At 40.7% G+C, this 121,896-nt stretch overlaps 1 protein-coding gene across 2 annotated transcripts; it reads left to right on the plus strand.

Annotated features, from left to right (window-relative positions):
• Window positions 1–11,963: 11,963 nt before the first annotated feature.
• ATP6V1C1 (ATPase H+ transporting V1 subunit C1) lies at window positions 11,964–120,621 on the plus strand. Of its 2 annotated transcripts, XM_058444600.1 has the most exons (14): window positions 11,964–12,113; window positions 31,261–31,431; window positions 33,583–33,650; window positions 40,047–40,132; window positions 42,225–42,319; window positions 43,896–43,987; window positions 45,049–45,147; window positions 47,038–47,106; window positions 54,104–54,196; window positions 54,281–54,374; window positions 55,949–56,046; window positions 57,553–57,679; window positions 59,900–60,033; window positions 120,455–120,621. In XM_058444600.1, exons 2-13 carry the CDS (start codon window positions 31,300–31,302, stop codon window positions 59,993–59,995), a joined length of 1,149 nt encoding a protein of 382 aa, XP_058300583.1. In that variant the 5' UTR covers window positions 11,964–12,113; window positions 31,261–31,299; the 3' UTR covers window positions 59,996–60,033; window positions 120,455–120,621. The 2 variants fall into 2 exon arrangements, with proteins under 2 accessions (XP_058300583.1, XP_032616063.1); XM_032760172.2 differs by lacking the exon at window positions 120,455–120,621 and having other exon boundaries at window positions 59,900–64,288.
• Window positions 120,622–121,896: the final 1,275 nt, after the last annotated feature.

The following is a 121,896-nucleotide window of genomic DNA, read 5'->3' on the forward strand; positions in this document are numbered from 1 at the left end:
TTCCATCAGCGATACCCTTTCTTCCAGTTGATCGCATCTGCTACTGAGGCTTCTGCAATCTTCGCGTAGTTCTCGAAACTTGGCTTTCAGCTCCATCAGCTCCTTTAAGCCCTTCTCTCCATTGGTTATTCTAGTTATCCATTCTTCTAATATTTTTTCAAAGTTTTTAACTTCTTTGCTATTATTTTGAATTTCCTCTCGTAGCTCAGAGTAGTTTGATCGTCTGAAGCCTTCTTCTCTCAACTCATCAAAGTCATCCTCCATCCAGCTTTGTTCCGTTGCTGGTGAGGAACTGCGTTCCTTTGGAGGAGGAGAGGTGCTCTGTTTTTTAGAGTTTCCAGTTTTTTTGCTCTGTTTTTTCCCCATCTTTGTGGTTTTATCTACTTTTTGTCTTTGATGATGGTAATGTACAGATGGGTTTTTGGTGTGGATGTCCTTTCTGTTTGTTAGTTTTCCTTCTACCAGACAGGGCCCTCAGCTGCAGGTCTGTTGGAGTTTACTAGAGGTCCACTCCAGACCCTGTTTGGCTGGGTGTCAGCAGCGGTGGCTGCAGAACAGCGGATTTTCGTGAGACCACAAATTCAGCTGTCTGATAGTTCGTCTGAAAGTTTTGTCTCAGAGGAGTACCTGGTTGAATGAGGTGTCAGTCTGTCCCTACTGGGGGGGTGCCTCCCAGTTAGGCTGCTCAGGGGTGAGGGACCCACTTTAGGAGGCAGTCTGTCCGTTCTCAGATCTCCAGCTGCGTGCTGGGAGAACCACTACTCTCTTCAAAGCTGTCAGTCAGACAGGGACATTTAAGTCTGTGGAGGTTCTTGCTGAGTTTTTGTTTGTCTGTGCCCTGCCCCCAGAGGTGGAGCCTACAGAGGCAGGCAGGCCTCCTTGAGCTGTGGTGGGCTCCACGCAGTTCGAGCTTCCTGGCTGCTTTGTTTACCTAAGCAAGCCTGGGCAATGGCAGGCGCCCCTCCCCCAGCCTCGCTGCCGCCTTGCAGCTTGATCTCAGACTGCTGTGCTAGCAATCAGCGAGACTCCGTGGGCATAGGACCCTCCGAGCCAGGTGCGGGACACAATCTCCTAGTGTGCCGTTTTCCAGGCCCGTTGGAAAAGCGCAGTATTAGGATGGGACTGACCCGATATTCCAGGTGCTGTCTGTTTCCCCTTTCTTTGACTAGGAAAGGGAACTCCCTGACCCCTTGCGCTTCCCGAGTGAGGCAATGCCTCGCCCTGCTTCGGCTCGCGCACAGTGCGCTTCACCGTCTGTCCGGCACCCACTGTTAGGCACTCCCTAGTGAGATGAAACCGGTACCTCAAGCAGAAATGCAGAAATCACCCGTCTTCTGTGTCGCTGGGGCTGGGAGCTGGAGACCGGAGCTGTTTCTATTCGGCCAGCTTGGCTCCACCCCTCCTTTTTTTTTCTTTTTTGAGATGGAGTCTCATTCTGTCGCCCAAGCTGGAGTGCAGTGGCTCAATCTCTGCTCACTGCAACCTCGGTCTCCTGGGTTCAAGTGATTCTCCCACCTCAGCCTCTTGAGTAGTTGGGATTACTGGTGCCCACTACCACGCCCAGCTAATTGTTGTATTTTTAGTAGAGATGGGGTTTCACCATGTTGGCTAGGCTAGTCTTGAACTCCTGACTTCAGGTGATCCACCTGCCTTGGCCTCCCAAAGTGTTGGGATTACATGGGTGAGCCACCACGCCCAGCCTGTATTTAATAGTTCTTATCAAAGAACCATAGGTACAAAGGATTGTACAACTCTTCCCTTCTGGGCCTAAATAGTCATTGACTGATGAAAAGGTGAATCATATCTGAATAATGAAACAATATTTTCAGGTTTGAAGGTATTTGTTTTATTTTAGAATACAATCCCTTAAAATTATCAAGTTGCTCTTTGATAACAAATGGAAGACATTTTCTCATATTTATTTTTCCCTAACACCAATTTATTCCGTTGGATTTCTTCACAGTTTATAGTACCCAGCAACCTTATAGCTGTAGAGAGAGACTATTCTTTCCTCCTGGATTGCCAATTTTTGTTTATTGACAGAAAACTGGCCAGGCCCAGTGGCTCACCCTCCTTTTTACACTGTCTTGCTTCTGGTGAAGTTTCCCATAGATATGCCACTGGCATTCTCCAATTAACCTAGCTAACAAAGACTGGGACCAAGTCTGTCTAATTTGTCAAATACGGCCTTATTAAGGTGACTATAAACCAGAATCCTCAAAGCAGGAGGAAGCTGTTTGTGGCACTGACCTCAAATATGCCTGTAAGAGTCTCAGAATCAACTCCTTGAACAAATTCAATAAGCCACCTAGGCTTCATTTAAGAAGAGTCAGGGAGTGGGATCTTTCCTTAAGTTCCTGTACTGACCTTTTCCCTCAGCCCAAGACATTAATGTAGGCACGACAGAATGTATTAATAATTGTACAGACCCCTCTGCCTTGACCCACAAGGAAGAAGTTTAAAGCAATTGTATTATGTATAACACACTTGGCTACTCAGTTGAGGCAAACGCGAATACTTCAAGGGCAAAGCTGGTATCACTGATCACTTCAGCTAAAGTCAGCGACAAATTTTATTCTGCTTTTTCGAATGGGATGACTTCCACTGTAGCAACAAGTGGCCACTGACAGTGGATAAATAATAAGCCTGTTATCACTTTGGGGAGTTCCTCCAGGTAATCAAAGGAAGCTTCATTTTGGAGAAATCTCCATAGTCATCTGAGGGCTATGTGACCTACTAGTGGTGTACACTTGAAGGTTTTTTATGATGACTTATAAAGTATAAATCACTATATTTTGGGGAGAGAGTCAAGATAATGCCTGCCTTCCATACTGTCCTGGGATGCACATGGCAGCTCTGGGAACAAAGTGTTGTTTAAAGGGCCGGGCACGATGGCTTTTGCCTGTAATTCCAGCACTTTGGGAAGCCGAGGTGGGAGGATTGCTTGAGGTCAGGAGTTTGAGACCAGCGTGGGCAGCATATTGAGACTCCATCTCTACCAAAAAAATAAAAATAAAAATCAGCCGGGTGTGGTGGTGCATGCCATAGCTACTCAGATGGTGGCTCAGGGGAGAGGACCCCTTGAGCACAGGAGTTTGAGGCTACAGTGAGCTATGATGGCACCAGTGCACTCCAGCCTGGCTGACGGAGTGAGACCCCATCTCTAAAACAATTTAAAATTAAAATAAAAAAAAAAGAAAGTGTTGTTTACAATTGTTAGGATATCCCAAATGAGACTTATACCATTCGGTGGGCACAGATTGACAGTAACACCAACGTGACCTCAGGGTCAGCTGTTAAATCAAAAGTTCTAAGGTCACTTTAAATAACTGAATCTAGTCCTTATTTATGGAGGAACTGCCTGAGGGCAGTCAGCTCAGACTCTCCTGTTTGTTCATGTCACCAGCAGGGTGACATTGTCAACCCCATGGAATAACTGAGCAATAGCGATAGGAATAAGGCTGAGGAAGACATCTGGAGGTATTGACAGGTGATTTGTGTGGGAGGTGCAAGAGCTGGGGCTATCCCCTGCTGTTTTGGATAGGCTTCTTGGTAAGATTAAGAGGAGTGATGATCAAACTGTGGTCACAGCCATCTGGCAAGACATGGCTGACCCAGCAGTGAGTTAAATTTAAGGTGCTTCTCCTAAGGTGCAAGTTTAGGAGAATCACACTAAGATGTTTTCCATCCTGAAGAAAGCTCCGGTGATGATTTCAAAAGACAATGATCATTAAGGTCTCCCTCCCCAACCCTGGCTGAGGTCTAAGGTGTTGTTTCCCAGATGCTGGGGTTGTTGTTCTCAAACTGTGCTTAAGATGAGTATTCATTATTTCTGTTGGTAATTTTTTTTTTTTCAAGATAGGCTCTCACTTTGTCACCCAGGCTGGAGTGCACTGGCAGGAACACGGCTCACTGCAGCCTCAACCTCCTGGGCTCCAGTGATGCTCCTACCTCAGCCCCCAAGTTGCTGGGACTATAGGTGCCTGCCACCACACAAGGTTTATTTTTTTATTTTATTTTATTTTAATTTAATTTAATTTTATTTTTTTGAGATGCAGTCTCGCTCAGTCACCCAGGCTGGAGTGCAGTGGCGCAATCTCGGCTCACTGCAAGCTCTGCCTCCCGGGTTCACGCCATTCTCCTGCCTCAGCCTCCCGAGTAGCTGGGACTACAGGCGCCCGCCACCATGCCTGGCTAATTTTTTGTATTTTGTTTTAGTAGAGACGGGGTTTCACCGTGTTAGCCAGGATGGTCTCGATCTCCTGACCTCGTGATCCGCCCGCCTTGGCCTCCCAAAGTGCTGGAATTACAGGCGTGAGCCACCGCGCCTGGCCAAAGATTAATTTTTATATTTTTTTGTAGACACATTGTTTCACCATGTGGCCCAGGCTGATCTTGAACTCCTGAGCTCAAGTGATCAGCCTGCCTCAGCCTCCCAAAGTGCTGGGATTACAGGCATGAGCCATCAAGCCTGGCCTCCTGTTGATAATTTTTTAACCACACCCTCCCCTTCAGTAAATCAGTTGCCCTATGTATCATTAACTATTTTGAAAGACATATGTTTGTACATTCAGGAATTAGGTGTAACAACACATGGGGGACTAAAGGGATGCTGCTTATAATCATTAAATACAGTGCATCAGTGTTTTGTGTTTTTTTTTTCTAGAGACAAGGTCTCACTCTGTCACCCAGGCTGGAGTGCAGTGGTACAGTCATAGCTCACTGCCGCCCCCACCTCCTGGGCTCAAGTGATCCTCCTGCCTCAGCCTCTGTAATAGCTGAAACTACAGGTGTGCACCACTATGTCTGGCTAATTTTTTAATTTTTAGTAGAGACGAGGTCTTGCTATGTTTCCCAGACTGGTCTCAAACTCCTGGGCTCAATCTTCCCATTTTGTTCTCCCAAAGTGCTGGGATTACAGGTGTGAACCATGTTGCCCTGTCAGTTTTTTTCTTTTCTTTTTTCTAATCAGATTGGTACATTATAACTACTAAATGCTAACTTCCAGTTCTGTCACTTTTAGACTATTTGTTGTAAATAAGATGAAAATTAGATTTAGCCCAGAGGCGACTACTTCTTAGTATAGCACAGTACTAAGAATTGTTCAAAATCTTTCCCACTGTGTCAGATAAGCAAAGTAAAAAGTAGTAATAAAGGGAACAAAATCCTGAAATGAAGGCAGGAGAGCAGAACTAATTTTTAAAGAAAATATCTTCCTATTTCTATGAACATTTGCTGCTCCTAAGATTTCATACCATTGCTAAGAAGGTAATGACAAAAATGATGACTTCTATTAGTTCAAGGACCAAGACTATGAGGACCAGAGGAAAGGAACTGACAGGTTTAACTACTCAGACAACACAGTACCTCTTCCCTTCCCCATCCTCTGTCATAAAATGTTTGAAATCTGGTCTTTCATTTGGTTGTGAAATCTATTCAGCTGCCCTTACTGAATGCTTACCAGGTACAATGCATATTCAAGACTCTCTGGTACAAGGTGCTCTTGGTGAGGCTGATAAAATATAATGCAAGTGGAATTAGCTAAATGCCAAAAAGTGCCATGAGAATTCAGAGTATAAAAGGAGTATGTCTAAGAGACAATAAAATAAATAAATGAATAAATAAGAAAAAGAAAAAGAAAAAAAAGAGGCCGGGCACGGTGGCTCATGCCTGTAATCCCAGCACTTTGGGAGGCCAAGGTGGGTGAATCATTTGAGGCCAGGAGCTTGAGACCAGTCTGGCCAACATGGTGAAACCCCATCTCTACTAAAAATACACACGAAAAAGAAAGAAGTGAGAAAAGGCTTTACATCACAGAGGAAATGGGTTCATGCTAAAGCATGGCCCAAGGGGCCAGACAGCCTTGGTTTAGGATTCATACCTGCCACTTACTAACTTACTGAGCCCATGGTGCAGGTTGCATAAGTGCATGAACACTAATAGAAATATTCTAGAAGAGGCCGGGCATGGTGGCTCACACCTGAAATCCCAGCACCTTGGGAGGCTGAGGTGGGTGGATCACCTGAGGTGAGGAGTTCGAGACCAGCCTGACCAATATGGTGAAACCCTGTCTCTACTAAAAATGCAAAAATTAGCTGGGTGTGGTGGCATGTGCCTATAATCTCAGCTACTCGGGAGGCTGAGACAGGAGAATTGCTTGAACCTGGGAGGTGGAGGTTGCAGTGAGCCGAGATAGTGCCACTGCTCTCCAGTCTGGGCCACAGAATGAGACTCTGTCCCAAAAAAAAAAAAAAAAATTCTAGAAGAATGTACCCAAGTGATTTTTCCTGAGTGGTGGAATAATGAGTGATGTTTATATCTTCTTTTTGCTTGTCTATACTTTCCAATTATTAAACAGTTAATAAGTATCAATTGTTATAACAAGAATAAAGAAAAACATAGTTTAAAAGTTGGTATTCACTGTTTGAACCAGGCAGACGGAGGTTGCAGTGAGCCAAGATCTCGCCACTGCACTCCAGCCTGGGCGACAGAGTGAGACTCCATTTCCAAAACAAAACAAAACAAGACACAACAAAAAAAGCTGGTCTTCACTAAATACTTGACATTTATTGATGTAACAATTTCTGTTTCTAGTCTTCTCGGCAAGGGACATGATCTGTAGAAACGTGTCACCATGTTGAATCAGAAATTCATTATGAGGTTGACAAGGTTTTGCAATGTTGGCCTGGATGGTCTTAAACTGCTGGCCTCAAGTGATCCGTCTTCCTTGGCCTCCCAAAGTGCTGGGATTACAGGCATGAGCCACCGTGCTCAGCCCTTAGTATTGTTTTTATCAATTTGTTCAAGCTCTCTGTATATTGTAAGCTGGATAGCATATGTTTCTACAAAAAAATATTTTGCATAAAGGCATTTGAGCGTAGACTTTATTAAAGCTCTAGGAAGATGGCAAAGGATTTAAATCACAGCAACTGAAGGAAGCTCAAATTGAGTTCTAAACATTCCTCTTTTTATAAGTCCCTTGTCATTTGTCTTTCTCTTTTCTCTTTCTTTCCTTCTCTTCCCTATGCCTCTCTCCCATCTCTTCATTCCCCAATTTCTGTTGCTTTTCAGTGGAAACTAGCTTATTTCTTTGGTCTTTGCCTCCATTTAACCATACTTTCAGTTTTTCTTCCACCCTAGTGGAAGATATTAGTTTATCAAGGTATTTTCTTAAACAAGGACACTTAGTTTCCTAAGGGAAACGCCAGTAACAACTTTCAAGATATCTTGATTATTATACCAGAGTGAAAAAGAGTTCTGAATCCTGTTGCCCTATTTGCTTCAAATACTTTCTCCACTTTGTTTAACTAATGGGTACTAGGCTTAATACCTGGGTGATGAAATAATCTGTACAACAAACCTCCTTGACACAAGTTTACCTATGTAACAAACCTGCACATGTTCCCCTGAACTTAAAATAAAAGTTAAAAAATATTTTAAAAATTAAAAAAAGAAAACAGTAATCAAAAAACAAAATAATTGGTTGCTGGTATGATTCCATCCTGCACAGCTGTTCTCTGGAGTGTGGTTGTTTACCTCTGCCTGGCTTCTCTCCTACCTAAGTGCTTGCTGCCACCCATGGAAGATTTGATGGACATGGACATCAACCTCCTGAGGCCCCAGAACTATCTTTTTGGTTGTGACTAGAGGCCAACAAAGATTATCACTTTAAGGTGGATAATCACTTTAAGGTAGATATTAAACTAGAGGCCAACAAAGATTATCACTTAAGGTGGATAATGATGAAAATGAGCACAAGTTATCTTTAAGAATGGTCAGTTTAGGGGCTGGTAGAAAGGATAGAATTTATATTGTTGAAGCAGAAGTAATGAACTATGAAGGCAGTCCAATTAAAGTAATACTAGCAACTTTAAAAATGTATGTACAGTCAATGGTTTATCTTGGGGGCTTTGAAATAACATTGCCTGTGGCCTTACACTCAGTGCGTTTCAGGGCCTGGGCATATGAGTACACAGCACTTAATAGGTATGAAGGAAGATGCAAAGCAGGACATGAAGAGGAGGGAGATGTGAGACTTTTCAGTATATCTGGAAAGTGATCTGCCCCTGGAAGTGGGTACATTTCCACAAGAAAAAAATAAAACTTCTTGCTGATGAAAATCATGATGATGATGAAGAAGAGGAAGAAGATTTTGATGAGGGGAAAACTGAAGAAAAAGCTCTAGTGATGAAATTTATACAGGATACTCCATCCAAAAAATGCACAAAAATCAAACCAAAATAAAAAAGACTCAGAACTATCAAGATTAAGACCAAAAGGTCAAGAATCCTTCAAAAACAGGGGGAATAAAACCTCTTAAAACACCAAAAGGACCTAGTTTTGTAGAAAATATTAAAAGCAAAAATGCAAGCAAGTACAGCAAAAGTTGGTTCTCTTCCTAAAGCTAAGTGCATCAATTATGTGAAGAATTACTTCTGGATGACTGACTAGGAGGCTATTCACGATCTCTGGCAGTGGAAGAAGTCTCTTTAAGAAAATAGTTTAGGCCAAGTGTGGTGGCTCACGTCTGTAACCCTAGCACTTTGGGAGGCCAAAGTGGGCAGATCACTTGAGGTCAGGAGTTCAAAACCAGCCTGGCCAACATGGTGAAAACTTGTCTCCCCCAAAATAAATAAATAAATAAAAATACAAAAAATTTGTCAGGCATGGTGGTGGATGCCTATATTCCCAGCTACTTGGGAGGCTGAGACAGGAGAATCGTTTGAACCTGGGAGGCGGAGGTTGCAGTGAGCAGAGATTGCGCCATTGCATTCCAGCCTGGGCAACAGAGTGAGACTCTGTCTCAAAAAAAAAAAATAGTTTAAACAGTTTGTTAAAATTTTCTTTTTTCTTTTTTTTTTAAATCTTTTAACCCAATAGTTCTTTTAGAGAAAAAAATTACCTGTGATTTCATTAATAGTTCTTTTAGAGAAAAAAATTATCTGTCATTTCATTTCTATAACAGTTGATATCTAACTGTCCTTTTTACAATTCAGAGTGAGAAGTTCCCTAGCACGTTAGATAAATATTGTCCAGGTTCCATTGCCAAAAATGTGTTGTCCAAAATGCCCCTTTAGTTTTTAAAGACGAAATTCCATCCTTTGCTTGTTTTTTTTTTGAGACAGAGTCTCGCTCTGTCACTCAGGCTGGAGGGCAGTGGCACTATCTTGGCTCACTGCAGCCTCTGGCTCTCAGGCTCAAGCGATTCTCCTGCCTCAGCCTCCCAAGCAGCTGGGATTACAGGCATGCGCCACCACACCCAGCTAATCTTTGTATTTTTAGTAGAGATGGGGTTTTGCTGTGTTGGTCAGGCAGGTGTCAAACTCCTGGCCTCAAGTGATCTGCCCACCTCAGCCTCCCAAAGTGCTGGGATTACAGGTGTGAGCCACCATGCCTGGCTCTTTGCTTGGTTTTCAGTATATATGTATGTATGGAATATTATGATAGGACATAGTAGTAGCTGTGGTCAGACAAATGGAAATGGTGGGAAGACAAAAATATACCAGTGAAATAAGCTCAATATTTTAATAAAGGAAAAAATAAATTTTTTCCCTGGAAAAAGTTGTAAGAAAAAAATAAATCTTCTCCTATGCACCTCAGGAGTGCTTTAAACTTAGATGTTTGGAGATGAGTAGTCTTTAGATAGGTGGAAATGGAGGAAAAGGTGTGACATGGCCATGGCTACCTAGTATGCTTCTATGCCTAGTACAGTTTTAAAAGGTGAGTTGCTTCTCTGCAAAAACATATTACTTTACTATTAGAAACCACTGGAGAGCAATCATGCCCTGCTTATATTAAACATCTTTGCTAGATTTTTATTTGATTTTTTGAGATGGGGTCTTGCTCTGTTGCCCAGGCTGGAGTGTATGGTGCAATTGTAGCTCACTGTAGCCTTGAACTCCTAGGCTCAAGGGGTCCTCCCACCTCAGCCTCCCGGGTAGCTGGGACTATAGGCATGCACCACCATGCCCAGCTATGTTTGCTAAATTTTTAAGTGAGATACATTAAACCTCATAAAAATTAGAGCTAACATTTATTGAACACTCTGTTATACTGTCTCCCAAGTTTAACATGGTAATTAAAACACTGGAGGCCAGGCACGATGGCTCATCCCTGTAATCCCAGCACTTTGGGAGGCCCAAGTGGGCGGATCACTTGACCTCAGGACTTGGAGACCAGCTTGGCCAACATGAGGAAAACCCATCTCTACTAAAAATACAAAAATTAGTTGGGTGTGACGGTGCACGCCTGTAGTCCCAGCTACTCAGGAGGGTGAGGCACAAGAATCGCTTGAACCCGGGAGGTGGAGGTTGCAGTGAGCTGAGATGGCATCACTGCTCTCCAACCTGGGCGACAGAGCAAGACTCCATCTCAAAAAACTCCCCAAAACTAAAAAAAACCCCAAAACATTGGAAAGTTGTGAGAGGTATAATTCAGTTTAGAAATTAAGAATCCAAGACAAAAAGTGCCTCAGGACCACACACAAGCACGAAGAAACCAAGATAGTTCAAGCATAGACCTTAAAACTGCACTGTCTAAAGCTGTTGTCACTGGTCTCGTGTGGCTATTTAAATTTTAATTAAAGTGAAATAAATTTTAAAATTCAGTTACTAAGTCACACTAGCCATATTTCAAGTGCTCAATGGCTCCATGTAGCTAGTGGGTACTGTACAGACAGCACAGGATAACATTTGCATCATGGCAGAAAGTTTTAGTGGACCTAACCAAAAAAAAATTGCCTTTAGGCTCATTTCGTGATGGCAGATAAAAGCCTCTGGAATTCTGGTAAGTTTCTGAAGCCATGTTACAGAACGCAATTATTGTAATTGCGTGAACTTCATCCAAAACTGGTGAAAGCATCAGGTTGGGGATAGTCTGGTGGTTGTTACTTTCTGTCCAACCTAATACTGAGGCTCTAAGAAATTCTGTGGTGAATTTCTGTAGGAGGACACAGCAGAAAAGGCATAGTATAGGTCAGAAAACCTGGGTCCTATAATACATAGTAATAACGACGACCATTTACTGGTTGTTTCCTATGTACCAGGCACTGTGCTAACCACATGCTTCATTTAATCCTCACAATACCCCTGTAAGGTATTATTACCACCACTTTGCAGGTGAATAGGCTGAAATTCAGAGGTGTAAGGTCACACAACTAGTAAGTAGGAGAGCCTGGATTCAACACCTGGCATCTATTCCCTTGTGCTAAACAACTCCGTGCCCTCACTTTCCTCATCTGTAGATCTGAAAGGATTAAATTAGAAAATCTCAAAATTTCTACTGCTTCTAAAACTCTGTGTTCTAAATTAGGACATTACTATCTATCTCCCCAGGCTAATGAAATAAGCAGGGTTCCTGGGAGGAGCTTGTTACCTATTTTTCTCCAAAGGACATGCTTTCCCCTGTCTATGCCTCTGTCCTAAAACCTTCTTTGGTTTCCCACTATCTAATGTGGTTTCAACTATTTATGAGGCACTTTCGTGGCAAGCAGTGATTCTCTCCAGTAGGCAATCCTAAGAACGAGCGCTGCGCTTGGCGCACAGTAAATGCTCCATGGACCATTTATGAAATTAAGTCTAAGTGGACTTCAGGAAAATGTGAATCTGCTGAAATGAACTACTAGCCAGTATATTAGGTAGAAAACCCGGCTGATGAAGAAAACCCCAAGTGGAGAAGCCCTTGTAGGGGGCTGGAGACAGTTTCTGACCCGCAGAAACCTGAAGTGGCGCTGACGTTTACAAGTGGTGGACAAACCCGACCTGCAACACTGGAAGAAGCGGAAGACCCCACCCACTCTGGAACAACAGAGATCAGCCCCGACTCTGGGGTCCCCTTGGCTCCCCGTAGCCTCCTAGTCCCGCCCCTCTCCCAAGGCCCGGCAGTGGCAGCGGCTGCGGCTGCGCAGTGGGGCGGGCGTAGGCGGAGCGGCGCGCGCCGCGGTCAGCTGACTGCTGGGCTGGCACGTGACTTGTTCTGTGGTCGCTCGGGTAGAGGAAGTCGTGAGGTCGGAGCTTAGGTCGGGAAGGGATGGAGCGCTGAGCCGATAGCGTCCGCTAGGCTGCCTGCCTCCGTACCTGCTACTGCTGCCACTTCCTCGTTTGACACCTTCCTGGGTCAGTGAGCGATGGCTCTCCCCGGATGGGGAGTCCTGGTCAGGCCGAAGCTTGCGCTGCGGTCGCCGCCTGGGAGGGACGGGGGCGGGTGCGGGGGCAGAGGCCGTGGCGTTGGAGCTGGAGCTGGCTGGGTGGCTGTGTCTGCTTTCTCGGCGCCAATTCACCGTCTTGGGCCTAGGTTCCGTCTCCAAGGAAGAGAAGGAGGGAAAAAGAGAAAGAGCTCTCGTTAGTAGTTAATGACAGGCAGAAAGGAGACATACAGCGGTCTGGGACCTTCTTGGGTAGGAATGCACGCCGCCTGATTGAGGGGGTTGAAGTGACAAGAGAGGTCCAGGTGAGGCTATGGAGTGGTGTGTGTGAGGTCACAGCTAGCACAAGTGCCTTCACTGGGTGTGTGTGGGGGGGGCGCGGGTGTCAGGGGGTCGGGGGTGGTGGGATGACAGTTTAAAGGCCTAGGAGCCTCTCATTGCAGGCAAGGAACCCTCACAGAGTACACAAGGTCCCTCTAGGAATGGGAAAGAACAGGAATCCAGAGAACTCAACTATTTTTTAGTAGAATGGGGGAGGGTAGGCAAAAAAACAAAACAAACCCCTAGAAAAGAACTTGGTGAGAGTCACATAAGGCATATGGAATCACTTGAGAAACAGGAGTAAGGGGGAAGGTAGTATTCTTTTCAGAGGAAAATTCTGGTATGTTAGGGAAAAAATCACATGCTTCAATGAGAGCCCAGTACCAAGCACCGCTCTGGGAATGGAACGGTGGGGTGTGAACAGTCTATCCTTAGGAGTTCGCACTAATGTTGGAGAGAAAAGTCACACACAGGACACGTTAAAATACGATGCAGTTTATATATAATTACCAAAAAGAGAATGCGAAGTGCTTTGAAAGTGTGGAGCAACGACACATGTGTAAACTGGCACTATGGGAAAATATTCTGGAGGAAAGAAAACGAGTCTTGGCAAGCCCTTAGGATTTGAACAGGTTGAGAGAAATGGGGATAATTTTACAGGCAGAGAAAGCCACAGGATTTGAAAGCCTGAAGATGGGGGTAGGGAATGCTTCTGGGGAAGTAAGAAGTCAAGCTTTTATAGTGGATTTGCACTGTGGAGAAGTGGGAAAGAAAGTTGGGAGTCAGGTAACGAGGACTTTTGAACGGTAGTCGTTTACTTATTCATGCAAATAATGTGTACTGAATACATGCTATATGCAGGTACAGTGCTGATGGTAGGGTTTAGAAAATTGTCTTTATAGAGCTTACAGGCAAGCAGAGGGGATGGATTTTAAAAATCAAACAAGCGTGAAATGTGCTTTGAAGGAATAGCAGTGGTATGAAAGAGTGTACTAGGGGCATGTGTATTTGAAAGATTTTAAAAAGGCATTGCTAAGAATATGACTTTTTAAAAATTAAAAAAATTTTATTTATTTTCTTCATACCCTCTCCCTCTGAGAGGATATGACTTTTGACCTGAGATCTGAAAAGAGACTGAAAAGGGAATGTGAAGGTGTGAGTGAAAAGAACATTCGAGGCCTGACAGGGTGGCTCATGACTATAATCTCAACGTTTTGGGAGGGTGAGGTGGGAGGATTGCCTGAGGCCAGGAGTTCAGGACCAGCCTGGGCAACATAGTGGACCACCGTCTCTACAAAAAATAAAAAAATAACTAGCTGGGAGTGGTGGTGTGTGCCTGTAGTCCTAGCTGCTCGGGAGGCTGAGGCGAGAGGATCATTTGAGCCCAGTATTTCGAGGCTGCAGTGAGCTGTGATCATGCCACTGCACTCCCTCCTGGGAAACAGAGCTAGACCCTGTCTCTGAAAAACGAAAAAAGAACATTTCAGGCTGAAGCAACAGCATATGTCAAGGCCCTGAAATGTGAACAGGAAAAAAGCTTTTCAGCGTTTTTGAGAGGCTAGCGTGGCTGAAACGGGGAGGGAGAGAGGCAGGTGGAGAAAGCTGGGATCAGGCCAAGCAGAGCTTTCATTCTAAAAACAGAAGGAAGCCAATGAAGATTACAGGCAGTGGATTGAGACAGGTTGTGGCTTTTTTTTGGTGGGGGGAATTATGTGGAGGGTGGCAAAAGTGAATGAGGGGAGACCCGCTCAGGGGAACATTGTTGTAATCCACTGAAGGATTTGAAGACAGGATACCTTCTCTCTCCACTGAGGACTTCAGAATGTTTAACTGTACTCACCTTTAGAGGGTTCAGGACTTGGGGAAGGGAAAGAATGATTCAATTCTATTTGTACCCTTCACAGGGTAGTCGTAACTACCCTCGAGGCAGTCCTGAAGTACATTATCTATAATCTTGGGTAGAGCTGTTCAATTTACAGTTCATCTGGAGGAAATAATGAACAATAAGGTGAACTGAAAGTGCTCAGATTGTCAATCACAGTTCTTTGGCAACAAGTGAGTCTCAAATTATGCTGAAGACTGAGCCTCAGGGTTCTGTCTTGGAAGTCCTGGATCTTTTTTCTCTTTTGGTATACCTTGTAGGGACTAGATAAAATCTAAAGAAACAGTACTCAGGATCTAACTAAATGCTGAGAGCTAGATAGTGTAATTCAGCTTTTAAAACTTGGCACAAAATACTAATTTTTATTTTTTTGGTATATTAGGAGCCTCGTGTACATTAGTTTTTGCAACCTAAAAAGAAACTTCAGGGCTTCAAAAATCTGATTTTGTGATTATTTCCACAACTCATGAGATAATACCATTAGCCAACTGGAATGCCAAAGTAAACTTTTGCCAAAGGTCTCCATGTAGTTTACCCGTCCCTAAGCAGTAAGTCTTCTTTTGAACTTGATTCTGCTTAGGAGTACTACAGTTTTGACTGAGTACCTCCTACTTAAAATTTTGCTCTTGTACATATTTAAATCTATCTACAGGTTACATCTTTTTCACTCTTTGGGTGTGGAATTATATATCATTTATAAATTAATTCATGTTAGGTTTCCATTTTTCATCAATTGTTAAAGACAGACATAGTATAAACATTAGCATAGTGCCCTTGGGATGCTTAGGCAGTGAACCAAGGCAGTCTAAAATTTCCTGTTGACGTGAGTGATTCTTGGAACTAGAAATTTCAAACTATATTCTTGATGCTGAAACAAATTTTTTTTCCAGCAGTACATCTACTTCTAACATTATACCATGTGCAAATTTACTATGCGTTTATTGAGTTAAAAAAATAAGCCAGGTAGGCAGTGGAGGGGAGGTGCTTTGTTTACTATGCATTTATTGAGTTAAAAAAATGAGCCAGGTAGGCAGTGGAGGAGAAGTGCTTTGGTTACATCGGGGGATAAAAGAGTATTAACTGTATATCTAAAATGTGGGGTGTGTGTGTGTGTGTGTGTCTGTGTGAGTATGTTTGTGTATTTGTAAATAAAATGCTAGGTAAGTGATGTTTTATAGAAAGGGATCAATGTATCTTCTAAGGTATTTTAAACAGACTATCAATGAATAGGAAGTTGTAAATTAAGGCGTGTTAACAGGTGGTTTAACTTTACCATGAAAGGTTTTCCTTTTGAATCAGCCTATAGTTTAGTGTTTCTATGTGGGTGCTATTGGCAGTTTGGAGGTCTGTTTCGCCCCTACCCACTAAATGCTGATTAGCGATCTCCACATTGAGACAACCCAAAATGCTCCCATACATTTCCAGACTCTTGGAGGAGAGAGGCACTATTTGGTGCAAAACATGTATGTGGTGTCATTGTTTATTTGTTGGACAAATGTTAAGATGTTGAGGATACAGAGGTTAAAAGTAATATTTTAATAAACTGCATATAATGGAATTCAAGTAATTTAAAATCCAGTTTTTGATGTTTTAATGTAACTCCTTTAGTATAAAATTCCTGAAACTATATCCTAGTATTTCTTTGAGGCACTCGTCTTTTGTAAAACTGCGTGAATAACTCAAATAGAGTCCCCTCAATCCCAATAAAATGTAGTCACTAAATGTCTTTGGGCAACTAATTTCACCAGCTGTTCCCTCATTTGCAAGTGGGGGTGGTGATAACATATCTTTTGAAGGAATTAAGTACAAAATTGCTTTAGTAGATGCAAGTGCTTATCACTGGGCACAACATGTGGTACATATTCAGTGATTGTTGTTACCAGTAAACAGAATCTCAAGCTTACTTAGGGTCATGAATTGGAGAAAACTAATCTTAAAGTCTTTAAGTTGGTGAATTTCAGGCCAAAATACATTGTATTGGAGATATCAGAACCTTCTAGCAGAATGTGGTACCGTGGTCCAGTCACTATTATAAATTGCCAGCCCTGAAGAAAAGGGAAGTCATGTTTTGGGAGCCATGAGTGTAGATTCAGGGAATCCCCTGGCATGGAAGGAATTATTTGCCCACTGGGTCACTGCTGAGTTGCCTGTGCAGAGGAGGAGTCTCTAGAAGCTGAGAAGGTTTTGGTGATTACTTGCAGTAATGGGTGTATGACAGGGCCCTCCTGGGCATGTCTGCCAATTCAGCAGCTTTACCAGCTGTTACCAGAAGTTACTAGAAACTTTACCAGAAGTTACTAGAAATTTTCCAACATTGTATTAACATCCCCAGCCCCCACTCCACAATGTCACAGTGTGTTTCCGGTTTTTATGATAGGCATCTGCGTGAAAGTAAGGCTTTGCTTTTACAGATTGCTTTCTAGGCAAATGTGGAATAAAAAAATTGTAGTTGATAAAATGTGTCTAATAAAGATTAAATTGCCTTTCATATTTAAGTATATTTATGGCAAGAAATTATGGTAGTCTTAATAGGATTTTAGAGCATTTATAGGCATTGTTTCCGTTGAAAACAAAACATGGAATATTTAAGATTTATTTAAGAAAGGCGAGGCCAGGCGTGGTGGCTCATGCCTGTAATCCCAGTACTTTGGGAGGCGGAGGCAAAGGGCGGGCGGATCACTTGAGGTCAGGAGTTCAAGACTAGCCTGGCCAACATGGTGAAACCCCGTCTCTACTGAAAATACAAAAAATAGCTGGGCGTGGTGGCTCGTGCCTGTAATCTCAGCTACTCAGGAGGCTGAGGCAGAAGAATTGCTTAAACCCAAGAGGCAGAAGTTGCAGTGAGCCGAGATCACTCCAGCCTGGGCAACAGAGTGAGACTCCATCTCAAAAAAAAATAAAAAGGCATATTTTCTGACAATTTAAAAATCTCATTTCGTATGAATCATGGACGTATTCCTTGAAAGGTAAAATCCCCCTTTTAGTTACTGAAAATGTTTAAACAAGTTGTATTATGAGCAAGCCCCTCCCACAATCCCAATTAAGATGCTTCTGTTTTGAAGGATAGAATTTTTACATTCAAAGAGGAAGCAGTTATTTTTACTTTTTATATGTATGGTGTTAGTGATTTCTAGGGTAGGATGTGGCAGCTTTTCAACTGAGTGGATTGTGGTAAATGTTTCGCACAGATCAATTCTGTTAAAAGTTGATGTGCACACTTGGAAGGCTATGTGATATTTCACTGATAGCTGAGGTACGCCTTCTTGTGCTTCTTAAAATAAGCTGCTTTAGTAAATGGTATTTTCAAGTACTGAAAAGGAAGTTGTTTTGCATGGAGACCACCTTCTAGGCTTAATTTATTGTGAAATTTAATTTACTGTGAAAGGTGATTGCATTTCAGAGACCACGGTTTGGTTTTCTTGAAAGCATTAAAATCAGTTAAGTGTCGGAGCACTTAGTGGAGTGCGGTACTGTTTTCTGTGGTTGCCCCTCTCTTGGGTCAATCCCATACCTTCCATTCACAGAAGCAGTGCCAGCAGATGTCTTGTTCAGGCTTATAACCTTCTATGTTGTAATAGTTATTGTTTTATTGTGTTTATATGCAAATCAATTGTGGTAGGAAAATAATCCATAGCCTTCAAACTCTCAGAAGTGGGAGATAAAGTAAATAAAATTAACAGTCCCAGAGCTTTGGATCCAGGTTTTTTTTTTTTCCCTTTCCTCACACTTTTTTCCCTTCCATGTTGAAAAATAATTGTTACTTTTTTTTTTTAAGCAGCACACATTGCAGTCAGACAAAATAGAAGTGCCTACAGAATTGACTAGTATTTCCCTTGTGCCTCCCTGTATTCTTCAGTGTTTTTTTCTGTCTTAACATCTACATGAAGTCTTCCACCCTCCCTGCACACACATAGACCTGCCTACTTATAAGACCTGCCACCCTCTCCCACCCCCAATTGTAAGCTCCATGAGGACAGGGTCTACATTTTGTTTTGTTTCTCAGAGTCTACTACAGTTTTGGGAACTTAAGCACCCAAAATTTTGTGAGATGAATAAGAGCTTAAATTGAGAACAGTTAAAGTCAGATGAGATGTGTGACAAAACATGAAGTAGATGTCTGCCTAATGCTGTTAATGACATGAGTGTAAGTAGACATGTGGGAGAAGTGGTGGGATTATAGTAACAGGTTTGGTGCATGGATGGACTTAGTTGGGAAAATCATTTTGTTAAGGGAGGCTTGGGTTGGCTCAAACTGGAAGAGAGAAATTTGTTTTGTGTGAAACGATCAAAGGCAGGATAGGAAAGAGAAGGAGGCCTGAGGTCAAGATGGATAAAGAGAGCTCAGGAAGAATGCGAGGATAAGGCAGAAAAACTCAGACAGGGACGCTAGTAGTGATGACAGTGAAGATTGGCAGATTTGAGTTTTGTTTCTAAGAAAGAAGCAGGACTAGGGGTGTATGTTTTGGTGAGTTGCTCAGCCTTCTGTCCATAGCCTTCAAGAGTATTGCCATTTCTTGTAACATTAAATATACTGTATAATCATAGAAATGCCTGTCTTGTTACAGTGGTTCTGAAATTTGGGTGAATTACCTGAGGGACTTAAAATAGGAAAAAAGAATCCTGGGCCTCACCTAGTATAGGTTCAGGTAATGAGTATAGGAGCAGAAGAGGATCTTGGATATTGTAATCCAATCCTCTCATTTTACAAGTGAAGACATTTATGCAGACAATTATATGCAGAACTGGGATTAGATTCCAAGTCTTCATATCCTCAGTGCAGTGCTCTGGCGATTACATTGTGCTTCCTGAAATTGACATTTGAGTTTTCTTGGACTGTGATTCCCAATGAGGTAAAAGGGCCGTTTACCAACTTTGATCACATCTTCAGACGTAGCTACAATTAACCAGCTTTGCCCTTCTCTTTTGTATGAACTCCAGGGCTCTTTGTTATGATGTCATTTAATGGTCTCTAAACTGTTCAGTGTTTTCAAATATGAGGATATTGCCCTAATAAGGATGTGGTGGGGCGTTTTTTTGTTTGTGTTTACATGTAATCATTTATTATTAAAAAATTAGGAAACATATACAGAAAGGATGAAAACAAACATTCATAATCACTCCCAAGAGGTAATTGTTAACAGTTTTTATTTTATAATTTAATGTTTATACCTATGCATATCCTTATTTTCTTTCTTAAGATTGGCATAGCTAGGCCAAAGGATATGCACATTTTGTGGGTTTTGATAAATATTGCCAAATTGTGTTCCAGAAATTGTCCATCTTTTGTCCGTCCTTCCTTCCTTCCTTCCTTCCTTCCTCTCTCTCTCTCTTTTTTTTTTTTTTCCAAGAGTCTCTCTCACCCAGGCTGGAGCAAGAGGTGTGATCTTGGCTCACTGCAACCTCCGCCTCCTGGGTTCAAGCGATTCTCTTGCCTCAGCCTCCCAAGTAGCTGAGATTACAGATGCGTGCCACCACATCTGGCTAATTTTTGTATTTAGTAGAGATGGGGTTTCACCCTGTTGCCCAGGCTGGTCTTGAATTCCTGACCTCAGGAGATCCACCCGCCTCAGCCTGCCAAAGTGTTGGGATTACGGGCATGAGCCACTGTGCCCAGCCCATCTGTTGTTTCTCATCTGCAGAATTTTCTTGGGCTCCCATATGATGTGTAATTATTTTAGATTATTTTAGAAATAGATGATGCAGTGTATCTAAGATATATTTTAGATATTTTATTAATGATGACAAATTGTTATAGCTGTATTCATGCTTTATTTTATTTAAACAAATTTTTTTTGAGATGGAGTCTTGCTTTGTCACCCAGGCTGGAGTGCAGTGGCACAATCTCGACTCACTGCAACCTCCTCCTCCCGGGTTCAAGTGATTCTCCCACCTCAGCTTCATGAGTAGCTGGGACTATAGGCGTGCGCCACCATGCCCAGCTAATTTTTGTATTTTTAGTAGAGACAGGGTTTTACTATGTTGGCCGTGGCTGGTCTCGAACTCCTGAGCTCAAGTGATCCGCCTGTCTTGGCCTCCCAAAGTGCTGGGATTAAAGGTGTGAGCCACTGCACCTAGCCTATTAATGCTTTTAAATAAATTCATGTTTTACCCATCAAGATAGCATGCCATACATTTGCAAATAAATGGCACATAAGTGAATGTTGGAGACATTTATTCAAGCTGCAGCTGTTTTTTTTTTTAAACAAAAATGAACATTTTCCTTGTTAGTACAAAAGCAATACATGTTGTGTTGTTGTGTTCCATTTTTCACAAACACAGTAGTACTCCAGTCTTTTAGCCTAGATTTGGTAAATTTTTGGCATTTATTGTTGTCAGTCCTGTTTTCTGTTAAATGTTAAATCATGGGGCTGAGAGAGGCTGTGAGGTTGTGGCTGAATTCCTGCATAGAAACAAACTGAACAATTAGAAAAACCGAACACTCGTGAATAATACATACAACAAAACTAGATGAGACTTCAGTTTTTGTCTGCGATGGAGTAACTGGTACCATATTTGCATTTCCACCATAAACAATTACAAATCTGGACAAGATATATTAAAAAACTGCTTCCAGACATTGGACAACAGGCAGTATGGGAGCAGAGTGAAAGGAAATGAGCTGTGTAATTCTTCCTGCTTTTTCCTGTAGACTCTCTCTGCACCGTGTTTTAGGAAGGGAACACCTGTGTAGAGCATCTTGGTCTTGCTGAGTCAAGGAGACTGGACTTGGGGAAGGTTTATCTGGCTGGAATTTGCAGGTGGGATTGACAGAGAGAGGGAGCTAGGCAGAGAAATAAACACCAGAAACTTATAGAGGGGTCTCTGCAGGAGCTCTAACAAAGAATGACCAGAGAGCTTTAAGCTGAAGAATTGCCAGAGCTTATGGTGCTGGGAGGCATTTGAATTCTGACCAGATATGGGAGAGAGACCTTATTGAATACCTGGGATGTTCAATAGAATCCCCAAAAGGTTAGACCTTGGTATCAGAGACTAAGTTAGCCCTAGAGTAAGGCCTTAGATCTATCCTAACAATGTTTGAAAACAAGCCTTGGGTGGATCAAGCTGATTCTCCCCTAACTTACCTGCCCACCAGAACAAAGTACAACACTCTTAAAAGGAAGACAGCAAAGTCCAGTGATAAACAGTACAAAATTTTTACAAATATGCTCAGTGTTTTAACAGAAAACATGAACATAATGAGGAAAGAAATGGAAGATATTTTAAAAATGGAACTTAAAGCAAAAAAATACATAAGAAGTGAAATATTCACTGGTGAGAAGAGTAACAGATTAGATACTCCAAAGAAAAGGTCAGCAAACTAGAAGATACAGCAAGAGACTGTGTTAGTCTTATTTGTTGCCATAAAGGAGTCTGTGAGACTGGATAATTTATAAAGAAAAGAGGTTTTTTTTTGGCTCACAGTTCTGTAGGCTGTGCAAGCATGGCATCCAGATCTCAGCTTCTCATGAGGCTTCAGGAAGCTCTTGAGTCATGGCAGAGGGGAAGGGGAGCAGGAGTGTCACATGGTGAGAGAAGGAGCAAGAGTTAGGGGGAAGGTAACAGTCAGATCTCATGATAACTTCTTACTATGGGGAGGGCATTCTCTTTTTAACAATCAGATTTCAAGGTAACATTACTACAGGGAGGGCACCAAGCCATTTATGAGGGATCTGCCTCATGACCCAGACACCTCCCACCAGGCCCCAGCTCCAGCATTGGGGTTTATTCAACATGAGATCTGGGGAGGATAGACATCCAAACTATATCACTATCCAAGGTAAACCACAGTAAGAAAAACAACTGAGAAAAATGAATGAAAGCTCAGTGACCTGTGGAGCAGTATCAAGTGGTTTAACATACATGTGATCTTGTTTCAAAAGAAGGAAGTGAAGGCAAAAAAAACTGAGGAAAAATAATGACTGAAAACATTTCAAATTTGATGAAAACTGTGAATGGATCCAAGAAACTCAACAAACTCCAAGCAGAGTAAATACTTGCGACCTTGGGATAGGCAGATTTTTCACATGCTACAGAAAGCATATATTGTAAAAAAAAAAAAAAAAAAAAACTGATAAATCGGACATTGGCAGAATTGCAAACTTCTATTCAAAAGCATCATTAAGTCAAGCCACAGACTGAGAGAAAATATGTAAATATATATATTTCACAAGGAAATTGTGTCAAGATCATATAAAAATTTTGTGCAACTCAATAAGTGAATCCAGTTTTTTAAAAACTGGGCAAAAGACTTGAATAGAAAATATACAAATGGAAAATAACATGAAGAGCTCCTGAACTTCATTAGTCCACATAGAAATGCATCATGGAAATGCAACATAACCCTGCAACCCACTGGAATGGCTAAAAATGAAAAGACCAAGAACACTAAGTGTTGGTGGAGCATCTGGAGCCTGAATACCTTGCTAATGGGAGTATAAAATGTTATATATCTGCTTTGGAAAACAGTTTAGCAGTCTCCCCTCCCCTCCCCTTCCTTTTTTTCTTTTTCTTTTTCTTTTCTTTCTTTCTTTCCTCACTCTGCTGCCCAGGCTGGAGTGCAGTGGCATGGCTCATTGCAACCTCCACCTTTTGGATTCAAGCAATTCTTGTGCCTCAGCCTCATATGTAGCTGAGATTACAGGCCTGCACCACCACACCTGGCTAATTTTTGTAATTTTAGTAGAGATGGGGTTTCAGCGTGTTGGCTAGACTGGTTTCAAACTCCTGGCCTCAAGTGATCCACCTGCCTCAGCCTCCCAAAGTGTTGGGATTACAGGTGTGAGCCAACACACCTGGCCAATTTCTTATAAAGTTAAATATACATTGATCATTCAACTTAGAAATTCTACTTTTAGAATTTTTTATCCCAGAGAAAAATACATCTTCACAAAAGGCTTTGTAGAGGAACGTTCATAGAATCTGTATTCTTAGTGGTCCCAAACCAGTAGTAACAATCCAAATGTTCATCAACTAGTGAATGTATGAACAGACGATAGTAGATGTATGTGGTAGAATACTAAGTAATAAAACAGATTGAACTACTAATACATACAACATGGACAGATATCAAAGACTTGCTGAGCAAAAGCCAGGTACAAAAGAGTATCTAATGCCTGCTTCCATTTACAAGGAAATTCTAGATCAGGCAAAACTAATCTATAGTGACAGAAAGCAGACCAACATTTGCCCAGGGCTGGCAGTGAGGTAGGGATTGACTGGACTGAGTGTGAGGGAAGGTTTGGGGATGATAGAAGTGTCCTTAATCTTGGTTTTGACAGTGCTCACACAGGCATATACATTTGTCAAAAACTCATCAAACTCTTATAATGGGTGCATTTAATTCTATATAAATTATATTTTAATAAAGTTGATTTTATAGAAAAAACAGGGGAAGTGAGGGAAGCTAATCAACTATAATCCAGGTGCTTGATGTTATCTCATTTAATCCTCACAGTAGTTTTTGTTGAAGAATATTCAGCAAATATCTTCTGAGATTCTACCATGCTGGTCTCTGTGCCAGGTACTGAGGATAAAGTGGTGAGCAAAAACTATCATGATTTCCACTTACCCTCCTGGGCAGTTTATTTGAAAGACAGATACTAGTAAAAAGTGCTCCCTCACCCCCAGAGAAATACTGCAAAGAAGGTGCTATGAGAGCATATAATACATTCATCCTTAGCATATAATATATGCTGTCATATGATATATGACGAGACACATACTATATAATATACCTTGTATAATATATAAGATGCTTTATGTGCCCCAGTTTCTTTGTAACTACTACCCCTCTAATGGGGTTTCTCTAACTACTAAGTGAGTTAATACACGTGAAGTGTTTTGACTGGTGCTAGTAGATAGGAAGTGCCCAGTAAGTGTTGGCTGCTATGAACATTTGACAGTTCTAATTGTCTAATACTGCAGGAGTATACCTATACTAACTCAGGGAACACTGGAGTAGGACTACATATTGGGGAAGAGATGATAAGTTTGACTAGAAGCGTTGGGTTTTAGCTGCTTTTGAGACATTCAGGTGGAAAATGTCTTGTAGTCAGATATGGATACTGGTTGAGTACAACTCTAGATGCTGCAGAGGGCCCTGGGCTGGAGACATACATTTCAGAAAGTGTCCAGCATCTAAACTAGAATTGCCTGAAGTGTAGAGATCATCATCAAGAAAGGTGCTATACACACACATTCACACACACACACACACACACACAACACACACACACACACACAACACACACACACACACACACAGAAAGAAAGGAAGGACATAGACCTGGATCAGAGCCTTGAGAAACTACCATTTAATCAGGGTGCCTTTTTGATCATCATCTCCTCTGTTTAGCATATGATTTGCTACATTTAGGCCTGACTTCCTTCGTATTCAAGATGAAATAAAGGGAAATAATTATGAGTAAAAACAAGCAGTGAAGAAGGTGGTGTCAGGTTCTTGGCGAGTTGATAACAAATGGCCAACAATTTTGACAATTTGTTTCCTTGTTTCCTTGCAGCTGAGAGAAAAAGGGAAATATGTTTAGCAACATGGATTCCATTTTCTGATGAGTAAAGACATACATATTCATCTGCAAAGATAAATTTTGTTTGAAACTAAACTTAAATTGTTCTTAAATTTCAAGGATAATTTTTTTTTTCTTTTTTTTTTTTGAGATGAAGTCTTGGTCTGTCACCCAGGCTGGGATGCAGTGGCTCCATCTTGGCTCACTGCAACCTCTGCCTCCAGCGTTCAAGTGATTCTCTTGCCTCAGCCTCCCGAGTAGCTGGGATTACAGGCGCATGCCACCGTGCCCGGCTAATTTTTTGGATTTTTAGTAAAGACATGGTTTTGTCATGTTGGGCAGGCAGGTCTTGAACTCTTGATCTCAGGTGATCTGCCTGCCTCATCCTCCCAACATGCTGGGATTACAGGCGTGAGCCACTGTGCCTGGCCTCAAGGAGAAATTTTTTTTACCTGAATTGTGTAAGTGACAAGTTGAGAGTGGACATTGTTTAAAAATGGAAAAAACAGATTTTGCAAAATACTGATGATGTTACTGTCATAGGAAATTGTTACATTCCTCCTTAGGTACTTAAGTAGCTTGTCTTTCCTGTTAGGCTCTTTACATAGAGTTAGTTTTCTTTGATGAGGGGTAGAAGAACTGAGGCCATGGCTTTCCCTGAAGTACAGATAGGTTCTTTATCAAACCCTCTTTTTTATATTTTTGACTTTATTCACCCTTGACATAAAAGACAAAGGCTTACTTAGGAACCTGCAACTCTACCAATTTTTAATTTTTACTGTAAAGTGTTTTCTGGAAGACTAAAAAACACTTTTTAAAAACATGATTTTTTTTTGCCTTTGTTTTGTCTCTAAATCAGACTTTTTGATTGGTTCCATCATTGTTATATTTGAATTTGAATTTTATTTATTAATTCAACAGGCATTTATTAAGTCCCTGCTATTGCCAGGAATTTAGTGTATTCCGGCTCTCAGGGTTTCACAGAGAAGAAGATATGATTCTAGCTCTTCAGGATTTCTCAGTAAGATGGAGAGGAAAATATGTTATAAAAATGAGGGAGAATATGATGAGTGCGTAGTAGGGGCATTTATAAAGTATAAGTAAGCAAAGGATATTTCTCATCTGGGATATGGGGGAGAGTCTTGGGAGGTAGGATGGGGTGGGGCAGCAGCTAATACAGTCACCCCTAGGAAGGGCGGCCGCATGGAAAGGGGAAGGTCTAGGTACATTATTTTATTCATACTTTCCAACAGCTGGGTGAAGAGATGTGTCGTATTCCCACTTTACAGATGAGGAAACTAGTAAGGGGGTAGAGTCAGAGTTTTAACTGTTGCAGGACTCCAAAGTTTGTGTTCCTTCCGTCATGATCTGGCAGGTCCATCGAATCTCTAGTATCTGATCTCTAGTCTCAAAATGTACTTTGAGTCTCAAGTTTTGTGTGTGTGTCCTTTCGTTTGGAGGAATCGTTGTTCCTTCTAGAAGGTAGGATGGTTTTGGATGCTGGGTGGTGCTGCTTTAGAAATTGTGATGATCCTGGATGAAGGGAACAAGGAAAGGAAGCTTGGATCCTTTTATCAGAATTCACTGGACGAACAGGGTGCTCTGAGCCTGGAACCAAACGTAGGGTGAAGGTGTTGAAGCTTACATGTGGATTTCTCTTCAAATAGGAGAGCCCAGCTGTACCAGAGCACAGAATATTCTTTTCTCTTATTGTGACACAATAGAGAAAACATGGCCTTTAGAGTCAAACACAACTAAATTTGAACCCCATCTGCCAGTCGTGCAACCTTGGGTAAACTACTAACCTCTCTGTGTATTACTGCCTATCTCATGGGTTGTAGTGAGAATGGAATAAAATGATGTATGAGAAGTGAAAAGCACAACATCAGACTTAGAAGGCACCTTTTCCTTCCTTTCCTCCTCATCTTCCAACACCTAGGCTCTAGGGAGGTCTCAGTTAAAAGCTAGAATTATGAGCACAGTGGCTCACACTTGTAATCTCAACACTTTGGGAGGCTAAGGCAGGAGGATTGCCTGAGGCTGGGAGTTTGAGACCAACCTGAACAACATATCAAGACTCCATCTCTACAAAAAATAAATTTTTTAAAGCTAAATTAGAGAACTTCTATAATATTTTTAGACTATAGTTTTGATCAGAATTTATGATGACATTATTTCCTTTGATCCTAATAAAAGCTCAGTGAAGTAGATAGGGCAGGTATTATTTATAGATGAGAAATGGGGTCCTCTTTCCTATTCCTTGAAATCCTTTGGAAGCCTGTTAGAAGAAAAGATTTTCTGGAACTCTAAGTAGTATGATAGTGACATCTACTGTAATATCTCATGTTATTACAATCTTTGAGGAAGCTGCAGTTTAGATAATTTAGCACTATCATCAGGAAGAATTTAACAGTTGATTTTATTACCTGCCATTTTTGGGGGAGAGGAGGTATAAAAATGTATCATTTGATATACTAACAGAAAACCACTTGCATAAAATTATTATAATAAAATCTCAATTTTCCAGAAACCACAATCACTTAGAAGATCTGGATTACTAAAAGAGATTTAAAGATGCTACTAGATTTTCTAATAACTGAAAATGTTAAAGTTCAAGATAGTTTGTGCTAAAAAAGCTAGATTTGCTAAGTGCAAGAGTATTAACTGGAAGAAACCAACGATAGGTGGTGATGTGATCCAGGTGTTGCAAAGAACAGAGACAGGATGACAAGAAGGCAGGAGATAGGTCCACAAGATTTCAGCAGGGATTTATTTTTAAAAGCAACTTCTTGAGGTAAGTTCTGGAGTTAGTACAGGTGTAGCCCGAGCTCCTGCGCTTGCAACATTATGCAGTTAGCTTGTTGAACATATTGACCCCCCAAATACTTTTTTAAATTTATTTTTTAAAAAGAAAAATAATTAAAAAAAAAATAGAGACAGGGTCTCGCTATGTTGACCAGGCTGATCTTGAACTCCAGAGCTGAAGTGATCCTCCTGCCTCAGGATCCAAAAATACTTTTAAATAAATCCCAAACTCTAAAAGCATTGTCTGCAATGTATTATACTTGGTCATAAGAAGATACAAACAGACTAGTAAGCATTTCTACTAGGTGTAAAACAAAAAGGTTGTACTTTGAGGATTAATTTGGTATCTAGATTGTTCTCTGAATATCCATTTTAAAGTTCACTAAAATTTTATTTTTAATAAATATGCCATGCAATGTTATATTTTAACTTGTAAATTAAATACGTTCTTGTAAAAATTTTAAAAATATTTAGTTTTGAAGTATTTCAGATATACAGAAAAATGTTAAATATTGCCAATTAACGTCATCCATGCAGATTTAGCAAGTATTAACATCTTGCTCTATTTGCCTGATTTTTTTAAATGAAATCTTACATACAAAACTAAAGCTCCTTTCTCCTATGCATATTTTAGTATTTTCTGTAAGTAGATATAACTCTGAACAATATATACTATTATGTGTTTTTCACTTGTGGAAATAGAAACTCTTACTCTGCTGGCAGGAACTTAAGTTGGTAGGGGCCTTGGAGAACAATTTGGCAATACCCAAAAGAGTTGGCAGTGGTTTGTGTCAGTTGTCTCATGCTGCACAACAAACTACCCCAAACTTAGTGGCTTAAAACAGTGATTTCTTATTTCTCCTAATTCTGTGAGTTGCTGGGGTAGTCCCTCTGCTTGTTTTGCCTGGACTCATTGATGCAGCTGCATTCAGCTGGGAGACTGGCTGGGCTGGAGGGCTCAGAATGGCCTCAGTCACACGTCTGGTGGTTCATGCTGGTTCTTGGTTCTCTACATGTGGCCTTATCACTTGGAGTAGGCTAGACTGGCTTCCTTATGTGGTAGTCTGAGGGCAGTGGTCCAAGATGCAAGGCCTCATGAGGTCTGAGCCCTGAACTCGCATAGTGTGGCTTCCATGCGTTTTGTTGGTCAAACCAAGTCACAAGGCCAGCTCCACCTTTTGATGGAAGGAGTGGCAAAGTCACACTGCATAGGAGCATGGAAAGACATGTCGCCTCCATCTTTGAAGACATATCCTGTAATTCAGCTATTTTACTTTTATCTATCCCAGAGAAAATCTTTCACAGAGAGACATGTACACATTGTTCACAGCAGAATTGTTTATAATAGCAAAAAAGTAAAAACAATTTAAGTCATTCCAGGAAGGAGCAGATAATAAATTTTAGTTTATTCATATAATGGAATACCATATATCAATTAAAATTAATGATCACTGGATGATTCTAAAAATAGGTTGAATGAAAAAATCAGATTGGAAAAGAATATGGTAGTATAATAGCCTTAAAGTTCAATATTTGAAGTTTCTTGGGTAGGCTAATGAAGATTTTGCTTTTGCTTCTGTTTTGAAATCAAAACTTATCTTTGGATGGCCTCATTAGAGCGTGGTGCTCATGAGTAGCTTCTATCCTTGGATGGCCAGTTAAGCTGTGCTGTTCTCTGACCAGACTGGCTGTCACTAAAAAGCTTGTGTTTAGCTTGTTGGCCATTTGGGAAAGTGTAGCACTTTCATTTGAGAAGGTGTAGGTAGAGCTGATAAAGGTTTAACTTCATCAGTAATGTTAGAAAAGTCCACATACAGTACAGTTTCTTTTTTAAAATTTTTTTTCTAGAATATAGTTTCTTAACATTCATTTAATACCACCGTCTACATCTGTACCGGGTTTAACCTCCATTTCTTATCTGTAAATGGGAAGCATGATATTTACCTCATAGAGGTGTTGGGAAAATGAATTGAGATAATAATGCATTTAGAGCAGTACCTTTTATATGGTAGATCCTCTATAAACAGTAGTTAGAAAAATTAACAAGTATATAGGATGGCATCTATGTTAAGTTCACTTTCAATGGTATTGTAGTGAGTAGGTAGCATTGATTACCTACTCATAGGTATTTTAAGTAGGTACTTTAATTAAATTTTAGGACTACTGTAATTATGAAAGTCCATTATGATTAACTATAATACTTTACATTTTAAAGGAAATTTACATTTATAAACTCTTTTCACATTAATTATCTGATTTTGTTCTCAGGACAACTTTGTAAGATAGTTATGCTCAATTTAGAGACATTGAATATTAGTTTCAGGAGCGGTTAAATAAGCAGTGTTAGCAGAAAGCTTATGTTGGTTCTCATGAAGGCAGATTAAAATGGAAATAATGATACCATAATACTTTGATTTTTATCATTTGTGTTTATATGCTTTACCTACCTAGATTCTGAATAGATTTGTCTCTGTACTTTTTTCCCCCTTCCGTGTGTGTGGGAAGGGGAAGGAGGAGGAGGAGGAAAAGAGATTATAGAAGCGGGTTAGGTGAATCTTAATGGGACTCTTTGGAAAGGGAGATCTGCAGCCTGCCTCTCAGATCCAAAAATTTTATATTAACGCCACCCTCTCAGCTCCCTATATTTTAAAATAGGCAAGCAGATTGGCAAGATTTTTTTTTTTTTTTTTGCAGATTTGTAAATGTTTGATGGCAACTAAGTCTATGCGTCAAAGATTTGAGGAGATTTCTCTAGGTTGACTATGGATTAGAATTAACCACCAAATTTACTAGCCATGTAGGATTTGCTAAGCCAATGTGACAAATTTATTTGGTGACTTCTGTTTATAAATGCATTGATTCAATTAAATTCTTTCTCCAAGATAAAATGCTTTGTTTTTTTTTCTTTTTTTAAATTTCCTATTTTGGTTGTATGCTTTAAAAGTTTGAGATAGGTTGGGTGTGGTGGATCACTTGAGGCCAGGAGTTTAAGACCAGCCTGGCCAACATGGCAAAAACCTGTCTTTACTAAAAATAGAAAAATTAGCTGGGCGTGATGGCGCATGGCTGTAATCCCAGCTACTCAGGAGGCTGAGGAACAAAAATTGCTTGAACCCGGGAGGCGGAGGTTGCAGTGAGCTGAGACTGTACCACTGTACTCCAGCCTGGGTGACAGAGTGAGACACTGTCTCAAAAAAAAAAAAAAAAAAAAAGTTTAAGATAAACCTATAAATTTGTAACTCTCCAGCTTTGTTGGTTGAAGGAAACTATTGGTGGCTGGTATTTTGGGTAATCTCACTTCTTGGCTAACTCCCATTAAGGATGTTTTATAATGAAAAAACTTAAGTACTTCACATATTAGGTTTTTATCACTTCACTTTCCTAGTATCATAAATAAATCATTTTTTCACCATTTGTATACATTTACTTCGAGGTAGGTAAATTTCACTTTGCTTGAGATCCTATGCCAATATTAGATTAGTTTTGAAACAAGTTATGTGTTATAACTTCTCCTATGATTCTGAAACACTTTAGAAACAAATGATTTTAAATGTATTTTTTTGTTTGTTTCTTTTACATTTCAGAATCTCTCTTGATTTTTGAGGAAATAGCAAGTAACAAACATGACTGAGTTCTGGCTTATATCTGCTCCTGGGGAGAAAACCTGTCAGCAAACATGGGAGAAATTGCATGCGGCAACTTCAAAGAACAATAATCTTGCTGTCACTTCCAAGTTCAATATTCCTGACTTAAAGGTGAAGCTGCATTGTGCAAAATTGCATATGAGTTCATCATCCAGGGGAGGGCCAGTTCTCTCTTTTAGTGGAAATGAGATACCCAGGTTCCTTCCAAAGAAAACCTCCTCTCCAGCCATTGGCATGATTTAAAATGTGTCTTCTTTGAAATTTTAGAAGTAAACTACCAAATTGAAATAATGTCTCTCTACTTAGGCTTTTTGTGCTCTTCTAAACTGCAATGAAAAATCTTATGCAAATGTTTGATGTGTTACATTCACAAATACGATTTTCAGAAATTAAAACTCTTAGTGATATATATTCTTAAATATCATAGTGAAGTTTTTGTTAGTAAATTTATATTATGCTGATTCTTACATTGTAAATGTGTTACCATGGCACTTACTTAATCATACTTGGCAAATCTAACCCAGTTATTTAATCTGGTTAATCTATGTAAGATTCACTCTATCAAAGATCAGTCATCTAGCAGCCTCAAAGTGAAGCAGGTGTCCAGTAATCAGTTGATGGAACATTTGTAAAGAATGGAAAAGATCACGATACTGACATTTTGCTGGTTAACTGAATGAGGGAGTCGTAGGCAGCATTCATTTAATAAATATTTAAAATGACTGATTCATGATGGGGCATGGTGGCTCACACCTGTAAACCCAGCACTTTGGGAGGCTGAGGCGGGCGGATCACCTGAGGTCAGGAGTTTGAGACCAGCATGGCCAACATGGTGAAACCTAGTCTCTAATAAAAATACAAAAATTAGCCAGGTGTGTTGGTGGGCGCCTGTAATCCCAGCTACTTGGGAGACTGAGGCAAGAGAATCTCTTGAATCTGGGAGGCGGAGGTTGCAGTGAGCCAAGATCATACCACTGCACTCCAGCCTGGGTGACAGAGCGAGACTCCGTCTCAAAAATATAAATAATAAATACAATAAAATGACCGATTTTTAATATTTTTGGAGTTACGGATACCTTGAGACAAGGTGTTTCCTCCAAAATGTGCTCACTTACGCACAGTTTTGCATGCAAATTTAATTACAGACCCTCTAGTGCACATCCGTGGACCTCCTACTTAAGAGCCTGTGTTGTAAACTAAGACTTCAAATGATCCAGTGTCGTTGAATGGTACAAGCACAGACCTGTCTTTGAGGAGTCTTCACGTCTTAAGTGGTGCTTGTGCCCATGAATTAAAGGATTATCTTGTACACATAAATAGCTTGGAAATGTCTGGCAAACATCTTTTAACTATACTTACACATTATGAAATAAAATAGGGAGAATTTAAGATTCGTGAGAACTTTAAGTCAAGATGTATCATCTTTTTTTTTTTTTTAAAAGGATGCCACCAAATGCTCATCATCACTGGCCATCAGAGAAATGCAAATCAAAACCACAGTGAGATACCATCTCACACCAGTTAGAATGGCCATCATTAAAAAATCAGGAAACAACAGGTGCTGGAGAGGATGTGGAGAAATAGGAACACTTTTACACTGTTGGTGGGACTGTAAACTAGTTCAACCATTGTGGAAGTCAGTGTGGCGATTCCTCAGGGATCTCGAACTAGAAATACCATTTGACCCAGCCATCCCATTACTGGGTATATACCCAAAGGACTATAAATCATGCTGCTATAAAGACACATGCACATGTATGTTTATTGCGGCACTATTCACAATAGCAAAGAGTTGGAACCAACCCAAATGTCCAACAACGATAGACTGGATTAAGAAAATGTGGCACATATACACCATGGAATACTATGCAGCCATAAAAAATGATGAGTTCATGTCCTTTGTAGGGACATGGATGAAACTGGAAAACATCATTCTCAGTAAACTATCGCAAGGACAAAAAACCAAACACCGCATGTTCTCACTCATAGGTGGGAATTGAACAATGAGAACTCATGGACACAGGAAGGGGAACATCATATTCCGGGGACTGTTGTGGGGTTGGGGGAGGAGGGAGGGACAGCATTAGGAGATATACCTAATGCTAAATGACGAGTTAATGGGTGCAGGAAATCAACATGGCACATGGATATATGTGTAACAAACCTGCACATTGTGCACATGTACCCTAAAACCTAAAGTATAATTAAAAAAAAAAAAAAAAAAGGATGCCACCTAAATAACAGAATATATTTTCCTTTTAGGTTGGCACGTTGGATGTCTTGGTTGGCTTGTCAGATGAACTGGCTAAACTGGATGCATTTGTAGAAGGGTAATGTACTTACATGCATGGAGTAGAGCAAAATGGGAGACACTATTATCAGGCTTCGTGGACATTGGGTTTATTATCACATGTATACTCTGCTTATTGGAATGGTTTCAGAAAACGACTTTTTTCCCTTTGTATATCAATTTTATGAAGGTACAATTTACGTAAAATGCACCTGTTTGAAATATGAAAATGCTAATTCTCTTTTTACTATCTTTAATGGGATATAGTTTACATGCCATGCATTTCACCTATTTCAGGTGTACAATTCAATGATTCTTAGTGTATTCAGACTTGTGTAACCATTGCCACAATCAGTTTTAAATATTTCATCATCCTCTATTCCTGTTCCCATTAGCAGTCACTTACTGTCCCCACCACCCACAAATTGTTCTGCCACTATAGATTTGCTTGGTCTGGACATTTCTTGTAAATGGAATACAATACATGGTCTTTTGTGACTGTCTTCTTTTGCTTAGCATAATGTTTTGAAGTTTATCCAAGCTGTTGCATGTATCAGTATTTCATTTCTTTTTATTACTAACTAATATTCCACTATATATGTATACACACATCACATTAATCCATTCATCAGTTGATGGGCTTTTATTTTATTTCCACCTTTTGGCTTATAAGAATAATGCTGCTGTGCATATTTGTGTACAAGTTTGTGTTCTTAAATGTTTTCATTTTTCTTGGGTATGTACCTAAGAGTGGAATTTCTGGGTCATATGGTAACTCTATGCTTCGCTTTTTGAGGAACTGACAAACTGTTTCCCAGAGTGGCTGCACCGTGTGATATTCCCGCCAGCAGTGTATGAAGATTCTCATTTCTCTACGTCCTTGCCAGCACTTATTATTATTTTTATTATTTGTCTTTTTGATTATAGCCATCCCAGGGGGTATGAGATAATATCTCTTTTTTTTTTTTTTTTTTTTTTGAGATGAAGTCTCGCTCTGTCACCCAGGCTGGAGTGCAGTGGCACGACTTCGGCTCACTGCAACCTCCACCTCCTGGGTTCAAGCAATTCTCCTCCCTCAGCCTCCTGAGTTGCTGGGATTACAGGCGCCCACCACCACGCCCAGCTAATTTTTTTTGTATTTTTAGTAGAGATGGGATTTCACCATGTTGGTCAGGCTGCTCTCAAACCCCTGACCTCATGATCCACCCACCTTGGCCTCCCAGAGTGCTGGGATTACAGGCGTGAGCCACCGCACCCAGCTGGTAATATCTCATTTTTAAAAATTTGCGTTTCCCTGTTGGCTGATGTGATGTGTTGAGTATCTTTTCATGTGGCTTTTTTGCCATTTGTTTTTCTTCCTTGGAGAAATGTCTATTCAGATCCTTTGCCCATTTTTAATTGGCTAGCCCTTTTATTATTGAATTGTAGGAGTTCTTTATACAGAATATGCAAGATATAAATCCCCTATCAGATATAACTTGCAAATATTTTCTCCTGTTCTGTGAGTTGTCTTCATTTTCTTTTTTTTTCTTGAGACAGAGTCTTGCTCTGTTGTCCAGGCTGGAATGCAGTGGGAAGATCTTGGCTCACTGCAGCCTCCGCCTCCTGGGTTCCAACGATTCTCCTGCCTCAGCCTCCCGAGTAGCTGAGATTACAGGTCCCTGCCACAATGCACAGCAAATTTTTGTATTTTTAATAGAGATGGGGTTTCACCATGTTGGACAGGCTGGTCTCTAACTCTTGACATGATGCATGTGCCTCAGCCTCCCAAAGTGCTGGGATTACAGGCGTGAGCCACCGTGCCTGGCCATGTCTTCATTTTCTTGATTGTATCTGTGAAGCACAAAAGTTTTAAATTTTCATAAAGTCCAATTTATTTTTTTCTTTTGTTGCTTGTGTTTTTGGCATCATATCTAAGACACCATTGTCTAATCCAGGGTTGTACCATTTTTTGTCTATGTTTTCTTCTAAGAGATTTATAGTTTTAGCTTTCGTATTGAGGTCTTTGATTCATTTTGAGTTAAGTTTTATGTATGTTGTGAGGTAAGGGTCCAACTTGATTCTTTCGGATGTGAATATCTGGTTGTCCCAGCACGATTTGTTGAAAAGACTGTTTTTTCCCCTTTGAATTGTCCTGGCACCCTTACTGAAAATCAATTGAACATAAATATGAGGGTTTATTTCTGGACTCTCAGTTCTGTTTCATTGATCTATGTTTCTCTCCTATGCCAGTACCACATTGTCTTGATTATTGTAACTTTGTAGTAAGTTTTAAAATCAGAAAGTGTGAATTCTTTGACTTTTTTTTTTTTCAAGATTGGCCGTTCTGGGTTCTTTGTCTTTTTGTATGAATTTTAGGATCACAGTGTCAAATTTCTGCAAATAAGTCAGCTGGAATTTTGATGAGGATAGTGTTGAATCTGTGTATCAGTTTGGGGAGTAGTATCATCCTAATATTATAGTCTTTATCCATGAACATGGGGTGTTACTCCATTTATTTGAAGATGGTTATGCTTTTGTCTTCAAAATTCAGTTGGAAGAGTTTTTCTAAATTGCAGTTTTTATTACTTTTGAAATTCAGGTACATGTGTATTTGAGCTGAAAATGGTTATAGGCTCTTTGATAACTGCATTTTGATTAGTTGGCAGAATCAGTCTATAGTTCCTTCAACTCTGGGGATACAAAGATTTTGTTTTAGAGTTTAGGTACACAGGTGTAATTTGTAAAGTACAGAATTTGGAGACTCTCAGAAATCTATATTTGATTGAAGCTTTAAGGGAATAATAGCCTTGGATAGAAGGGAATTTTTTCTTGAAATCTGTACAGAAGATTTTCTCATTTCTGCTGTTAAAATGCTTTTCTGAATTGATAGAACCACCTCAAAGTGACACTGTGGCAATAGAGACTGAGGTCAGGGTTACAGAGAGAGAGAGAGATCTTTTAACATAACACCATGTAGTGAGGAAGTAAACAGATGTAAGGATGTATTGATGTTCTTTAATATTGGAGTCAAGAAGGCCACTTAGCAGACAATTTCACTGTACGTTAGTTAAGAGATAGTAAAAGCTCAGTTGGGACCAGACACCTGGCTATTAGAATGGAAAGAGAAGATGAAAGGAAAAGCAATTTTTAGGATTACAATTCCATATATTCATATAGAGCAAATGATTATTATGAATTATTATAAATATAGTGAAAATAACTATGATGCACTCAAAGCACTAACTGATGGAAAGAATAGTCTCTTGGTTCCTTGCTTATACATTTTTAATTAAGAAAAAAATGGGCCGGGCACAGTGGCTCACGCCTGTAATCCCAGCACTTTGGGAGGCCGAGGTGGGCAGATCACGAGGTCAGGAGATCGAGACCATCCTGGCTAACACGGTGAAACCCCATCTCTACTAAGAATACAAAAAATTAGCCAGACGTGGTGGTGGGCGCCTGTAGTCCCAGCTACTCAGGAGGCTGAGGCAGGAGAATGGTGTGAACTCGGGAGGCGGAGCTTGCAGTGAGCTGAGATAGCGCCACTACACTGCAGCCTGGTTGACAGAGCGTGACTCCGTCTCAAAAAAAAAAAAAAAAAAATGTGAGGGAACTTTTTTTTTTAGTTGTCATCCCTGGAGTGAGTCTTCCCTGAGGTCTCATCTACCTCATTACAGTTACAAGTTATGATAACCAAAGAGACACTGAGAAAGGAGGTCCCCGAGAATATAATTATTAACATTTATTTGTACCCTTATTAGTCACCTTGATGGCTTTATAGTTCTTTATCTTTAAATTGTTAATGGGATGTCCTGAATATAATTTAAAATTTGCTCAGATTTTACATTTTATTTATTTATTTTTTTAGAGACAGGGTCTTGGTGTCACCCAGGCTAGAGTGCAGTGGTGCAGTCATAGCTCATTGCATCCTCAAATTCCTGGGCTCAAGCAGTCTTTTTACCTCAGTTTCCCTAGTAGCTAGGACTATAGGCTTGCACCACCACACCCAGCTAATTTTTTTATTTTTATTTTTGTGGACATGGGGTCTTGTTATGTTGCCCAGGCTGGTCTCAAACTCTTGGCCTCAAGTGATCCTCCAACCTCAGCCTCCCAAAGTGCTGAGATTTCAGGCATGAGTCACTGTGCCTAGCCAGCTCAGATTTTTTAGGGAAGGAATCTGAAAAGTATTAAGGACAAATGTAGTTAGTTTGATGAGTAGAATTTAAAGTTACCCATGCAGTGTGTTAGCTGTTCTTTTCTGCATTGTTCAACAAGCACATCTTCTTCAGTCCTCCTGAAAGATACGAGGAATTTAAAAATGATGTCATTGTTAGACTTTGGTAGTATTGACAGATGATAGCTTAATGACTTAAATGCTCCAAATGTTAAAGGCCAAATATTGTAGAATATGGTATATGTGGTAAATCACAGTTTATACTTTCTTAAAAATGTAATCATTAGAGCAGATATTTTCGAGGTGACATTGTGTACATTGATACAGATGCTCTTGTAAATAGGCATAGGGAGATCTTGAAGTTCTGGGTTATGCGATGTTAAGTTTATAAATTTGACACCAGATGATTCTACACTCTGAAGTACTTCTGTGGGTAAACATGGAACATTTTAGAATGTTCATAGCAAATGGTTCTGTCTACAAGATGCTTGCCAAAGTTTATGAGAATGATTTGTCCCTTTTGAAGGAATTTTGGAGACATAGGCAAGTATATGTATAAACCTCAAGTTAAACATGTTGAAGACTTAGGACTTACATCATTATTTCTGAAATTGTTCTGATTTTTAGGTTTGAGACCACTCAGCATAGGATTGTCATTTAAATTTAGCTCTTCTGTCACCTTTCCTGGCTCATATTGGCTCTTGTTTAAACTGTTAACAAGCCAGGCTTGTGGCTCACACCTGTAATCCCTCCTGCTTGAGGAGCCAAGGCAAGAGGATCGCTTGAGCCCAGATGTTCAAAGGTGCAATGCACTATGATTGCACCACTGCACTCCAACATGGGCAATAGAGTGAGACTCTCTCTTAAAAAAAAAATGTGCACACACACAATTTTTTTTTAAGGAAAAAAAAACCGTTACAGGAATTTCTTAATTTGTCTTCCAGTTTCCCCTCCTAGTTGTTGAGCATGTAGTCATCAGAATACTTGCCTTGAGCCCTGTTTCGACTGTGTTACGTGCCTGTCTAGAGTGTGGCTTCAGAGGCTGTGTATCTGCAACCTGGCATCCCACTTTCCTAGCCTAAGCTCCCCTACTTCTCAGCCTGCTGCTCCCATCAGTCTGGACTTCTCACCATTCTCTGGATGCCTACTGCTTTTCCACCTCTTATCATGACTCATAATATGCCCTATGGCAACAATATGCTTTCTTCCCATGTAATCATCCTTGTCAAACCATTTCTATCCTTCATCGCCCTACTCATGAGCCTTTGGGCTTTCTTGATTGCATAGCTGCAAGTGATCCCTTTTTCCTTTCTCTCTCTCTCTCTGCAACCTGGCAATCTCAGCTGGCACTGACCTCAGATTGCTTTATATTTAGTAATTTATACATTTTTGTATCTTTCCAATGAGATTTTAAGCAATGTGTGAAGGTAGTGATTTTGTCTTGTATGATTGTGAATCCCACCCAGGGCCTAGAGGCAGACATGGAATAAGGAAGAGAACGCTGGACAACGTGTTTCTAGTCACAGCTCTGCCATTAACCGGTCTCGTGACTTTGAATAAGCCACTTATTCTTTTATACCTCAGTGTCTTATAAATGAAAGAATTGACAAGGTCATATATAGGTGCCTTGGTTTAGGTTGGTGCAAAAGTAGTGGAGTTTTTGCCATTTTTTTTTTTTTCCTAAAGTAATGGCCAGAACCACAGTTATTTTGCACCAACCTAATAGTTTTGGCATTATGGCTTCCTCTATAGCATAGGTCCTTGTAAATAGTAGATGCTCAATAAACAGTTAATGAATTAATAATGTAGGACTTAGTTTTTCATCATGACTATTGCTTACGTTGTCTTGCCTGTCAGGTCTCTTTCTTCCTAAGGGAAAGCACAGTGTCTTGCATGTCATAGGAACATAGTGAATGCTAGTTCTCAGCCTCCTTCTTTGTTCTCAGTCCTTGAATTGTCTAGTTTCTTGGCATATAAATATATGGCTATTTACAGACTCTTTCTCACTAGCTTCCCATGACTTTCTTTCTAGACTAGGAGACACATTGCATGTAGTCTCCTTAAAACTCTACAGTTACTCTGTTGATTTTTGCACGTAACAAAATCTTGGTCCATTTTATCCTTAAAACATTATAAGGTAAGATCCGTTTATTGTGTATTATATGGATAGGTATAATGGGAACATATAGTCAAATTCATGTCTTTATATAATGTTCGTCGTATGGAATGGAATTTAGATATTTTTCCTGAAAATGGTTGTTGATTTTTTTTCCTCCCCAGAGTGGTTAAGAAAGTAGCTCAGTACATGGCTGATGTATTGGAAGATAGCAAAGACAAAGTTCAAGAGAATCTGTTGGCTAATGGAGGTAAGCTAATGCTCATGATTGATCATTATTAACTCATACAAAGCAAATAACTAAGTTACAGAAACAAAAAGTAATGTAAAAAAGTCTACAGAAAAGGACACTAAATACAATAGAAAGCCATTAAAATACAATTATTATTACTGAATTTGGTGATACGTCCAGGTACATCCTGTTCCCTGAAACATAATCTCATAGAAGACAGTCTTCCATAATATATAATATAGCTTATAATATGATGCCAAGTCTCCTGCAAGAGCAGTATTGTAAAGATTTGCCTTAGTTCTTTCCAGGTTCTATTTGTTCACTCATTTACAAGTAAGTTTCCAAGCTGTATATCTCAGCATTGTTCCAGTTGAATACCTGCTGTCTTATGTAGGTTTTTGTATTTAATAGTATATAACTGTTAAAGCCTTAGAACAGAAATTATTAATTTTATTGCAGAATAGTGCCCCCCCAATATGATTTTGGCATTTCTTTACTTAATACCCGTAAAATAGCCTACTGACTTCTCTGTAGCTAGAAGCCAGTATTTACATAGAGTTTGCTCTATGTGGTAATGACTTTAGAAAGATGATTCTGACCCCATTGTTGTCATTTGTACTTGCATTTCTTGTTTTCTTATGAAATGTCATTTTAGCATTTTGCTTCATTTAAAATTAGCCCATCTTTAATGATATGTTATTATAATAGGAAATAATGAACTGGGCATGGTGGCTCATGCCTGTAATTCCAGCACATTGGGAGGCTGTGGCAGGAGGATCCCTTGAGTGCAGGAGTTCAAGACAAGCCTGGACAATATAGGGAGACCCTGTCTCTAAAAAATCCAAATAAAAAGAAAGAAAAAGAAAAAAGTTACTGGATGTAGTGGCATATGCCCGTAGTCTCAGCTAGTGAGGAGGCTGAGGAGGGAGTATTGCTTGAGCCCAGGAGTTCAAGGCTGCAGTGAGCTACAATTGTACCACTGTACTCTAGTCTGGGTGACAGAGCAAGACCCTATCTCAAAAAAAAAAAAAAGAAAAAAAAAGAAGAAGGAAATAACCCTTTATAACCCTTTCCTTTCATTCTCTACGGGATCACCTACTCTAATAAGGTTACTATATTTTAAATCCAGTGTTCCTGAAATCTCCTTTCTTCTTGCAAATAGTAGCTGCTCAATAAATAATCAGTTAAAAATGTAGTAACTTATTCTTGCTCTTTATTATCAAGTAATTCTGATCTCATTGTTTGCTGTGTCTGTTAATTTGTGTTTTGAGAAACAACAGAAGATATGTTAGATATTAATAAGTTAATTTGTGTTGCCTTCACTGATCTATGTATTTTATGAACTAGGGCAGTCAGTCTAGTAGGTGGAATGGTGGTTGACCAAGAGGGGCAGTGCATCTAGATAGAGTTGCTTTTGGAAATACCATCTGTGTTGTTGACTGACTGGTATTATGTAAGGAGATATTGAGAAGAGAAAGATATTTTTATATGAATTACTTCCGTCAGTTAGTGCTGCCATAATTACCATTTGGTTTCACCGTTCTTGATCCCGTTAGGGGTGAAGTCACTTTGATTACTAAACTTCCAAGGAATAAGTTGTTGAGTATTTTTTTAGCTCTACATGTTTTATTCTTTCCATTTGAAAGTGCAAGGTCCATGTTTTGAATATTGTTAAAATGTGGACTCCGGGAAACAATCATCACATGGTTTTAACAGACAAGTTTATTTTCAGTTTGGGTAAGTTATCAAAGAAAGAACATACTTTTGTGAAATTCTCCTTATTGAGGAGATAATTTGAAGTAGTTTCTTAATCTTTGTGTCTCCTGCATATGATTCGTATTAGGAATATGTACATACTTCATTTTTAAAGTAATCAAATTAGAAGCATCTTAATATGTATTAAAGTTTGAGTAAGGAGAAGAGATTACAAGGTAGAAATTTTGATTAATCCATGTTACTTAATATAGTTCACATTTAATCAGGATTCTTCAGAAATGACATCTTTGCTGATTTCCTCAATGCCAATTTCAGCATTAAAATATATTGCTGTGTATAAAACTGAACAATTCTATTGCTTTTCTTCAGTAATTAATTTATTCCCTTATTTCAGTGGACTTGGTTACGTATATAACAAGGTTCCAGTGGGACATGGCCAAATATCCAATCAAGCAGTCCCTGAAAAATATTTCTGAAATAATTGCCAAGGTAAGATAATACTTGAGACAAGTAGAACACATTGATTTATAGTGGCTGTGCTTATTTTATAATTTCACTATGAAATACTTTTTAGGTTTTGATAAGGCAACTTAATTATATTTCACAGATAGAAGAGATCCTTACTACAACTTTAGACGTTAAAAGATGTTAAAAAGTATAACACTTTCATGTGTAGATTATCTAAGTTGAATACTTAGTTATGTAATTAAATATTACATCAACAGTGTTTAAGAAAGTGTGAAAATTCTCTATTTATACAAATTTTAAGGGTACCTGAGATTGTGTGGAATAGGAAATTGGAGTCTGTTAAGATTTCTTAGTCATTCAGGTAGGTGATAGTAGTCACTGAAGTATGTTTCTGTGCATACAATACTTGTTCAAACATTAAACTCTGTGGGTTCTCTGACCCCTTCCGACTATTTAGTTTTGATCCTCTGCCTGGAAAAATTCCCCTATTCGTGTGCCACATAATTTTATATAGTTTCAGGGAGTACATGGACCTTGAAGCCAATGCATGAACCCACCAAGTTAAGAGCTCCGTTTGTATTGAGAAATCCTTGAACTTGGGAGGAAATGTAAAAGTCTGTTTTTTCCCCCAAGATCTGTTTGTGGAATAAAAGTCTTAACAGTAACTATAATGAGACAAATAGACAAGGACCTGTTAATTGTTTGCCAGCATTTGACCTGGCTGGGGCAAGAAGTGTAGTTTAAATTATTGGACAGACTTTCCTTGGCTCCCAGTAACTTTAGTTATGCAGTGTGCTGTATAGTTAAATGTAAATAAGTAGACTATCAAAGATTTTAACTAAAGTCATCATGTAATTTGATGACTGTAGTTTAAGAAACTATTATTTACATTATTTGATAATATAAAGTGGTGTTCTTACTATGACTGAGCCTTTTTTTCTGTATCCTTAAGGATTTGATCATCTGCTTCCTGATGCTGTTGTAGATAGGGAAGCAGGCTTAGAGAGGTGAAGTGACTTACTCTCGTGCTACACAGCTAATAATGCTAGAGCTATGTTAAAGTCAGTTCTTCGAATGTTGTTTATTTCACATTTTCTCCCCATGTAGTTAGTTTAGTATTCTTTTGAGAAAAACAGCTTTTGTAACATTTATGAATAAATTCAACTATAATTTTAATTTCATAGAAAAATACTCTGTGTAATAGTGATGTTTGCAATAGTCAAAACTCTTCATGTAATTTAGTTTATTTTGGAAAATATCCTTCAGTCTTGTGAATGGAAGCCTTGTAAATAGTAATCTCTAAACCCAGTGGCCTAGATTCCATTTCCATGGTTTAAGAAGTAATATAATAATTAAAATACATGTGGACTAAAACATTATTTTTAGTAGAAAAGATTTATGTGGAAATTATATTTAAAATGAAGTTGGCTGTTTTTTAAATAACCTCCTGAAGTTGTGCTTTTAAAATAATAGAATATTCTTACACTAGAAACTAGTGGGTTTTTTTGTAGAAATTAAAGTTTAGCTACTTTGATAGTATTAGTAGAGGCAGATTTAGGAAAATTTTATCTATTTTTCTTCCTTTTCTTTTTCAAAGGGAGTAACTCAGATTGATAATGACCTGAAATCTCGAGCATCTGCATACAATAACCTGAAAGGAAATCTTCAGAATTTGGAACGAAAGAATGCGTAAGCAGATCAAGTATATTTGAGTATTAAGAACTGGGGAAGCACACTAGCATGCACCAAAGGATATATTGTTGGGATTTAGTTAGTTTCAGTTTATGTTGTTCTGTAATCAAAATGGTATTTCTTTTACTTCATGGAGAAAAGCTCACTAAGGTAAGTTTATAGAATTCAGACTAGTCAAAACAGATGTGAGGCTGATTTATTATACTTGTTTTGTAAATAATACTTGTGAACTGGGTCCTGGCTTATCCCTTTATCCATTTGATATTTCACTGAAAAATAGTCTAAAATTAATTGTTTTAAATGAAATCATAGTTTAACTGCATAGTAATTACCTATCACTTAATTATGGAATAATCCTTTTATGATGTAATAATTATTCTCTTATCTGTTTTCAGAATTTAGGTTTTTCACTTGTTAGGTTTTTTAAAATAGGACTGAATTGTTTTAGTTAATCCCCTTGTACTATGACTACTACAAGTGCAACTTTAAGCATGGAAATATTCAAGTGCCTTCATATCCTAGAGGGAAAGTTGGTTGGATACTATGAGTGATACAAACCGGGCAAGACATATTTATTATAGGAAAGTGATTACTGGAAGACAAATGAAGACTGATTTGAAAGAGTTAATTATTGGGTTAGCTACCAAAATTGCCTGGTATCAAATGATACCCAAGGGAGGGAAGAACACCGAAGGTATTGTGCTTAGATGGCATAGTTTCATAATTATATGATGGAATAGACTTTAATTGATATCTAATGAGTAGATAGCACTTTTCCAGTCAAGATATTATATATGTAGGCAAGAGAAGAGCTGAGTTATAATAATTAAAGCAAACACAAAACACTAGAGGCAAATTTTGATAGAAGATATTTCGTTGGTTGCAAGGGTAGGATATATTCAGCTAAATGGTGACTTCTTACAAAGTAAAAATGTTAACTAAGACTAATCCCTCTCAATGTATATATAGTATATGTGAAAATGATTAGCCTGCTGTTTCTTTACTTGTGTTACAGAAGCACATAATTATCAGCCTAATGATTTTTTTTAATTCCTCAGAGGAAGTTTGCTAACTAGAAGTCTAGCAGAAATTGTGAAGAAGGATGACTTTGTTCTTGATTCAGAGTATCTCGTCACATTACTGGTAGTAGTTCCCAAGTAAGTCTTTCTATTATAAAAGGTTTTACTTGTTAAAATACAAGAAAAATGTTAGTATCTAGTATTGTAGTTTGAAGTTTTCCATAAAATCCAAGCGTAAAAAGAATACAACCTTGCCATTCATTCTGTCAATCAACATTTGCTCATGTGGCACATAAAGTAGAAATTAGATCATAACCTGGCAATGGAGACTTCAATTATAAATTGAGTTTCCAGATCAAATTTAGCAGCTTGGTAGAATTGGCTCATTCAAACATAAGTAATGCTAAATTATTGATTGTTTAAAAAATACAGATTTTAGATTTCTCAAAATAGGAAGGTTTTTGCATTTTTTTCCTGAAAAAATCTTTATGACTGGTTAGGATTAATTAAGCACTGTAAGAAGCAAACAATGGATTAGATCAGAGATTAACAATTTTTTTTTCTATAAAGGGCTAGATAGTAAGTATTGTAGGCTTTGTAAGCAATGTGATCCCTGTCACAACTACTCCACTGTGGCAACTTTGTGGTTATAGCTGAAGTAGCCATAGATGATATGTAAACGAATGAATGTGGCTGTTTCAATAAAACCTTATTAACAAAACAGGCTTCGCTATGGGCATATTTTGCTAGCCCCTGGACTAGATAAGCTTTGAAATCTCCTTAGGATTAGGCCTTCTGTGTTATTTAATATTTGATCATAGTTCATCTTGAATGAAATGAAATGAAACCTTTGGGTACTTGTAGGAAGACCTGGACTTTGTGTGTGTCTGTATAGCACTATTAATGGTTTCACTTTTGACTTACGCTGAAGTCTTGCTATCAGGGAATGTTTGGGGGATCCAAACTCAGGTGGGAGATTTGGGTCTTTTTCAGAGTATCATTGTATGAAGACTTCCTTGCTGTGCTCTGCATTTTTATCTGGTTCAGAGATTGGGAGTACTAGAAAATGATGCCTCCGTGGAATTTACAGTGGCTACAATATTATCTCAATTCTGCATTTTTTCCCCTTTATTGCAGTACGCTAGCTTTTGGATTTTTCTTTGCACAGGGAGAAGGCCTTAAATCTAAGGATTTCACTCCAGAAATTTTATTTTGTGTTCTAGTTACATAACTCCCCTCTGCTACACTGAAACACTGATTATTTATAACAAATTCTATGTATCTGTGCTTTTATACTATGTAGGAAAATAACTTTTGCCCAGATAAAATATTTGACCCACTCAACCTTTATTTAAAACTTGGGTTCAAAACCAGAAATTTTTATAGTTTTCTGTATCTTGTAATTGAAACATAGGACCTAGGACATCTTACATGATGAATTATTCTCTATCCTGGCCTATACACACTATAATTCTTTGTTTTCAATCTCAAACATAGTTGTCTCTCTCCACACCCCTGGAAGCCAGTGGCCTCTAGAGAAGGTTGTTGTACAATGTTTTGTGGCAACATAGTTTACTGTCACTTCATTTACTTACTACCTCATGGTACTCTGTGCTTTCCATAAATAAAGTGTTTTTTCAGTCCTTCATAACGGCCACTGAGCAGGAACGATAGTGATTTTAGCATGACCATTTTTTAAAAATGAGGCACAATACATATGAGCTATGCAGCTTGAAAATAATTTAGAATCTATACTGTGCTTTACTTCCTTTCCAAACATAGTTCTAGGATGTGCCTCTTTTGCAATAGTTACTGGAGGTAGGGCGGTGATCTGTATTTCCTGCATTACTCAGTGTATTTGAAATTCATTCTCAGTAGGAAACGTGAATTTTTTTTTGTTAAATAGAGTTGAAGTATACTTACCATAGCCAGATTTCCTATTTTGTCTCATAATTTTTTGTCTTCCTGGATATGGCAGGAAATAGGACTTGTTTTTCTTTTCCAATGTGTATTGTACCTTTTCTGCAGGTTAAACCACAACGACTGGATTAAGCAGTATGAAACACTAGCTGAAATGGTAGTTCCAAGGTCTAGCAAGTAAGTAGAAGTCTTCGTAAAACCATATGTTTCCTAGAATTCCTTTTAGAGTTTGGATGTTGGCTTAGGAAATATGTTTGCTGTCTTGCCTTTGTGATAAATTAACCTCATGAGTGAGTTCTGTGAACTCTAGTTGTAATAATTTTAGACCTAGAAGGGACTTGGCACAGTCTGTTTGACAACCTCCTGTTTATAGATTTAGAAGTTTGAGGCCAGTGAGGTATTAATAGTTTGCCCAGGGTCACACATCTCATTTGTGGCAGGGCTAGAACTAGAACCTAGGTCTCTGGTGTGGTACTTTTTCTGCTGCACTGTGCTGCCTTTTGAAAATTCTTTATTCATTATTGCATACCTATTATGTGTCTATAATTCCTCATTTTACTTGGCAAAGGAAGTGTACCAGAATGGCTACTGGACTGCCGTGTTGATCTCCAGATGTTCACCATCACTTTGAGCTTAGATTTTACCTAATCTGTATGTTCCTTTTATTTAAAAAACAAACAAACCTGTTTTTATTAAGCACTTTTTTAAATTTATAGATTTAACATGCATCGTCTAATTTGAAATTTACAACAAGTCTGTGAAGAAGTATGGACACTTATCATTCTTATTCTCATGGAAGAAGAAGTTAAAATGCTTAAATAGTTGCCTGAGGCGTATGGCTGTGTAAAGTGTCCAATGGCAGAGTTACGGCTAGAACTCACATCTTTTAGCTCTAGGTCCTGTACCCTTTTAACACTGTTCCATGTCATTTTTCTGTGTTCTGCCATTGCCACACCAGATATTCTTTGAGAAAATATAAATACAGTGTATTTCCACCCCAAAGGATTCTTATAGATATATATATGCTTCAAGGGGAGGCAGCAGGGAGGAAGATATAGGAGGCAGTAAAGAAGTAGAATTAGTAAGGTCAGGCCCATGAAATATTTTCTTTTCCAGTTTCATTGTGTCATGTGGGAAGTAGCTTAGTATGATGGAAAGAGTCCTGGACCCAGGGATCTGAGTTCTATTGCTGGTTCTGTCACCAGTAGAGTCTGTCACTGGTGGGGTCCGTCACTGTAGGGTTGTGACTTCAAGTTGTCCAAGTTCTTGGTGTTTTGAACAAAGAATTGGACAAAATGCCCAGCAAAGCAAAATAAGAATGAAGCAACAAAAGAACAAAAGCAGGGATTTATTAAAAACGAAAGAAAGTACACTCCACAGTGTAGGAGCAGACCTGAGCAGTGGCTCAAGGGCCTGGATACAGAATCTTCTTGGGTCCAAATAACTCCTACAAGTTTCCCATTGGCCACTTCATGCTCACCTCATGTAAATGACATGGTAGCCTGCAGTCGGTATCATTGGTTGCAGAAAGCAGCCAACCAGAGGCTGAAGTGAAGTTACAAAGGTCACATGCCTGTGCAAATATTGGTTGCTTTCTGCAACCAATCAGAGGCTAGGGTGAAGTTACAAAGTTATACTTCTATGCAAATGAAGACTCGGCCTCTCAATCAGTCTGATTTGTTGCCGACAGCCAATTTCCCATCTGCCATGCAGGAAAGGTCAAAAGGAGTAGTCTCTGGTCCTTTTGTTACTTAGGCGTGGAAAATTAGGGTTTTCCTTTCAATTTAGTTCTAGGAAACCGGGGTGAAACAACCTTAGGTTCCCTGCCTCCAGACCCTATTTCCTGCCTCAGTTCTGCTACCAGCTTGCTGTGTGACCTGGGGTAAGTCTTTTAACTTCTCTGGGCCTCATTTTCTTTGTCTCTAAATGAGCATAGCACCTTCCTTGTATATATTATGAAGTTATTTTAAGGCTTAATGGAGTATTCAAAATACAAGATAATGTTACTGTATTTTCACAAATGTTGATCTTTTAGGAACTTAACAACAAACTTGTGCTCATCATGAATTTTTTTTATTTTTCATTTGGAGGAATATCTTTCCTTCATACCAGCTCTTCACATGGTAAACTGAAGACTACAGTTGTGTCTTGATATTGGTGTCTCACTTAGGCTGTTGATACTGACAGATCTTTAGGGCATTAGAGCCATAGAGGTTGACTCTGTGTCCAGGAGGCAGGTAGAGGAGGAGAGTGAGGACGTGGTGCACACAGAATGTCCTCCAGAGATGGACATACACCAACCCAGATGTCCAGGGGGATGGTGTGTAGGCTCATTAAGTAAGCTCAGATTTACTCTGATAGAAGGACTTCAAAAATATTCCATCAGAGATTTAGATCTTTGGACAGTCACTTGAGTAGTTTAAAGGGCAAATTTCAGAAAGGGAACAGTTTAATGCAGTCAAGACTTGTTTGCAAATGACTTGTAAGTGCACACTAATCTTCCGAGAGCTCCCAGCCTTTCCTTGCTCAGTGAAAACATCTTTTCTACCTATTTCTCAGTTCAAAGTACATTTGGAATCACTGACTCAAAAACTTACCTGTTTAAATTTAGTCAGAGAGAACATAGCACTAGCTCAAATAGCACCATCAAGAGTATGTGCACTTCATGTAGGGCAGATAGGCTTTTTTGAGTGAGCCTGGAATATTGTCTGCCATTTAGGAAAGATCTCTATGACCTGATGCTGAATTTTTGGCTTATCATCACAACAGCATTTTTGAGTAATTACTATGAGCTAGTCATTGTTCTATGTGCTTTACACAAGTTAATTAATTATAGGTAGTAACACATTACTTTTTGGTGTGATAACTTGAGTGATTATTGTTGGGAGCAGTGAAGATGAAAGTGGAATTTTGAGGTAGATTGAAAAATATTCACTCTAATATTCAATCTAATATTTTTCAATCTATTCTTCTAACTGTCCTCAAACCTGGAAGAATTTTAAAATTCACAAAATATAACTATTTGTAACATATTCTACAAAGATTGGACAGTTTTGAAATACTACCATTGCTGTGAGGCTAAATGCAGCAATGCGTATAAATGCCATGTCAAGGCTGTGGCCAAAGAAGTGGCGGCTGTGTTGCTGTTCTCCTTTTTTTTTGTTGAAACACTGTTCAGAAAGAGGTGCTTTTCACTTGTCCTTTCAGAATTACCACTTTCCTATTTTTTTTTTTTTTTTTTTTGGTCTGCTTTTGCTTGTTAAAATAGTCTGACTGAGTCAGATCACTGGTTAACTTTTGCCTTTTCTCTGTCATTGGAAGCAACATCACAAACTCATGGGTGCTTCACAGAGGTTTTTCTTTAGGGATCTGGAGTCCCCAGTGAAGCAAAGGAGCCTAGCTAAGAAGTGCAGGAAAAATGATACTGGCCACTGTCCAGAAGTTTCTCTGTGTTTCAGAGTTTCTGAGGGAGATGGTCTGTTCTCCTGTCAGTACCGCTTCAACCACATCCCTGGCTCTAGCCTCGCCTGCAGTTTTCGGACTGCTAAATCTTCATCTGTAGCCAGCCTTCCCCCACCTACAAACTCACATACCTGGTTCCTACTGGACCACGCCATGTGGTGTTTCCTAGGTAACTGACACTATCACCCCAATCTCAGACTCAGACTCTCTAGTTGCCTTGTAGCATATGGCATCTATATCTGCCCAGTGATCCGAACTGCAAGTGTGGTAGTCAGTCATTTTGGAATCTTCCTTCACCCTTGCACCCCCGTCCCCCCACCGGCCCCCTGCCCGCAATAGTCTAATCAGTTGTGTCGTTTCCACCTTCCATAGTATTTGGTTGAACCATTAAAAATTGCTGTTTTGTACGTCAGAAAATGGTCAAATATCTACAATTTCATATGGTTAAATCTACTCTCCCCACTCCCCCAAGACCCACTGCCACTGCTCCAGCTCTGACTCCCTCATCCCTTGCCTGGACCATGGTAATTGACCCTAGCTGGTCTCCTTTTCTCCTCTCATCAGTCCTCCACATTGCTGCTGTTTTCATCTTTGTGACATACAAATGTGTTACTTTCCTGTCTAAAACCCTGCTTGTCCCTCCCCATTTTGACTGCCTGCCCCCATCACACAGACACACACCCTCTCCTTGTACCCTATGTCCCAGCCATATATGTATATATATATTGTTTTTCTTTCTTTTCTTTTTTTTTTTTTTCTTTTTGAGACACAGTCTCTCTCTCACCCAGCCTGGAGTGCAGAGGTGTTATCTTGGCTCACCGCAGCCTCTGCCTCCCGGGTTCAGGTGAGTCTCCTTCCCCAGCTTCCCAAGTAGCTGGGATTACAGGCATGTGCCACCACACTCAGCTAATTTTTGTATTTTTAGTAGAGATGAGGTTTCACTATGTCAGCCAGGCTGGTCTCGAACTCCTGACCTCAAGTGATCTGCCTGCCTTGGCCTCCCAAAGTGCTGGGATTACAGGCATGAGCTACCACGCTGAGCCCCAGTTATACTTATTTCTGGCAGTTCCTCAGATGCACCATGTTATTCCACATCTGTATTCATTTGCATATGGGGTTCTGTCTGGAACGTTCTTCTCTTTTTTGTCTTTCTTTCAAACTTCCATCTGGTATCACCACTTTGGTGAAACTCCTTTGAATCCCCTCAGATAAAGTTACTAATTCCCCAGTGTATCATGTATATTTTCTATTGCAGCACTAACAACTCTGTATTGCAGTTACTTGTGTATGCCTGTTTCTTTTACTAAACCCATACCTGGAGATCAGGAAATGCTGTCTTAGTTTTATACTAATATCTAGCAAGCGCTTGAATTACAGAGTCTCAGTACATGTTAAATGACTACAAGTCCGTTATAGTAAGGACTCGTGGTTTATTTTTTAAACAGTTTTAAGAAATACCTTTCCTTAGGGGAAAGAGAGAAAGCAACTGGCTTTTATTTATTTTTCATAATAAGGTGGCATAGTAGGATTTAGTTATAAGATAAGATGGAAGTTTTATCTTGGCATTTTTCACCATCAGGATTTTGAGTAAGCCATAGGAATTTACTGTGTCCCAGATCTCTGCACAATAGCTAGGAACCTGCTTAATAGGTAACCTGTTCATTGACACAGGGCCATGTCAAACACCAAATGCTTTTGGAAGGGTCTTCAAAACAGCAAAGTGTTGGATAAGTTTAAAAGATTAGTATGATAACGGTAAAACATTATTTTTGGCTCTGAAATAGCCTGTCAAGTTAGATTTGGATTTGTTTTGATCTCAAGCAGTTCACACATCACTGAGTAAATCTTGGCAAAGCAGAAGATCCTTAAATAGTTTTTTAAACCAAGCTCTGTCCACTTGGTAGCTGCCCTTCATTGGGTTTGATGGACACCAGGAGCAAGAATTAAGGGTAATCATTTTGAGAAGATATAGTTTAACAGGAGGTTCTAAATCCAGAGTACTTGGGTTTTCTCTGCATGTCAGCGATTACAGTGATCAGTACTCCCGGAGGTGTCTGCTGGTCATACACTAGGGAGGTGCCCCTGCTGGCTGGCTGACAGTGGGGTAGATTCAGTACTTAAAGCCATTCTGTGATTAACACTGTAATTGCCTCCTGAATTTACTTGGCTAAACAGGTGGTTCTTAGGCTTCAGGAAAAACTACACTTGCTTTAAACATTTTTTTAATATAGTATCTTTAAATTCCCCAGCATTCCTCCATTTTGTAAAATTTCCTTTTTCTGATTTCAGAAGTACCACATTCTAAGTAAAAACTAAACATTAAAAAACAAAGAAAACAACCAACAAAAGGGCCCAAGGACCCTTTTGGTAGTGAGGGGTATGTTTATTGTCTCGATCGTGGTGATGGTTTCATGGGTATATGCGTATGTCCACACTTCAGATTATAGACATTAAATGCATACAGTTTTCTGCATAACGATTATATCTCAGTAAAGCTGTTTAAAAAACACTAAACATTAGAAGACCTCGAGTATGTGAAAGAAAGGAGATTCCCCTCAGTAACATTCCCCTGCCCCAAGGTTATCACTGTGGAACAACTGCCCGTGCAGTCTCGTGGACTTCACATAAGGACTTCTATACAGGAGGCACTACAGGTAAATTCTGAAAGCCAAATTTGGACCATACTATCACAAACGATACCATTCACCTTTCAAACAGTGGACTTTCACCCAAGGTATTACAGATTTAAATGACCATTAAAATTTCCTGGCAGTTGTGTCTGGAAAGGTCTTTCTAGTGATGTCCATGAAGCTGTGACTGAATGGAAGTTCTGACCTCACTGGGACCTTCTGAAGCCTAGAATGGAGCCATGAGATGCATACAGGCACATTTATTCAGAGATTATTTAGACAGTTGTGTTCGTCAGGTTTTTTTTTTTTTTTTTTTTGACAGGGACTCACTCTGTCACCCAGACTGGAGTGCAGTGGTGCAATCTCAGCTCACTGTAGCCTCAACCTCCCCAGGTCCAGTGATCCTCCCACCTCAGCCTCCCGAGTGGCTAGGACTACAGGCATGCACCATCATGCCTAGCTAGTTTTTGTATTTTTTGTACAGACACAGTCTTGCCATGTTGCCCAGGCTGGTCTCAAAGTCCTGAACTCAAACAAACCCCCACCTCAGCCTCCCAAAGTGTTGGGATTACAGGCATAAGCCACTGCACCCAGCCTGTCAGTTTTTGATTGAGAGATATCATGGGAGCAAAGGAAAGATCCAAGGTTTGAGGTACTGGCAATGCAGAGAGGCTAGGCTGGGCCTCAGTGGGGCTGAGTTGGCCTGGAGAAAGGAAGAAAGAATTAGGCTTCCAGAAAAGAAGGGCATGCTTATCAAGGAGACACTGGAAACAAAGCAGCTTGGCGCTGATGTTGATTGAAAAGTGTGGTTCTTAGCGTTTGGATGCTTTACTGGAGTTAATGTCTAATTTTGTTGGTTAGTAAGAAATAAATGGAGAGTGTTAAAGTATCATAAGCAAAATAAATCATAAACATTCAGCGTCTTCAGAGTTTGAGGCAATCCAGATTGAAAAGCATTGAGGTGATTTGGGAAGGGCTATTATACCCTACTTTTCTCTTCCACCTGTTTCTGAATTTTGCCCTTAATATGAAAGACAGCAATACGTATAAATCTTTAAATGGACTTCTTTTTTTTTCCATAGTGTTCTTTCAGAGGACCAAGACAGTTACCTGTGTAACGTCACCTTGTTTAGGAAGGCAGTTGATGACTTCAGACACAAAGCCAGAGAAAACAAGTAAGATTATTGTTTTTTGTTTATTTACTTTGTTAGGTCAGCTGTATACAACGTGAACAATTTTGTTTCTTTCCCCAAATTTAGATTCATTGTTCGTGACTTCCAGTATAATGAAGAGGAGATGAAAGCAGATAAAGAAGAAATGAACAGGCTTTCTACTGACAAGAAAAAACAATTTGTATGTGTTTTTAATATTTAGTATGATCAGTACTAAGCAGAAGAAAAAGTGGTATTGCTTTCCTTTGATTTAAAAGAGAGTAAAAATCTGCTTTGGTTTTAAGACATTTGATTTTAGTTTTTTTTAATTGAATAATTAGAATGAATTTCCTCTGAAGCTTAACTATTCTAGAGATAACTATTCTATTTCTAAGAAAGCTTTCTTCTAAAGCTTACGTCTATCTGAGATAGAATAGAATAGATAGAATAGTTATCTTAAAATACATACTTAAAAAGAAATTACTCCACCTAAATCCATATCAGATATTAATTTTAAATGCAATATTCTGGTTAACAAAAACAATTTGTATGTGTTTTTAATATTTAGTATTATCAGTACTAAGCAGAAGAAAAAGTGGTATTGCTTGTCCTTGTAGGTGAAGGACGATTTTAGTTAAGTAACAAAGTTCTTTTCAGTAAGACTTTTCACTTTCTTGAGGCAGATTTTTTCAGTGCCTCAATCTTTTATTGAAGCAATTTGTATTTAAGCTATTGGAGAATTGGTGTGTTCTAGGTGTAATGGGGAAACGAATGGAATTGTGAAAATCAAAGATGGTGTTAACTTTCTTGCCATCTTCATGTGTGGGATTACTGTGAAGACTAAAAGCTTGTTTGGAAAGGGAAACATAATGAGTGAAAATGTGTTTCTCTTAATAATGTAATAAGAGGAAATTAAGGGAAATATTGAAAATTATTTCCAAGTACTTTATAAGCCATATCATCTCAACTCGGAGAAAACTCATTCTAACCAAGTAATGTCAAAATAACCAGCTTTTTAGGGAAAACCCAAAATCCTTTTAAAAAATAGGTATTTTGACCAAAGATTTTCACTTTGTTTTGCTATCCTTTTGTTTAAATTAATTGGTTGGTACATCCAAATGAGCCTAATAATGTTATCCAAGGAAGTGTTAGCTGAATTGTTAATGTATGTCTTTTAAGTATGGAGAGAGGAGGTATTTGAAATCCGCTTAATCCTACTAAATATTTGAAGTTTAAAAAGAACTTACACTACATAATTTAGAATGTAAAGAGATTTTAGATGTCTAGACCAACTCCCTTTTTTACAGATGGGAAAACTAAGAGCTAGTGCTGTTAAATGACTTGTCTACATAACTGTTTATCTTTGTTACTAAGAAGTTGTTTGTAAGTTGAATTTCATTTTACATGTATTAAATGTTTTAGAGTGTTCTGTAGTAAATTCAGATCTTTATATTTTGATTTTCAAACCTAAGGCATTTCTGTATTTTGTACCAGTTTAACTACTTCTATTAAAATACATACCTTTTTCTGTGTTAGTGAATTGGTTCAATGCATTTTAGTGTCTGTTGAGATCACTCTGTAGTGGCGAACCTTTTAATCTAATTTAAGGTAAAGTATCTGAGATAATGAGAATAATAGTGAAACATGTAGAAAGTGAATTATGCGACTTAATTCTTCTATAGATTCCTAGTAGGTAGTCACTTAAAAAAATATTTGGTCAATCTAATTGCTATTTCTAAGACCAAATTTGTGGCAATTTTTTTTTTCTTTTTATAGGGACCACTTGTACGGTGGCTGAAAGTGAATTTTAGTGAAGCATTTATTGCATGGATTCACGTGAAAGCATTACGGGTTTTTGTTGAGTCTGTTTTAAGGTAAAGAAAGTTAATTGCCAAACTTGGAACTGAAGAGTTCATAGATTCTCTACATTGGACCTCTTTATTATAACACAGTGCGACAATAGGAAATGGATTTGGAGAAACCAAAGGGCCAATCATGAGACAGAGATTGTCAGTATCATCATACAGCTTATAAAATGCATATTAGTCTTGTTTTTTAGCACCAGGTTTAGAAAAAGAGATTTATGCTGCCATACCCTCAGGTTCTTTTTCTTGTGTAGGTACTTAAAAGTAGATTAAATATTAGCCAATATTTGTTTAAAAGGAAGATCCTTCAGATGTTTTATATGTCATTGGATACATAGTATGCTAATGACTTACTGAAATCATTTCATATTAACCTAAAGTATTTTAATATTTTGAGATACTTAAAAAATCATATTCTGGCCCAATGTATGGGTTGCTCATATTAGAAATAGTTTTAAAAAACCCAAAACTTGGCCGGGCACAGTGGCTCACGCCTGTAATCCCATCACTTTGGGAGGCTGAGGCGGGCAGATCACGAGGTCAGATTGAAACTATCCTGGCTAACATGGTGAAATTCCATCTCTACTAAAAATATTAAAAAATTAGTCAAGCGTGGTGGCACGTGCCTGTAGTGTCAGCTACTTGGGAGGCTGAGGCAGAGAATCACTTGAACCCAGGAGGTGGAGGTTGCAGTGAGCCGAGATTGTGCCACTGCACTATTGCACCACTGCACTCCAGCCTGGGCAACAGAGCGAGACTCCGCCTGAAAAAACAAAACACGAAACAAACAAAAAAACACCCCAAAACTTACCTGTAACCATGCTATTTTTAGATTTTTTCAAATTTTCAAAGTGGATGTGGGTAACCTCATGCTATTACCATAAAAGTATCTGCTGACCTTACTTATTATTATTTCCTGAGGATATTCATATATTACCTTAAAAATTGAATGGTAAGCCGGGTGTGGTGGCTCATGCCTGTAGTCCCAGCACTTTGGGAGGCCAAGGCGGGCAGATCACGAGGTCAAGAGATTGAGACCAGGCTGGCCAACATGGTGAAACCCCGTCTCTACTAAAAATAGAAAAATCAGCTGGGCATGGTGGTACGTGCCTGTAATCCCAGCTACTCAGGAGGCTGAGGCAGGAGAATGGCTTGAACCCAGGAGGCGGAGATTGCAGTGAGCCAGGATTGCACCACTGCACTCCAGCCTGGCAACAGTAAGAATCCGTCTCAAAAGAAAAACAAAATGAATGGTAATTGAAGTAATTCCTAGTAATTGGTGTAGAGATTTCTAGTGGACAGTGAGGACTAAAGGTTTGCGTTTCTGTTTATATTAAAGTTTTTTTGTTTATATTAGTTTCAGTTTCTATATATATTAGTTGAACTTGTAAAGGTAAAGGGAGATACTCTCTCCCCGTTAACCATGATTAAAGAGTATGAGAATATTTGCTTTGAAAAGAAAATCTCTTTACATGTTTGCTTGTATTGTGTACTGTATTTCTGCTTTTTTGTAAGGTATGGCTTGCCAGTGAACTTCCAAGCAATGCTACTTCAGCCCAATAAGAAAACTTTGAAGAAACTGAGAGAAGTATTACATGAATTGTATAAACATCTAGACAGCAGTGCAGCAGCTATTATTGATGTAAGTACTTATTAGATAGCTCAGTAGAGTAAGAATTGAAGTGAATTTCAGAAAAAAAATGAAAGAAGATAGAAAAGGGAGAGTAAGTATGATACTTAATCATTTTTTATTACTTTGAGGTTCTCAATTTGTTATGTAAACATAGTAATTTACATTGTTTACCCTGTTTTATACTAATTATAGCTGTGTTTTGCTTGTTGGCATTTCTACAAGCTAGTAATTATCTTGCTGTGTATCAGATGTTTATAGCTACAGAAATACAGAAACCAGTGATACTAGTTATTTACAAAAACTATAAATTGCAGAGAGGAAGAAAATAAGCAGTTATTTTAATTTTATTTGGTAGAAGCGAGAGAGTCAATAGATGAGTATTTTCAAGGTAGGTTCATTTTTCTAAAATGGCATAGCTGGGCGTGGTGGGACATGCCGGTAGTCCCAGCAACTGAGGAGGCTGAGGCGGGAGGATCACTTGAGCCCAGGCCTTCAAGACCAACCTGGGTAACATAGCAAGACCCCATCTGAAAAAAGAAAAAAAAAAAAACAGACCAAAAAATGTATATATGTGTTTATATCTTCTTTTAAACAAAACTGTTATTTTTTAAACAAAAGAAGATATAAACAGAGTTACTTGTGTTTTTTTTTGTTGTTGCTGTTTAAAATTGTAGTGGGCCGCTGGGTGTGGTGGCTCACGCCTGTAATCCCAGCACTTTGGGAGGCCGAGGCGGGGAGGGGGATCACCTTAAGTCAGGAGTTTGAGACCAGCGTGGCCAACATGGTGAAACCCCGTCTCTACTAAAAATACAATAATTAGCTGGGCGTGGTGGCGGTCATCTGTAATCCCAGCTACCAGCTACTCAGGAGGCTGAGGCAGGAGAATCGCTTGAATCTGGGGGGTGGTTGCAGTGAGCTAAGATTGCGCCACTGCACTCCAGCCTGGGTGACAGAGGAAGACTCCGTCTCAAAAAAAAAAAAAAAAAAAATTGTAGTGGGCTTTTACTTTGTATTTTTGGTTTTAAGTATCTTGCTGATTTTTTTTTTCTCTTTAAAAGTTTAGGGTGGATGGTAGCATCTCACATAGGCATTAATTAGAACTATGAAAAATCAGTTTTTCTTGATAGAAGGAAATGCGGGAAATGACTTGCTACACTTTTTTTCTTTTTCTTTTTTTTTTTTTTTTTTCGAGATGGAGTTTTGCTCTTTTGCCCAGGCTGGAGTGAAGTGGCATGATCTTGGCTCACTGCAGCCTCTGCCCCTTGGGTTCAAGCAATTCTCCTGCCTCAGCCTCCCGAGTATCTGGGATTATGCCTGGCTAATTTTTGTATTTTTAGTAGAGATGCGGTTTCACCATGTTGGCCAGGCTGGTCTTGAACTCCTGACCTCAGGCAATCCACCCACCTCGGCCTCCCAAAGTGCTAAGATTACAGATGTGAGCCACCTTGCGCCCGGCTGACTTGCTACACTTTCATGCAATTGTGGATAAGATGAGAGGTATAATTATTTGATACATAAATGTTCTAGCAGTAAATTCTTATAACATGCATATATAATAAGTGTTATCCTTGCTCGTTTTTTGTTTTGCGATCAGATCTTGCTCAGGCTAGAATGCGGTGGCATGGTTTTGGCTCACTGCAATCTCAACCTCTATGCTCAAGTGATCCTCCCACCTCAGCCTCCCAAGTAGTTGGGACTATAGGCACGCACCACCACTCCTGCTTAATGTTTTTATTTTTATTTTTTGTAGCGATAGAGTCTCACTATGTTGCCCAGACTGGTCTTGAACTCCTGGGCTCAAGGCCTTGGCCTCTCAAAGTGCTGATACTACAGAATAAGCGTTACTTTTAAATCATACTTGCTTTATTTTTACTCTACATTTTGTAAGTCTTGTATCCCATCAACTAGGTATTCTAAGTCCAAGATTTAAAAAGTTAATTTTTACAGTATACATAAAAAAGGTTGGTGGGATCATGCTAAATACATATGCAGTCAGAATGCTTGAACCTGGCTTTACCACTCACTGTCTGTGTTTCCTAGGAGAAGTCAGTCTTTCAGATTGTTTTCTTATTTTCAAAATGGGAATAATGTCTAACTCAGATAAATTAGCCTTAAGTGCATACATTTAGCCCAGAGTAGATGTTCAATAAAAAGGTAAATGTTAATACTTGCTTTCTTTTTTTGAGGTCTGTAAATACAAAATTGAATAATTGTCTGTTTTTTCTATAGGCTCCTATGGATATTCCAGGTTTAAACCTGAGTCAACAAGAATACTACCCCTATGTGTACTACAAGATTGATTGCAACTTGCTGGAATTCAAGTGAAAATGGGCTCCTCCCCCGACAATCCTGTCCTTGTGTTGGTGTGTGCTAACGGAAATAAGTTGCAGTATGGTCGTACTTTTAACTCTAGTATCCTTTGCTTGCTTCTTACCCCCTTTCCTAGATGAATTCTCCCACAGTAGTCTGTATCTCAACATTTTGTTTTTAAAGGAAAAAATATATATATATGTTGTTTCTTTTTATTGATCAGGTCTGTAAATGTGTACTAAAAAAATCAGAGTTTATTTATAAGCAGAATAGTTTATTTAAAGAGAAGGTCTCTTCCTTATTGATATCATGGTATGCATTAATTCCATTTGTTACTATTGTGCACAAAAGCCCTCTTCACAGGGGAATGGTGTAAACATTTATACTGTTGTGTTCACTGTATTTAGTAGACATTAACTGTTGAATAGTTACTGAATCATGATGTAAAGAATATGCAACCATCTTCAAGTATGGGATTTCTGAATGTTTCAAATTTCAGTCAATGAGCACTGTCAACATCCACAGGAGAGAATAAAATTACCTGTGCAAAGGTATATTGTGGTGTGTGTAACTTAAGAATACAGTTCGGTTTGAGAGTTAAATGATGTCATAGCTCACTTGCTATGCTACTGCCAGGATTTTGTTATATGCTGAGGTGTAACCATTTGTGTTGTCTGACTTTCATATGATTTAATTGAGCCAAATTTGGGTCAGAACACAAATTTGAAGATTACTTTTCAGTATATGATGGGTATTTACATTTGAACACTAGAATTTTAGGTCTCTCAAATAATTAAGAATAGGGCCAGTTTTGAATGAAGTCTAGCAGAACTATGCAGCTTTAGTCATTTCTTTTGTCTAAATCTGTATTTTATGTGTTGTCTTCTTAAGATGTATAATTTTGGCATTTATGTCATTTGTGACATAGTCCGAAAATAGAGACAATGTTGGCCTTTAAAATCTCAGAAATGAATGACTTAGTTTAGTGTCCTGAAAGAGCTTTTAAAAGAGGATTTTGTGGCAATGTTTCTCTTACTGTGTACTCACAGGTTTGCAAATGGGAAAAAGAAGTTTACATTTCAGTTTAGGGGCATGTCTAAGCTATGCTATTCCTTTTAGAAAATTAGCCTCCAAAATCTTTTGTTTCAAAATTTTATGTTATTTCATAAATAACTTGAAGCAAATACAGACGTCCACAGTGTAGAACATGAGAGACCCCCTCCCTCAATTTCCACCTCCCAAGGGAAGTTTATGTATTTTTCTAGGCCCTTTTCTATGTCTTTACATCTCTGTCTCTCTCTCTCACACACACACACACACACACACACACACACACACACACACACAGTTGATTTTTAATAAAATAGGATTATACTACACACATCCTGTCACTTGCTTTTTTGCTTAATAGTATATCTAAGATAATCCTTTATGTCAATGAAGCTAGAGCTACCTCATTCTTTTAACTGGATACGTGGTGTTCCATTGAGTGTCTGCCATCATGTGTTTAGCCGAGTGGATGGATAGTCTGCTTGTTTTTAGTTTTTCTCTTAACAAACACTGCTGCAGTCAGCATCTTTGCACAGATTTCTTTGTATACTTGTATTAGTATTTCTGTAAGATCCCAGAAGTGGAATTTGTAGGGTCATAGGTTATGTACATTTAAGTTTTTGACACTCACTGCCAAGTCATCTGTCAGAATTCTAAACTAAAGACATGTTTGGAGTGTGGATTTATCTTCAGTTTTTCTTTGGACAAGAGGAAGCTGTGAAAGATTTTACTATCAGAAAATTCTGGTTCTTTGTCTTCTTTTGCACATGTTCTTTGAGTCTTAGTATCTGTAACATGGGGCTACTCTCTCTATCACAGGGGGGCATGTTTTGACAACAAATTGACTTTTAAGAAAAACCTGTCACTAACCTTCAGCCACACAGTGACTTTTAAGGTTTTATTTAGACTTTACTGTTGTTCTCCTGAGAGTAGGTACAACTGCATAAGGTTTAAAATCCCAGCATATGTCTGAAACTACGGGACGTTCACTGTGATTTCCACCAGGGAAATGATAGCGGAGTGGCTGAGCATGTGCTCTGAGGCCAGGCCCCAGCATTGCTGCTGACGAGCTGTGTGGTCCTGGGCAGAGTGGCCTCTTCAGTCCCAGTCCCTCCTCTGTAAAATGGGCATGATTAGAGTGCCCAACTCATTAGGGATGTTGGGGTGAGTCAGTGTGACCCCACGTGCATGGAAAGTGCTGCCAGTGGTGCATGGTAAGAGGTTGATGCAGGTACTTAGCCCTTGGGGAACACATGTAGTTCATTTTCACTGTGTTTAATTTGGGAAAATCCATATCCACATCATTGTAGAGTCTGAGGGTTAGAAGGAAGTCATTGTGTCTAATATAACATCAGAGCAGTTTGTGTCACTGAGCTGCAGTCTGTGCTGGATTATTGATATTGTTGGTGGCAGTCACCATTCCTGGAAAGGGACTGTCCCAAGCCACTTACCTTCCTGAGGAGTCTGCTGGTTCTCCTTGAGGATATTGCTTAGATAACAGACCCATTAAACATTTACTGAGTGTCTGTCAGGGATCATTCACATCCACATCATCCTCCCGGCCCCTCCCTGTGTTGTTCATGGAGGGAGTACTGGCGGTCCCCATTTTCATGTATGGAGACTTCAGGTCAAAGAAGTTAAGTGAATTCTTTGTTGAGTCACAAATTTTGAGCCAGTCAGAATTTGAACCTAAGATTTCTGACTGCTGGTTGTCACACTTCCCACCCCACACTCAACTGCTGTGTGAATGAGCCAGACACATTGCTTAACCTGAGTCCTAGATGGACAATGGTATAGGAAAGATACTAGGTATGGAGAATCAGATGTTAACTTGTGTTGCTGTTTTTTTTGTTTTGTTTTGTTTTTGAGACAAGGTCTTGCTCTGTCACCCAGGCTGGAGTGCAGTGGCATGATCAGGGCTTACTGCAGCCTCACCTTCGACTTCCTGGGCTCAAGCAATCCTCCCACCTCAACCCCCAAGTAGCTGGGCCTACAGGTGCGCGCTACCACGCCTGGCCAATTTTAAATTTTAGCACAGATGAGGTCTCACTATGTTGCCCGGGCTGGTATTGAACTCCTAAGCTCAAGGGATCCTCCCGCCTCAGCCTCCCAAAGTGCTGGTGTTACAGGCATGAGCCACCACGCCTGGCCTGTGTTGCTATTATATTTGGCAGGAACCCAGGAGTCCAGAACATTTCATCTATGATGGGTTAGATAATGTGTCTAGTTGTTTGCATGCCAATTTCAGTAGCCTCAGTTATTCAACCTAGGAGATTTTTCTACCTCTCTACTACCCTGCCGAAGTTGCTCTTCAGCAGAAAATCTTTGTGGAACATATTCCACACTTTGTAATCTTCGTGGAACAAAAGATATTTGTGGAACATATTCCAGCTTTTTGAATGAGTGCATATCTAGTAGTACCTTTAAAGTAACACTTTGTACATAACAAATACTCAGCAAGTGTGAACCTTTATTTGCTCTTACTTCAAAATTAGTCCAAAATGTTGGAAATAAAATATAAGACATTGATCTAGATATGAGGTTTTTCTCCTTCATTCTCGGCTGTCGAAGAAATCAAAGTAGCATATGCACATAAACAAATATTATAGAACAGCTTATAATGAAAACCTTGCCTGCCTTTATAAAAAATTTGATTATCTTCTTCTGTTAATGTCAATAAAAGATGGTTTGTCCTAGAAAGTCTATAAATGGTATTATGTTCTGGAGGAAACCTAGCAAAAACTTTCCTAGTTTAGTACTTGTCTGTAAATTGATGTTGACCCATTTCAATATTGCAGACTTATTCATGGTCTTTATTTTTCTAGCATAGATAACAATTGATTCTGTAGATTCATATATGGAGGTAATTCTTGCTTTCTAAAAAAAGGAATATGGCACATTGGAACCAGTTTATTCACCAGTGGATTTACCCTTAGAGTATTTTTAGATCTGAGCTGATGACTTGTGAGAGAAAAAAGGAACAGTAAAGCCATGGAAGCCATGAACAGTAAGAGACTGCCGCCTGGCATGGTTTCTTCTTCTGCAGAAGATGAAACTGAGGAGAAACAAGACAATATCCTTCACACCAGGAATGGTCAAGATAATGGAAGAAGAAAAAAGCTTTCAAACAAATCAGAAGGCAGTCAACAAACACAAACGGGGACATTCCTTCCCTGGCAGTTGCTCAAAACTGAAATTGTTTATTGTGTACACCGGGGCTTGTACTTGGGGAATTTAATAAAAATGCTCATTACCAAACTCCATAGAGATGTGGTTTAAAGTCTTAAGTAGATCCAAGGAATAACCTACATTTTAAACAAATACCCAGGAGAATCAGAGGCTAGGGGTTAGTCAATTGTAATCGGGTACTACCTTTTAAAGATTCTTCCTCTGAACCCTCAGATTGGGGTGTTGATTTAGAATTTCTGAGCATCTTGAGGTCACATTCAAATAGTGATTCTTCTCTATTCACAGAGACCACACTTAATAGAATCATCATGGGTAAATCAGCTTTTTCTACTGTCACTTGAAGAAATATTCCACAACGCTAAATCATTAGAACTGGAGAGTTCTGTCTCAGCAGAAATTGATCAATAAAGATGTCTTTCGCCCTTGGAAGGCCATAGAATATCAAGTTGAAATTTGCAAAAACTCTAAAATGATCAAGGTCACATTTTCATCTTTTAATTGAGAACTCATTGTGGACATGATTTGTCACTGCTTGTAAAGTGTAAAAAGGAACAACCAAAACAGACTTTGAAGGAATGGTTTATATGAGGAAGCCCTCCTCCCCCCCAGAAAAGGGCTATTAAGATGAAAGTGAAAAAGGAGTTGGAGGCAGCAAAGGTTATTGTTGATGTTGGACAAAGGAAGGAATAAACTGTATGACGCCACCTTGAACTTGAAAGTCATTTGTTTTTTAACCAGAAGATGAACAGGAACTATTTAGAATATCAAATCCCAAGAGCAGCTTTCATGTATTTTGCTGTTTCCTAGGTATGTGGATGGCCTCACCACATAGTCCTGTGACAAATCTTAATTATTTTTTTTACCAACACAACTTGCCGTATTTTATATAAACTACTTAGATACATATTTAGACTGTTTCTCAAGAGTGATTTATAGTTGAGCACAGGTTTTATGCATTGTTAGAAGCATAAAGACGCTCGTTTTTTAAATAGAAATTGTGACTATGCAGATATCATATTTTACCACAAGAGGGCACTCTGGCGCCATTGAAAAGCAAATAGGGGTTGTTTGTTTTTTTCTTGTAAATTTGTTTGAGTTCATTGTAGATTCTGGATATTAGCCCTTTGTCAGATGAGTAGGTTGCAAAAATTTTCTCCCATTCTGTAGGTTGCCTGTTCACTCTGATGATAGTTTCTTTTGCTGTGCAGAAGCTCTTTAGTTTAATGAGATCCCATTTGTCGATTTTGGCTTTTGTTGCCATTGCTTTTGGTGTTTTAGACATGAAGTCCTTGCCCACGCCTATGTCCTGAATGGTATTGCCTAGGTTTTCTTGTAGGATTTTAATGGTTTTAGGTCTAACATATAAGTCTTTAATCCATCTTGAATTAATTTTTGTATAGGGTGTAAGGAAGGGATCCAGTTGCAGCTTTCTACATATGGCTAGCCAGTTTTCCCAGCACCATTTATTAAATAGGGAATCCTTTCCCCATTTCTTGTTTTTGTCAGGTTTGTCAAAGATCAGATAGTTGTAGCTATGCGGCATCATTTCTGAGGGCTCTGTTCTGTTCCATTGATCTATGTCTCTGTTGTGGTACCAGTACCATGCTGTTTTGGTTACTGTAGCCTTGTAGTATAGTTTAAAGTCAGGTAGCGTGATGCCTCCAGCTTTGTTCTTTTGGCTTAGGATTGACTTGGCAATGCGGGCTCTTTTTTGGTTCCATATGAACTTTAAAGTAGTTTTTTCCAATTCTGTGAAGAAAGTCATTGGTAGCTTGATGGGGATGGCATTGAATCTATAAATTACCTTGGGCAGTATGGCCATTTTCACGATATTGATTCTTCCAACCCATGAGTGGGCAGAGGACATGAACAGACACTTCTCAAAAGAAGACATTTATGCAGCCAAAAAACACATGAAGAAATGCTCATCATCACTGGCCATCAGAGAAATGCAAATCAAAACCACAGTGAGATACCATCTCACACCAGTTAGAATGGCCATCGTTAAAAAATCAGGAAACAACAGGTGCTGGAGAGGATGTGGAGAAATAGGAACACTTTTACACTGTTGGTGGGACTGTAAACTAGTTCAACCATTGTGGAAGTCAGTGTGGCGATTCCTCAGGGATCTCGAACTAGAAATACCATTTGACCCAGCCATCCCATTACTGGGTATATACCCAAAGGACTATAAATCATGCTGCTATAAAGACACATGCACACGTATGTTTATTGTGGCACTATTCACAATAGCAAAGAGTTGGAACCAACCCGAATGTCCAACAACGATAGACTGGATTAAGAAAATGTGGCACATATACACCATGGAATACTATGCAGCCATAAAAAATGATGAGTTCGTGTCCTTTGTAGGGACATGGATGAAACTGGAAAACATCATTCTCAGTAAACTATCGCAAGGACAAAAAACCAAACACCGCATGTTCTCACTCATAGGTGGGAATTGAACAATGAGAACTCATGGACACAGGAAGGGGAACATCACACTCCGGGGACTGTTGTGGGGTGGGGGGAGGGGGGAGGGACAGCATTAGGAGATACACTTAATGCTAAATGACGAGTTAATGGGTGCAGGAAATCAACATGGCACATGGATACATATGTAACAAACCTGCACATTGTGCACATGTACCCTAAAACCCTAAAGTATAATTAAAAAAAAAAAAAAAAAAAGAAAAGCAAATAGGTAGTTTCTCCTCCCTGCATTTTTGGTTCTGACCCGTACAGTCAGTTTAGAGAAACCTACACTCTGCATTCTGGTTTGGTATATTTTGTTACAAGCGTTTATTAATATAAAGTTCTCAAAAAATGTTAGATGACTTATTTTGTGACACTCTAGCCTCTGTGTGTGTGTGCATAAAACCCACACATCTTTCAGCAGACCAGTGCCAGCCAGTGACAGTTTTCACTGAAGATCAAATGAAAAAGGTAAGGATATATGTATGTGTGTGCATGTGCGTGTGCATATATAATCACTTACTCAGATAGTTACTGAGCATGCGCTATGAACCAGGCATTGTGTTAGGCGCTGGGGATTTAATGCAAGCAGTCAGATGGGCACAGTGCCTACCTGCCTTGATGGGGCGTGCAGCCTGGTGATCTGGTGGCAGTCTTACTGGACAAAACACAAACCCGGCAGCCCTAAGTTAGGAAAAGGATTTTACTGATCTGTGGAACCCACAGTCTGAAAACAAACTGATTTAAGGGTATCTGTCCAGAAAAGTCAACCTATGGTATCAGTCAGTGGGTGAAGAATAGACACATTTTATCACGTTTGACCACCTAGTCAGCCTGGCTTAGCAGTGTCCAAAAGAATTTCCTATGATAATGGACATTCTATGCCTGGGCTACCCAGTGTGGTGCCCCTAGTCACATGTGACTTAAGATCACTTGAAATGTGGCTAGTGTGACTGAGGAACTGAATTTTTTCTATCTAATTTTTTTTTTTTTTGAGACAAGGTCTGGCATTGTTGCCCAGGCCGCCTTCTGGGCTCAAGCCATCCTCCCTCCTCAGCCTCCCAAGTAACTGGGACCACAGGCACATGCCACCACATCCGACTTTTTTTTTTTTCTCCCAGTAGAGACTGCTCACCATGTTGCCTAGGATGGTTTCAAGTTCCTAAGCTCAAGCAATTGGCCTGCCTTGGCCTCCCAAAGTGTTGGGATTACAGGTGAAAGCCGCTGCACCTGACCAATCTTATTTAACTAAATAGCTACATGTGGCTCGTGGCTACTGCGCTGGACATACAGGTCTAGTTGGTCACACCTGGCTAATGAGCATTTTTGACCTTGAGTTTCCAATATAGCCCATATCCTTTGGCTTTTTTGTTTGTGTTTTATGACTGGAAGAGCCAGCCTTGCTTCTGTTTACTTTGATTGCCAGATTTAACATCCCCACAAGCTGAGAAACAGAGGAAAGGATTGCTCTTGGAATCATCGTTGATGTGCCTCAGATTGCTACGCAGGACAGCATTTTCTTTGATCACAAAAGACAACTACATATACTTTGTGCTTTGATGTGCATGAGAGTAAACTGGTTGTCATACTGAAAGACCAGAAGCTGTTTCTGATGGGAAATATTGAATCAGCAGAATTGAAAACACAGCTGTGTGGTTCTAATGGGAATATAATTTCTTCTGTCAATCAATGCTCACTTAGTATCCATTGTGTGCAGAGCATTCACTATTCCAGCCTCTGCAGGGAGACATCAGGGAGATGCTCACCACGTGCTTTTGAATGGTATTATTTGTCTTTATTGACTCTGAGAAATGTAAGAGGTTCATAAAACATTGAAGCCATTAAGGCCTTATTTGAGAAGTCTAGCAACTCACAGTTGCCCTTGGAAAGAGGCAAATAGGAAGGGGAGAACCCTCTGTCAGAGACTTGTTTTCCATCGGTGACACGTGGCATGGATTTTACCTCCTACCGTTAGCTGGCCACCCTCTGCATTCAGGCTTGTGAAGCATTCTGGAGGCCCCCCGCCCCATCCTCCGCTCCCAGCTCTTCCTTTGGCATCCCCACTGGCCATATTTCTTTCCTAGTCTGTTCTGACAGCCTCCTAACTGGCCACTTGTCCCCAGTCTCTGGTCACCTTCAGCTCACCCTGGTTCTGAGACCAGAGGACTGGCAAGTCACTGCTCACAAATCCTGAATTGCTGCAAATCACTTGCCCTCGGGATAAAGTCTCTGTTCAAACTGGACTTTTTTCCCTTTTATAATTGGCTTCTGTATGAGTTCTCTGGAAGGAGAATATCGTTTACTGTTGTTGATTTGATGGGGGCCACTTTGGAGGAAGAATTATAGACCATAGATGGTTCCTAGGGATGCTCCAGCAGTCTCTTCTTTCCTACCTCCTCCAAGCGGGCCACATGGGCCAGCTTCACATCTGTGCTCTCTCAGGATGTAAAATCGTGGGCAGCCTAGCATCCCAGGGTCTGAATCATTCCTTCCTCTGTAGAAGAAGGATAATGAGGATAACACTATAGGACTATTGTGAGAATGAGGATTAAACCGCAGGTCCAAATTTTCTAGCAAGGTACATGGTGCAGAGGAGGGGGTCAACATATTAACTGCTGTTGTTACCGTGAGTACTACCCTTTTCCATGCTGCATGATTTGTGTTTCTTTTTTGCCTATTGCCTCATATCTTATGTGAGATGAAATCAGTTCCTCTTTAACTGCATCTGTTTAGAAGGCAGATTTCCCATTAAAAACCTGCTGGCATCACATGACCAGCAAGTTCACACCAATGTGTAAACCCAAGAAAACTGAAACCATATATTCACACAAAAACCTGTACACGAAAGTTCATAACAGCATTATTCATAATAGCTAAAATTGGAAACAACCCAAGTGTGCATCAACTGATGAATGAGTGGATAAACAAAATCTGGTTTATCCACACGATGGAATATTACTCAGCCATAAAAAGAAATGAAGTACTGACCCATGCCACAACATGGATGAACCTAGAAAAGGTCACAGACACAAAAGGTCACAGATGACTTCATTTATAGGAAATGTCATGCATAGTCAAATAAATCGGTATAGAAAGAAGATTCATGGTTGCCAGGAACCAGGATGGGAAGGGATTTGGTAGGGACCGCTAATGGGTACAGGGTTTCTTTAGGGGCAATCACATTCTGGAGTTAAGATAGTGCTGATGATCACGCAACTTTATGAATATATTAAAAATCACCGAATTGTATACTTTAGAAGGTGAATTTTATGGTATATGAATTGTTTCTCATTTTAAAAAACCTACCAGGAATTAGCTCAGATTTTCTACCAATTCTCTTAATTCTTTGCTTGTCTGTTTATATCGATAGAGTTTTTAAACATTAATTTGAATTCCCTTTTACGAGTGGTAAGGAGATTTGCCCTTTGGGGTTTCACTCCGTCCAGTGCTCTTGCTGTTGATTCTGTCCATTTGCCTTTTTTGTTGTTTTCATTTGTCCACTCAGCATCTCAGTTGGCCTTGGCTGCAGCCATCTGCAACCACCTCCTCCACTTGGGAGTTAGGTTGCAAATCCGTCCCAGAGTAGCTCATCTCACTGGTTATCACATTAGCAGTCACTCATGTCAGCAGTCCCCGAAGAAAAGATAGCTGGCTGGCTGGGGATAAAGCGTCTGAAACTTTGCTGGTCTGATGATATCTTCTGTTGTTTCAGTACATGTGTCACTGACAACTTGCTTAGGTAAAAGTGCCCATAGTTCCTTCATTTGTTCAACAACCATTTATTGAGGGCAGAATCCTCATTCACTTAGTGAATACTTAGTAATTGTTGAATACCTGGGTACTAGAGCAGGAGCGGCCAAATGAGAAAAAGGACTCTGTCCACTTGAAGCCTACCTACTGGTGGACGATACACAATAAACACAGTGAACAAGGTAAGACTTTTCGCCCTCTGCACCTGTAAGGACATTGAGGACTGACCTGGGCTGGGAATGGGTAGGAAGAGCTGCTTCAGAGGAGTGTCTAGATGTACCCCAGAAGATGCCAGCCCCGTGAAGACCTAGGGGAAGGAAGTGTCTCAGAGAGGTTGGGTAACAGAGGGTCAGTGTGGCAATAGCTGAGTGAGGGGTGTGGGATGTGCAGCAGATGCACCTAGGCGGGGTCTTCAGAACATGGTGAAGAACTCAGACTTTTTTCTTCTAACAAAGGGAACCCATTTTAGGGTCTCATGTGCATGTTTCAAGGATCACCCCAGCAGTGGTCATACTCGTGTGTTTATAACCCCAATTTCTTACGTCGTGCTTGGCACATTTGTAGCAGGCACTGGGTTCTGGTTCAGAACTGAGGTGGATGAATTCATGGAGAATGTACTAAACCTGGAAGTGTGCCAGACTCTGCACCCGAAAGTTCTCTTCTCAAACTTTAAGAGTGTTTTGCAAACATACTGAATGCTTTGCCTGGATCTTCCCATGAAGATCCAGGCAGAATTTAGTAATAGTAATTTGTAGAATTATTAAATTCTTTTGCAACTGCCCCGATTTCTTCACAAACGTAGTCATCATCTGTTTATCAAATTGGCATTTTAAATAATATTTGACACATAACTGGCTGTCTCTACAGCTCCAAATTAGTCCCACGGTAGTCTTTTGATAATACCCAACATGTGACAACAGGGATTTTTTGCACGAGGCGGGGAGCATTCTGGTTTCCTTTTCATTTTTCCAATATGTCGTATTTCTCACTTCCACTTTTCTTAGAGGGGAGGGTTGTCTTTTTGCTTCAAACTATTATAGGCTTTTGCTGAGAGACAAGAGGCTATGATCCCCACTCAGTAGAAGAAGTGTTTGTCTATCATATAAATTGTTGCTGCTCTAACTTCTCTCTGTCCCTGCCTCTTAAGTCATTTAAGGTATTTGTTTGGGTAGCTATATTGGATTTCTTCCGTTTTTCCAGGGGAAATACAGAAACTTTGGAGAGACGTGAACATGGGAATATATGAATTGATTGCTTGAGAAGTGTTAGTGTTCTGGAATGGAGTCCTGTGTCATTAGGTACTTATGTTGAAAGGAAATGTAAAATTTTCCATAGTCACAGCTTTCCAGATTTTAATTGGCTGCTTGCCCTCGTGTCAGACTTCCTTTTCTAAAATAAATGTTTTGGATGGCTCTTATCTTTACAACCAGGCACACAGCTTCATTTCCTCCTGACTAGGAAAGTTAACTCTTCAGCTACATGGTGGTACACAATGTTGTCCCTGCTCAGCAGCCCTTGAACACTCATTAAATCCCACATTAGAGTTGCAAGGAGACAGTAACATTTATTAGGTGCCTCATTTTTTTTTTTTTTTTTTTCTGAGATCGGATCTCACTCTGTTGCCCAGGCTGTAGTGCAGTGGTACCATCAGGGCTCACTATAGCCTCAACCTCCCAGGCCCAAGTGGTCCTCCTGCCTCAGCCTCCTGAGTAGGTGGGACGACAGGCACACTCAGGTATTTAAAAAATTTTTTGTAGAGACTATGTTGCCCGGGCTGCCATTGTTTATCCATTGATTTTTTATTTTATTTACTTATTTTTCTTTTGTCTTTTTTGTTGCCTAGTTTCCCCCTGTTCTTTGCTTCTTAATTTTGGTTGGTCAAAATCTTTCTTTTAACATTTTGGTTCCTCTTCAACCTTGGGAACTCTTCTGTTTCTATTCTTTCTTGCCTTTTCCTTGCTTCATTTCAGGACTCCTTTCCAATGAACCTGCCATTTTCTTCCTGCAAGGATTGTAGTTTAAAAGAAAGCCCACTTTCCTGAAACTTTATGTAGCTAAGCAGCTATTTCAAATTCTTTCTGAGGTTGAGGGGAATAAATTATAAAATCATGCAGTGAGGCAGTGTGTTAGTTCTCTAAAGACAAGAGTTCAGAGTTCTGAGTTCTCTAAAGACAAGAACCAGTATATGAAGAGGTTTATTATAAGAAGCTGGCTCACATGATGACAGAGGCTGGCAAGTCCAAAATCTGCTGGGTAGACGTCCTGGATTGAGTCTGAAAGCTGGAAGCTGCTGTAGAACCCAGAAGAGCTGATGTCCCAGTGCAAAGGCATCAGGCAGGAGAGTTTAGTCTTACCAGGATCAGTCTTTTATTCTGTTCAGCCCTTCAACTGATTGGGTGAGGCCCACCCACATTATGTCTGCTTTACTCAAGACAAGTACTAATTTAAATGTTAATTTCATGTAAAACACTGATGTGGTTGGGCTGTGACCCCACCCAAATCTCATCTTGAATTGTAGCTTCCATAATTCCTTCATGCTGTGGGAGGGACTCAGTGGGAGATAATTGAATCATGGAGGTGGTTTCCACCATACTATTCTCATGGTAGTGAATAAGTCCCACGAGTCCTGATGGCTTTATAAGGGCTTTCACTTGGCTCTCATTCTTCTTGTCTGCTGCCATATGAGATGTACCTTTCACCTTCCACCATGATTGTGAGGCCCTCCAGCCACGCGGAACTGTGAGTTCATTAAACCTCTTTCTTTTGTAAATTGCTTAGTCTTGGGTATGTCTTTATCAGCAGCCTGAAAACGGACTAACACACCCTCACAAAAACACCCAGAATAATGTTTGACTGACCATCTGGGCACCTTGAGGCCCTGTCAACTTGATGCATAAATTGAACATCTCAGGCAGCTCTTGCTTTCTCAGTTACAACAGACCCCGAGCCTGGCCTTGGGGTTATTTGTTGTTTGATATATACAGAAATTAAACCCAAATTAAAAAAAAAGGACTGAAATCTCAATTCCTAACCATGGCATTATTTTTACATTTATACCACTCTGATGCCTGTTTACCACATTTTGTACGCATTCTTTTTACTGGTCTCTGGTCATCTGTCTCCCATTCTTCACAAGAATTGTTCCAAATCTTCTCCCCTTTTCACAAGGTCCCTTCCCAAAACTCCAGCTCTTTTGTGCTTTGCTTAAGATCTGGCCTCTTCCCAGATAGGAGAGATTGTTTACCTTGCTAAGGTCACACAGCTACTGTATGGTAAGACTGGGATTTAATTTGAAGCAGTTGGTCTTGGTAGTCATGGGAGCCTGCTGGGTGCTGGGTGCTAGGCACTGTGCCATGTGCTAAATGACCCAGACTTCCCCATGCTGGGTCCTCCTCATGCTGGGAGGGTGTGTCCTCTTCCAGCCAGCATGCCCTGCCCCTTCTGCATGCCACACTCTGCTCTGATCTTCCACCCAGCACCCGTCCCTCTGCACGCAGGCCTTTGGCGCTTTGTTTGCTCCTATAATTTTCTTCTCTTTTCGTTTAGTTCTCTCCTTTTTATTTGCATTATATAAACACAGTTCTGTTTCTTTCATTAAGAAAACACCTCTCACAGGCACAATGGCTCACATCTATAATCTTAGCACTTCGGGAGGCTGAGGTGGGAGGATTGCTTGAGCCCAGGAGTTCAAGACCAGTCTGAGTAACATAGTGAGACCCCATCTCTCTCAAAAAAAAATAATTAGCCAGGCGTAGTGGTGCACACCTGTAGTCTCAGCTACTCAAGAGGCTGAGACAGGAGGATGGTTTGAGCCCAGGAGGTTGAGGCTGCAGTGAGCCAGGATCACACCACTGCACTCCAGCCTGGGCAACAGAACCAGATCCTGTCTCAAAAAAAAAAAAAAGACAGCCCTTTTCTTTGACCCCTATGTCCCTCTCATTTGAGGAAGTACCTATCTTTTCATTTTCCTCCACATTTTTATTCTTTTTAACCTCCCAAGAGGCCCTCCACCTGCATTACGTGCCTTGCCCCATTAATAATGTACTAGTGCTATGTATGCTTGAGTGTACATAAATGTTTTATTGTGCATTAAGATCCATTCCCCATGCATATGCGCATGTACGTTGCACTAATTACAGTGCACAGCATGTTATATTGCAAGATTACATAAAATAGATTCAACACTTGGATATTGTCCAGTACATTAATTCCTTTATTTTACATAGGAGATAATATCATTGATTGTGCATGGCACATTAAGTCACATCAATCCTTAACAACATGCTTATCACTTCCAATAGGATTTCTTTGCCACCAAGCTTTGAGAAACCAGCAACCTACTCGGGAAATGTCCTTCTTGCTTTGGGCCCATAAAACCTGAGGGCTTCTAGACTTGAAACTATACCTGGCATCTGGTTCTTACTTCAGGGCCATAGATTTGAAACCACTCATTTGTTCCCCCTCAATAAGACATCTCAGTGACTAATGACGAACTAGCACAAGATCACATGGAAGTGTGGTGTCATGCATTTGGTATTTTTTAATTTTGGGGGGTGCCGTGATCCAACATGGCTGTCAATGCCTTGACACAGTCAACTAGATCATAGCTGCGCTTAAACAGCATGTTCTTTACTCACATAAGATCATTTGGTGCTAATTGATTCATGCTCAATGAACACAATAAAAACAAGATATAGACACAGACACATACAAGCAGTTCTTCCTGCCATGTATGATTAACTCTGTAAACCCGTCTACCCGCCTTAAGCTCTTATAGTATCTGAGTAAGTCTTTTATTCTTGCCAACCCTGCCCAAATAAGAAACCTTGTATCTATTGACTGCTAGCTAAGGCTCCTATACATACTCACATGCTATTAAATTTAGTTACAAGTTCATCTAGCATTAACCCAACTCCTAATTAAAGCATTTTTCAAAAATCCAAACATCAATTAAAAACTAGGCTTTCTAGGCTAAAAGTTTTTTTCTTACTAAGATTACCAAAAGAGCCCCCAATACTAACATAGCACATAATTTAGCAGTTTTTCCCCATGAGAGAATTTTCTAGATTTAAGTCAATGTAGCTCAGTCCACTAAAGTAAGGCACTGAAAATACCTAGATGAGTTTATGTAACTCCATAAACACACAGGTTTGGTTCTGGCCCTTCTATTACTTCTTAGTAAGATTACATGTGCAAGTATCTACATTGCATGTGTAATCAGCAAAAGAGCAAAAGGAGCAGGCCTCAAGCACACTAATTGGTAGCACATAACATCTTGCTCAGCCACACTTCTACAGAAAATAGCAATAATAAAAAGCAATAAACGAAAAGTTTGACTAAACTATGCTAATTTTCCTTAGGGTTAGTAAATTTCATGTCAGCCACCACAGTCATAAACCCAAATTAATAAAATCTGAAAAGCACGTTTGTGTTTAGGATAATACAAATAAGCTACAAAAACGACTTTAATATGATCTGAATACACAATAGCTAAGACCTAAACTGGGATTAGATACCCCACTATGTTTAGCCATAAACTTAAAGTTATTCACTAGAGTACTATCAGCAACAGCTTAAAACTCAAAGGACTTGGTGGTATGGTGTTTCCATCCCCCCTAGAGGAGCCTGGTTCATAATTAATAATCAATGATAAACCTCACTATTTCTTGTCAATTCAGCCTGTATACTACCATCTTCAGCAAACCCTAAAAGGGTCATAAAGTAAGCACAAGTACTTACATGGAAACATTAGGTCAACATGTAGCTTATGAGATGGAAAGAAATGACTTACATTGTCTGATTAAAGTACACCCAACCCATGATAAGGCTTATGAAAGTACAGGCCAAAGGAGGATTTAGTAATAAATTAAGAATAGAGAGCTTAATTGAATAAGGTTGTGAAGCACACGTAGACCGCCCATTACCTTCCTCAAATGCTTCAATAAACCCAAGTTTATAATTAACACAGACCCACCTATAAGAGGAGATGTCAGAACAAAGAATATGGGAAGGTATGCTTGGACAAACCAAAGTGTAGTTTAACTCAAGGCACCTGGCTTATGCCTGGAAGATTTCATATTAATCTGACCACTTTGAACTAAAACTAACAAAATTTAACAGCTACATACCCATTTTAGCCAAAACATTATTTACAACAGGGAGGATAGGAGATAGAAATTTATTTAGATGCTATAGAAAAAGTACTGTAAGGGAAAGATGAAAGAATAAACTGAAAAAAAAAGAAACAAAGCTTACCCCTTATGCCTTTTGCATAATGAATTAACTAGAACAATTTTACAAAGAAAACTTTAGCTAAAAACCCCAAAACCAGATGAGCTACTCCTGGACAGTTACAAGAACAAACTTGTCCATGTGGTGAAATTGTGAGAATATCCTTGAGTAGAGGTAAAATGCCAATCGAGCTGGGTGAGCGCGAATTTCAATTCAACCTTAAATTGACCTAAAGAAATATTTAACCTTAATGTAAATTTAAGTGTTAATCTAAAGAGGGACAACACTTTAGAAACAGGAAACAGGCTTTTATAGAATGTAAACTATTAAATTCTCATAATTGGCTTAAAAGCAGCCACCAATTAAGAAAGGGTTCAAGCTCAACAATCAATATCTTAATTCCAACTATTTATATAAACTCCTAATATTTTACTGGACTAAGCTATCTATAAATAGAGGCGATTCTGTTAATATAAGTAACAATAAAATTTATCCTTGCATAAGCTTATATTAGATACTATAGCATTCCTAATGTTAGCTGATAGTTACCAACTCAGTAAATTAAACCAATCAATTGACTGTTTATCTAAACAAATATTGCAGGGTTCAGTGGCTCACACTTATAATTCCAAAGTTTTAGGAGTCCAAGGTGGGAGGATTGCTTGAGGCCAGGAGTTCCAGACCCCATCTTTACAAAAAATAAACCAATTAGCCAGGTGTGGTGGCATGTGCCTGTAGTCCTCACTAATTGGGAAACTGAGGTAGGAGGATCCCTTGGCCCCAGAGTTGGAGGTTGCAGTGAGCCATGATCACGCCACTTGCACTCCATTCTGGGTGACAGAGTGAGATCTTTTCTCTAAAAAACAAAAAAGACCAATTGTTAATCCTACACAGGCATCCACTACTGCACTACTTAAGGAAAGATTAAAGAAACTGAAAGGAGCTCAGCAAATACAAACCCTGCCTATTTACCAAAAACATTACCTCTCATATACCTAGTATCAGACTAGTATGTCACCTGCCTTGTGACACATGTTTAACAGCTGCAGTATTGTGACCAGTGCAAAGGTAGCACAATCATTTGTTCCCTAAATAGGGACTTGTATGAATGACCACAAGAGGGTTCAAGTGTCTCTTCCAGTTAGTGAAATTGACCTTCCTGCCCCTGCGGAAAGGCAGGGATATTAAAATAAAACAGGAAGACCCTATGGAACGTAAATGAATTAGTCTACATAACACAAGTTTAACCTAACTATTCAAAGGAATAACACCTAATCTACCAGACTAAAAATTTTGGTTGAGGTGACTTCAGAGTACAACACAACATCCAAATGATTAAAATCTAGACTAGACCATTCAAAGTAACATAATCACTTATTAACCTAAGCAATTTAATCAATGGAACAAATTACCCTAGGGATAACAACACAACCCTATTTTAGAGTTCGTTATCAACAACAGGGTTTGCGACCTCAATGTTGGATCAGGACGTTCCAAAAGTGTAACTACTATTAATGAGTGGTTCGTTTGTTCAATAATTAAATTCCTATGTGGTCTGAGTTCAGACCAGAGCAATCCAGATCTATTTCTATCTATTCAGTATTTCTCTTAGTATAAGAGAATAAGAGAAATAGAGCCCATTTCAAAAAACTTTCTCAGTTTTAATAGATTATATATAATCTCAACCTAATATACTAAATAAATGTCCTGCCGAGAACAAGGGCTTATTAAGATGGCAGAGCCCAGTTATTGCATAAAACTTAAAACTTTACAATCAGCTCAACTCCTCTTCTTAACAGCATGTTTATAGTTAATCTTCTACTTATTAGCCCCCCTCTCCTTGCAATAGCATTGCTAACAGCTGAATAAAAAGTATTAGATTATATACAGTTTCATAAAGGACCTAATAGTGTAGACCCCTATGGCCCACTTCACTTCTTCACTAATGCCATAAAACTATTCACTAAAGAACCATTACGACCACTAACATCTTCTATACTATCATATGCCATTGCACCCACCCTGGCCCTGGCCCTTGCACTTACTATGTGAATTCTACTAATCTTACTGTACCCACTAACTAACATGAATATAGGAACACTATTCATTTTAACCACATGAAGCCTACCCATGTATTCCATCCTTCAATCAGGATGAACATCAGTTTTAAAATGTGCATTAATTGGTGCACTATGAGCAGTAGCACAAACAAATTTATATGAAGATATCCCAGCCATCATTATTAGTTCTCTCAATAAGCAAATCATTTACATTACCAACTTTAATTGATACCTGAGAATACATATGACTATTTTTTTCATCATGATCCTTAGCCATAGTATTATTTACTTCAACAATAGCAAAAACTAATGGAGCCTCATTCAACTTGACACAAGGTGTTGGAACTTGTGTCAGCCTTTAACATTCAGTATGCTGCAGACCAATTTGTCCTATTTTTTTTATATAGCGGAGTACAACAACATCATTATAATAAATGCCCTAACCATTATCCATCGCCTAGAAGAACTCCATGATATTCACATACCAGAAATTTATATACTCAACTTCATCGTGAACACCCTTTTCCTGTCTTATAGTTCTTGACTTTGAGCATTATACCCATGATTCCAGTATGATGAACTCATGTACCTTCTACGAAAAAATTTCTAACCACTCAAATCAGCCTTATGCATATGACACATCTCAGTACCTATTTTACTACTGCATATTCCACCACACACATAAGAAATTTGTCTGATAAAATAGTTACCTTAAGAGAGTAAATGATAGAAATTTAAGTCGTCTTATTTCCAGAATGTTACGAATTGAACCTACTCTAAAGAATTCAAAAATCAGCCAGGCATGGTGGCTCCCACCTGCAATCTCAGCACTTTGGGAGGCCAAGGCGGGTGGATCACCTGAAGTCAAGAGTTCGAGACCAGCCTGGCCAACATGGTGAAACCCTGTCTCTACCAACAATACAAAAATTAGCTGGGTGTGGTGGCACATGCCTATAATCCCAGCTACTCTAGAGGCTGAGATAGGAGAATCGCTTGAACCTGGGAGGCAAAGGTTGCAGTGGGCGGAGATCTGGCCACTGCACTCCAGCCTGGGAGACAGAGTGAGACTCCATCTCAAAAAAAAAAAAAAAAATTCAAAAATCCCTGTGCTGCCTAATGTACCATATTCTATAGTAAGGTCAGCTAAATAAGCTACCAGGCCCATATCCCTAAAAACATTGATTTATATTCTTTCCATACTAATTAATCCCCTATTTTTCTACTATTCTATTTACTCTCTTCATAGGAAAACAATCACAATATTTAGCTCACATTGACTAATAATCTAAATGGGATTAGAAACAAGTATATTAGCCATGATTCCCATTTTAATGAAAAAAGCAAATCCATGATCCACAGAAGCAGCTACCAAATATTTCTTAACACAAGTAACCATATCTATACCCCTAATGATAGACAGCATCATTAACATATTGTATTCTGGGGCAATTAACAGTCATAAAAATTCCCAATGAAACAGCATCCCTAGTAGTTACCATAGCACTAATGATAAAACTTGGACTCTCCCCATTCCATTTCTGAGTGCCAGAAGTAACATAAAGAATTTCACTAATATCGAGCATAATCCTATTAACATGACAAAAACTGGGACCAAGTTCAATTATATTTTCAGTATCATTATCATCAATTAATCCATCAATTAATCTAAATATAATACAAATAATTGCCATATTATCTATTCTAATAAGACGATGAGGAGAATTTAATCAAATGCAACTATGAAAACTCTTAGCCTATTAATTTGTCAACTGTACATATAGGCTGAATAATAACTATTCTTATTTATAATCCCCCACAATAATCATAAACCTTCTAAGTTGTATCGTTCCAATGATTACCATATTCATAATATTTAGTTAAAACATAAATACCACAACATTATCACTATTGCACACATGAAATAAACTACCAATAATAACTTCTATAATCCTTATAACTGTTATTCTTAGGAGGCCTACCCCTACTTAGAGGATTTCTACCCAAGTAAATTAACATTCAAGAATGTTATTATGCCAACATTCATAATTATTTTCTTTTTTTCTTGCCCCCCATTCGTAACTATTACAGTGTTTCTCAACTTATATTTTTATGTATGACTATTCTTTATCATTAACTATATTTCCAACAACCAATAACAAAAACAAAATGACAATTGAAAAATAGAAAATGGCTTGGGTAACATAGTGAGACTTCATCTCTACTAAAAATTAAAAAAAAAAAAAAAAGTAGCTGGGCATGGTTGCATGCTCCTGTAATCCCAGCTACAGGGAGGCTGAGGCGGGAGGATCACTTGATCCTGGGAGAGCAAGGCTGCAGTGAGCTGTGATCATGCCACTGCACTCCAGCCTGGGTGACAGAGGGAGTCCCGGTCTCAATAAAAAAATTAAAATATATACATATAAAACAAACATTCTCCCATCACTTGTTATACTATCAACTGTTTTCCGCCCACTTTCACCAATATTTTTAACATCAAACTAGTGATTTAGGTTAGATAGACTAAGAGCCTTCAAAGCTCTAAGCAAGTACCCTATACTTAATTCTTGAAACATAAGGATTCCAAGACTCTTACATCAATTGAATGAAAAAAAAAACTTTAATTAAGTGAAATCCTTACTAGATTGGTGAGATCCAACGTCACAAAAACTTAGTTAACAGCTAAAACATTCTAATCAGTTAGCTTCCACCTGCTTCTCCCGCTGTCGAGGGAAAAAAAGGCAGAAGAAGACCAGGCAGAATTGAAGCTGCTCCTTTGAATTGGCAATTCAGTGTGAACATTCACCTCAAGACTGGGTCAAAAGAGGGTTCAACCTCTGTCTGTAGATTTACAATCCAATACTTACCGAACTAGTTTATCCTCTACCTGTGCTCGTTAACCCTTCATCAGTCTCAACAAACAACACAAGATAGTGACACTATAATTTCCTACGTGGTGTTTGAGCCAGAATAGTAGGGGCTACCCTAAATCTTGTAATCTGAGCAGAATTAGATCAACCAGGAGTCCTATTAAGTGACAATCAAATTTATTTATTTATTTATTTATTTATAGACAGAGCCTCGCTCTGTTGCCCAGGCTGGAGTGCAGTGGTGCAAACTCAGCTCACTGCAACCTCTGCCCCCTGGGCTCAAGCGATTCTCCTGCCTCAGCCTTCTGAGTAGGTGGGACTACAGGTGTGTGCCACCACCACATCTGGCTCATTTTCGTAGTTTTAGTTGAGACAGGGTTTCGCCATGTTGGGTAGGCTGGTCTTGAACTCCTGACCTCAGATGATCCACCTGCCTTGGCCTCACAAAGTGCTGGGATTATAGGTGTGAGCCACCGCGCCTGGCCAAGTGACAATCAGATTTATAATGTCATCAGCACTATATATTTATGGCATACCTACTCCAATTAGGCTTTCAATATGCAATATCACCTATGATAGAAGAACTTCTACACTTCCATGATTACACTTTAATCAGTTCTTGTGTCCATAATAATCGTTTTAATAGTTATGCCTATTTTAGTGAGAGGACTTGGCAACTGATTAGTCCCCTTATTAATCAGAGACCCTGATTTAGCATCTCCCTGAATAAATAACGTATAATTCTGACTTCTCCCACCATCATTTCTACTCCTGCTTGCTTCCTTAATAGTGGAAACCAGCGCAGGCACAGGATTAGCCACCTTTAGGCAGAAGTCTTGAGCACGCAGGAGCCTCTGTAGATTTTGCCATTTTCTCATTACACCTAGCAGGTGTCTCATCAACCTTGGAAGCTATTAATTTATTACAATTATTAACATGAAATCACCAGCTGTGTCCCAATCTCAGATACCACTATTTGTCTGATAAGTGCTAATCACAGCTGTATTATCATTTCTCTCCCACTCTGTTCTAGCAGCCATATTCTTAAAAGACTAAAACCCTAATATCACTTTTTAAAAAATCTAGAGGCAAGAGGAGATCTAATTTTATATCAACATTTATTCTTATTTTTTTGCCACCTGGAAGTGTATATTCTTATCTTCCCTGGCTTTGAAATAATCTCACGTATTATAACCTATAATCCTGGGGAAAAGGAACCATTTGGTTATATAGGAATGGTGTGAGCCGTGATATTAATTGGTTTTCTAGGCTTTATCATATGGGCTCATCATATATTTACAATAGGGATAGACATTGACACTCAAGCATATTTTACGCCAGCCACTATAATCACTGGTATTCCCATAGGAGTTAGGGTTCAGCCAACTGGTAACCCCATGCAGCTATATTATGAGCTTTAGGCTTTATCTTCTTATTTACAGTTGGAGGCCTCACAGAAATGGAATCAGCTGACTCATTGCTCGACATTGTTCTTCACAACACATATTATGTGGCAGCACATTTCCACTGTGTTCTATCAATAGGAGCAGCCTTTGCCATTATAGGAGGATTTGTTCACTGATTCCCACTATTTTCAGGTTACACACTCAATTCAACCCAAGCCAAAATTTATTTTACAATTTTATTTGTAGGTATTAATTTAGCTTGCTTTCCACAATACCTCCTTAATTTATCAAGAATTCTCTGAGTTACTCCAATTACCCTGATGCATATAAAACATGCAATTCCATCTCATCGATAGGCTTATATATTTCATCAATAGCAGTAATACTAATAATCTTCACAATCTGAGAGACTTTCATGGTAGTGGAAAGAAGCCAAAAAGTGCCAAGAAAGTACCGAGAATTCTCAGTAGCAGAACGTTCAACTACAACTTGAACGGCCTCCTGGCTGCCCAGTAGCATATCAGACATTTGAAGAGTCTGTTTACGCAAAAGCTTAAAATAAGAAACAAAGGGGCCTGACACGATGGCTCACGCCTATAATCTCAGCACTTTGGGAGGCTGAGGCAGGCAGATCACCTGAGGTCAGGAGTTTGAGACCAGCCTGGCTAACATGGTGAAACCCCGTTTCTACTACTAGAAGGTGAATTTTCTGAAGTCGTGTTTTCTAGGATAAGGCATATATTGTCTTTGCTGTGCAATGATGCAGTTATATTTATCCATGTAAACCTAGTGAATTGTGTTAATCACATGGAATATGTTTAATAAGAGAAGTTTCTGAGCTGAACACACCACATACCTTTAAACATGGAAACATAACTGTCTCTTCTCTTCTTCTTTCCCTGATTCCAAGCACCTCATCTTACCCGTCCGCCCTTGAAGCTGGACCACATTAGCCATTGAAGCATGTGCTGCAGTGCAGGGCTCTTAATCAGGGCCTGGAGAAGCCTCAGTGTGAGGGAGTGAATGAGGCACTGAGACAATCTCGCTTCAATATGGCTAATGCCTAATTAATTTAGTTCTCTGTCGTTTCTATTTCCCGCAAAAGAGAACAATTCAAATAATCCATAATCCCACATAATTATGTTATTTTTATAATGCATTACATTATGTATGTATGTAGTATGTGTGTGTGTATATATATATATAGTGTGTGTGTGTGTGTGTGTGTGTGTATATATATATTGTAGTTGTGATTTTTTAAAATGTCCTATTTGGTAATCTGTTTTCACTTATCTAGCACATTCTTATTTAGTGTGCCTGATTACCCACTCTTAATTTTAATGCAAGTGTTCAGGCTATTTCCTTTTAATAGAAAAGGAAATGAAACCAGATATAGATGATCCTGTTAATTAAATCTATATTTATCTATAGAAGCAGCATGCCTGCTGACTTAGCTCTAAGAAACAGCAAGTCTTAAATAGAAAAGCAACAACCAGCTTTGCCTTATTTACTACTGAACTAAATTCCACCTACGAGCATTCTCAGAATCAAGTTCTATTTCCAATCTACATTATTCCTTGGGCTATTCTACGTAGACTTGTGATGGGGAAATCAGTTCTGAATTCACACTTCACATGGTATTTTGCTAGTGATCATTCTGGTGGCAGGGCCTGAAGTGGCTATAAGCCTTTGATATTCTAGTATGATTGTTTGCTTGTATGATGGGGGCTGCAGAGTGCCCCACTGTCTTGGCTTGAGGGGTAGCAAAGAGTTGAATCCAGAGCAAATCCTCCAGCTAACCGTGTCCAAGGGCAAGTGTGAGATGTTTCCCTTCCCTGTGCCATTGCCCTGATGGGTTCTAGGGACCTCTTCTCCTCAAAGAGGCTTTATGCATGTTCTGCAACATTAAAAGTAAGTCAGAAAGGGACCAAGTCTTGGGTGCAGACAGGTGCCACTCTTTGGAGGATGGCTAGTGGATGACAGACAACCTATCAGAGAGGTCGTGGCATATACTGATGGTTTTCTCCTTAACAGAGTAGCTCTATATTCCTTTTCCATTCATCCCTGTGGGTAGCACTCACTTTCCCCTATAGAGATAGAATATGCCAGATATTCCTAGGCTCTACTGCAGCTAGGGGAGGGCACATGTGACCCAGTTCTAACCAATGAGATGTAAGGGGAAGTCAGTTGAGAGTTTCTAGGAAAGATTTTCTTCCTTGCTAAAACGAAAGATGCACAAGAATAGCACTCCTTCTCTGCCTTCTGGGGTTCTGTTTGTGGATGCTGTTACATGAGGGTGTGATGCTTGGAGCTGTGGCAGCCACTTGTACCCATGAGGTGACAGCCTAAGAGAAAGCTCATCCCTCTGATAGCAGGAGATAGAGCCTGGGTTCTTGATGGCAGTAAGCTGCTAAACCAACCTTAAGACCTCTTTTTTAAGACTTCTTATGAGATAATTGTCTTTGTTAAGCTGTCTTTAGACAGAAGTGTTACTTGCAGCCAAAAGCATTGTAACGAGGTCAATGGGAACGACCTTCAGAAAGCTCCTCCGCTCTGGTGGTGTTTGGTGCCCACCAGGATGGAGGGTGAGGCTGCTGAGTTAGCTCCTGAACCCATAGCTCTTTCAGGAATAAGGTCCCCTTGTCTTGGGCTCTGTTAACCTCTCCCTTTCTCCCTTCATCCCTGCTGCCCTCCCAGTCTCTACTTCCAACAGCCTGGGAAATCTCTTTGTTGTCTGAGTGTATAGAAATCTGACCCATACTCATCATAATTTTTCTGTGCTCTGAATTTTCTCAGGGCCTAAGCTTTTGAAACTAAAAATTGACCTCTTTTTGAGGGTTTTGTTTTTGTTTTTGTTTTGAGGTGGAGTCTCACTCTGTTGCCCAGGATGGAGTGCAGTGGCATGATCTTGGCTCACTAAAACCTCTGCCTCCCAGTTTCAAGCGGTTCTTCTGCCTCAGACTCCCAAGTAGCTGGGATTACAGGCACCTGCCACCATGCCCGGCTAATTTTTGTATTTTTAGTATATATAGAGTTTCACCATGTTGGCCAAGCTGGTCTCAAAATCTTGACCTCAGGTGATCTGCCCACCTCAGCCTCCCAAAGTGCTGAAATTATAGATGTGAGCCACTGCACCCGGCCAATAGACACGTCTTTTTTTTTTTCCTACCATAGCGTCTTTCAATTCGCAAAATATTCTAGATGCTTAAATGGGAAGAAAGCCAAGAGGATGTGTGTGTATATGTTGTAGTGGAGGACAGGGGATGGGTGGGGGAAGGCTATGGTGGTGGTGACAGAGGATGTGGCAGATAGAAGAAGAAAAACACAGAAAGAAAACAGTGTTGAAGAATATTTTAATCCTTTTATCCAGTTTCAAACTCTAGCCTTTTTATTTATTTTTATTTTATTTTATTATATATATTTTTGAGACAGAGTCTCACTCCGTCGCCCAGGCTGGAGTACAGTGGGGTGATCTCGGCTCACTGCAACCTCCACGTCCTGGGTTCAAGAGATTCTCCTGCCTCAGCTTCCCAAGTAGCTGGGATTACAGACATCTGCCACCATGCCCAGCTAATTTTTGTATTTTTAGTAGAGACGGGGTTTTGCCGTGTTGGGCCAGGCTGGTCTTGAACTCCTGACCTCAAGTGATCCGCCAGCCTTGGCCTTCCATAATGAAACTCTAGCCTCTTTAGAGATGCTTGTCATGAACATTCACAGTCTTAATATTTAGAGGAGGACATGAGCAAAATCACAAATAACATTTTAAAACTTTTAAACTTTGCCCCTTTGTGATCTGTCAAGAAGGCAAAGCCATTTTCAAATCCGATAAATAACTTTCATTTTCTCCAGTCATTAAAAAAATAGTTTCAGAGCTTCTGTGTGCTAGGGTCTAGGTGCTAGGGATATAGCAGTGTATGAAACAGAAAGAAATCCTGCCATCAAGGAGTGTATAGTCTAGAGGGGCAAGGCAACTAACAGACAAATAAAGCAAAAGAAAGAGAGAGAGAGAACCAGGAAGCACTGGAAGATGCTGGGGGAGGGACTGTCATTTTGATTAGGATGTCAGGGTTCCTGAGAAAGTGAGAGATCTGAGCAAAGGAGATAAGGAGGAAGCCATGAAGATACCTGGGATAGCAGCTCTGGGGCAGAGGAAACAGCAAGTACAAATACTGAAGGCAGGAGACCTCCGGGCATGGATGAAAACAGTTTATATTGGTGTGGCTGGAATGGAGCGGGCAAGGGGAAATTAGGAGGAGACCAGGTTTCCAGAGCTGATGTGCAGCCAGACTGAGGAGGGCCCTGCTTTGGGCAAGGGAAGCTTAGAAAAATGCCTCTTGGTTGACTTCCCTCTGAATGGCTGGCTAACTGATGCTACATCCTATACTCTTGGTTGTCAGAGGTCCCATCTTGCCTCTGGGTTTATTCTATGCTGTAGTAGACAATTTTAAAGTCACCTGCATATCACGCAGCTGATGTGTAGGAATTTCTGGAGAAGCCTGAAAATTCAGACGCCATTCCCTCAGGCACTAGGCAATCGAATTTTGTTTTACTTCTTTTGTACTCCGTCTCTGGCACATTTCTCTCTCTCTGTCACCAAGGCACCAGTGTAGTGGCCCTATCTTGGCTTACTGCAGCCTGGACCTCCAGAGCTCAAGCGATCCTTCTACCTCAGCCTCCCAAGTAGCTGGAACCACAAGCACACACCACCACATCAGGCTAGTTTTTAATAGAGACAGGGTCTCACTGTGTTCCCCAGTCTGGTCTTGAACTCCTGGGCTCAAGCAATCCTCCTACCTCAGCCTCCCAAAATGCTGGGGTTGCAGCCACCACTCCCTGTCCTTCTGGCACATTTCTGTTCGTGATATTTCTCCTTCCAGAGGCAACAGTGACATTGAATATCTGCCATGTATATATGTATATGTATATATTTGCTGTTGAAGATAAAAGGAAACCAAAGTTTGCATTTTAAAATGTTGGTAAAAGAATATGTCATCAAAAGTATATATTTATCATCAATCCTTTAAAAAGTGTACCACTTCGGTTGGCTTCTGTAGCCCCTTCTACTTGCTGTGTGTTGATATGGCATCTCCGTTATCTATGCGGATGTCGCTGTGGGTAATTTTTGTTCTTCTCTTGTGGAGGAACAGATTTAGCAGGAAACCCTGCTGCTCCCTACGTTGGTTCATCTTTCCCTTTGCATTTTGTCACACTGGGTCTTCCCCTTGTTGGTATGGTGGTGCAGCAGGGCGTCTGGCTGCAGAAGGTGGGTTGAAGGCTGGGAGGAGGCCACACTGGAGAATTCTGCAGGTTTGATGGGAACAACAGATAGAACTGAATTTCTTCTCCCATTGTCTCGTATTGACCCCACCTGTGGTGCCTCTGAAATTTTGACCTGGCATAAAATCTTCGAATGAACAGGGATTCTGAAGGACAGCCCATTTCTGCCTTTATCATCCATACATGTGCCTCAAACTGTTCTTGGCAGATGGGCAAAGGATTGAATAATTCCACCATGTTAATGTATTTGTTTTTCACAATCTCTCTGCTCAGTTAACATTTACTTAATTATTTGTACCGTGTTCTAGTTGGAAATGCCCACCAGCTGCTCATCAACTCCATACCAAACCTTGGTGTTCTCAAAGGGAGATCTGAGTGTGCTGAGTGGGATGATCACGTCAGTCATTCCTCAATAGACATCTAGTGAGCGCCTGCTGTGTGATCACGTCAGTCATTCCTCAATAGACATCTAGTGAGCGCCTGCTGTGTGGGGGTCATTGTTAGCTATAGGAGTTACAGAGAAAAGAAAATATTTTAACTCTGGAGAAGCTCGTGGGTGTTTTTCTAGCAGTATTGAAAGGATTCAAAATATGGTTCATCCTTCAGCCCCAAGGTCCGTTTTGATCCTTTCCTTGTGGATTGAGGATTTTTTTTTGACGGAGTTTTGCTCTTGTTGCCCAGGCTGGAGTGCAATGGCGTGATCTTGGCTCACTGCAAACTCCACCTCCCAGGTTCAGGTGATTCTCCTGCCTCAGCCTCCCAAGTAGCTGAGATTACAGGCATGCACCACCACACCCGGCTAATTTTGTATTTTTAGTAGAGATAGGGTTTCTCCATGTTGGTCAGGCTGGTCTCAAACTCCCAATCTCAGGTGATCTGCCCGCCTCAGCCTCCCAAAGTGCTGGAATTACAGGCTTGAGCCACCATGCCCGGCTGGATTGAGGATCTTTATGTCCTACTGGGGCCAGAGGCTGGGAAGACAGCTCCAGTTAGAGATGCTGATGATGATCTAGAAAGCAGTGAGGCTCAGAGAAGGCAAATGCCACCCCGGGGTCACCTGGTGGTCTGGTGAAGATGTTGGGGAGGGATCCCAGTCATTGCACTAAAAAATATTTTGGAGACGCCTGAATTTGGAAGTAGGAGAAAAGCTTAATTGCTATGACGCAGGAACATCTCCAAGGAGATGGGGAGGGCTTGAAGCCTGCAGATGTTCCAGAACAGAGAAAGCTCTCGCCTTTCCTTCCTCCTCTTACCTAGCATGCTTCCTCACCCCAGGATCTGGAAGGAGTTCAGATGCCCTCCATTCTGGGGCCTGAGGACAGAATTCAAGAGTTAATCAATGTAATGTGCTTAGAACCACACCTGGCACAGAGTAAGCGCTATGTAAATGTCTGTTTATTGTTGTTACGCCATGATGATAACTGGTCTCAATGATCTAACCAAGCTTTTCATCTGAGTGGCTCATCAGCAGTGGGGTTGCTGGGCTGAACCCTATGCAGGCCACCTTTTCTCAGATGGCACATCTCTGCTGCAACCCTTGCCAGTACCATGTGACTAGAACCCTCTGCAGCCTGCGATTAGTACTTACCTGGGAAGGGTAGGAGCTGGGGGAGGCTTGCAGGCCCCACCCTCCTTAGAGCAGGACAGAGGGTTATAATGAGATGCCTGCCATGGTCATTCTGGTTCTTTCCACATAGCAAAGAACTCCAGGACACATTTTGTACAGAGGGCAGCAAGAGGATTCCAATCACTTTGTGAGGAGGATGGAGGTTCTTATTTGGGAAGGGGGACTCTAGAATACTCAGCAAGTGTCAAGAAATCCCAACTTACCCTGCTGTTGGACAGGATGCCCTGTAACTATGGAGTGGGCAGGTTTTCTCATGTCCTTGGTGGTGTGAGACCTGTTGGGTTATGACCTGATGGGTTAACCAATCCTGCCGAATCTCACCAGGATCCTTCCTAGAAGGGGCTCAAGAATTTGTCTGGAAACTGGATTTAAAAAACAAAATAACAAAACAAAACCTCCCCAAAACAGGTAATTAGGGCTTCCCTGACAGCAGGGGGCTCCAGTCACCCACATGATAAATGTAAAGCAAACGTTTCCATTACAGATTTGTTTGGGTAGCGTGGTTAGACATTGAGTTTAAGATACACGCTTAAAATTCTTTTACAGAGGAAATCTTAAGACTGCCATTATAGAAGCTGCCTAAAAAGTGAGACAAGAGTAATTACTTACAGTATCCAGTATCTACCAGATATGTGGCATGATAATTATTAAAAATTCATAATACCGTTATCACCCACATTTCTAGAAGGTTTGCTAAGTGGCAGGCTCCATGCTAAGAAGCACTTTACGGTCATCATTTAATTGTCATAACAACGCTGTGATGGTAACAACTCTAAGAAACTAGATGCAGTGTCACTGTGGCCTGCCCGAAGTCACCTTCCTTAGCCCTGTCTGGCCCCAAAGCTGTGTTCTTAGAACCACTAGGGCAGGCCATACTGCCTAATGCCTGGAAAGTCACTCTTTTCCTTACGAACAGTTATTTGTGTTCTGGAAACCAGCCAAGCCCTTATAGGAAGACTCTTGTTTTGGATTTTGAGGAGCAGGGAGAGAGTATGTATCATGATATGAAATACAAGGGGTAAAAAAGGGAAATGGTCTGATTTGTTCTGAAATCTGAAATTCAATAGAAGGTAGAATCTTTTCAGCCAAAGTGGGTTTTTGTCTCCCGTTGGGGCATTTTCCCAGAGGTCCATATTTTTAGACCCAAAGTCCTTTTTCCTCTCCTATTGCTTTGGGATTAGGCTAGGAGGCAAGAAACTGGATTCTAGCCCGGGCTTCTCTCCTTAGCTTGGGTCAAATCCTTAGCCTCCTAGAATGTTCAGGGGTTTTATTTGCATGTAACGTGGGGATACTCACCCTGCCCCTTTCAGAGCTCAGGCTGGCAATGCTGAGTGTTGCACAGTAGTGCTGCATCACTGTGGTCAGGACGACGCAGGCAAAGAATCTAGGCACTCAATACAGAAGATGCACACAGACTTCCTTTTAAGGAGGGCCCGAGTGAGGGAATAGGCACGCTAGAGAGAGCAAGCAGAAAGCTTCGCAGAGGTATATTTTTGGGACTGATGCAAAATTCCATGCAGTGACGTTCCAGTGACTCAGCCCAGTGGGTGGAAGTGATTTTAAATAATGACAGTATCATCATCTCCCTCCTCCTACAGTGTCACACATCACCAAACACACACTCACCAGCCCCAGCTCTCCACAGGGCAGAAATGAATGGAGCCAACACATGTGGTTCTCTGAGCAACAGGGTAAAATAATACATTTTTTGTGCAAATGCTTTCTCTTCCCCGGAAACCAAATCCAGGTAAACAAAGGGTGATTTTTAAAAAGTCACCTTGCACATCCTCAAATTTTAAACAGTCCTCTGGGAGTTAAGTGATTATAATTGTAGCCACCACCATAAGGGAAGAGGCCACTTGAATTAATTAGAAAGGGAAGCCACCCAATTTCGGTTAAAAATATTCAGAAATTGGTAGCATTTTAGAAAAAAAACCCGCAGTAATTGGACCAGGCAGCTTACAGATGCCTCTTTTCGACAGAACAATAGGGGAATCAGCTCAGGAAAGAGGGTGCAGGTCATGACGAGTTTGGATCTAATAAGCGACCAGTGCAGGGGGTGGCTCCTGGAACCAAAACAATGCCCGGCACTGTGGGGAGTCTCGTGTCCTCCCGGAACCCGGGGGCCTCCAGAGGGAAAGGGTCAGTTAAGGATGTTGCTGGGGCTTCTGAAGGAGTGCAGTGACCCCAACAAAAATTAAAGCCCGGAGCTAGCAGTGGGGGAAACGAGAGTGGTTTCCTAGGAGCTGCCTTCTTGTGAATAAAAATGAGTCGGAGATAGAAAAGGTTGGATCGGAAAGGAAAAGAAATGCTGAGTGGCATCCACTGTGGGAGCCAGAGGTTGTGGGGAGGGGGGCAGGGTTGGAGCCTTCAATTTCATCCTCACCTTTGCTCATCCCAGAGCCTAAGTCTCCAGATTGAGAGCTGGAACCAGACGTGATTTATTTTGTATGCATCATCTTAAGAAACAGTCATCGTGTACTTTAAGGCCAAACACGAATTAAAAAAAAGAGGCTTAAGTCTCCCTGTTAAAAATAAGAGATTTCTCTCCCCTCCTTTTTCTTGGAGCATTTACTTTAGAAATCTTGTCATTGTGAATACTTTCTTCTCTCTTTGAAATGTATATAAACCCTTTCGAAGACTAGATTGGCATTTCCCAGCTTTATGACCTAGGAATGTCTTTCTCAAGGATCAGGAGGCCATCTCTTTGCAATGTAAGCATTAAGGGACGTAGTATCCCTATGTCCCAGTTTCTGAGGGAAGCGAGGGGCCTAACCTCAGTGGGCACTTCGCTCCAAGTTGCAAAACCACCTTCTCTCATAAAGATAGGGGACCTTGGCCGGGCACGGTGGCTCACGCCTGTAATCCCAGCACTTTGGGAGGCCGAGGTGGGTGGATCACGAGGTCAGGAGTTCAAGACCAGCCTGGCCAACGTGGTGAAACCCCATCTCTACTGAAAATACAAAAATTAGCTGGGTATGATGGCATATGCCTGTAATCCCAGCTACTCGGGAGGCTGAGGCGGGAGAATAGCTTGAACCAGGACCCAGGAGGCAGAGGTAGCAGTGAGCCGAGATTGAGCCACTGCACTCCAGCCTGGGCGACAGAGCGAGACTCTGTCTCAAAAAAAAAAAACAAAACCAGAAACAAAAAAACAAACCAAAAAACCAAAAAAAAAAAAGGGGGGGACATTTGTTCTTCTTCTGAGTAAAGCCAATTAGCTAACACAGGCAAATAGTTCTGTCTAGTCCTCTTACTTGACAACTAGTTATTGTTCATCTTGAAAACATGTATGTATGGGTTGTACCTACTTGACTATATAAAGGGATGAGATTTCTTTCTGTCTTTGCAATCTCTCAGCAGATTGCCTGCAATGTGCACTACATTCTGGTTTAATGCTTATTCAATTCTCAAAGTGTTTTTGTTTTCTGTTACTTTTGTGGGGAGGATTTCTGGGTTAGGAGAAGATTTTGTTTTTGGTTATATTTCCCCAACATATCTTACCATATGTCTGTTCTGTGCCTGGCCTCCTGGACTCAATCCATATTTGGTAAGTACGATGTATGTCACCTTGGCTTTTTATAGCTAAAGTTCTCTTAAAGGACTCGAACATTTCCCAAGAGATGATCTTAAAGCTTGGTGAAGTAAGAATCAGATATTATTATTTTCATTTTGTGGTGGTCCCAGAAGGTAAGGGGCTTGTCCAAGCTCATGTAATCTGGAGAAAAGCAAGGAATTGTTAAATCTCTGTACTGCAAGACACTCCATGCCTGCTGCCATATCTCCCACCCTGCAGGAAACCATGCTACATGGATTTCCACTCTAATATTACAGTTTTCTTTTCTATCATCTGGAATATTCACTTTTCCCCCAAATCTCTGTTCCTGCTCTGTATCAGCATATTTGATCCACTCCTAAGTATAATATGTGTGCAAGACAAGGGGGGACACATGTCACAGAAAGACCTGTTCATTAATGTTCACAGCAGTTCTATTCACCATCGCCCCAAACTGGAAGCAACCCAAACGCCTATCAACAGGCCAGTGGCTAAACCAGTTGTGGCGTATCCATACAATGGAATACTACTCAGCCACTCAAATAAACTACCTATACATACGTGCAACAACATTAGTGAATTTCAAAAGTATCATGCTGAGCTTAAAAAAAGCCAGATACAAAAGACTGCACATGAATCCATTTATGTAAATGTATGTAAAAGATTACCAGAGTCCATGTATGTAAAAGACTATACATGTGCCCGTTTATGTAAAATTCTGTAACAGGCAAACTAAGCTATAGTGATGGGAAGCAGCTCAGTTGTTGGCCAGGGTGGGAGTGAGAGAGACTGACTGCAAATGGACACAAGAACACTATGGGATGGCAGAAATGTTCTATCTCTTGGTTAGGGTGGAGGATGCACACATGTATCATTCGTCAAAACTCAAAATGTGCACATAAATTGGGTGTCTTAGTCTGTTCAGGCTGCTCTCCCAAAATATCACAAATTGAGTGACTTATTAACAACAGAAATTGACTTCTCACAGTTCTAGACGCTGGAAGTCCAAGATCAGGGTACCAGCACAATCAGGTTCTGATGAGGGCCCTCTTGACAACTTCTCACTAAGTCCTCTCATGGTGGAATAGATAGGGGAGCTCTCTGGGGTCTTTTTAACAAGGGCATTAATCCCACTCATGAAAGCTCCACCTTCATGATCAAATAGCCTCCCAAAGGCCCCACCTCCCAATACCATCACACTGGGGCTTAGGTTTCAACATACGAATTTTGGGGGGAACACAAATAGTCCACAGAAAAGGGCATAGTTGATTGTATATAAGTTATACTTCTGTAAAGCTTATTCAACATATAATTATACATTTTTGTCTGTGCACAAAATTTGAAATAAAAAAGAAAAACAAAAACAAAATGCAGTTTGCTTTCTCAGCCAAGGTGACCTAGTTCACAGATGACAGGAGAGCAACCTTTCTGCAGAGCCCTCTGCATGCATCACAAGGGTTGCCCCTAGCCCATCCCCAATCTCTAAAAAGATGCAGACAGAGGGCTGGTCATAATAACCTGCAGCTGGGAGTGGTGTGTTCCCAGAGTTCTTCTCCCAGGAAAGCCTGCACTGTCAGGAGAATCACATGCAGCCCACAGCTGGCGGGCTTTGTGATGAATCATGATGCTTTTATAGGAAAGAAAGGGCTGTGATTCACATGTGTCATCGTTGATGGGAATATTAAGGGCTCCCTTCTCCTGGGGGAAAAATAGAAACCTCTCTCTTTAAATATTTCATTTCTTTCAAAACAAAAAGTCACTTCAGCTCCTCCCCACTGATTCATTTGAGAGAAAAAGCTGTCAGGCCCTGTATTTAGTTAAGGCAAATCCTTTCTCAGAACAAGATAGTGCTGTGTGTAGGAAAATCACCTAACTCTTGTCAGTGTTTATCAGATGTGGAGAGAAAACCTGCTTCTCTCTTTGTCATGTGACCCATCGCTCCTGCTGGCATCGTGCCATCAGCTGAGGGGTAATTGGGTTTCCCACCCACAGCAAGGGTTCAGGTAGGGGCCATGGGCCTGAATTGTAATTCAGTGTTTTGAAAGAGATAGCACAGTTACTAGAGGCTGGGAAGGAAGGGGGATGAAGAAGGATTGGTGAATGGGTGCAAATATGCAGTTAGATAGGAGGAATACGTTCTAATGTTTGATAGCACAATAGGTGACTGTAGTTAACAACAATGTATTATGCGTTTCAAAATAGCTAGTAGAGAAGACTTGAAATGCTCCCAACACAAAGAAATGATAAATACTCAAGGTGACGGATATCCCAAATGTCCTGATTTGATCATTACACATTGTGTATGTTTCCAAATACCTATGTACCCTGTAAATATGTACAAATACCATGTATCATTTAAAAAATGAAAAAAATAAAATAGACATCATGAAGTCAGCAGATATCAGAATGGGATCTCAGAGAGATTTTAAAAGAGGACTTTGTACACAAATCAGATTTCTATTCACCTTAAGTGTGGGCTTCCTTGAAGTCTTAAGGAAAGAAAATGAACCAGACTAGCATTTTCAGTCCAGAAATTGTGGGCTGGCAAATGATCTAAATTCTCTCCAGTAACTCCAGGAGCAAGGGAGCTGAGAAGAGAATTGGAGGGCCTGAGGCAGAGGGGACTGTGTGGTTGCTAATACGGGTCTCAACAGCCTGAGGAGCTGCTACTGGGGACAACTGGAGGCACACCAAGGTCACCCTCTACCCTGCCACCCTCAAGTCCCTCTTGGTTTTGGAAACCTCGAGTTTATGAAGCCGGTGAAGCCTCCTGAACCACCTCAGAGTGGTTGGTTTTACATTAACAACCAAACCCATCACCCTGTCCCCAGGGAGCTTAAGTCAGAGACTAAGGTGATTGAAGAAAAAAAGGAAGGAAATAGAATAAAGACAAGAGTCAGCTCAATAGCTTCCTCTTTCCTAGAATTAATGGCAGCCTCAATTTATTCTCATCTGTATTAAAAATTGTTAAGTAATTAATGTGTGCCTCTCTTCTGAAGCAGATGTCATGTAAGACACTAGGAAAACTGAGACCTAGTCCCTACTCTCAAGGAGTTCCCGGCTCAGTAGGGGAAGCTGATACAGAAACCCGATCCCATCATTCAATGTTTTAGAAACAGTAACAATGATAACAGGCTGGTGGGGTGGAGTTGTGTAGAGAAAAGAGAGACAGCATCCATGGTTCCAGACATCCTGATGATGACAATAATAATAGTTTACATTTATTAAATGCTTACTGTGTACCAGACATTGTGGTAGGTTTTTATAGCATAACTTCCCTTTTCCTTCCAGCAGCTCTGTAGAGGAAGCAGTATCATCATCTTCAGGGTCACCTTGATGGCAGAGCCCACTCTACTCTGGTGGCCCTGGGGGTAACAAGTATCCCTTCAGGAAGGACTGTCCTTTCACCAACACCACCTATGGCTGACAGCCAGCATGGTTCATTTCTAGCTGTGCTTGGCTGTGAAGTTCAGCTGATCCTGCTCTAGCTATTTGGGCTGGTGTCGAGCTTTGAGGTGGCCCAGGGAGAGGGAAAGCTGAGACAGAGTTTGAGACCTGAGTAATGAAACGGAGCTGTCAGGGAGGTGGGGGTGGGAGTGAGAGATTTATGGACAAAGGCAGTGGTTTTGGGCTTGAATTGTGTCTGCCCCAAAAGATAAGTTGAAATTCTAACCGCCTGACTCCCTGCAGGATAAGACCTTATTTAAAAATAAGATTGTTGCAGATGACTTTAGGTCGTACTGGAGTAAGGGAGGTTTTAATCCAATATAGCTGGTGTCCCCCTAAAAAGAGGAGAAAGACCCACAGAGAGAAGATGACCGCGTGAGAATGAAAGCAGACTGGAGTGATGCAACGACAAGCCAAGGGACACCCAGCATTGCCTGTTGTCGCCAGATGCTAGGACAGAGGCATGGAACAGATTCTCCCTCAGAAGGAACCAGCCCTGCTGACGCCTGGATTTCAGATACCTCCAGAATTGGGAGGGATCGATTTCTGTTTTAAGTGCCCAGTTTGTGGCCCTAGGATGCTAATCATAAACGCTAGCATGAGAAAGGGCTTGGTGAGTCTGAAGAAAGATCAGAAGTCTGGCGTGGCTGGCGGTGCTGAGTGAGAAGATGGGAGGGCCTCCATGACCCCTCTGGCTGGGCTGTGGGCCGCTGTGGCCAGCGTGCCTGTCACTGCCCCCTGGTGGCCACCGTGGGATACTTCAAGCTGCACACTGGCCTTGGGGCAAAGAAAGAACATTCAGATTGAGTTAAGAGAGCTGGGTTGAGCCTACCCCTCTATCGATTTCTAGTTAGGTAACTAGCATTGCCACTTTGCTCCTCTGTCACATGGGAGGATGATTATGACATTTGGCCCATCCATCTCTCAGGGTGTGAGTGGGGAGCAGGGGAAACTGTGTTTGGATGCTTATTGTGCATCATTTCTACCAGGATGTTAGGTGCAACTTCTCCTGTTACTCCACAGTTTCAGCAGAGACCCAGAGGGAAAGAAAAATAGCTGCTTATCTATGCAGGACTCATTAAATGATTATAAAATCCATTTGAGACTTTTAGGTCCTGGTCCTTACCTACCGGGCGACCACATAAGAAGAGGCTGGGGGGACGGAGCAAGGGACAGGCAGAGGGGAGTTCTTTAGAATGAGAGCTGTTGGAGGGATAAGGCAGGAGCATCTCCCTGTGCCCCCGTCCTGTCCCCACCACCACCCCACAACAAGCCTCATGAGATTTTGAGGCTTCAAAACACCCCGTAGAGAGCTTGACAGGTGCACTGGGGAGTTGGAGGGAAAAAGGGACTCATACTTGAGCCACATTTCAAACCCTAAAGGCCGAGCCTGATTTGAGTGGCCTATGGTGGCAGGATGAAGAGAGAGGGTGCGCAGTGAGCTGCACTCACAGCCACAGGGTGCAGGAGGGTGCTTCCCACGGCTGGATGAGGACCCCACAGAAGAGAGCAGGCACTGAGTTACCTTGAATGAGACTCTGCCCCAAAGGATCATCTGCAAGGCAAGGCGATCCCAGCAGAGTAACTCAGTGGGGAGTGGACTTCAGAAGCCAGGGGCTGGGGAAGTCATACATGACATTGCTTGAGGAGCATCACTGGGGACCTCCAAGGAACCTACAGGAGTCCACATGGGAGAGAGTGAGCATGGGGTGTGTCATGCCCAGGGCACTGATTCCAGAAAACTCCTGCAGTCATCAAAAACTGCACTGGAGCTTTCCGCTCCTTATCCACATCCCCAAATTTGGAGGTGCCAGGAAAATATTTGAGCAAGATAAGGAAATGGAGAGAAGTCCCCAGACTTCTCCTTCCCTGTGTTGAGTTTTTGAGCCCGTATCGGTTTTGAGTTTTAAAGTGGATGTGGGATTATAGCTTTGGTAGTCGGCTAAACTATCTCAGAGTAGACTGAACTATCCCACAGTTTTATGGGGCCTCATTCTGCCCTATTCTGGACTTTCCAGTATCTGAAAAAGAAGACCCTTCATTAATAAAAGGTATGACTGGAAAAGCTATGGCACCTTTCTGAGAATTCATCCAGGTACAAGGAAAAATAATTTGAGAGAAGTTGCTCAAAGAGATAGAGGTCAGAAAGAGTCAAGACTTTTTCTGTTTGTGCCATACTGAATATTACTCTCTCAACAAAGAAGTGTGGTTAGGTAAATGTTAACCTTGGAAACTTCTTTCCCAGAAATAAAAGGATCAACAGGGCCCACTCTCCTTATTGTATAGCCCAGTGAATATTTACTTAAGGGAATTAGCCCAGTGAATATTTACTTAAGGGAAATGTTTTAAACAGTTATCAAATATGGAGTATTAGAAGCCATTGTTCTCTTTCATTAATTTTATTTAGATTGAATCCTGATTTAGCAATAAAAATACATGTCTCCACTTAAGAAATGCTATTTGCCGTCAAAGAAGGAAATAAGACTTTCTTAAATTGTGCTTTGCTATGATGTTGTTGAATTGAGATGACTGGAAAATATTATGATTAAGATATCAGTGTCATATGTCGTATAGGTTTGTAGGCACTTTGAAATGAATAGGAATGCATTAAGTCATAAAATATTATTAGAACAGCTGTATAGTTTACAAAGAATCTGATGTATACAGAGTACCACAAATTCTAGTGCTTGAGTCTCATACATATTGCTGTTGGCATTTGTCAGAACTTCTTTGGCTAAGAGTAAAAGGAACCCAATTTAAACTAGCTTGAGCTGAAAAAGAATGCATTGGTTCATATAATTGGGAAGTGTCTAGGCATGAATTTGCTTTCAGAGATGGCTGAATATAGGGCTGCCTCTCTGTGTCTCAGCTCTGCTAATTATGTTTCCCTTCATTTCAACAAACTTTCCTCTTAGGTGGGCAAGATGTCTCTTGGTCCTTTTTGACTCCCGTGTTCCCTTCTTCCCAGCTCAGCAAACACAGTAGAAGGGAGGCTTGTTTCAGCAGAGTCCACAGAGCTAGAAATCCTAGAGACAACTCCACCCCTGAACCAACCTCTTTGGCCAAGAGATGGGAAGCCCTTATTGGCCAGCTTGAGTGATGTGCCCATCTCTGTAGTGGGAAGCTGGTGCACAATGATCTACAGTCCTATTAGGACCTCACAGAATGGGCAAAGGTTCCTAAGGGGAACCAGCAGAAGGGGATGGAATAGACTGCTACTTCAGCCAATACAAGCCCATTTTTCCCTTTATTCACAGAATTGGCACTTTCTTGCCTGGAATTGGAATTGAAATGACATCCCTTCACTGTGAGCCACTATTCTTCTCATCCACTGAGTTAGTCTGCCTGTCTGAGACCAAATCATGCAACTACTGGCCTAGAGAAAGAAACTACTTTGAGTATGTGTAGTTTTCTCCCCAAAGTAGCAGGGTTTTATTTTTTATCCCATCTATCCATTTGTTTATTAATTATGTACATACATTTGCATTTGGAGAGGATTCAAGGTATCTTATAACAGCACAAATATTATATAATCAGTAAGATGAGGGCTAAAAACAGCACATACCAAGTAAGAAGGGCATCAGGGAGATAATTGTCTAAAAGAGTCTAAGCTAAACATGGCAACTTGCAGTTCTGCTTTTGATACTGGCAAAATAAGCTTTCATTAGATCAACCCTCCCACAGATTGTACGTATAAACTCTGGACAATCAATACTTGGAAGATGGAAATAGCATGGGGTGAGTTTTTTTTGTTTTCATTGCTTCTCAGCTAAAGGCAGGCCTCATTGTACCACATGGCAGATAGCTAAAATGCCAATCCAAAAGCTACAATCCTTCTGGCCTGAAGAATCAGATGATAACATTCAGGGCAACCACAACTCCTGGAAAGTGAAAGAGGGGAAATCCAGACAGGGAAAGAGCCGGAGAGCCCCAAATTCCTTATATTTTGGCCAACTCTCTGACTGACCATTAAATCATGCATACGTAGTGCAGATTTCAAGCAACCCAGTGAACTGAGATTTGAGCCGCACCCCGAGAGGCAGAGTTTGCAGTTGGAATCCAACCAAGTTAATTCCCTGCTAAAAGAAAATCAACCTTCACTGGAGGAGTATGGCAGAATCCAGACTCTGCACAGCCCAGCATTCACAACGTCCATGATACCATCCCAAATAACTCAACACACTAAGAAATAGGAAAATGTGCCACATTCTCAAGAAAAAAAGATAATTAGTGGAGGTTGATTTGGATATGACCCAGATGTTGGAATGAGCAGACTAATAAAAGCTTAAAATAATTTTCGAAGCAGGTATTATAATTACGCTAAATGATACAAAGAAAATATGTTGTGATGACTTACAAAAGAGGAAATCTCAGCAGAGAAATAGAACAATAAAAAGAACCAAATGAAAATTATAGAACTGAAACAAATATATACTTGAAATAAATTAAGTCATTAATGGGCTTAATAGCAAAATGGAGATGAAAAGAGGGAAAAGTCAGTAAATTTAAAGATAGTCTAGTAAAAGTTATCCTATCTGAAGGTGGGTACTTTGACTTAGCAAAGTGTAGCCCTAAGTTTACTGTTCACCAGAGCACAGAGGGAAACCAGGTGGGTTGTCAACTGAGTTGCTCACCTGAAGAGTTGTGACATCATGTTTAAGGGGCTCTAACAGCCAGCGCTTGCATATCCTGAGACACACCTTGGGCCAATTATTAATCTCTTTTTCCCTCCACTCCAACACCCTCCTGTTCTCTGCTCCGTGATGCTGGGGTGGATATTCCGCAAACTGCATTTCTTTTTTGCCATCTAATTCCTTGTTAGGTTCTGCCAGCTACTTCTTTGTTAGGCTCTGCCACTTGGGCAATAGAGGGAAACCGGAAGACTGAAGGACAGAGAAGGGACCTCCTTTCTGTTTGTTTGTCAGTCTGTTTGCATTTCCCCTATAGCCCCTTCCCTACAGCTGTAAGTGGTCTGGTCTCCAGTTTGTTCCAACACGCTCCCTCTAGAGGTACCAGCACCTGCTGGGCAGTGCAGTGTCTTCTTCTTAGAGGTCTATTGTGCCATTTGTATGTGTCCGTTTTTTAAGCATTTAATTTCTGACAACTTCAAACTCTTTTCTTTGTTCCCTCAACCTTAGAAATGATAGCTGCTTCCTGTATTTACGATCTCTGTAATTTCAGTTTTTCTTTTGAAATTTTCAGTCCTCTAATTCTTGTTTTAAATTTTCTGTTAAAACAACTCCTGGGGCTTCTATTTTCCTGACTTACCCCCAACTGATCTATATCCCTTTTTATTAACTGAAGTAGATCTCTGATTACCATATGTAGGGCTGGCAGTGGAAAAAATTGTGAAGAACGAAGTTTGTTCTTGGATCCAAGATACCTCCTTTCAGAGCCCTGATGCCCGGATACCCACCACAATTATGCAATGTCCCAGGCTCCTGCCAGCCCTAGACCCCTTCCATTCCATCACTCATACCCCTAGGGACTGCATTCTGATAGGTAGCAATAAGTGATCATGGATTTTGGTGAGATAAACTAGTTCCCTAATACGCAAGCTAAAGTGTTTCCGTCCCATATAACCTACTTCCTTGGCTTAGATAAACATACTTCTTAGAAAGGCCTTAATGGCATGTCAAAAATGGAGGAAATCGCAGATGTAGTAGCTAATCCATGGTTTTCATGCGGTAAACATAGAAATAGCCATCTCCTCTGTTCACGTGTAGAAACATGGGTGCTTGGATATTCTTTCTTCTTTCGATATCTTTTTATCTGGGCCACTGGGAAAGTTAAAGGAGCTCAGGCGTGAAAAAAACGAAACAAAACAAAACAACACAACAACAACAACAACAAACCCTAGAGTTTCACAGACACTATTTGTTAGAAATACGCAAATTATTTGTAGCTGGTTACAGATAAATTAGTTTAATTTTCTCAAGTAGTCAGTTGAAATAAAATGTTCTAAACTTTGCTTTGAGTAATTGAATGTAATTTGAATTAGGGGTTGTGTGTAACTCTTGTATGTTTGATAATCAACAACTATCCCCACTTCTTTCTGTAGAAAAGAAAGGATTTTATTTTCTGTGACTTTCAGATCACATGCCTTATGTATATTTCCATGCTCAGAAATACCCTCCTAACCCTGCAATTTAACCAACCAATCCAATGCTTTAAGATACTTCAAGATAATACAAGCAAGTCACAAGGCATATGGCTCAGTAAATGGTAACTATAATAATACTGTGTCCTATTGTATTTTCCAAAAATGGTCTTAACAATCTTTTCCTCCCCACATATTCTTTTGAAACCTTGCCACATCTCCATCAAGAGGGGGAATCTATGTCCCCTCCCCTTGAAACTGGATGGGCTTTTGTGACTGTTTTCCCTGGTAGAGCATGAAGAAAGTGATATCTGAGACTTATGATGCTAGGGCATCAAAGGTGATATTGTGCCTGCCTTCGTGCTGGACAGTCTTCATTGCAAAATGACATAGAGATAGAGAGGGTTGCTGGAGGAACCGGTGGTTCCAGTCGTCAGCTATTTGAGGCTTCTCATCCTAGGTGCAGACACACCAGTGACCCTTCAGAGAATTCTAGCCCCAGTCACCATCTGACTGTACCTGCATGAGAGAGAGAACCCCTAGACTCATGATGTAATAATAAATTATTGTTATTGTTTGAAGCCACTAAGTTTTGGGCTGATTTGTTATGCAGCACTGGCTAATAGATATAATATTTAATGTTTGGCAGGTATTGATGATGAGTCACTTACTATGCTAAATGCTTTGCAGGGATTACCTCATTTAATTCTGATTATCCCAGAGATAAGCATTTTTATCCACCCTGAGAGAATTTAAGTGATCTGTCCAATGTCACACAACAGTCAATCTGATATTTCAATCCAGACAGTCAGACTCTAGAGCCCCGAGCATGCAACCACTAAGCCCTACTGCATGCAGTTCTCCCCATATTCACTGCTTTTCTGCTGGGTAACAGCATCCCCTCTGACCCTGGCACACCCATTGCTCTGTCCTCCAGCAGCAGAGAAGCACAGTGGGTGAACAGACGGGTGCCAGCAAGGCCATATGGATCCAGCCAATGCTGAACCGCAATATTATCACTTTATTCCTTTGGCTTTAAGACTATGTGTTGTGTTTTTTAAAAACTACTCACTGGTGGTGGCAGTGGTGGATGGAGACATGCTATGTCATATTGCCCGTTTGCACTTGGTAAGGATGAGTTTGCAGGATGTCTTCCTATTGGAAGGTTTTAATGACGTCTGGCGATAGGAGAGGGAAAGAAAAAGAAAGAAGAAAAAAGAGACGGAGGGAAGGAGGGAGGAAGGAAGGAAGGAAGGAAGGAAAATAGTGAAAACATGGAACAGACACCCAGAAGGGAAAGGGTTTGGAGGAGGTCGAGGTGCCAGAGGCAAGCATTCATTTGTGTAAGATTCATTCATTCATTCATTGTCATTCAAACATTGTGTTGAATGTCCACTGCATGCTGTGCCCTGCATGGAATGCTAGCAATCGATCTACCCTCTAGCAAAGGGTTAAGTCCTACCCTAGTTCACTCATACAAATAGAGGTGCACACAATGTATCATGGGAGCACTTACTCCTCAATAGGCAGATGGATCAGAAAAGGATTCCTAGAAGAGGCGACAGCTGAGCTGAGGCTTAAAGGATAACATAGTTAACCAGGCCACAGGTGGTGAGTGTCAGGCCAGGAAATAGCACGAGCAAGAGCATGGGATAGGGCGCATGGGAGCAGGAGCAGTTTTGAGCTGCTGGAGGTAAAATGCAGGTTAGGAAGCACTGAGAGATGAACCTGGCTTACAGGTGGCAGAGAGGGCCTTGGTGGTCATTGTCAGAGCTGGGGTTTTGTCTTGTGAGTGATGCAGAGCCAGTGAATGGTCTTCAGGGGACTGTGAGAGACCATACATCACCAGCTCTTCCTCTTTCTTCTGCCAAACTCTGCCCAGCAGGATTTGGTGTCTAAATCCTGCACATTGAAGACCAACCCTTAAAATGAAATTTGTTCAAATTCCAGTGGCAAAATCAGAGAGGAAAATGTTCTATCAGAGAGAGGAAACCTTTCCCACCATGTCTGCAGCCCCTAATCTGTGAGGTCAATACGCCCAGCTGCATGGTCTTCTGGCAGAGATGTTATTGCTGTCATCCACAGCGTGCTTCTAGGGGCAGGACTTAATTGAATTTAACAGCAGCTAAATGCTCAGCTAAAAAGAGAAGTTATGGGCCGGGTGCGGTGGCTCACGCCCGTAATCCCAGCACTTTGGGAGGCTGAGGAGGGTGGGTAATGAGGTCAGGAGTTCGAGACCAGCCTGGCCAACATAGTGAAACCCCATCTCTACTAAAAATACAAAAAGTTAGCTGGGCATGGTGGTGGGCACCTGTAATTCCAGCCACTCGGGAGGCTGAGGCAGGAGAATCGCTTGAACCCAGGAGGTGGAGGTTGCAGTGAGCCGAGATCATGCCATTGCACTCCAACCCGGGTGACAGTGCGAGATTCTGTCAAACAAAAAAAAAAAGAGAGAGAAGTTATGGAAAATCGTGATGCTGCAGTGAAATGAAATCAGGCTGCTCTGTGTCAGGCTGCGATGTGGGGCCCTGTGTCCTGAGTCACACACCAAAACAGGGAATCCCCTATTCTTGTCTTGAAAAATTTCTTAGTAAAATAAAGTAAATAAGACCAAGAAAAATAAGGCTGCTATTATTTCAATCATTTAGTAAAAAAGAAAAGCTTTCTAGAACCGACAGAACATGCTGATGAACACTCTGCCCCCATATTTATCAGTCTGTATTGGCACTTTCTGTGTAACATACCTTTCTTTCCTACTAGAAATAGTTTCTCTAGTTCAGGATACTTACCATCTCCCAAAACTGTCCCTTCTTTGAATTCCTTTGACACTTAATACCTAAGTCACTCATTTGGCAACTTATGTTACCTTGTATGGTCTATTGTATTTCTATTCTGTTTATACATACTGACTCTTGAACTGGACTATAGACTCCGTCGAGGTAGGAGTCTTGCTTTGAACATTTTGTGTCCCCATTTGTTATTTGTTGAAAACAAGGCAAGCTAAGGAAGGTGCTAGGGGCTGGATATGGGATAAGAGACCCTGGCCTACCTTCGGGGATTCACAATCTGGGGAATTTCCTCAGGTGGGGCACAAAACCTACGAGACAATCCTGCTTTCCTGCTGAACTTCGACCTGGGAAGGGGTGGGGATGGGTGAGGCTGGAGCTGCTGCAGCAGCGTGCCTCCAATGCCTATAAATTTCCCTTTGGCTCTCATCCGTCTGAGCTGAATTTTCTATCAATCAATAGAAGATACAGGCAGGTATTATGAAAGAGGGTGTTAGGAAATCCCATGCAATTATTCTACATGTCACAAATGTGTGGGTGCATATGCGCCTGTGCGTGTGTGACAGACAGAGAGAGAGGAAGGGCACTAGGAGGAAATGCCATCTGAACTGAATCTTGAAAGACCAACAGGAGTTAACCAAAGATGTTCCTGAGAGAGTGGCAGGTCTGGGCTTGCATCCTGGTGTCAGAGTCAGAGAAATTCCAGAAGCCTTCAGGGCCTCTGCAGTCTATCCCAGTGCTTCCCCAAACTTCTGTTGAGGGCAAATTCTTTTAGAAGATGTTAATGAATGGATGTGCATAAGAAAACCATCTTCTGAGAACAAAATTTCTCTAGTTTCTGCATTACTGATTTTCTCTGAGCCTTTAATATGCTGATAGGCACCCAACAACAGAATCCTTTGTTGGCAGAGCACAAATTACCCTCTCTCTGTTGAACAGTTTTAGAAAGTTTATGAAACACTTTTCAATGAGGTGTGGAGTAATAAATGATTCAGCAACACTTAAGTCCTGCCACCCTAGGCCTAACTGGTTACACTGTCATGAAAATTGACAAATTACATGGTACCAAAGACAATATAAACACAATCAATTGGGCAAACAATTGCATGATGGATTACTGTAGACTTATCAATAGTTACTGCATAATTCAGTCTTTATTTTTGCATATGAAAGGCTCTCACTCAAGCATTTTTCTGTAGCTCATTGGAATACAGTATAGATGGCCTGGATCAGTGCAACGTGCAACAAGAGGACTATATCGTCTCAGTAAAAACTGAGGAGCCCATTTCACAGACCCAGCAAGGGATCACCTGCATATACAGGTATCAGCAGAAACAGGAATTTGAGATTTTATCCTGAAGGTAGTGGAAGCTTTTGGAGGTCTTAACCAGGTGAATGCAATGATCAGGTTTATTTTAGAAAGCTCATTCACAGGGAGAGAGGACTTGAAGCAGAGTTGTTACTAGAGACGAAGAAACTAGTTAGGAAGTTATTTCAGGTAATGAGGGAGACATAATTTAGGGGCTAAACTAAGGAAGCGACAACAGGAATGGAGAGAAGGCACAGCTTGCGAAGCATTTAGGTGGTAGAACTGATTGACTCAGCTCTGAGGCAGGTGTGGGGGTGAGAAGCTGGGGTGGGTGAGGGTGGGAAGAGGGTGGGGAGGGTTGGAGGAGTCAAGAATGAACCATGACTTCTGGTTTGTGCAACAGAGTGAAGGGCTGAGGCCCCATGGTTTCCAGGCAGCCTGTGTCAGTGACAGAAATGCAGAATAGAGTTTGATTTGAACTCTGGCTCTGTCAACAACTTGGTACTATGGCCTTGTGCAAGCAAGTTAATGTCTCCAAGCCTTACTTTTATCCTTTGTAAAATGGGACGATGATACCCCTCTCTTGCATGTGTGAAATAACTAACACATAGTCTGTGCTTCAGAAGTGAAGTCACTGCTACTCAGAGAACACAGAAAAAGAAGCAGTTTACAGAGAAAGATGAGTTTCATGTTAGAAGCACTGCGCTTGAGGTGACTTGGACAGCCACGTGGAGGTGTCCGGTAAGGCATTAGATATATAGGTATGGAACTCAGGAGAAAGATCTGGGCTGGAGAGAGTTCTAGGGGCCACTGACTTTTTGAAATTAGGCCAAGGCAAGGAGGTATATAAGAACAACCAGAGAGAGTGTGGAGAGGGAGAGAAATGCAGGCCCTAACGGACGGCCTTGGGAGCGTCACCATTCGACAGCTGAGGAAAGGAAGGAGAGCCGGCAAGGGAGATGTTCTGGAGCCTGCAGGGCTGTGCGGTCAGAAGGAGGTGCAAACCAGAGTCTGAAGACGCAGGTTTGAGTTTCAGCTCCCTTGCTGACTAGCTATGTGATCCTCGCAATTCAGGTAACCTCTGTAAGCTTGTCTTCTCATTTGTCAAATGGGAATGCTGCTGATAATGTCTATTTCCTGGAGATTTTGGTGAGCTAAGGTGTATAATTTTTTTTTTTTTTTTTTTTAAGCTAGAGAGCCTTATAAGTGGTTCCATGTGGTCATTTTTTCCCCCTAGACTGAATCGGCTTGCATCTAAAAGCAAGGTCACTTTAAGAGGGTCTCTAGGACTCTGGCCTTGCTTGCTCAGCAGGAATTCCAGCCTGCTAGAATTCCTCTAGGCAGCTCTGGGATCCCTGGGCAGGAGGTACAGTACCTGATGCCTGAGTGCCCCAAGCCCCTTCCGAGGAAACAGGGCCTTATGCACAGGCCCTCACGCTGTCCCACTTGACTTCACCACCCTGGCTACACCTGGTGGGAATTGGGATGGGCCCTGTTCCCAGGGGAGCTGACAAGCTGATCAGCCAGCAGCTCCCCACGTCTGCCCAGGCTGAGACAGGAGAATACGGTCTGGAGGCAGGGAACATAAGACTGATTCATGCTGACTTCCTAGAACTAAATCAAATGGAAATACTTCAGCTATTACAGGAAATATCCTCACCATTGACACAAGGCGTAAACCCAGTAAATGTCTTTGTAACTTTACTTGATCCTCTTCATTTACATAGGGCGTACACCAAGTGACAAACCTCTAGAGGGTATTTAAACCCCAGAAAATTCTGTAACGGGGCTCTTGAATCCCTATGACCGGGCCCACTCCCACCTCATTTTCAGTAAATCTCTGCTTTTGTTGCTTCATTCTTTCCTTCCTTTGTTTGTAACTTTGTCCAATTCTTTGTTCAAGACCCCAAGAACCTGGACACCCTCCACCGGTAGCAAGGGGGCCATGTGACAGAGACCCTGCCCCTCTCCTGCACGGACATTTGGACTCAGCAAGCGAGGCCAGAGTCACGGAGACCCTCTTAAAATGACCTTGCTTTTAGATGCAGGCTGATTAGTTGCCGAAGCCGAGCAACTGGCAGGGCGGGAGACATGGTGACAGTGTCTGGGTGGCTCATGGAGCCCCTCACAGCCATGAGTGGTGGCAGGAAATGGGCAGAGGTGCCTGGTGCCCAGGGCAGGGCTACTCTCCACCTGCCTTTGTCAAGCTGCTTCCTAGTTTCTTTTTTTTGGTCTGTGTTCTTGTGTGTCTCACAGTGCACTCCATTTGTTAAAGTAACTTGAGAACTTGGCCGTGTCTTGTGGCTTAGAGGAGCCTAATTGTCACGGGAGACTCTCAAGATCTCTCAGGAGGGAGTGGAGTTTTCTCAGAATAAAGAGCATCAGCTACAGTGAAGAATGGAAGTGGGGCTAATGTTTATTGACTGGAGACTGGTGAGCGAGATCATGGCACCTCCACACACGTTGAAATCCTGCAGCTGGAAAACAGAACGAGGAAGCTCTTTGTGTACTGACAAGGAGCGATCTGCAAGATAGTTTCCTAGGTGAAAAATGTGAGCTTCAGAATGGTGTAGCAAAATGAAACTCAGAAAATATCTCTAGAATAGTACATCTCATCTAATGATGCTGGTTGCCTATGAGGAGGGAAGCTGGGGGCCTGGGGACAGTGATAGGAGAAGAAATTTTCACTAAGCATTGTGTAATAATTTTCCTAAATCTTGAATCATGAAATTCAGTCACCTCTTTAAACAATCAAATCAGAAAAATATCTATCAAGAGCATGACCTATAAAGTTGAGCAAGTCCTATGCTTGGGCTTGCCCCCACAATTTATTCCTGGGTAAAGTTGAGCAAGTTACTCAACCTCTCTGAACTCATTTTGCTCATCTGTAACATAATCACAGGAATAATACCTGCCTGTTAGGGCTGATGCCATTCAACCCTGATTGACTGGTTATTGTTGTTGTTTTGTTTTCTTTACTTTTTTTTTTTTTTTTTTTGACGGAGTCTCGCTCTGTTTGTCTTGGCCAGGCTGGTCTCGAACTCCAGACCTCAAGTAATCTGCTTGCCTCAGCCTCCCAAAGTGCTGAGATTACAGCTGTGTGCCACCACGCTTGGCTGTTTTTACTGGTTTTCACACAAGGCATTTTCCGTTTCCCATTTTCCTCTTAGCCTAATAGCATGCTCCTTAAGCTGCAAAACTGCAAAGCAGTGCTATCCGTTGTTTGCAGTTTCCTTTTTTTGTTGGGTGCTCTCCATAAGATAAGAGCCATTGAGGTTAGGCCAGGTAAATTAAAACCAGCCTCTATTGTACTCAAAATTAGCTCTTCTATTTGGAATGGGCTCATTGTCTTTGGACCCAGCCCATGCCTGACGCTCTCTCTCTTTAAAACGAGTTCTTTTCCTACCCCTTCTTGGTCCCTCCTGCAAAGTTTTCTATTGATTACGTAAGCACTTCTAGATTCCCAGTGAACACAGTTTACCTTAAGCTATTAATTAAAACATTCGTTATTATTATGGCGCCCATTTCTCATTATCTTCGATCACAGTATTTTGTGCATTGTAGTCACTGAAGTGTGACCAACATTTCATTCCCACATAGTGATGCCTCCAGGGCTCGTGGACTGGACAGTCTAGGGTTGTGCTCTGCTCTGCAGGAGACAGGGAGCACCCAAGCCAAGTCGGTTCCTACCTTCCTGGCACTAGGGGGTGCTATCTTGTTTAGCTATTTTCTTAGTTTTTATTTTTGCCTTTGAATGGATGGGCCTGCTGCATTTACATCTCCCTGCAAGGATAGCAAAAGCTATAGGAAGATGATTGTGGAAAGGAAAATAGGGTCTGTGCAACCAGCTGTCTGGCTTCCTCTCTGTGGGGAATGAGTGTTAAGACATTCCCAGGCTCAGTAGGTCTGGAATGGGACCGAGATATGTGCATTCTAGTAACTATTCAGGTGATATTCAAAGCCACAGATGGGTCTTTTATTTCATTCGTGATTTGCTTTTCCCATCTTTTCTTTAAAATGTGTCTGCCGACTCTCACTCATGGTGGCATTGCCCCTCCTGGGCCTGCTGATCTCTGACTGTGTATTTATTAGATCTTCATCTGTGGGAGTCTTCTCGGCTTAGGTTGGGGGTGCTCTCTTTAGGGAATATTTGCATCTGCTGCTTCTGAGAGCCATGGGTCACTGCCAGCTTGGAACTATTTAGAGCTCCTCATGAGTTCTGGTTTAATGAAGGTCTTAGGTTTGGCCTCCCCTCCTCATTGCTGGCCCAAGAGTGAGGATCTGGATCATTTGCTCTTAGGGTAGTTCTGCTCCTCCCTGCTTGCTCACTGCTGCCAGCTCTAATTTCTACTTATAGTTTGCTCCATTTCATGTGGAGGAGTCCCTTGGCAACATCCTCTATCTCCTACAAGCCCATCTCATCTATGTTTTATCTAGGATGTAACTGTTTTGCAGAAGGAGAGCTGTATTAGTCCATTCTCATGCTACTAATAAAGACATACCTGAGACTGGGTAATGTATAAAGGAAAGAAGTTTAATTGACTCACAGCTCCACAGGGCTGAGGAAGCCTCAGGAAACTTATAATCCTGGTGGAAGGGGAAACAATCACATCCTTCTTCACATGGCGGCAGCAAGGAGAAGTGCCGAGCAAAAGGGGCAAACGTTCCTTATAAAACCATCAGATCTTGTGAGAACTCACTCACTGTCATGAGAACAGCATGAGGGTAACCACCTCCATGATTCAATTACCTCCCACCGGGTCTCATACGTGGGGACTATGGGATTACAATTTAAGATGAGATTTAGGTGGGGACACAGCCAAACCATATCAAGGGCCTATGAGAATATTTGGTCCGAGATGTTATCAGTGGAAGTCTTTTCTTTTTTTTGATGTAGATGTTCTTATTTCTATGAGACAAAATGGTAATACACCTATTGTGAGGGAATTATTCATCAAACATATGCAGTTTTCTCATTCTGCACTGTAGGAAGGTTGAAGGAACACATGTCTGGGTGTAGTTTGTGTGTTACTTCTCACAGAATTACTGGTGTATTATATTATGTTCTATTCTGGGTGTCTTGAGGCCTGATAAGACAAGCATGGCCATGAGAAATTCTGTAATTCCGCTTGTGTCTCCACCTACCTTTTTCTTCCCTTTTGTTCAGTAAAGGAGGTGTCTCTCTTGCAGCAAAGCCCACCCCACACGGTGGGTTTTAGATCCCATCCCCTTCATCTTCTCAAGGACCCTGCTCCATTGGAATCCTCCCTCTGCTGCACCATCAACTCCCTCGCAGGAAGACAGTTCCCATCTGAAATGTGCTCTATTTCTCATCTTTAAAAAACCCACCCTTGGCCAGGTTTGGTGGTTCATGCCTGTAATCCCAACACTTTGGGAGGCTGAGGATCACTTGAGCCCAGGAGTTCAAGACCAACCTGGGCAACATGGCGAAACCCCATCTTTACAAAAAATAAAAAATTAGCTGGGCATGGTGGCACCCAGAGAGCCAGGGGTCACTGCCAGCTTGGAACCATTTAGAGCTTCTCATGAGTTCTGGTTTAATGGTCTTAGGTTTGGCCTCTCCCCCTAGCTGCTGGCCCAAGAGTGAGGATCTCGATCATGGCACATCTATCATAATTTACTCTTAGGGTAGTTCTGCTCCTCTCTGCTTACTTACTGCTTCCAGGTACTTGGGAGGCTGAGGTGGGAGGATCACTTCAGCCCAGGTGGTCAAGGCTGTAGTGAGCCATGATCGTACCACTGCACTCCAGCCTGGCTGACAGAGCAAGACCCTGTCTCAAAACAAAACAAAACCCACCCTTGACCCCACCTACCCTAATTCACTTTTCTATTCCTCTTAAGAACCAGATCTCTCAAAACATATGTCTATAGCTGCCACTTTCCCTTTTTCACTCTCCATTTGCCTTTGCTTTTATTTGGTTTCTATTTTTAGCAAGGTTATTTTCACATATTTTAAAGACTCAAGAGTTCTATAAGACTTGCTATGAAAAACAACAGTCCTGGCCGGGCGCGGTGGCTCACACCTGTAATCCCAGCACTTTGGAAGGCCGAGGCGGGCAGATCACGAGGTCAGGAGATCGAGACCATCCTGGCTAACATGGTGAAACCCCGTCTCTACTAAAAAATACAAAAAATTAGCCGGGCGAGGTGGCGGGCGCCTGTAGTCCCAGCTACGCGGGAGGCTGAGGCAGGAGAATGGCGTGAACCCCGGGGATCGGAGCCTGCAGTGAGCCGAGATCGTGCCATTGCACTCCAGCCTGGGTGACTGCGAGACTCCGTCTCATAAAAAAAAAAAAAAAGAAAAAGAAAAACAACAGTCCTCTGCTTTCCCCATCAGAGACAACTGCTTACAACTCTTTTAGCTGCTTTTTCTTTTTGGCATTTAGCTCTGTGTTTCTGAATAAAATGCTAGTATTATGTTACTTCATGATCCCTCAATTGTGAGCAGTAGCGATTGACTGCCCCTACAGAGGAGGAGGATTTAGCTCTCATTCTTTCCTCTTCCCATGGCATGCACATACATTCTTTCCACCTCCTACCATTCCTGCATGGTTACATCTTAACTTTCCTTGGTTCAATAATCCATGTTTACTTTATTTTGATTATATAGTGATATTGAGAGCAGAGCCATCTAGTAAGCTTAGACTACTTTTTCTTCCTTACACAACTTTTAATTTTCCTTGGGAATAATTTTTTATGTGCTTAGTTTTCTACTTATTACCAGTCCAACTTCAAACTGCCATACTTTGTCTTTCTGCTCAAAACGTCTAGATTTATGCTATTCGTTTTGTCCTCTTGAAGAATCCCTTCCAAAACCTCTGACTTTCTCCAATTTGGATTGTCTCCAAACCGCCCTCAAGACCTGGTGTAGCACTGTTTTGTTTTCTTGTGTTTTCTTTTTCTTTTAACTTTTATTTTAGGTTCAGGGGTACATGTGCAGATTTGTTATATGGGTAAACTTGTGTCATGGAAGTCTGGCGTACAGATTATTTAGTCACCCAAGTACTAAGCCTAGTACCTGATAGTTATTTTTTCTGATCCTCTCCCTCCTCCCACTCTCCACACTCAAGTAGACCCCGGTGTCTGTTGCTACCCTCTTCGTGTCCATGAATTCTTATCATTTAGCTCATACTTATACGTGAGAACATACGATATTTGGTTTTCTGTTCCTGTATTAGTTTGCAAAGGATCATGGCCTCCAGCCCCATCCATGTTACGGCAAAGGACATGATCTCACTCTTTAAAATGGCTACATTTGATGGTGTGTATGTACCACATTTTCTGTATTTGAGCTACCATTGATGGGCATTTAGGTTGATCCTATGTCTTTGTTATTATGAATAGAACAGTTTCTTTAGAGGTCTTTTCATCAGTCTAGGGATTCCCTTCATCTTTTGCCTGGGCCCTGGCTCCAAACTTTCCCTTCCTGTTTTGGTGGAATGCGTCTTCTAGTTACTTCTTCAGAAGTGCATGTGAGGTAAAATTTTTGAGACCTTGCAAATAAAAATGCCTTTATTTTGACTTTTCACTTAATTGATGGCTAGGAATAAAAAATCTAGGTTTAAAATAATTTATTCACAATTTTGAAGGCTACAGTCCACTGTATTCTAGCCTCCAGTCTTGTGATTGAGAATTCTGAAGACATTCTGATTCTTTTAAAACTTTTGTTTTTTATTTTTAGAGACAGGGTCTTGCTATGCTACCCAGGCTGGATATGAACTCCTAGGTTCAAGGGATCCTCCCACCGTAGCTTTCCAAGTAGCTGGGATGATAGACACTTGTCACCATTCCTATCTGGCATTCTGATTCTTAATCTTATGTATGTGACGTATTTTTCTCTTGGAAGCCTGTAGGATCTTCTCTTTGTCCCCAGGTTTCTGAAGATTTATGAGGGCATTCTTTGGAGGACGTTTAATCTGTTTTGACCGTTTAATTCTAGAAAAATTTCTTGAATTATTTCATTGGTGATTTCTTCCCATCTGTGCTCTCTTATCTCTTTCCGGAATCCCTATTATTTGGGTGTTGGACCTCCTAGACTGATCCTCTAATTTTCTTTTCTATATTCTGGGTTTGTTTTTTTTTTTTTTTTGGACTTTTTATGCCTCCATTTCATTTTTCTAGCTCTCTACTAAGTTTTTTACTTCTTCCATCATATATTTAATTTCCAAGAGCTTTTTGTGGTAGTTGTTGATTGTTCTCTAAAGGTTCTATTTTATTTGTATTCTTTTCTTTTTTTAGGGTTATAACATCTCCTCTGATCTCTCTGAGGACATTAAATACAGTTTTCTTGACGTTTTCTTCCTCTATAATAGTTTCCATTTTTTCCAAGTAGCTCTTTTGCATTAGAGTCTTTCTTCAGATATCTTTTAATACCTGCTGTCTGCTTATCCTTGACTGCGGAAACCAAAAAGCTGATTTGAAGCTTTGTTCACCTGAGTGGAACTTACCCACTATGAGCTTCACAGTAGGGCAATCTGGCTTGACTATTTCCTTGGGCAGCCCTGATGTATCTTTAGGTGTTTTCTCTGGATTGGTTGGTTTTCCAAGAGAATCTTTCCTGCTTGTGTTTTGGAAGGTGAAGAGGGAAAGAAGCCTGAAAGTCTCAGCACAGGTAAGCATATAGTTTCTTAATCGTCCTATTTGATATCCCAGTCAAGAGACTCATTGTTTGATCTTTTCCAGAGAATGAATCCAGTCTTCTGCCAGGATGGGGAAGGGCATCTATTAAGAATATGGTAGGGGTCTGCAAATATAATTACTTTTTAAATTGCGTTCAACTAATTCTCCTTATTTTAATGCCAATTCCCACCCACTTGCCCTACCACTACTTTTAAAGTTCCTGGTGCCACTAACTCCTGAGACTTTGAAAAATTTGAGGTGCAAATGATGTTGGTTTTAAGTTTCCTCACTACTGACATAGGATTCCACCTTCTTCAGCCTGCTAAATTAGCTAAAACTTCTCCAAATGGTTTCCAGCTTTCAAAATACTGTGGCGTTTTTGTCCTCTCCCCGTCTTACCATCCTCATGAGTTTAAGTTAAAGATAATCACTTTAGTGTTTCTGTGTGTGCGTGTTGGGCTTCAAAAACAAGTAAAATTACATGCATGTGTTCCCATCTACTCATTAACCCACTTGCTCTGGCTGTGAACCTACCCCTCCACTGCCATTTTTACCAAATTCACCAGTGATGTTCATGTTCCCAACCCAATGGGCTGTTTTTCATCCTTTACTCACACAAACACTCCGGAGCCTTAGTCAAAATTGAATGCTTTCTTCCTGACAGGTGCTCTTCTCTGGGCTTTTGTGACACTATACTTTTTGGATTTGTTTTCTGCTCCTTTGATTTCTCCTCCCCAGCTTTCTCCTCAAGTTCATTTTCCTCTGCCAGTCCTCTAAAGAGGGATTTCCTCAAAGCGTGATCTCAGGCCATCCTCTTTCTCTCTATGTCTACCACTTTCTCCTTAGGAAATTGCACACTTTTGTTCATGGCTCCAACACTGATCTTCTTTTGATTCTTCATCTTCTCTATCTAATTGCCTACTTGTCTCCCAGGCATGTTTAACTCAAAATATCCAAAACAGACATCCTGATTTTTTTTCTCCAAATTTATTCCTCATTAAGTCTTCCTCACCTACCCAGATATACAAGCAGAAACTGGAAAGTCATTCTTGTTTTCTCCCTCTTCCTTACTTCTGACATTTAAAATATCAGCAAGGCTTCTTACTCTACCTCCAGAATGTGTCTTGAATCTATCCATTTTCTCCATCATCACTGCCACTGCCTTAGTGTATAAATCACTATTCTCTCTTGCCTTGACTATTGTAACAATCTCCAAACTGATTTCCCTGCTTTTTCTCTGGGCTCCCCAAATCAGTTATCCATACGAGTGATCTTTTATTTCTTTTCTTCTCTTTTTTTTTTTTTTTTTTTTTTTCTTGAGACAGTCTCATTTTGTCGCCCAGGCTGCAGTGCAGTGGTGTGATCTCAGCTCACTGCAGCTTCCACCTCCTGGGTTCAAGTGATTCTCCTGCCTCAGCCTCCTGGGTAACTGGGACTACAGGTGCATGTCACCATGCCCAGCAATTTTTTGTTTTTGTTTTTGTATTTTTAGTACAGACAGGGTTTCACCGTGTTAGCTAGACTAGTCTTGAACTCCTGACCTCAAGTGATCCACCCACCTCAGTCTCCCAAAGTGCTGAGATTATAGGCATGAGTCACTGCTCCTGGCCGCAAGTGATATTTCAAAAACAGAAAATCAAATTATTCCCTCTTTTAATAAAAATACTTTTCATTGCCCCTAAAACAAAATCCGAACTTGTTACCATGTTTTCTGCACCAGACTTACTTTTCCCACTGGGGCCCCTTGTTAATTCCCTGGATGCTCCACTAGGAGACTAGGGTACTAGTCTCCTGCTAGGACATGGAGCTCTAGAGGTGCCAAAGGACATCTCTCTCCCACTGTGGTACATGTTGCTTCTGGTCAGAAGAGTGCCAAATGAGTGGAGTCTATCCCTGAACATCAAAGAGCTTTGAGTGGAATTATTTTCCAAGTTTCACTTATAGCCTCCTCCTTTCTATAGGATTTGGCCGCAGGTTCATGGAGGAGGGGAATTTGGGGAGCCGAGGAATGAGTAGGGCAGGAAGCACATACGAATGTCCTGCACCAGGCTGCACTAAGAACCTTCCCTCTGTTTGATGGCTAAGGCCTTGCTTTGTGAGCAAGCTTGCTGTCCTAAAACCTTCCTCCCAGAAGGATTCTCAGTCTGTCAAGCAAATAGAGGCCACCCAAGCCTTTGTCCAGATGTGTTTAGAAATATTTGAATAATTTAGCTTTAACCTATTCCCCACCACCACCACCTACTTTTCTTTTATTCTCTAATCACCACTATTCCCCCCTAGAATATCTGCGTGCATTCTTGAGGTACATTGTTCTTTCTAATGTAGGGCTTATTCAGTAGGGTGCTTTTTAAATATCTTTTTTAAAATCCTAAAATTCTGTTCTTTTTTGAGATGCTTTGATAAGAGTAAAACAACCTGCTTTCTGGCCTCCGTGATAGCAGCAGTTCTCTGAGATTCATTAAATTGCTTGCTGGTAGCTGAGAACTTGAAATGCACATCAGTTAATTCAACCTTATGAAAGAATGTATCAGGAGACAAAATCAACAATGCAGATAATTCAAACATTCTACCAGCCCACACATCATTTTTCCTAACTTATTTCTCCTCAGAGCTGCCAGGCTAAAACTCTGTGCAACATAGATAATAAACAAATTCAAATCATCATTCTTATATTCATGGCCTGTTCCTGGATTTGGTCATATGACTGTTTATGAGGGAGTTCTCAACTGTGGAGGGAGTAGTTTTTTTACCCTATTTTCAGTAACTGTTCTATTTTTCTCAATTCTGAATAGGATTACTCACAGCATAGATGCTTCTTGGAATTGGAAAATTTTTCTCAAGGCCTCTAATCATTTCTGATTTTCCTCCCGTGAACTGTAGGATAGCACATGTGGCTTTCCTGCAATGGGATCGTCCTTCAAGAGGACCTCACAGGCTCTCCACCCGGACTGTGACGTAAGCAGCTGCAGCAGCCTTGGATGTTTCTGGATAGCCAGCCCCATGAGAACAGCTTTAAAATAGGAGACTGGCATTGTGATCAAGTGTGGACTTCGCTGTCACATCGATCTGGATTTAAATCCTGGCTTCAGTGTTTATGGATGATGTTGGACAAGTCATTTAACCTCCTTAAGTCTCAGAGTTCTCATTATGGAAATGGAGCTCTTAACAGTACCTACCCCCCAGTGTGGTTGTGAGGGTTGAGATCATCTATGTTCAAAGTGCTTATTATAAGGAGACTGGGACATGTAAGTGTTACATAAATGTTAGCTTTTATTAGTCACTGGAGTGGAGGAGAGAGGACTGCTGCCTCCCTGTCAATGTCCCCATCCTGGGAAGCCTGCCTGTGTGCACCAAGGACCATCTGACCCACTGTATCAGAAAGCATGCCCTTCTAGGGAGCGACACCTCCCACCAAGCCCCCCAGTCAGTGTCCACGCTTTCCTCTCAGTTCAAAATGCGGCTGCATCTGTGCAGAAACCAGGTGTTGCCTGTGGGTTCTGCCTCGGTGGCCAGAGGTGGAAGGAAGAAAGAGGTAGAAGGAAGGAGGAAAGGAGAGGGGCCTTCATACTTCCAGAGCCCCACTAGGGGTTACCTTCGCTTGCCCCCACACTTTTTGTCTTGCTCTGAGGATGCCAGGACTTTAAGGACATTGTCAGCGAGCATGTAAGTTCACCCCTGCAAGGTCAAAGGCAGGACAGAAAGAAGACCCAAATGTCCCAGTTAGTCAAGGAAAAACAATCACAAGAATAAAACATTTTTAAAGATTAAAATAGTAGCTGCCATCTGTTGAGCAGTTGCTATGTGTTAGGACTTGTGTGAAACATGTTCACACGGTGTCTCTGCTTCCTCACAATACTGTGAAGTAGGTATTATGCTTAATTGAACATAGGTTCATTTAAGAAAACAAATGTAAATATCATTCTAATCCTTGATTTAATTACCTCAAATTCAAGCAGAAGCAGATTGGCTCACGCTAATGGGCAGTGTACCAGGAGCTTCGTGTGTAGGGACAACTTTCACCTTCAAAATGCCCTGCGGGCTGCCTCAGCTTCTTTTCCACCAGCCCCTGGGCTCCCAGCTCTCTCAGGAGGCAGTGTTTTGCTGGGTAATTACAGTGAAAGACCGGATTGTCCTGCTCATGTTACCCCCTTCTCCCTATTTACTATAATCAGGAAGTCATGTTTTTCATTTAGGATAAGGCAATTACTCTTCTGTTGACTGAAGTCCAGCAAAAAGCAAACTGAATCTCATTTCCACATTAATGTAATGGGGGCAGGATGGAGAGGCAGCCTGATTTCCTGGTGTCTCAGCCTCTCTCTTCTATGTCTGTATCTCCTCTGATGGAAGCATCAGTCATAATAGCAACAACCAATATGGCACTGAGAGAGTAAAGTATTGTAGTTCCTTTCCCTCATCTTGGGAAATGATGAATAAAAGTCACCATCTGCTCCCCTGAGCCTTGCTGTGGTGTGACCTAACTTTACACGCAAGTACAACGAATGACCTGCCCCATCCTAAGAAGCAGTAGAATAATATGAAAAGGACTTTTTTTCTGCTCTGCCTGGGTAGACAAGCAACTCTTTGCAAAGGGAAAGGAATAAGATGTATCACGTCTCTTTAATGATTGAAGATCCAGGTTAACTGTGGTAGAATTAAGCAAAGAGCAAACAAATGTTCTGAATGTGTTTTCTTTTCTCTCAGAGAAAGAATCTCAGTCATCTGGACTGCTTTGTGCTATATGAAAATCTCTGAGAACCTTCAAGAGCCCAAGAAACTGTTCTCCTTCAAGCTGTATGCCATGGTCAGCGGTTAAAGAGAACATTCTGTTCCACTCCTCCAGCTCTGCCTTAGAAACCCAAGCCCTGCACTCCTAGGCTCCTGGCATCGTACACCAGCACCAGCAATTTTTTGCCAAAAGCATCAGCCAAAATCTATTCTATTTCAGTTCCTCTCTTTTCATCGGATTGTATTTTTACAGGTGATTGCTGATTCTCACACTGCTCTTCAGATTCATGTACAGCTGTGGTCTGAATGTGTGTGTTTTCTCAAAATTCAAGTTTAAAACTTAATCCTCAATGTGGTAGTATCAACAGGTGTGGCCTTTTGGAAAGTGAAGGTGGAGCCCTTGTGAGTGGGATTAGAGCTCTTATAAAAGAGATTGAAGAGAGCTACCTAGCCCTTCCATCTCTTCTGCCTTGTGAGGACACAGTGTTCATCCCTTTTGTCTTCCCACCATTTGAAGATACAGAAAGAAAGTGCCATCTTGGAAGCAAAGAGCAGCCCTCACCAGACACCAAGTCTGCTGGCACCTTGATCCTGGACTGCCCAGCCTCCAGGACTGTGAGAAATGAATTTCTGTTGTTTATAAATTACCTAGTCTAAGGTATGCTGTTATAGTAGCAGGAATGGACTAAGACACACATTGTCAAAATCTTCATAAGTTAAAGGTGAAGGTACAATCAGAACTGGTGCATGGAATTGGAACCGTAGGTCTTAGTAAGCACTGTAAAAATGCACTATTCAAATCTATAGAAAATGCTCTCTCTCCAAGTTCAGAAAGAAGTTACAATCTGCTTTTCCTTTTTTTCTGAAGGGAAGTAAAATTCCATGTTTCTAGACTAAGAGATCTACACCCCAGTCTTTCTCTTTCTGACATTTATAGTAACCTTTGGCAAATTACTCAAGCTTTCTTTGTTCTAGTGAAAAGAAAGTGCACAGGACAGTATTACTAAGTGGACTGAGCAACATTAGAAGTTGATAATGATGATTCCAAAGGCCTTTAAGAAGGTGTAATGCTACGTGGATGTTTTTATTGAAACCTTCCCTGGGTTTTCAGAATTCTCTTTGGAATTAGTCCTGTGGGAATATGCCTTTTGGGATCTATTCTCACTTCTTATTCAGTCCCCCTTTTCTTGTATTAAAATCTACAATTTGAAGTTATTCTGTCATTTAAAAATTAGGTCCATGACCTCATCATCACCGGGTTTTCCTCTCCAGGCCACTTCCAGTAGAATGTTGGTCATATTCCCATATGAGAGAACAAATCAGTTATTCATTACATCTGATCAACGAGCTAGTACTACACCATAAGGAAGTGTAGTAAAACCAGAAACTGAGAAACACCAGAAAAAATTTGCTTTGTC

Source organism: Hylobates moloch, unplaced genomic scaffold, assembly GCF_009828535.3.
Source record: "Hylobates moloch isolate HMO894 unplaced genomic scaffold, HMol_V3 SCAFFOLD_9, whole genome shotgun sequence".
Classification (NCBI taxonomy): Eukaryota; Metazoa; Chordata; class Mammalia; order Primates; family Hylobatidae; genus Hylobates; species Hylobates moloch.

Bases quoted from the DNA above. Each gene is read 5' to 3' on its own strand.
- ATP6V1C1 (XM_058444600.1), top strand. From the start codon at position 31,300: ATGACTGAGTTCTGGCTTATATCTGCTCCTGGGGAGAAAACCTGTCAG. The intron at 40,133-42,224 runs GTAAGCTAATGC...CCCTTATTTCAG, and splicing joins GAATCTGTTGGCTAATGGAG to TGGACTTGGTTACGTATATA. The intron at 54,197-54,280 runs GTAAGATTATTG...CCCCAAATTTAG, and splicing joins CACAAAGCCAGAGAAAACAA to ATTCATTGTTCGTGACTTCC.